The sequence below is a fragment of the Saccoglossus kowalevskii genome, chromosome 8, assembly GCF_978046115.1.
Source record: "Saccoglossus kowalevskii chromosome 8, keSacKowa6.1, whole genome shotgun sequence".
NCBI lineage: Eukaryota > Metazoa > Hemichordata > Enteropneusta > Harrimaniidae > Saccoglossus > Saccoglossus kowalevskii.
This window is the reverse complement of record NC_140648.1, coordinates 11,350,290-11,494,468: the sequence shown is the minus strand read 5'-3', so window position 1 is coordinate 11,494,468 and position 144,179 is coordinate 11,350,290. Positions and strand designations below refer to the sequence as shown.

Below are 144,179 nucleotides of genomic sequence, written 5' to 3'. Positions count from 1 at the left end.
TGGCTCTTCCGTTGAACTTTAATTTTGGTTTTAAATAACTTGGGAAATTGTTTTAGGTTCTATGTGTCACGGGGTGTTCATAACCAGGGTGTTTTCCATGCAAAAACGACAAATGCGGTCGAATTAAAGGCTGGCTTATTATATTCACACAACGAATCATTTGGCTGTGAAAGTTGGATATTTTCTTGATTCGTAGGAATCTGAATAAAAAATGTTTCTCAACTTATGTCTCTATTTAGTTTATTACGACAGAAGGTACGACAGAAGATTGTGTGTGCAGCACGTGTCTTGGTGTACTTCACCACTACAGTACTGTCAATCAAAAATAACCTTGTGGCTTGTACATAAATGCTATTATGCTTTTGACACCATTTCAAATCGTAGGGGTCGTCAACTTGCTCAGTTTGTTGTTTGTGTGCCTTATTCAGATGTTATAAGTTGACGTCATGTGATTAGACAATTTCAATGAAGATTAATGCCTTTCAATGAAGATACAATAATAATTGATCAATATTTTACCATTATTTAAGACAATGCTGGTGCCGTGTCGTGTTGGTCCCCGCTTAGTGCCCTCCCTTTCGTTACTTGCTAGGGTAGATCAATAGGAACTCTGGAGAGGCGATGGTAAAAAAATGTTTGTAAAATATTTTTTTCAATGATGTATTCGCTGTATTTTACTCTGTGTGTAATATTTCTCATTTAACAGACGAACGCAATTATTACATACACATTATTGTATATGTTATTATCTGTATTTATTATTATCATTATTACTATTAATATTGCAATAAATATTATTATTATTATTATTATCTGTCACCGTAACGCCACAGGTTACAGCGTGCCGTAATTTTGCGATATTTTACGCGTAAGCGTTCTCTAATAATAAAAACAAACATAGCTGCCACCATGGTTTGACCGGACTTCACGCAAAGAAGTTCACTGATTCAGTTCTAAACCTTTTGGATTTCGGCATTCCCATGATGTATTCTTGGCAAGAAAAAATGTATAATAATAAGGTTATTACGAGATACCTCGAAGTATGCACTCAGACAGTACACCGTCGCATCTACCTCCACTGCACGTTGGTCGATACTGCCGCTGTACTGTCTTCGTGCATACGTTAAGGTACTCTCGTAATAACCTCATATTACTATAACCAGTTAACTTTATTGATATTTTCTAAATAAGATCGGTAGCCTATAGTGTATCGTAAATAAAGAATTATAATTTATAATGAAACGAGTTTAAATAGGTCCCATATCACAATATAAGGGAAATTACAATCTATTTATTCTATATGTTTCTCCACGAGTGGATTCAGGAATCATAACCTTCATTGTGTTGCGTGTGTTATGTATAGCAACTTCCTAAATTGTCTTTTTTTAACCCGGGCAGTTAGATCCTGGCGACCAGTTTAATCGTTTAACAGTCGTCTAACAGTGACGTCACTGTTATTATTGTACTGTTGGCAGCCGCGTTGAAGGCCAACAATAGAACAATTACACTTACATTGTTTTGGTTTTTTCCAAAGAAATATATTGACCAGATAATTATTATTTTGTATGCATAACTATTTATTCTATAATAAAAGAAAATAACAAAAACGTCTAAAATGCACATGCAGCCTTCGCTAAAAAATGTTCAATTATTTCAAGTGATTCATCTCGGACTGATGAATTTATGCAAGTCATTATATACATTGTGTTCGTAGTTCAAGTACAAGACTGTATTTATTTAATTTAATTAATGTATAACTTGAATAAATAATCAACCATTTCAAATCTATGATTTGTTATACAGTAACAGGTGATGACAAAACTTGACAGCGAGTAAATTATAACAAAACAAGCACATTGACATTTCTTTCAAAACAGTTCAAAATTCTAATATCGATAAGAAATTCTACAAGGCAAGCAATATTTAATAATGTTTATGCTAATGATAATTACACTAAAATATAAGTTGGGTAACGAATTCGAGGCGTTGTCAGTCAGTTTTTCTGCACATCTTCCTATGGACAACTGTAATTAAAAACAGTTTCAGACAATATATCAATATCGATTTGAGTAATCAACAACGAACTACATATTTGAACACAAATGTACACAGCAATACATAGTACATAACAATACAAGGTATACAACAATACATGGTATACAACAATACATGGTATACAACAATACATGGTATACAACAATACACAGTACATACTAGTAGTAAATAACAATAGAAGGTATACAACAATGCATGATATACAACAATACATGGTACACAATAATACATGGTACACAGTAATACAAGTTACACAGCAATACAAGGTACACAGCAATACAGGGTTCACAACAATACAGGGTACACAACAATACAAGGTACACAGAAATACAAGGTACACAACAATATATAGTATACAACAATACATGGCACACAACAATACAATGAACACAGCAATATAAGGTACACAACAATACATGGTACCCAACAATACATGGTACACACAAATACAAAATACACAACAATACAAGGTATACAACAATACAAGATACACAACAATACAAGGTGTACAACAATACATTATACACAACAATATACGATGCAGTCGATTATTGGGATACAACTCACATTCAACCTTATGTATTATTTTCAAATACATTATTAGTGCTCTCTATTGACAACGCTCTGGGTCAAAACGAGGAAATGTTAACTGAGCTACAGAAATGCGTTCAAAAAATGTATTGAATGTATATTAAGAGATAATTTTAATAGCGAACTAGTTTGCTAAATGACAGAATGAACAATTCTTGTAAAAAAAGTAACGTACCTTCCAAGCACCACCCAGCTGTTGCCATGCTCGGTTGCGTCATTTGTGATAGCTCCATTTGGCATTATGAATCCTAAAAACGGGTGTTGTGTTTTGTCGAGATACTTAGGACCAAGCATTCCGCATTGTTTCTCAACAAGAACTGAGTTGTCTTTGATTTCAAAACGTATTTCATTGCGTTTAGTCTGTGAATTCTTTATCCATAAAATCCACCATTTTGCAGTTACAGAGAAAATCGCCTTTACGTATTGACTAAGAACCTGAACTTGAACATTTCCATCATTAGTTATAAACGTAGTATCAGAAACCAAAACACCGTCAACCTGTGTGAACATAGTACATGAATCTGTTTAAACATTTGTATTAACGAATACATATACTCATATGCTCGTAATCAGAACATCGTATATTAGTGTGTAGTTTTTTGGCAGCAGTTATGACAATAATTTCACTCTATTGTATTCCTAGGATTTTTACCAACACATTGTTCATCACCATATTGTGGGCTAATTTCAATAATTCAAAGACATTTTGAACTACTTTACAGCCACTCTGCGTCTACATACTTTATATACAAGTTTCTATCTATATTTTTTCGATACTAGGCTATTAGAGTATATTTCATGATGCTAACTATTCTCTTGATATACAAATTTACAATAGCAATAAACTTAATCGTCATTCGGCATTTAAACATACTTGTAATCAGTTCCGTCCTATATTATTCAGCATCAGCTATTTACAGGCACGCCTTGAATACCATATTCAATGTTAGAAATAACTTTGGGTTTTAGCATTTAAAATCCCGGCGGTGTCTGGATTTGCGTTAGACACCCGGAGAGTAAAAAAGGCATGCAGATTGAAATCTATGTATTGATACCACTCTTCCAGCCATCATCGTTGATTTCAAACGGTTGACCCTATTGTTCCACGACTCTTTTGAAGTAGTCAACTAGACGACATTTTGTTTTATTTTTTGTGTATCTTCTTCCAATTTCCCGGACACTGTTTGACCGATTTTGTCGAAAGATGAGTATACAAGTCAGCCTCATAGAATGTTACCTTTATCGTTTATAAGACATACTCAGACCAAATCCAGTTGGATTTCGTATAGAGATCACAACATACATACCGGACGGGGACCGTATGATATTTGGTTTTCACATACCTGTATGGACCCATCATCTAACAGATCGAGAGTATGGCCATCAGCAATCACAGTCGCACTCTCTATACTCTCAACATTGGCTTTAACAAACACGTGTTTGACAATCATTTTCAATGAATGACTTGCTTGTAGACATGTGTCAGTCAGAATGTAACTACAAGGACCATTGAAATCAAACCGGATATTCTCGAAGGTGGTGTAGTGTGGCTCGCCTATACAGCTTGTACAATCACATGGACAATCTGTGAATAATTAAACAACGTGTGTCATTTATTGAAATGGGAAATAATTATTAAAATTATTGTTTTTATTCGGTCATGCAAATAATATACGTCATATTGTAAATCTATATAACTAATATATTTCTATACCTCGTATTGCCTTGTCAGTTGTATTTTAAGATGTTGGACGAGATGGATAAGAAGGGTCCGTCATATATAATACTGAAATAATTATTCTAAGCCTTTGATACGATAAATCACTTTATTTTAATCTCAGAACGTGAACACTATGGGTTTATATTATATCGTTATTGTTTAAGGTTTAAGAACTATTAATATTATTATATGGGGCCAATACTCTCTGTACAACAATGGTGTACCAAAATGTTTGCTAACCCTAGGGTTTATGCAGGCAATTCAAACCACATCCTCTCAATAAATTGCTAAAACATTTGTGGGAAAAAGTTTCAAGCTAATTTGCTAAATGGCACTTTGCTCAAAATAGAATCTTCATATTTAGAGCACAATTTGTAATACATATATCACACTTTGTACTAAGAATACATTCAGAGTGTACACCACACACGTGGGAATACAAAGGATGCCAACTCGAAAATTACACATTATTTGGATAAAAAAAAATAGTAAAATATATAATATAAACTATATTCTATAAGCTAAAAAGCATACTACCACACATTTTAATTATAATTTTACAGCAATTGAACATGCATAAAATGCAAAAACAGTCCTCACCAAAAAAATTGCAATTAGTTCGATGGTCCTAACATTTGTTTGCAGTGTTAATCAAAATGTTTGTATTGCTCGCAGTACAAATAATAATAAAACTATATATGTATGGTCATCAGCTCGCTTTAGAAAACATACATCTGGTTTAAATATGATAAATATGATACATACCAGTCGATGTACTAAAATTACCCAAATAAGCTGTGTCGCCATTCTTTTCTAATTGAACACTGATGTGCACTGTGGTGCATGGTTTAAAGGGTCCAATATTAGTGATCCATGATGGACTTCCAAAGTAATCGACTGGGAATTGATTAATATCTGTCCAGGTAGGCGGCATATTGGCAAGGTCAGTTGAATATTTAATCTGCATTACGCCTCCATAAAAATCTTTGGTAAAGTCAAATATCCAAAGTAGTATATTGGTACAGGTCGGCATTAGTGCGTATAACACCACAGCATCTAATGAATGCATAATATACATATTGTATGTTAATTATTTATACGATCACAGTATCCAATGAATTCATAATATACATAATGTATGTTAATTATTTATACCATCACAGCATCTAATGAATACATAATATACATAATACATAATATACATAATGTATGTTAATTATTTATACCATTACAGTATCTAATGAATACATAATATACATAATGTTTGTTAATTATTTATACGATCACAGTATCCAATGAATTCATAATATACATAATGTATGTTAATTATTTATACCATCACAGCATCTAATGAATACATAATATACATAATACATAATATACATAATGTATGTTAATTATTTATACCATTACAGTATCTAATGAATACATAATATACATAATGTATGTTAATTATTTATACCATCACAGTATCTAATGAATACATAATATACATAATATACATAATGTATGTTAATTATTTCTACCATTACAGTATCTAATGAATACATAATATACATAATGTATGTTAATTATTTATACCATCACAGTATCTAATGAATACATAATATACATAATACATAATATACATAATGTATGTTAATTATTTATACCATCACAATATCTAATGAATGCATAATATACATATTGTATGTTAATTATTTATACCATCACAGTATCCAATGAATGCATAATATACATATTGTATGTTAATTATTTATACCATCACAGTTTCTAATGAATTCATAATATACATATTGTATGTTAATTATTTATACCATCACAGTATCCAATGAATGCATAATATACATATTGTATGTTAATTATTTATACCATCACAGTTTCTGATGAATGCATAATATACATATTGTATGTTAATTATTTATACCATCACAGTATCTAATGAATACATAATATTCATAATATGTGTTAATTATTTATACCATCACAGTATCTAATGAATACATAATTTACATAATGTATGTTAATTATTTATACCATCACAGTATCCAATGAATGCATAATATACATATTGTATGTTAATTATTTATACCATCACATTATCTAATGAATGCATAATATACATAATGTGTGTTAATTATTTATACCATCACAGAACATTATGAATATATAATATACATATTGTATGTTAATTATTTATACCATCACAGTATCTAATGAATACATAATATAGATAATGTATGCTAATTATTTATACGATCACATTATCTAATGAATGCATAGTATACATAATGTGTGTTAATTATTTATACCATCACATTATCTAATGAATGCATAATATACATATTGTATGTTAATTATTTATACCATCACAGTATCCAAAGAAAGCATAATATACATAATGTATGTTAATTATTTATACCATTACAGTATCCAATCAATGCATAACATACACATAGTATGTTAATTATTTATACCATCACAGTACATTATGAATATATAATATACATATTGTATGTTAATTATTTATACCATCACAGTATCCAATGAAAGCATAATATACATATTGTATGTTAATTATTTATACAATCACAATATCTAATGAATACATAATATACATAATGTGTGTTAATTATTTATACGATCACAGTATATAATAAATGCATAATATACATATTGTATGTTTATTATTTATACCATTACAGTATCTAATGAATACATAATGGACATAGTGTATGTTAATTATTTATACCATCACAGTATCTAATGAATACATAATATACATATTGTATGTTAATTATTTATACCATCACAGTATCCCATGAATGCATAATGTACATATTGTATGTTAATTATTTATACCATCACAGTATCCAATGAATGCATAATATACATATTGTATGTTAATTATTTATACCATCACAATATCTAATGAATACATAATATACATATTGTATGTTAATTATTTATACCATCACAATATCTAATGAATGCATAATATACATATTGTATGTTAATTATTTATACCATCACAGTATCCAATGAATGCATAATATACATATTGTATGTTAATTATTTTTACCATCACAATATCTAATGAATGCATAATATACATATTGTATGTTAATTATTTATACCATAACACTATCCAATGAATACATAATATACATATTGTATGTTAATTATTTATACCATCACAGTATCCAATGAATGCATAATATACATATTGTATGTTAATTATTTATACCATCACAATATCTAATGAATGCATAATATACATATTGTATGTTAATTATTTATACCATAACAGTATCCAATGAATGCATAATATACATATTGTATGTTAATTATTCATACCATCACAGTTTCTGATGAATGCATAATATACATATTGTATGTTAATTATTTATACCATCACAGTATCTAATGAATACATAATATGTGTTAATTGTTTATACGATCACAGTATCTAATGAATACATAATTTACATAATGTATGTTAATTATTTATACCATCACAGTATCCAATGAATGCATAATATACATATTGTATGTTAATTATTTATACCATCACAGTATCTAATGAATGCATAATAAACATATTGTATGCTAATTATTTATACCATCACAGTACATTATGAATATATAATATACATATTATATGTTAATTATTTATACCATCACAGTGTCTAATGAATGCATAATATACATATTGTATGTTAATTATTTATACCATCACAATATCTAATGAATACATAATATACATAATGTGTGTTAATTATTTATACGATCACAGTATATAATAAATGCATAATATACATATTGTATGTTTATTATTTATACCATTACAGTATCTAATGAATACATAATGGACATAGTGTATGTTAATTATTTATACCATCACAGTATCTAATGAATACATAATATACATATTGTATGTTAATTATTTATACCATCACAGTATCCCATGAATGCATAATGTACATATTGTATGTTAATTATTTATACCATCACAGTATCCAATGAATGCATAATATGCATATTGTATGTTAATTATTTATACCATCACAATATCTAATGAATACATAATATACATATTGTATGTTAATTATTTATACCATCACAGTATCCAATGAATGCATAATATACATATTGTATGTTAATTATTTATACCATCACAATATCTAATGAATGCATAATATACATATTGTATGTTAATTATTTATACCATCACAGTATCCAATGAATGCATAATATACATATTGTATGTTAATTATTTATACCATCACAATATCTAATGAATGCATAATATACATATTGTATGTTAATTATTTATACCATAACAGTATCCAATGAATACATAATATACATATTGTATGTTAATTATTTATACCATCACAGTATCCAATGAATGCATAATATACATATTGTATGTTAATTATTTATACCATCACAATATCTAATGAATGCATAATATACATATTGTATGTTAATTATTTATACCATAACAGTATCCAATGAATGCATAATATACATATTGTATGTTAATTATTTATACCATCACAGTTTCTGATGAATGCATAATATACATATTGTATGTTAATTATTTATACCATCACAGTATCCAATGAATACATAATATGTGTTAATTATTTATACGATCACAGTATCTAATGAATACATAATTTACATAATGTATGTTAATTATTTATACCATCACAGTATCCAATGAATGCATAATATACATATTGTATGTTAATTATTTATACCATCACAGTATCTAATGAATGCATAATAAACATATTGTATGCTAATTATTTATACCATCACAGTACATTATGAATATATAATATACATATTATATGTTAATTATTTATACCATCACAGTGTCTAATGAATGCATAATATACATATTGTATGTTAATTATTTATACCATCACAATATCTAATGAATACATAATATACATAATGTGTGTTAATTATTTATACGATCACAGTATATAATAAATGCATAATATACATATTGTATGTTTATTATTTATACCATTACAGTATCTAATGAATACATAATGGACATAGTGTATGTTAATTATTTATACCATCACAGTATCTAATGAATACATAATATACATATTGTATGTTAATTATTTATACCATCACAGTATCCCATGAATGCATAATGTACATATTGTATGTTAATTATTTATACCATCACAGTATTCAATGAATGCATAATATGCATATTGTATGTTAATTATTTATACCATCACAATATCTAATGAATACATAATATACATATTGTATGTTAATTATTTATACCATCACAGTATCCAATGAATGCATAATATACATATTGTATGTTAATTATTTATACCATCACAATATCTAATGAATGCATAATATACATATTGTATGTTAATTATTTATACCATCACAGTATCCAATGAATGCATAATATACATATTGTATGTTAATTATTTATACCATCACAATATCTAATGAATGCATAATATACATATTGTATGTTAATTATTTATACCATAACAGTATCCAATGAATACATAATATACATATTGTATGTTAATTATTTATACCATCACAGTATCCAATGAATGCATAATATACATATTGTATGTTAATTATTTATACCATCACAATATCTAATGAATGCATAATATACATATTGTATGTTAATTATTTATACCATAACAGTATCCAATGAATGCATAATATACATATTGTATGTTAATTATTTATACCATCACAGTTTCTGATGAATGCATAATATACATATTGTATGTTAATTATTTATACCATCACAGTATCTAATGAATACATAATATGTGTTAATTATTTATACGATCACAGTATCTAATGAATACATAATTTACATAATGTATGTTAATTATTTATACCATCACAGTATCCAATGAATGCATAATATACATATTGTATGTTAATTATTTATACCATCACAGTATCTAATGAATGCATAATAAACATATTGTATGTTAATTATTTATACCATCACAGTATCTAATGAGTGCATAATATACATTGTGTATGTTAATTTTTTATACCATCATAGTATCTAATGAATGCACAATATACATATTGTATGTTAATTATTTATACCATCACAGTATCTAATGAATTCATAATATACATAATGCATGTTAAATATTTATACCATCACAGTATCTAATGAATGCCTAATATACATAATGTATGTTAATTATTTATACCATCACAGTACCTAATGAATGCCTAATATACATAATGTATGTTAATTATTTATACTATCACAGTATCTAATGAACACATAATGTATGTTAATTATTTATACCATCACAGTATCTAATGAAAGCATAATGTACATAATGTATGTTAATTATTTATACCATCACAGTATCTAATGAATTCATAATATACATAATGCATGTTAAATATTTATACCATCACAGTATCTAATGAATGCCTAATATACATAATGTATGTTAATTATTTATACTATCACAGTATCTAATGAACACATAATGTATGTTAATTATTTATACCATCACAGTATCTAATGAAAGCATAATGTACATAATGTATGTTAATTATTTATACCATCAGAGTATCTAATGAATACATAATATACATATTGTATGATCATTATTTATTTGGTGTTGTCAATTGTTTATTTTACTGAGCTACATTCAACACGGATATCATTCAAACACAGTGTATCCTACTATTCTTACAGATACACAATATTCAAAACGTGTATGATCACAGTTATGTTCAAGCTAATACCGACAATAATAACGATAATCTGTGCCACTCATTATGAATGATTCATGCTTTAGTACATACCGACATGCCATCTAAATGGAATATCATCTCAAATACAATATAAAAAGGAGTCAGATAAGATTAATTTTGCCAAATAATTGTTTGGGGATGCAATATCGCTGAGAACATGTAAATTTCTATAGTTTTGTTTGATGATTTATCATGACAATATTGTAAAATACTGTTCTTTTAACACACAATTGTGCGTTCGTTCAAAGAAACAATGAAATCAGCATAAATACTAATAAGCATGTACACTATTTAATTGGTACGTACAAGTTTTGATTTTGAATCAAACGAATACTTTTGTGAGACATGCAAACACATCAATTTTTAGTTCCTGATAAACTATTGTTCGGTTTGGACTTCAATACGGAGTATCAAATAGCAAATATATGTCTTTAAAGTGAATAAACCTTACCCGGGTGTATACCAGGCAGCTGTCTTTTAGACAATTCAGTCCCACCAAGATTGTAGTTTTCTACAGCTTCCTCTAAAGACATTAGTGTTATCTGTATATAAATAACATGCAATCACTGATATTAGCGTTGCTTGAGATCGAAAAAACACCTCCAGGCTCAGTAACAATCTTGTGTCATTTTTTCCACGACCTTTAACTATACGCACTTAACTATACGAAAAGTGTAATGAGAATGCAATGCCATAGTACTAGCTCGCCAAATATTAGCCTGAATACCCAGTTTCCAAATCAAAGATATTTATTTGGAGAAGTCGGGATCTCTCCAATATTTCGAAGTTTGATGTAACTTTTAGTCATTAATACTCCAATGTGCACTTTCAGATCACTCCTCCATTAAACTTTCTATTCGGGTAAGAGAGTCAAAACGTGGATGGTAGTACTTTATGGATAGTATCGCTTCATAACTACTACACGTTTTTGATTAATACACAAATTCGTTCCGTGGCTAGATGAGCGCAAAGATGTTACAATTACAATTTACAAGTTGAATATAAATATATTATTGATGGGTCGATAGGTGCTTGAGAGTTTGAAAAAAAAGTATTTCTTTAGTTTAGAAAAAATAATTATTATAGGTCGCAATTTGCCAGATTCAAAACCGCTGGATATATTGGCCTGGGTTAAGCATTTTAAGTTTTTTTTTGGCGCTAAAACACTAAAAGCCCTACGTAATGTCTTGAAAATAAACGTGTGAGAGAAACGTAGTGTTTGCGGCTTTGTGTTCGTTTATGCATGGCAGGCAAAGATGATCCCAGCCCCAAGTTTTTCATTGCGTTTTAGTCACTAGGGGCGATGTATTCGCCCAGCAGAAAAATAGAAAACACCCCAGCAGTCGACACCAAGGTTCGATCAACGATTATTTTTTCAACATAAGAACACATATAAAGACACTATCAATGAAAAACGAAAGCGATTACTTTAAAATATCGTTAACATCGCCATCATCATAGGCGAAAATATAGTAGAAATAAGGTAATAATCGGAGTATTACATTTGTAGTTTGTTTTGATCTATTAGTTTAGCGAACTAAGCGGTTTTATCAGGCAAGGTGTACGTCACTGTCTGAAAAATTCAATCGCTAGAAAAATGGCATAAATTCAATGCTTTTAATGTAAAACGAGCACCGTCTCTGAAGTAAAAAATAGTTTAGAATTACAGTTTTCGTTATCAAATTATGCGTTGAACAGAATGCGAAATGATTGGCCACGGCTGAGATATATCCACCACATTTATTTACCAGTGTTCCATTTGGTCAACCGCTCTGTCAATTAAAATAATCATAGAAAATGCCCTCCCCCGGAAAATTACAGACGATTTATTAGATTGAAGAAAGAGAAAATAAGGAGCATGTATTGGTAGCAAGACACCCGTTATCTCGTTTAAATGTCATCTTCAATTCAACAAATAATTTCCACTAGATACCGGAATGAACACACAGGGCTGGACATGTAATATTAGTATACTAGTACGAAAGGTTCTAGCTGCAAATGCCTGCATTTGAAAGAACACGCAATGGAAAGCAAGATGATCCATGTCCGATTTCTTCTATATGAGTTAAAGAGAGCATGTTCGACATTGTCCGAAAATGAGATGCTCATTTGTGCATTACGTTTTCACTAACTTTGGCGTCTCACTTCTGTAGTATTTTCTTTGTCTGAAGGGAGTCAAATGATAGCGTCAGTTAGGCATAGCTTCTATGTTCTACTGTAGAACAAATACAATATATGCCGTACCTCAGTCGACTGTGCAAGCCCTGGCGAAAACTGATATTCGACCACAACAGATTTGTAATTTAACTGATCATAAAATATCCTTAAAATTTGAACAGTTGTACTACCAGTATCAAGGAATGACATCTACGTTCTTCAGATCTCATTAGTCGAGCTATGCCTAAGCCTGGGACTTAAAAGCAATTTTGTTTTCTACCAAATATTTTTTTTTTCAATCATCGATCATCTGAACCCTCGACTCCCGACAAAAACATGTACTGTGTTTGTACATACAGTATATAGTAAACTCATCAGCCATGGTCATTACAGAAATGAGCAATTTATTAGGTTGTTATGTATTGCTGTTAAAATAAATAATTGTAGCTATTGTTCCATTAAAAGGTAATTTTCGTATATTTTATTTGTATATTCATGGGACGCCTACAGATTTTCCCAATTACGACACTCGAAAAAAGGCAATATGTACAAAACATATTTGACTATCTCATAGATTTGCTTCAATTCAAGTTTAAAAAGTTTAAACAGAGTTGCATCTCCACTTTGATCACGAAAGAACAAACTCCTTCTGAAACTATGAACTTATAGAGTAATATTTTCAATAATTCTAAATAAAGCCAGAGCATGTGTGAAAATGGGGAATTTTAACTAGAATTTTTGCAACACATAGTTATTATAACATCTAGATAAAAATAAAACCATTAACTTACACCCGAATCAGTTCCGGTAACTTCTGCTTCCGCTTCCGCTCTTTTTTTCACGCTTTTTCCGTGTACATCATTACATAGCGATGCAATTATGACACATATCGAAAGAAATATAGCGATTTTCGCCATGCCGAACTTTGTCTGATATCTTCAACTAAATCAGAGTCTGTGCCTTCTATGTACGATACCAATGTTGATGATGATCTGGATGAATGCATTGTATTTATGATATTAAAGTTGTGACGTATTTAATACGCATGCTCACATATGTGAAAAGGAGAGGAACAATAAGAAACGAAAGCTAAAATATTGACTCACAACTAAAATGTCCACGTAAACGTCACATGACGAAAGTACGCGCCACATGTCACGCTAAAAGATAGTTCATGCTGTCAATTTAGTCAATTTATGTTGGAATTTTGAGAAATGGTGTCAGTATTAAAATATTGTGCAACATTGTTTTATTTTATTCCACTGCTTTCACTGTTCCCTTCAGTGTGGTGCACAATTCATAGCTTATTAATAAATATATATACTATTATATGCACGATGTGATTGCATGAGGAAAAACAGTGGAGGTACGATTATACTCACAAATCGGATTCCTAACCATAATATGACACATTCTGCTTAGTTCGCGTTAACATCCAAGACGTACTAATGTTTGGGGTTACGCAGACAGTCTGTATTTGCGTTCTGAAAATGTAATCAGAATCACATTGCCGCATCATACTAACTACACGCGGCACAGATATTTCGAACGCATTCGTCCCCAAGAAATCGATTTGTATCGTTTTTCCAAATTGGTACGCCAAATACAAATTATAATGGGTTTTTGCATTGGAATATTTGAGAACAGAGTTATCGTTTTACATATTAGGATACTTACGGAAGTTCTCTCTCTCTTGTGCGTTAATGAGACGTGATGAGTGATTGACGCCCATATAAATTATTGTTGAAGTGTCGCGAGTATATGTTTATATGTCATTTTTTTCTCGGTCAATATATGTGACATCATGCCAAATTGATCTTCGGGGTACCAAAGGGAAATGTATTTACTGGTATCTTTTTAAAATAGTTTTTTTTATGCCAAGTGACATTTTCGAACATCGAAAGCACAATCATTTGAATTAACACTGTACTATATCGCCTAGGTCAACCGGGTCATGGGGGATTTAGTATGTACAGACAAGACACATAAACAAGTACTAATACAGCGGGGATGTTACTTATGGTTTAAACAATGACAATTCAGTTTTGACTATATGCATATTATTTGCATAACCATAAACCATAGGACATGAAAATATCACGTTTAAAATGTTTCCTGTTATATATTTTCTAACATGAGACTGTTGAAAATTCGTCTGTAAAATCAAATCAAAAAACGACAATTGTTGAACTCTAAAGGTCATGCTATCTCTGTCAATGGACAAGCACAAAAACACAGGCACCATGCTGTGAGCAAATAACACTAATCCCAAAGATGGAAACACTATCATTATTTTCGAACACAAGCTGAAATATTTGACAAAAGGTATTACATGGTGTCATGTTTTTGATGATCGCATCGTGTTGGTTTTCTGCACGCTATTTTAACAAAAAAGTACTTGACAACCGGATACCACAAATATGTCAAAACGATATGAAAATGGCTTGACGATCAACTGTTTTGAACAATAATGTTGAACGAATTTCAGTTTGAGAAATATTGCAGAAGAAGTGAGCATCTGACAACGCGTGATTCTACTATCGACCCATTTGTGTGACCAGCCACGAGAAACACTTCTAATACCTAATATGGGTATTTTATATGGGGATTGTCACATTGCTGGATACTAATTCAAATTTACAGTATTAATGCGATCATGGTCATGATCGTCAACATTTTGGTATGGTTATATTCAATTAGGCTGTTTTTTTGAGAAAGCAATAACATTTTTTAGCATTGAAATATAATACTGTATCCGACCGTGTAAGCGTTTAGTGACCTTATCTCAGAAATCGTGATTTTTTAGGGAGTAGGCGCATAATTGAGCACACTCTCAAACATTGTTGAAATATTCCTGCCAGATTACCACTCACAACATGGACACCAACTTGGTTGAATACGGCACTTATAGGAAACCTCTATGATGTACTCACTGTGCATGAAAAATAATTTCACACAATTTTTAACACTGAAGTAAACAATTTTTGTTTCCCATTGTGATGATATAACCACCAACACCACTGCTGTTGCTATCATCGATAACTACTGGTAACTTTTTAGTGTCAGATTATACAAACATAAAATCCTCGGTTTATTGAAAATAAAAAAAAAATACCCAGGAAATCACAGCGAAATCGACACCGATATGCTGTTTTTAAACAACACGGAAAAATCAATCAAACTCTGCAATGCCATTTTGGTTACTTTGATCGAAAACCCTCTTGTCAGCTAGCATGCACCGGTAGTGATGTCACTTGTATTGACGTGCTCGGTGACCTCTTGCACTAAGACACTCTATGAATGAGGTATGCGATAGCCATTTTTGTGGATGATAAACGTCACTTTCATAAAACGGTCATATTGATTGAATCTTAATTGGCTCTCACAGTTTTTGTCTGTTTGACTTGAAATTTTCACACTATTTTGAGACGTCTTTACGAAAATGGTTTTATTTCTGAAATTCAATAACAAATGGTCATGCATACATGACATGCATATGTCAGACAAAAAATGTTTTACAACGTATAACAATCAGAATGTTATCATTTCATTGTTTTTATTTGCTTCAAAGCGAATATTGAAATTGAAACATGCTTTCATTAAATCTCTAGTACATACTGCTATTTATATTCTTGATGAATTGGTGTCATTATGGGAAAACGATATGAAAATGTCGTCTGATATGCAGCATTTGCTTTATCTCATTACTTTCGTAATGTTTTTAATATTTAGCTATCACTATAAATATTGATAAGATTGTCCTGTAGATATATATGAATACAATATGATATACCGAGGTAATGATATTTTAAAATATGGTTTGCGTTATTGAATGCATTGTTAAGACCAACGATCGCTTTCATGCGAGGATGAACTCATTGATGTGAACTGAAAATCGTCCGCTACAGCTGTAAATCTTGTGAGCTGATTCTGTACTGTGAACTGCGATTTGTCCGCTGCTGAAAAGCTGGTGAACTGACTCTGAATTAAAAAGTGAATAGTGATTCGTACGCCACTGAATGACTTGTATTTGTAGTGCCTAAGAATATGCGATGTAGATTAATATAATCAATGATACATACCATCGATATCCTGAATAAAATACAAGTTGATTTTAATAGGTTTCAGACTGAGTGTTTTATGACCAATTTATAGTACTTACATCCAATAATCATAATGTAATTTGTACAAAACAATTAATATACCATTCCTACACACCATTCCATTTTGACAGTCCCATTTCCATGGTAAATATTTACGAACGTTGCCATATCAGCAAGTTATCATATGCTACTACTTTCCGACATACACATGCATTTCTCTAGTGCCTGTAGAAATTGAAGTAACTGTACTTAATATGATTTAATGTTATCTAGATTGTTGATTCCACCTTTCCAAATTCCCAACTATTGCAGTAATTGCATTATTCTGTCAGTATCTCCTTCAGGTTGTGTATGGAGATCTATGGCCCTTTTGTTATTGTTGTAGGAATGTTTTGCGTTGTCTTCTTTGTCTGCTTTGCCATATTCCCAACTATTGTTAGTTTTAAAATGTTATTACTTAGTTAACTGTTTTAATAACATTGCAACTGGGTTTCAGTGTATTTCTATAGTCCCGGGGTGTTCAATCGTGTCACTACATCTGTCACCGTAGTTAGTTAAGTTACAGCGTGCCGTCATTTTGCATTTTCATCCTACCCTATTAGGAAATGCGAATTCCATATGGAATAATTACGCATGTATTAAAAACAAACATGGCTGCCATCAGGGTGACTGGACTGCACACAAAAAAGCTAGCTGATTCTGTTCTAAACATTTTGGATTTCGGCATTCCCATGATGCATTCTTGGAAGGAAAGATGTATAATAACAAGGCTATTACGAGAATACCTCAAAGCATGCACTCAGACAGTACACCATCACATCGACCTCAGCTGCGCGTCGGTCTATACTCCTGCTGTACTGTCTTCGTGCATATTTTGATGTATCCTCGTAATAACCTCATATTATTGCCGAAGACAGTGTTGTGATGTATGTTACATTGAAACTACTAGTATGTACTTTGCATGTAATACCATTTATGTAATTCTGCCACCTACGCTCAGACTGAGAAATTAAGTTACCCAGTAGTGGTGGTGGACAAGACAACATGGCGGCTATATCATTATTAGAGGTCCAAGCCCTTTCAGAGCTGGAGCCCTAATGTTATCGCTGGGATTTTTCTTCATCTTCTTCTTTCCTCTGCTTTTTTTTTGTTCAGCTCCTTTGAGAAAATGGCTGAACAGAATATTTTTCAAACTTGCTGTGCTGATTGGTGGTGATGTGAACATGTGCACTGAACTTTCTAAATTTGTATTGTCAACTGTCGTGGCCGCTATCGAGGGCCTAGGGCTTTCAATTTTTGTACTGTGTATAGTACTAATTGCAATAAATATCGCCAATAAAAACGGGAAATGGGCAATGTGTTGTATTGGTTCGATTGGGGTGAAAATTTGTATGTTCATTTTAGTCTTGAGGTACATTATTCCAACTGAATGGCACATGGATAGGTCCTGTGGCTGAGGGCTTCTAACTTCATTAATATGCAAAACTTTTATATCCCAAGCACTGTTGCAGTTAGGAAGATGAATCCTGTATTATTATGACAATGTTGAACAAGAGATTTGATTAAAATAACAGATGACGGTATATGGTCATGTGAGCTCATCAATATGCATAACTCTTATATCTAAAACACTGTTACAGTTAGGAAGATGAATCCTGTGTTATTATGACAATGTTGAACAAGATATTTGATTAAAACAATAGATGACCGTGTATGGTCATGTGAGCTCATTAATATGCATAACTGTCATATATGTAACATTGTTGAAGAACGGAACATGCAACCAGTGCCATAATGAAGGCATCAAACAAAAGATGTAACTGGCATAAGAAATGGCCATATATGATCATGTAACCTCATCAATATGCATAAGCAATATACCCAAATGTTACCCCCAAATTGTTATCAGTAACATGCTTATGCTGATGTTGAATATGAAGAAATATTTAACATGTTTACACTTCATCTTGCAGGGATATTGGTATCACCACCTCCATTTCAATGAGTATCTTTTCTGACAATTCTGCTTGGACCCCGCCAATGCTGCTTGCAGCTTTAATTTTACAGTTGAAAACCCCAGTGTCTTAGCCTAGATTGCCATGTCACATAGAACTTGAAACAATCGCCACATTCCTTCATGTTGCCGGGATCGCAGCGCAACAGGTATTTGAAACATTCCAGTTTACAGACTCCGATGATAAGAAGAAAATAGAGCATGTCATAAACAAATTCCCTGGTTATTGCGAACCAAAGAAGAATATCACGGTATCTTGTTACCTATTTAACACAAGACATCAGAAAATGAAAACTTTCACAGACTATTTGACTGTTGTTATGAATGAATCTTAAATGAGAAGGTGAGAGAGAGATCACACATGTAGCACGGACTTCCTGTGAATCATTATTTCTATTCTGATCAAATGCCAACATAGTAGTTGACTTAACTTGAGACTTGGAACTTTTATAATGCTTAGTACAATTTATGATTGATTTACAATGAGTGATTATACCACAAATATAACAGCCAGACTTTGGCTTAGGCTGGCCAAACCTCGAAACCGGCTAGATTGTTACCACCTGTCTGTCTACGAGCATCTCTAAACTTATCAGCCATTTCTTTAACTGACTTGGGTGACCTTTCACATATGAAAATGGACAACTCATTACCAAAAGTACTTATCAACTGAATTCTCACCACTAAGTCCTTAGCTCCTTCCAAACTCTTATCAACCTCAGACAGACCTCAGACCTCTAGCGATCGGTCAAAATAATTACCTAATCTAGCTGCAAATTGCAAAATGCTCTCTCCACCTTCTGTCCTACTAGTTCGAAAATTCCCTAACCTTCTTCATTCATGTCATAACGCTTCAACAAGCTGCCTTTACAACATTGTAATCTATGGACTCTGCTGCAGACAATGCAGAATACACATATAATGCTTTGCCTGTCAATAATGCACTAAGATTCATCACCCAACTGTCACGTGGCCGTTTCTGATTTGCTCCAATTGCTCAAACCTTAGTCTCGTCAAACAATGGTAGCTTTGAACCCTTATAAATAACAATGGATTGAGCAAACTGTTCTATGCTTCTATTATGACAATTAGCTTCCACACACATCCTCAACACTTCAATTTCATGCTGTCTTATTTTCTCTTCTCATTCTCTCTCTCCTATCGTTCTCTGTTTCTCCCTCCCCCTCCTTGCCTCACGTTCTCTGTCCTCGCGTTAATTTTTCAATTTTTCAGCCTCGTATTCATATTTCAACCTTTCAGCCTCCATTATTGACTGCTCTTTCATCTCTCTCATGCTCTTTTCTCTCTTTTACTATCTCTTCTGACACTCTGCTCTCGCAAATTGAGTCAGCTCTTCCCCCTCACACCCTGATTCTCTACCTATTAGTTCATCAACAATATCCATGTTAAAAAAGTGTAATTCAAGAATCAGTAGTATTAATTAAAGCAATGTAATGTCTACCAAGTTGGTCTGACAACACCATGTTCTCTAGACAAGTCTTGCTTGCAGAGGAACTCTATTATTCTGAAGGAGATCACAGAGCAGTTCATACAAGTCTCACAGAATGATGAATGAAGCCTGTATCATTTGTCTCACAATATCGCAGCAGCAACACACAGGGTACTCAGTTGAAATGACGTCTGTCCAATTTATAGGCATAAATGGCCCAGATTCAGGTACACCACCTGGGTTTCCACATAAGCAAATCAGAATGTGGTCTTGCTAGCAGCTGTCTCGTGTAGGCAGTAGATCATAAACATCATTTGTTATGTAAATCACAAGCACACCTGGTAGATTTCAATTGTCCTTCCACAGTTGTAAACATCCTTTGTTATGTAAATCACAATCACACCTGGTAGATTCCAATTGTCCTTCCACTGTTGTAAACATCCTTTGTTATGTAAATCACAGGCTCAGCTGGTAGATTCCAATTCTCTTTCCAGAGTTGTAAACAAGTATGACCTTTCAATCACCTTTATGACAGTTGTCACGCGGCAATGCACACTGTTTCTTCCCATGATTCCATGCACACTTCCATTTGCAGGGTTTGAGGTAATATGACAAATACATATCCTGTTGTTTTAGTGATTCCATGTTTTTAGTGAGTTCATGTTGTTCTTAGTAGGATCATACCATTAAAATATATTGGGGTGACTACATGAACAAGCAACACTTTAGTCATAATCCTAGTTTATAATTCTAACTGGTTCTTCATTAAAGCTGTAAACAATACTGAAATAATTAATAAGTATGGCATAATAATGTCATCATTTTGTGTGCGTATACCTGACTTTAAGAATGTGCGTAGTGTCGTGATTTATTTCTATGTGTCTAGAGATCGGTCACTGATATCGACTTGGTAGCTGGTTTCCAGTGAAAAACTGGTTACTATCATTCAACACATTCCCATAACCTGTCATCATTTAGGTTTATACGAGGTCCTGGTCGGAACTCGGGTCAGTGATTGGAACTAATTACGATATAAACGTCGCCAACACGACTGCTATTCCTGACAGTTTGGTATGTGTAGTTTCTTAATATAGCGGACAATTAATCAATATATATGACGTGTTAAGTACTTCGTGTGATTGGCTACATGTGAGTGAAATGTGTGGAGGCCACGCCTCGAGCTCTTAAACTTCAATGTAATAGGTTAAAGTTTTGAGAAGTAAATAAAGCTAGTAATAAAGCAGAGTTTCGGAGACCTCCACGGGCATGCAGAGTCTTAAGGAGTTCTCGGAGGCATCACAACAAATGCTAAATGTAGAGTTATAGATTGAGCTATATCCTAGCTGTAATAGTAGTTTATAAATAAATAAACGCTGCTCGGACTGATAAGTATGATATATTGAAGATAATATTTGGTAATCGTAGTCCTAAATAACTATTAAAAATAGCTAGACGTTTCGAGCAATGGCTCTTTATCGATAGCATAGAAGTTAACAACACACACTTCATACACTTCACTTCACACTTGCTTCTATGCTATCGATAAAGAGCCATTGCTCGAAACGTCTAGCTATTTTTAATAGTTATTTAGGACTACGATTACCAAATATTATCTTCAATATATCCTAGCTGGACCGATTACATTCAAACTTCACACATATATCATACATAATACATAGTATACATTTACGCATTAATTTGTTTCACGATCTGATTCAAGATGACCAAATGCAAGCCGACTGATAGTAAAGAATACGGATCAATATCTCTGACATGCTTTGTCTGATTAAGATCAAATTTTATATATTCATTATACATCATGTCATAGACATACAGATCTATTGGTTTGACGATCCCATTCAATATGACCGAATGGTGGCCCTACGATGTTTATATTTAAACTAATTACTATAAACAAAACTATCTTAAATAAACTAAAGGGGGTCTATCCACATATAAAATTTGTTCTATTACACAGATTGTGTATATATAATTACTTCATGCGACAGATCACACCATGTAGATGTAGACTGTTAAAAATAGAGTTATTTTTGTGTATTGTATTCGATGCATTTGAACAGTTATAGAAGCGCTATGAAAACAAATGGTGCCCAATGTCAGTCGTTAGTGGCGCAGTTTTCATTTAACCGCCTTTTTCGGTGAAAGTGGATCACTGTTGTATGCAACCGCCAACGGATTTTTATCAGTCAACTATAAGTTAATTGGTATCTTGGTATTATCTATTTAAAATTATACTCTAATATTTGGTTTAGCTGTAGAAAGTCGTTTTAATGCTTGCTTCTATTTAGTATGTACAATTTATGGTTGGACTATTTGTGCCAACTTACTGTAGCGCCTTGATCAGTACACAAGTTTCTCGTGGAAAACTGAGATGCGTCTGAAGTGAAAGTTTGATGTCTACCTGTACTTTAGTTGAAATATTTATACAAAAAGTGCTTGTGGTGGTTCAAACTGACTGAATTACATCAGATGAACATTTAGTGCAAGGTTTGGTTCACGTAGTGATTTAACTTTGGGTAGACGCTATTCGTTGATTCTGTGAATTCCACATCTATTATGCTCATCGGCAGTGTTGTAGAACTATATATTACAAGGAGAAGCTTGATACACATCTGTGAATTTATTATCACGCCGACTACTGTTAAAAAGACTATTGCTGAGCAATACTGTGGGTGTATTATTGTCACTGCATTACTGCCTTATGGTTAGAGCTTAGTGTAAATGATGTAAGCGTATCATTGTCACACTACTGTTAAATATTACTGTTAGTAGTTACGGTGTATTGTCACACTACTGTTAAATATTACTGTTACCAGTTACGATGTATTGTCACGCTACTGTTAAATATTACTGTTAGCAGTTACGGTGTATTGTCACACTACTGTTAAATATTACAGTTACGATGTATTGTCACACTACTGTTAAATATTACTGTTACAGTTACGGTGTATTGTCACACTACTGTTAAATATTACTGTTACAGTTACGATGTATTGTCACACTACTGTTAAATATTACTGTTAGCAGTTACGGTGTATTGTCACACTACTGTTAAATATTACTGTTACAGTTACGATGTATTGTCACACTACTGTTAAATATTACTGTTACAGTTACGGTGTATTGTCACACTACTGTTAAATATTACTGTTAGCAGTTACGGTGTATTGTCACACTACTGTTAAATATTACTGTTACAGTTACGGTGTATTGTCACACTACTGTTAAATATTACTGTTAGCAGTTACGGTGTATTGTCACACTACTGTTAAATATTACTGTTACAGTTACGATGTATTGTCACACTACTGTTAAATATTACTGTTACAGTTACGGTGTATTGTCACACTATTGTTAAATATTACTGTTAGCAGTTACGGTGTATTGTCACACTACTGTTAAATATTACTGTTACAGTTACGATGTATTGTCACACTACTGTTAAATATTACTGTTACAGTTACGGTGTATTGTCACACTACTGTTAAATATTACTGTTAGCAGTTACGGTGTATTGTCACACTACTGTTAAATATTACTGTTACAGTTACGATGTATTGTCACACTACTGTTAAATATTACTGTTACAGTTATGGTGTATTGTCACACTACTGTTAAATATTACTGTTACAGTTACGGTGTATTGTCACACTACTGTTAAATATTACTGTTAGCAGTTACGGTGTATTGTCACACTACTGTTGAATATTACTGTTAGCAGTTACATGTATTGTCACACTACTGTTAAGTATTACTGTTAGCAGTTACGGTGTATTGTCACACTACTGTTAAATATTACTGTTAGCAGTTACGGTGTATTGTCACACTACTGTTAAATATTACTGTTACAGTTACGGTGTATTGTCACACTACTGTTGAATATTACTGTTACAGTTACGGTGTATTGTCACACTACTGTTAAATATTACTGTTAGCAGTTACAGTGTATTGTCACACTACTGTTAAATATTACTGTTAGCAGTTACGGTGTATTGTCACACTACTGTTGAATATTACTGTTAGCAGTTATGGTGTATTATTGTTACACTACTGTTAAATGTTACAGTTACGGTGTATTGTCACACTACTGTTGAATATTACTGTTAGCAGTTACGGTGTATTGTCACACTACTGTTAAATATTACTGTTAGCAGTTACGGTGTATTGTCACACTACGTTAAATATTACTGTTAGCAGTTATGGTGTATTATTGTTACACTACTGTTAAATATTACTGTTAGCAGTTACGGTGTATTGTCACACTACGTTAAATATTACTGTTAGCAGTTATGGTGTATTATTGTTACACTACTGTTAAATGTTACAGTTACGGTGTATTGTCACACTACTGTTGAATATTACTGTTAGCAGTTACGGTGTATTGTCACACTACTGTTAAATATTACTGTTAGCAGTTACGGTGTATTGTCACACTACGTTAAATATTACTGTTAGCAGTTATGGTGTATTATTGTTACACTACTGTTAAGCATTACTGTTAAGTAACTACGGTGCATTGTTTAGCCTTGCTTGCAAGGATTACTGTGCATGATAATTGGTACATTACTGTTAGTACATTAATGTTAGAACTTTGTTAATCAGATTGCTTAACATTGTAAACTTTTATCGTTTGACTTACTGATTCACTTTCACTGTAATGATCAGTAATATCATAGTGTAGTTGTTCGATAGGGATTATTAGTACGTATCATTCAATAATTTAGTCGTGAACATGTATTAGTTAGGGAATTTAATATTTCTCTTTTATTTTGGATGGCACGTAATGAGAGGATTGTAACTTCATTTATTGAGTATTGAATAGAAGTTCATGTTGTCCTTAAACAGATACCTGTGTTAGTGTGTTTGTTGTTCCCCCCTAAGACTATTACTTGTATTGCGTAAGTGGACCAACCACAAATTCCTCGAACCCAGTGGAAATTTCGTGGTCAACTAGTTCGGAAACTGTATGTATTTTGTGTATGGACTCGTGCCGGGTGAGTCCAGGCTACATAGATAAACAACAATTGTGAATCACACACTTCATATTAAGATTGTAAACTTTGAATTGTATCCCGAAGCTGCAAGTAGTTTTCTTGTGAATTAACTCTGGAATAGTCTTAGCTCGTCATACTATTGTAAATTCCATGTGTCAATCAGGCTAAATGAGTATAATAATAAAATACCGTATTTATCCAGATTAAGAGCCCAAAAAATATATGTTTGCCCGTATCTAACTTCTTTATTGTGTCAAAAGTGGAGGTGATATACCAGAGATGTACGTCAAACTGTCTGCAATTTGTCTTATTCAGGTATGTTGTATGAATTCACTAGAAAGTGCTCCTTTCATGTAGATCGACACCTTGCTGGCATAATTATGCCACGCGCATTTTTGTTTTTAATCTTTTTAATCATTTGTGTTAGGTTCAAGAAGTGGGTAACTGCAACGTAAACTATGATAACAAAAAGTAATAACTGATGGAACCTGCAAATAAAACATACAAAAATCTTCCTGATGCGGTACATACACTATTAACATGCGCGTCTTCACTCTTTCCCAACGTTCTCTAATGTACTATTCCCTTGGAGCAAGAAACATGGAGGAACAACATGAATAATATGTAATAGTGTGTGGTTACGTAAGAGCTATGCTTTCTAATGGAACAGGTTTATTCATTTATTGTATTTACACGTAAATATTTATTAAAAATATATAGTGAGACATGTTAAACCTAAAAGCAGGCACAAGTGTTCTGTGATGAGATACAAGTTGCTTACCTAATAGCTTACAGAAATGTAATGCCAAAGGCAATATTCTATATTCCACTATATTTTGAGTCATTGTGAAAAGCGGTACTGAAATCATAATTCTCTTTATTTATACAATTTCAAAACGTGCTAAAACAATGCAGATTGGGCTTACACAATTCAAAAATTAAATTTATTGATTTCATAGACAATAAGATCATTAAACAAGGTCCAAATATTACTGTTATGGGCGCATGTAATATGGATAGTATGTACCAGTTAAACTATGGTGACGAGATGGTTACGTCATATAAACCACAATTGACTTTATGATACAACTAATTTGCTTCACGGATATGGAGTTTCAACCAATCAAATTATCCAGTTATCTTGTGTTAGTATCTGGTGATCTCGTGATAGTATCTGGTGATCTTGTGATATTATCTGGTGATCTTGTGATATTATGTGGTGATAGTTTCTCATGATTTTGTGATAGTATGTGGTGATAGTATCTGGCGATCTTGATAGTATCTATATTATCAAACATCGGAATCTTACAATAATGGTGTTATTATTAAAGATGTCAGCACGTGCCAGGACTGTAATCTCGGCACTTCCCGAGATTTGCAGTCTGAATCAAAATCACACCCTCATGTATCTTGCGATCTCGTGATAGTATCTGGTGCTCTTGTGATAGTATCTTGCGATCTCGTGATAGTATCTGGTGATCTCGTGATAGTATCTGGTGATCTTGTGATAGTATCTAGTGATCTTGTGATAGTATCTAGTGATCTTGTGATAGTATCTTGCGATCTCGTGATAGTATCTGGTGATCTCGTGATAGTATCTGGTGATAGTATCTTGTGATAGTATCTGGTGATTTCGTGATAGTATCTGGCGATCTCATAATAGTATCTATATTATCAAACATCGGAATATTACAATAGTGGTGTTAATATTAAAGATTTCAGCACGTGCCAAGACTGAAACTCGGCACTTCCCAAGATTTGCAGTCTGAATCAAAATCACACTCTCATCTATCTCATGATCTCATGATAGTATCTATAGTTATCAAACAATAGTGGCGTTAATTTTAAAGATTTCAGCATGTGCCGAATAAAAAAATTCAATTTCGGCCCCAACAGTCAGGACTGAAACTTGGCACTTCCCAAGATTTGCAGTCTGAATCAAAATAACACCCTCGTTGGTGAATTTAAGAGAATACATACTGATTCGTATTCGTATGACATGGTGATAGGTGTAGCTAAACATGGTCATAACCTTTACTAGCAAATGAAATATTGCCGGCAGTGCATATTTATATTCTGCTGCAACCAATAAATCATTCTTTGCCATTCATGTGCATTGTAGTTGATGTTGTAGCACTGACTTAAATTTAACGATTGTGTACTTTTTACTGTGTAAAAAATTGTGAATTTTACACCAATGTATACAGGTGTTGGATAAGAGTCTGCACTCAACAAAACAAAAGTTTGTCTGCACAAGAGACTTTACAATGTAAACAAACCAGATTTATTATTAAGTGTTATACAACCCGTATTTTAAACAAATAAAAATTACAATTAATTTGTTCGTTGATTTCTCTATGAAATGTAATTAAAACAATGCTGAATACATAACATCAACCTCAAGGAATGCATTTATTTTTTCAGAAAAGAAATTAAAGCAATGTTTGTCCATAAAAATCTAAATAATTTTTCAGGGTAAAACTTGCTGATTCTTGCTTTTAAAATAGAAGCAACAAAACACATAACAATTATTCCACCAATATATTAGTTTCACACCATGTCATGGTAAGCTTTGAGAATATGAATAAAAGCAGAAAGTAATAAATCTAATAAGAGAAAACGACGTCATTGAAGAAGAGTGAAATTGTGCTGCCATCATGGTAAATTTAAAACAAAACAAACCACCGCATAAAACCAAAATGTTCCCTGAATCTTTGGACAAAGTTATATATAGTATTAATAATAGTACTGATGCATCTACAATAACTTAATACATGTATATACACAACCATTGGCCTATCTTCCGCTTCTCTGAACATTACCACTATAGCTATGAAACAACAAGCCAGGAATGTTGATACTTCAACAGCCACAGCATCAAGGGGTAATTCCACTGGCTACTATTGTGCCAAACATTAACAGGCAAGTTCACCAAAATACACCAGTTTGTGATTATGATTATTATTGTCCACATGTCAAACAAGTACAGTATATATAACATCAAATTCAAATATTTACACCATGCACTAATCAACCATGACACTTGTCATACAGATTGCAGACTTGAAATTCAATAAATATGATTTTACAAACTATTGATATTAACATTGATATGACAGGTAAAACTAGAAGGCTATTTTGTAATTAAGTATATTTTATATTGGTTAGCTTATGTCACTGCCAATGTGAACAGATTAGTGAGATTAGATTTTGCAAATTGCGTAACTATCTGTGTTGATAGCAATGTCCAGAATATCAGTTGTACAAGCTGTGTGAAGTAGTTGTTGCAAATAAATATTTCAGAATAAAAAAAAATCTTATGTAGCAGTATATTGTTCCAGACATGATACAATATGTTCTCGCACAGAAAGGAATGTATGATTTTTGTTCTTCATGCATAGATTGTACTACAATCAAACCCATGTTAGCACCGCTTTTATTTAAATTTAACCATGACAAATACTTGTATTTTTATTTATCCCCCCTATTCAAAAATCTGTTGGCAAATTGTCCCATAAATTTTACCTACACATGAAGACCACCTGTCTATAAGGAAAAAAGTGCATTATAATGGTAAACTAGTGAAAATATGAAAACTGACCAGCACATTTGCTAGAAAGTATAAAAAAAAAATAGCTTCACATAGGTAACTAAAAACATAGTTGAACTCTGGTGACCTTGCCCTTTGTTATATTATATAATTCCCTTTATCATAGTTTGATTCAATATAAATATGCATTGTCATAATTAATTTTGAATACAAACAAGTTTTGGGGTTGAACCAACAGTGGGGAATCAGTCTACCGAATGTCCTTAAAAGATGTAAATATCTTACAAAAACATTGGTGCCTTATTTTAAGGGACATGATTTCCAGCTTTATTCAAAGTAATTCAGATATTTTAGTATAAAAACAAATGTCTCATTGCAAAAAAGTGCTGCATTTAGATGTGAATAGATTCATAAAACATGCAAGATAACAGTAAATTTTAGCTGGCTTTAGTCAAAGTATTTTGTACAGGTGTCTGTCAAAAATTAATGATTTACTGAGACAAATATGAACTGCCTCATTGTGTGACTACTGTATTATATGAAAAGTAAAAAAAAATACCCTTTATGAATAGCTATCATGTTGCAAGCTCTGCTTTGTATGCATATCAACTTAAATAGTTGGTGTCCAGTGGAGGGAGAAGTCAACAGTACTGTTGCCTCCTGAGAATCTACATTTTCAAACACTGCAATCTTTGAAGTGCGTTTTTTAAACTAGTATTATAAAAACTCTTTCATTCTGTTCTAATAGCTGAAACATATTCCTGTGAGTTTTCATTTGTCGAATAAACTGTTTGTCAAATACAGAATAATTTTCGTTTTAAAATGTGGATGAAATGTTTTGCTTTTAATGTATTTTTTATGTATTGTTTTTGATTTGATAACTTTGAACTAAACAGATTTTCTATTAGCTTCAGATCTTGATCAAAGTTAGGCACCCAGTTCATAGGAGTGCTTATATTGATTTTCTGACATCTTGTTTTCTGTAAAGATTTTATTGGTAGGTTTGCAAATGTGTATCAGACTGTGCAATCTCTCCATGAGTTGGTTTTGAAACCCAGTATGGTATTCTGAGATACATTACCAAGGATATTATTAAAGTTAAATCATTTGCTTCATTGAACACATACAACAATGCATATTTCCACTGAGATCAGTGACCTTTGATGCGTATCACCAGTGATCAGTCAAGTAGAAACAGTCAAAATATTTTATCAGATTTTCTCAATTTTTGCATGATATTTTCATACAGAACATCTGTTGTTCAAACTCAGGGAAGACTTTATACTGATGAATAAGGTGACCAAGTTTGGTAAAGTTTGGAATAGAATTAGTAAAGTTATTATGCACACAATAACAATTATTAACGACGACAACGACAACGCCAACGCCGGACAACATTTTTCTCTTAATATACCTTTCCCTTCCATCTTTGATGGTACGGGCAAGGTAAAAACTGTTACATACTGGGTGACGAGATCCAGGTCCTCTTTCTCTAGCAGCCAAGCTACCATACTTACAATAGTGTCAATCTCATATGGTGTTTGTATGTGAGGAAAATAATCGCCAGATTTTACTATATCAGCTTCAGTTTTGTACCACTTAAGGTCTATATTTTATTCAACACATTAAAGAAGCAAGACAAAATTGTGTCATTTTGGTATCCATACATCTAGAGGCAAATTGTATCATGAATGACTGGTCATAAAGTCAACAACCATTTCCATGACAAAAGTAATGAGGAAGCAAGCAAAGACAAAAATAATCTACCTACTGTCAGCAATGATGCTATTTTAAGTCCTATACTCAAAACACATGTAAAAAAAAATAGCTGAGATGGTCTCCAACATAACAGTATTACAACTATATGATGATGTGCTATGCAGATTTTAGTCTCTTTCTTTTCTTTGATATTCTTTTAGCACAACCTTTGCCAAACCAGCCTGGAACTGTCTTGTACACTTCTGGTTCTATTTTCACCATTTTGCCATTTTCATTTAATACTGGTTTCATATCAATGTTGGAATGTGGGAAGATTCTCACAAGGTGTTTTGTCATCATTGTTTGTAGCTCGTCTACAGGTACTGGTGTCGCCAACTCAAATATAGGATCTCCATCTCTGTGAATTGAATATACATCAATAATTATGGTCTTTCAATTATTGTGACACTTTCGTTACTTCATGATATAAGACAGTTTCACTGAATTGTTAACGCCTGAGCTGATATTGAACATTTTGTTATAATTACATAAATATGATCAAATCTTATCGAAATAATGTTTTAGACAAAACTGCCATTGGAAAAGTGACCCTACACAAGGCTAAAGTCACATAAAATGCAATGTAAAAATCAAAGGTCAAGTAGCTGCCATTACGTAGAAATCACCTCTCAAAATTATCAGATATATTATGTTTTTCAGCCTATGATGGATGAAGTAGCGAGTGCCATATATATCAAATATAACAATTATGGTATTTGTGAGATATCTCAGTCTAATTGCAGCTTACTTAATAATAGAAATTCCATGAAAAACATGTTTCCTTTACAGTAGATATGATGAGCACCACATCTGTCTTAAGTTTATGAATGTGTAATACAGATGCAAGACAAGACAATTCAAGCTATCTCTCTGAAGTCCATAGATTATGTACTACTGTCAAAAATAGTGAAACTCAAAATAGATCACTTACCTTTTATATTGAGGTATCTCTAACCCTAACTTTTCCATAACCAGCTTCATGACATCATCACATTTGCCATTAATCTTCAAAGTTGAAAGGTCATCTTTTGGCGTCCACTTGTGGGACAATAATAGAAGTAATATATTTCAATTAAAAAAAATACTGGAATATACATTATGATGTAGAGAAGGTGTTGATTATTAAAAATAGTTGGATACACATTTGTAATGTGTGAAAAACCTTAGAATGAGATACACCTTTCATGAAAAGAATTTTGTTTCAGTTCTTCAAGATTATTATCCATTTTACTTAAAGTGGCTTTGAAATGCCTGCCAACATATTTCTCGCTTTGGATTTGTCTTCTACTGAAATAGACAATTATTGATTTTTTTGTTGAAAAAAATTACTCGTATCCAAGTAAATTTGATGTATCTCTTGTGTTGTAGCCACGCACACTTAGCCTGAAACAATCAACTTTGTCGAGCGGAGTTTATCATATGAATAGCTCTGCTCGAAAAAGTAAACAGCAAAGTTTGATATGGTTTAAAACATTTCTACTATGAAAATATCAATATGTTCAGGTTCAGAGTCATGGCAACGCAACATAGTAAGCCTCTATCTGATAGTGTACAGCTATGACAGCTAATGCTTAAATATCCACAATTTGATAATGAAAATAAATAATATTTCTATAGAGCTAGCCACATAATGAAAAGGTAGTAATATTACTGTCTTACCTGTAAATTTATAATGTATAATTTTGGACGCTTATGTGGCATTCTATGCATACCCCATAAACAAGGATATTTTCTCAGTATCTACGGAATAACAAAAACATTCATTCAATAATGTAATATTTTAGTACAAATTAGTACATGTTTGTGCCTCACTACCAGTGTTGACAATTTACATTGCTTCACACACAAAGCTATTTACATCTAAATGGAAATATTACAAAATATATATTTTCAGAAAATTTGAACAATTCTTCCAAAGCCAATCCAAGCATGACAGTCTTTTTTGAATCTCTGAAACACTTTTGAAGAAAGACTAATATATAATATCAAAGTGAATGTGATAGAAGCATGATTACACCATGCACACTTCCCATGTCGCAGTCTCCCTGCGACGCCATGGAATTACACACCGCTGAGACAACCAGTACAGTGCCAACCGTGAACGTTCTAGCTTTTCCAGAGCCTTGTATATGTATATTCAAAGTTCAAGTATCCCGCACACAGTTCCAAGTGTTGATAATAATGCAACACAGCCTGCCTTGTACCAATATCCATGGCAATACTGGTATCCATATACAAGTGTATGCAGTCTCCATACTATGGGTCAACGTTCCCACTGTATACACCACCAACCCATCCAGCAACCCAGCCACCGTTGCCAAAATCGCCACTGCCGACACACCCACCAAAGCTGGGTGACAGCAAATAAATACTGATTTTTCTAAACAAATTTGAGAATTTTTTCAAGCTTTTCTTTCAGCCTTAGCATGACCTCATAGATAGAGATTAAATGTTTAATAGTATGTTTTTATGTATTTGAAAGTAGTGTTTACAACCGGGAATAATGAAAAAAATGAAAGAAATACTGATTTTAAAACAAATGGAAAGAGTTTGCTTTCACCACATTTTTGTTTGCCAGTTGTATCCTATCCCTGCTACATGTATGTACTTGGATCAATCAATCTGTTGTGTTCATGATTTTCAGGGTGATCGCAGACTATTGAATTTCATTTCAAAATTTCATTGCTACAACATTTCGTGATTGGCCGTCCATAGATAAATGCCTTTACATAGAATTATTGTTAACTGTTGAATGTATATTTGTTAATTGTTTACTCTAGTTTCTGACAGTGGCATCAGCAATGCTTGTTTGTATTTGTTTAAATGTAACAATATTGTCTCTCGTGTCGTGCTTCAAAGAAAAAAACATTCTCTAGCAACATAGTTTGGCAACTTAATTTAGTTGGTAATATTCAGTAGCAAGCTGATATTTCAATGGAGCATAAATTTTAATTATCTCTATTATTGTTTTTTGTATAATTGCAGAAACATAGAGAATAAAAACAGAAATAACTTGCATATGTTTTGTCGCATTTGTGAAGATTATGAAAAATTAAAATGAAATGTGATCCAACTATCCGGTAATACTAAATAATATAAACAATTATCTCAGAAAGTACATTAATGTAGGTAAGGAGGTGTGTTTTTAAATACTGCAGAAAAATCATGCACACTGTGCTGCTATTTTGGTTACCTCAATTGTAATACCCCTCCTTGTCACCCAGCATGCATCGTTGCAATGTCACAACAAGCATTGTGTTGCCATGGGTGGTGGCCCATGGTACAAAGCACTCTAGAAATAAGGTACATGTACTAGATTCTGCCGTAAATTTGCCCATCCGAAAAATCGCCCTGGGCAGTTTCACGGCTGGTGGGCCTATATTTGAGGTTCAAATTTTCAAAAAATTATCATCAAATATTTTTAGGGGTTTATATTTTCATTGAAAAATCCACCTATGCCAATTTTCAACACCGGCAGTTGGACCACCCAAAACGAAAAGAAACTATTGCAGAAGCTAATCTAAAATTGTATACATTTTTTTCTAGCTGGATTAAAAAGTAGACCGCGCATCTTTCTCCAAAAAAATCACATTAACGAACCTCGTGCCCCAAATACAATTATTTTGTTTCATTTTATTAGTAACAAAAGTATATTTAAAAGAAGTTTCAAATAACAACGAACACAACTGCATTCCTTAGTAACAAATAAAAGTGGTAGCGCAATCCGGTAATGCCACGTTTCACAATTGTTGATTATTACCTAGTGAAGATTATAATAACGTACAAAAAATAAATTTGTTGAATTGTTATGAAATTCAAATAAATTTCAACTTATTTCATCAATTCCGATCGCATTTACAGCTCGATGCGGTAGAAATGAATATCCGCCATGTTTCAACCTAAAATGGTGTTCTTTGACCTGACAGGTCAAATCGATAATTAACCAATGAAAACGATGGATGATACCATAGCTCATTTAAATATGTTAATGTTATTGAACTCAGCACGGAAGAGATTTGCCGATGTTGTTGTACGATGTTTTGGCTTGGATTTTGATGGGAAAGCAGCATGATTTGTTTTTAATTAAAAATAACAGTTGTTTTCAAAAGATAAACTGAGCATTTGAAGAATAATTTAACATTGTTTACAGCGATAACAGCTCATTGTCGAAATAAAGCTAACCCATTCACGCTAGTTGCAATAAACACCAATACTCTTGAATAGGCGTCAATGACTACAACAACAAGTTTAGGCATCAGAAAAGACTAAAATAACACCTTAAAAAACTGCCGAAAAATCGCCCTGGGCAGTTTCTTGGTCTCATTTTATTTTTTTTAAAACCTGAACTGATGTTTAATGGGCCTGGGCCGATTTACAGCAGAATCTGGTACTTCCAGAGATCAGGGTTCATTTATTTATTGTCTGCAGTTTAATAAATTTTGCCTTGAATAAATGTTTACAGTAGTTCTATGCGAGTTCATCACGGGCAATTGAATAATAAAACTGCAAATAACCCATGTTCAGCAAATCGGAATAGATCTTCATGGCATATGCTGAATTTGTGATTTGCATGACTTTTTGTCATTATTCTAGTATTTGTTTCAGATTTAGAGACGCCGCATCCATGAAAGGATTTTCTTATTCACAACACACAACAGTATAGTAATAGCTGGGACACAATTGTGTACGTCCCTTAATGCATGTATTCTAATATGTTCATTATTTAATAAATGTTCGATGTTGAACACATATTACATTTAAATTACAATATTAAAATTAATTTAAGCACACTTTCATACCTTAAGACTAGATCCAAGACAAAGTATCAAATCAGCTTGCTTTGCAGCTTCAGCGGCTTCCTCCCAGTTGAGAGGTTGTTCCAGATTACCCTTCTCACCAAAGTGTACTATTGAATCCCTGAGTGGCGAATTACATTCTGTGCAGTATCTATCAGTAGTGTGGCGACGAAATGAACTCTTCTCTGTCACATCAAATAACCGAATATACTCTCTATCACACTCTGTGCACACCTTGATACAAATTGGATTCAAAACAAGGTTAGTCAGTCTAATAGATATTTTAAATACTGTGCAATCAGTTCAGGATTATCACCATTATTGTGACAATGATGCAAGACATAAAATAGTATAAAATTACACTAAATGAAAACTAATATTATTACCCGGTAAAACACACACATTACATATCAACTGCAGATTGAACAGTCATTTGCCATGAATAGCACCAGTTGTCCACATTTAATATGCAAATGAGATAAAATATACTCTTCTAAAGTTGAGTTTTATTGGCATTAGTTATGAAACTTGAATTTCCAAAGTTTTTGGTACCCAATAATTATTGTTTAATGTTTGTAATTTGAATTATTTATATTCTTGCACAAACAAGAATATCAAGAGGCATGAAACTATGCAAATTTGTCATGTGTCCATGTAGTAATTCTCAGTCTCATTCATAGTCTTTGACTACAACTCACAGTAAAAACAATGTCAATGCCAGGATGATATACATCTGCTAAGATCTGTCAGATTGAATTATTTTCTCAGGCGGATCTTAATCGCCCCAGGCGCGATCATTTTGTGAGGTTATGTGTACAAGTATCTGATTGTCGATTTCATATCATTAGTACTTGTATCTGGTAATTTTGAAAAAAAATAAATAAAACAAAAAAACTTGGATCCGAAACCACAGCGACAACCCATCATTGATTTCCAAATAAATGTTAACATGCATGTGAATCAGTCGGTGTCCTTGTGTGCAAGTGATTATTAGGATCATCAAAATATAACTTATTTTGACCATAGACACATATTTAATCATGTTCACTACTACCGTACTTCACCGAGTATAAGCCCAGAGGCCTGAACATGTAAAATTGGGAAAATTAGGGGGTGGGCTTATACTCGAGGACCACCTCAGAAAAGATAATTTTCTGGCGGTTTTAAAATTGTAACCCTCTTCCCAACCTCGAAAAATCATCAAAATTACATTTTTCGTTTACAGCGCCGGTCTCGGAGAAATATTACGTCTTTTTGATTTCCACGACACTTTTTACAATGAAGAAACAATTATGTTTAAAAAAATACACACATTTTATTACAATACGGTTTACATACCGTCTGAATTTACGGTGCAAAAATGGGTCGGGTCTGTGGGAAAACTGTCGAAGGCAAGATCTTCATTATCTTCGTTGTGGAATGTTTTCGATCGCTCGCAAACTCTCGATACAAAGCAATTTCCGCCATGGTGTTTGTCATCATGATTTGACCTGAACAACTTCCTTTGACCTCACAGGTCATGTCTTTCGTTAACCAATCAAAATGCTGTGTCGTACAGACGAAGTTTTCTGATTATTGACGAAGTAATTTTTTCAACGCAATGTGGAAGTGAATTACCGCGATGTTAAAATGTGATCTGATTTCGACAAAAAACGGTGATTTTTTTTCCTAAAGCTGTTGATGCTCAATTTTCGAAAAGTAAACTGAGGTTGGAGGAAGTATTTAAACGTTTCACGGTCGCCAACAAGTCATGTCGAAGAATAGTTTGCTCGTTCACATCCCATTCACAAAGGTCTCAATGGACATGATTATTCGGATAAGTAAAACGATGTTCAATGACCATTTTTGGCGTTTCTAAAACCACTACTCAAAAGGAATATGGATTAATTATTTCAGTATTGCAACATTGGAATTCATCGTGAGTAAATAACAGAATAGAAAAGGTGCGAACCATGTTCCGTACGTTCACCAGCCATGCACTTTAATGGAGCTTTCTCGTAAAAGCAGAAACCAAACTACCGTACCAATCACGATTATTATGCAATGAAATACACTTTTTACTTGCATATTTTAATAAATGTCATCGACACCCGATAAAAAACCCCTGGGCCTATACTCGGGGATGCCCTCAACTTGTTAAATGTCTAAAAACAGAGGGTGGGCTTATACTCCGGGAGGGGCTTATACTCGGGGAAGTACAGTAATAGAACAAATACATGTACAGTAATGCCCAGCAAATTTAAAAGAATGGATACTATACCTCAATATACATGTTGCCATGAACTTCAGACAGTGCACTCCTTGGTAAACCACTCCGTAAATGTAAACCATCACAGTTTTGAGACACTACATGTTTCACCTGAAATTTGATGTCATAACACAAATAATAATTCTGATTATTATTATTATTCTTTGTAATATAACAGATATATTTTCTTCCAATTCAGGATAAAGTTTTCTAGCATGGTGAAAGTACAACCAATATTTATATATTTATACTAATCACTGCAGTGAAAGGTTTTATTTAAACTTACATGATTGACTTTATGAAGTGTCGAAATAGCCATGTGTGTGAGGGTTGGTTCAGCATCTACCAAAGAATTAGTCCTGAGAATAAAAAAAATGCATGAGCAATTTGTATACTATTGGTGCAGATTTACATACTGACCTTATCTTTTCCTACTTATGTAGCATGTCTATTTTAAACCATAGTTTTAAAAAAGGCTGATCTATTTTTGTGCAAGTACAGTAGTGAGCAATGTTTTTAAAAACTGAAAACAACAGTATTTTATTGAGTTGTACTCAGATGTTTTTGATGGTTATTGGTGTTCAGACTAGTGTGTGGCATAATGGATTGTATGAATATGCCCACCTTGCAGGGAATATGTAAATGTAAAATTTTCAATGAAATGTGTTCAAACCTGTTGAATGCTCAAGATTTTTTTTATTCATATAGGTACAACCACAGTCATACAGAAAAAGGAAAGATATTCTACACAAATGACACATACCATAAAAAATGTCATACTATGTATATATGTAAATAGTCCAAAACAACTGTCTCAGATTACAGCTTACACCACCAAAATCACGATAGTCCAAGACAACTGTCTCAGATTACAGCTTACACCACCAAAATCACGATAGTCCAAGACAACTGTCTCAGATTACAGCTTACACCACCAAAATCACGATAGTTCAAAACAATTTACAATACAGATCTGACTAAAACTTTATTACACTAATGTATGCATATCAATTTATATAAATTATGTATCTCAATATTCATTCTTGATTATGTAAACCTACTCATTAATTCCCATTTTTTACACACCACTATTTCCCACTTTCGTTTAAATTACAGATTGGGTGTATGTTTTACAGATGGTGTAGTTTGGCGGGTAGCAAATGCAACAGAAATCAAAGAAACCTTAGAAAGAACTTCTGTGTGCTGAGAGTATTTGAGACATATTAAAATTTTAGATTAGCCTTTCAAACAAGAAGCTTGAGCAATTAATATTTGGAGTACACAAAGTAAAAACAATGATCCACATTATTGAAGTTATCATACTTTAATACTGAGAATAAATTTGAATTTTACATCTGTGGTTTTCAGTCTAATTTATTCCAGAGCACCTTTGCCACATGTTCAATTTAAATCTAATTTTTTGAGAAATTGGCTAATAATAATAAACTAATAATCACATTTTAATGCAACTTGTATTACAGGTAGGTGAATTCAATGACACAAGCAATTACTAAAGATGAATTGTACATACTTTTCCAGAGGTTTTCCTTTCTGTAACAATGTCCATACACCATTAGGCCCTCTATAGTCAGGAATGGATGCAGCCTGTAGTAAACATAGTGACACTATTAGTATGTATGTATACTGTGGAATACTTTATTTTCGCTGGAATCAATTTTCGCTGAAAAGGCTTTTGGGGCGTTTTGCTTGGAATTTATTTTCACTGATTTTTGATGAGATTAAAAACAGCGTCCGGATAACTTTCGGAAATTCCGTCGCGTTTCGGAAAGATTTAATTTTCACAACTTTTGAATATTTATTCATACTTTTAGGCTAGTGAGGAGGTTATAATAATTTTTCATTTCACTTTAACTCTGTTTTTTCACCCCTCAGACCCTTTTGAAAAGTCACTTCTGGCCATTGTAATGGCCACTATTTTTTTAATGGCCAGAATACCAACCAGAAATTTTTTAATGGTCAAAATATTGGCCAGTATTTTCAAACTGGTAGCTATAATGACCACTATTTTTACACTGGTCAGAATAATAGTAATTTTTTATTTAATGATGGAGTGGGTGACAATCTATTTTTTTAATGGGTATTATAATGATCATTTTATTTTTCATTACATGAATAAATTGGTCATTTTTTTTTTTCATGTCACAGATATACCCGATAATGGCACATGGGGATTGACAGCTCTCATGTTTTTCCTCACTCGCTTCAGTTTGCTTCAATTTTAAGCCAGTACAATTGTAGGTAAACGTAAAATACAAGATTTTGAAAAATTTGAAATATGGAATTATATATCTTGAAAAAATATGACGTTTTGGGTTAATTTGTTTTTAAAATCACAACAAATCATGCACTTGATACTGTTGACTTAATAATATATAGTATAATGCAATAGGTTATTGAACATAGAAGATGACCCGTTTTCAAAATTCGGTCTAGACCCTTATCACGGGTGCTAATGAAGTGTGTGCAAACATTGAGCCCAGGCTAATCACCCAAAATACCATTGTACATGTACTTGATGTCCATTTGAAAATTTAACTATTATATTCATAACTATTCTTATTCATAACTATACTAAACTTGACAATCAATACAAGCACATTCTGTGACATTATTCTTGAGATAAAAATGGACTGACAATGAGACTCTGTACTACTTCCTGTTCTTATAAAGGCAATATCCAGGATTTTAATACCTTGAACAAACAAACAAGACATTCACTACTGAATCTTTGAAAAGTGTGCAACCCCAAAAATATTCAGCAACTGACTTTCCACCAAAAAAAGTCACATAAACAGCTGGTTACTCCAAAAAGTCACAGGTAGTTACTCCAAAAAGTCACATAAACAGCGAGTTATTAATCCGAAAAAAGAGCCTGTCTTTATGAGTGGGGTTAAGCTCAAACATAAACAAAATTCCCATTTTAATAATGACAAAAAACTAAAGTTTAGTCTTCAAATACACCCAAACTATAACATTTTAAATTGAAATACTTAACCAGTAACTTTTCATAACATGTGTTATAAACTGTAGAAGTTTATGTTGAAGGGTTGATGGAAGGTGATTTTAAAGTGGCTAAGACACAGTCAACTAAAAAATACCCATGATGCTCTGCTTTATTTTTATATTTTGCTATTTTCTCTATTATGAATGGTTTAATGTGATATGAAAATTATCTGTGAAAATATTCCACGACTACTGCATGTGTACAAAACGGTGTTGGGTGGTTCAGTAAGTTATATGGGGGGGGGGTCTAGCATAGAGCTCCATGTGTGTAGCTAGCTGACTTAGCAGTGAATGGCATGTTTGTTTGTTTGTTCACGGTATTATAATGCTGGACAATAGTAGTGTTCATGCTACATGAAGTACTGGCTAAGATTTTAGCTGATGTTTGCATTTTGACTAGACCCAATTGCATCCATGCATTGGGAGGGCCAGTCCTTAGCACGGGCTAAGGGGCGCTGTTTACGAACACAAAATTTCTGCTGCTGACATGTTTCATTCTAATTTATGAAGCGAAGTGCACTGGAACACGAGCGTAGACAGACCGACTTATTTGGGATGCACAGGAACAGTATATAACGGCGTTACAGAATGCAGAGTTTTATTAGTGCATGTCGTAGACAGCGAACCAAATTGGCGTTGTTGTATGCTCTACTACAGCGACCCAATCAGTGTGGAAGCGTGTACGGAGTAATTAATGACTGGTGGGATACTAGTAGACGACTTCCCCAGAAGTCGAAGATATGGTGTTTCGCATGCGCACGCATGCCGTTTTGGAGTGTAACGTAAATTGCACATGTGATATTGCTTTTGAGTGTACCAATCAACATCACAAAAATTCCCTTCTAACAACTATCAGCAAACAAGTATCGGAAGCACCACAATGGTTTAAAAAAAAAACAATTGAAAAAATTGGTGATGATATTAATAAAAAAAAATAAGCATTATAAATCAATAAAACATGGAAAAGGAATGAAAAAAAAAATATTAAGGGAGAAAAATATATGGTGGTTGTTTCGATAATTTGTGGTTGGTTTATATCGGTTAACAGTGTAGTTATGGAACTGTACCATTGCTGTTTAATTGTTTGTTCATAATTGCTGCCTCCATTGGGAAACAAGTTTGGGTGTTCTTAGCCAGTGCACAGACCCTCAACACTGTGGCCTGTGCTATAACTGTTGGGCCCTCCTGTGAGTGAACACAATTGCATATAGCTGATATGCAAACATTTGGGATTAGCTTAAATCTTAGCCTGCACTTGGTCAAAGTCCCTCTAAGGACTGTGACTTGGTGTAGCCTGAAACCAGACTACTGTGGATCAGCGATGTTTTGTAATGGATTACCTCCCTGATGAGTACATTTAAATAACAATGGAAACTAGCATGTCACTGGCAACACATATAAGGATTTTGGCAAATTTTCACCGTTTTGTATGAAACTATTTTCACAACAACATTAATGTTTTACAATAAATTATATCAAACATATGTATAATTTAGTAGTATTAAAACTTTTTAAGTTTTTTTGAATTAAGAATGCACCAATCTTACTAGGAATCTATTCAAATCTAACCTATAGTGTGCAGATTTAATAATGGCTCATCAAAGGTATTGAATTACTGAACACACATCTTTGCATAGTTTCCAAAACTAAAATATTATTTCATGCTCTGCCCCCTCTCATGTAACAGTTTATTAAGAATACGTACATTATTTAAAATCATTTTAAAAATGCGACTGGAATGTCCAGGCCCAAACTTCTGCTGCTGCAACATCCGACCATTCCTGCATGTACATGCAATTGTTTCTCTGAGATTCTGCATGCAACCAGTTTATTTTTTGAACTGAATAACAGATTCCTAGAAGTTTATTTTGACATTTCCAAATAACACTTGCTATTCCATTAGAAACTCTTACTTCCAAGTGTGATTTTCAACAAGCGTTCATATGTTTAGCTAACCAAAGGGAAACAAAAGCATAGTGACAGGAAGTCAACACAGCAGAAAGTATGACAAAGGTTTACACTTCAAAAATGACTGGAAAGTAAATAATTTATAACCAAAGACCATCTATGCATAAACAACTAAAGATCTGGGAGGTACAGCTTTGCAAAGTAAAAATGTCATATGGGGGAGGGGGTTAAAACATTGCTTCAAACACAGTCCCTCTATCACTGTGCTTCAAAACATCTTAATTATTCAGCTCAGTGTACAAACACATAAAGTACAGAAATTGGATAATTAATGAAAACATTAAACAAAACAAGAATATGTAAGCAATATTTTGTTTTGTTTTTGAAAAATCATGATGTAGTGCACAGCCATACAGACTGTTTTAGTGGATAATAATATTTTAGGTTTGCAATGTCATACTCCTCCAGATATTCATCAAGTTTTCTTGAGAGGCGATTAGCTAAGGAGGGGGCTGTGCAAAATGTTTTTTCTCCTCTTTGTTTTTGTGCTATTCTTTTTCTAGTGTAAAATATTTTTTCTCAAAGATGTAGGCGTGTCAAATTTGTTCATGTTTTTGATCTCTACAGGATTTTTTCAATAATATTTTCCTGTTAATTATTATTAAGAAGATGAAAGATTGTGGAGTGAGTGTGGGTGTGTACAAAAGGGTCAGCAAGAAGAACTATATAAGATAGCTGAAAATTATGAAATACCAGTTGAAAGATGTCACTTTTATTTGAGGGAAAACATAAAAAAAGGAATGTGCAGTAACTCTACACACTTGGAACTTTCAAAATCTGTGTGCAAATGTAAAACTGATAAACATGCAAATGCTAAACCATTGCATCCATCAATACTGGTTAAACTTTTTTTTCCCCTTAACGTCCATAAATTCTGGTTCTTCAACTTCTTACGTTCCATTTATATAGTATTTCCTTTTTTTAAATTGTCATTATCTGCAAAAAATAATTCAGATTGCTATTAGCTTACAATGACCAGTTTTTAATTAAGACACTTTGTAATCAATTTTGGAAAAAAAAATCTGTGGTGTCTGTGTATTCTGGCATATTTCTGTCCTCACTAATAACAATGTGGATAAAATGACATCTTGTGATATGTCAATGTTTCCCCTATGCAACTCAGATATACTTCCAAAAAGATGATACCAGGTACATTCTGATTGAAAAAATATAAATATCAAATAAAACAGAATAACATCAAATTGTTTCCTAACCGAATATATTAAGGGGTTGTGCCATATATACACAGTTCGTCTCTTGAGAGACTAGAACAGTACACAGTCCCTCTGTGGACAGTACATTGCTGTACTTGGGAACCTAATTTCTGAGAACAATAGGGGGATTTAACTTCCTACAAGAGACAAAAGAATGTTATGTAACAATGCAGCTGCATGATTTTGTCTTTCAAAGTAGGAAGTTGTGTACATACAAAATTATAGAGTTCCTCCACAATGGGAATGCCACCATGCATCGATCATGCCACCATGCATCATCGATCCCCAGGTACTTTCACAAAATAAATAATTGTATTATAATTATGATCCAATACAATACCATATTTGCTCTAAAATTACATTTGTGGATATTAAATCATGAAAATATTACTTATTTCGACCATTGAAGATCCCTGTAATTTACCTAAGCGCATGTGCTGCTAATAGAGTAATTATGTTAAGTGTAATATTGTTTCTATATTTTTTTTTCAAAATAAAAAAAATGATATTAAAAATATAAAAACAGTTTAGTTTGAAAAGTGAAATAATGGTATTCAGATGGTTATGATTTAAGCATGACCTTAGAAAACAGGGTCATGCAACTTCTGTCTGAGACAATGTGGGTTATAACCTCGTGTATAATCTCATTAATACATATACATGTACCTAGAAGATTTATACATCTGAAACAGTTTTTACTAGTATTCCTATTAGTCAGTGTATAACAAGTGCACTATGCTATATCTGTTCTAAATATGATGAAAAATCCACTTGTTATAATGACACAAATTTCCACAGGTCATTGTTTACTTTTAGGCAGTTTTGTTTCCTTGCAGAGAAAACTTACCATTTTTGTTTCCCTTTCCTGATTTCATAGAATGGACTTGGCTATTCAAGTTTTGATCAAATTTAATTTTTCTGATTATATTCCAACCACAAAATTGTCTCATTTTGTGTAGCTACACCCTGGCAGCCATGTTTGGCTTATGAAACAGGAGAAGATGTAACAGTGGTGTTGACATAAATTTATTATCAGTTTCTCTAAGGTGTTAATTTGGGTAGGGGGATTATAACTAAGGTTACATGAAAGGGGTAGCCACAGTAGCATGTCCCTGTTCTCTAAGGTCTATGATTTAAGTACCGTTATATAGACTAAATATTTTTTTGTCCAAGTTGAGCAAGAGTACCCATGATCAATTTGGCTGACCCAGAAATGCCTAGGACATTTACTGACTGCATATTACACCTTCATTATATTTTGTTTTAAGTCTCGCCCATTTGCCCCCTGTATCTTCAATAGTAGTGTTCATGCTACACAAAGTACGGGCTAAGATTTAAGCTAATCTCATATGTTTGAGTTCATGCACAGAAGGAAACAATGGTTAGCACGGGGTAAGAAACGCCCAAACTTATTAAGAATAGGCAAAATCTTCAGAAATTTTAACTATGAGTGCTCAGTAAGAGTAAGTAGGAAGGTTAGTTCTACAGCTATAAAACAATACCAAAGCAAATTCAGAAAGTGCAAATTGCAGAATAACAGGAAGTAGCACAGTATCTCATCATCGGTACATTTTTTCTTGAGTCAATCTCTTTATATGTGTTAGCGTTGATTGTCATGCAGGAAATGGCACACCAAAATAAAAAGTTATGAATATAGTAGTAAATCTACTAAATGAACATTAAATACAATGGTTTTTTTAGCCGAGCTAAGCGTTCATGCATGTTTTGTTTTGCCTGTGCTAAGGCTTTGGACTGACCAGATTTACTCTGTACCTAGTATTTCTTAGCCTGTATTTATGCACATTTTTTTAGCACAGGCTAACGTATTGGACCTCTTAGCCTTTGCTAAAGAGCTCTACGTGAATGCTATGAATAAGTGTCTTCTGTTTATTCCTTCCTTAGGTGCATACATTAAGGTTCACTTCCCCTTTATATTGATCTCTACAACTCATTAAAATCAAATTGGGCTCAAAGATGAGCAAAGAATATTAGATTTAATTGAAATTTAAATCCATGCTAAATTAAAAGTTATCTTGAGTATGAGTTTTACTTTTTTCTTTTGTGCGCAAAGAAAAATGAACTGTTGCACACTGTAGGCATATATCATCTATACTAGTTTACAGGAAAAAGGGATTCTGTATGGTATTTGATGTTATGGGCATAATATATACATGTATAGTTAATACATGATTACTAAATTAGATTTCCCAGTGTACAGTACACTATTTCTGGTATTGTCTGAAGAGAAAAAAAAAACAATATACATAGTCTTCAAAAATTTAAAAAAACAAACATAAAATAATTTGAAAAAATTGCCATGAATGGAAACAAATTTACGTTGATGTTTTTTTGCAGATTTCAGGAGTTGGAAATAATTTTTGTTTATACTTTTCTTGTATTAACAAACATAGGAGCTAATCCTCATTAACACCTACTTGAGCTTGTTGTTTGACAATTATGAATAATAATGAAGCATTACTTACACAGTGTGCCATGACTGAACAAAAACGAAAGCCCCAAAAGACTATCCTGCTACATAAACAACAACAAAAGTATCTAATATTGTATTGAAGTCATTGTAAAAAGGTAAAATAATTACAAATTCATACCTTGATGTGCCAGTTGCAGTACTGCAATCGTCCTATGATTCAACACCATCTAAATATTCCGCAGGTTATGCAGTCCACCAGCAGTCACTGGCATCAGCGTTACTATGAAATTTCACTGGGGATCGAGGCAATGTTCGCGAAATTTCATTTAAGTGTACTTGGAAGCGCCAGTGAAACTTGGGAAAAATAAATTCCCACACGTATATTGAGGCTGTTTTCTGGGCCATTATATTTAGAGACATGAACAAAAATACTGGTCATTTTATGTATGTAATGAAAAATAAAATGACCATTATACTGCCCATAAAAAAAAATGTTCATCAACTCCATCATTCAAAAAGCAATTGTAATTATTCTGACCAGTATAAAAAACATGGGTCATTAAAACCACCATTTTAAAAACACTGGTAAATATTTTGGCCACTTAAAAAATTCTGGTCAATACTCTGGCCATTAAGAAAATAGTGGCCATTATAATGGCCAGAAGTGACTTTTTAAAGGGGTCTGAGGGGTGTAAAAACAGTGTTAAAGTGAAATGAAGAATTATTATAACCTTCTTACTAACCTAAAAGCACAAATAAATATTCAAAAGTTTTGAAAATTAAAACTTTCCGAAACGCAACGGAATTTCCGAAAGTAATCCGGACGCTGTTTAAAGTAAAATATAGGAAAAAAATGTATATTCGCTGGATTTTATTTTCACGGAATCATCCCTTCAGCGAAAATAGCGAAAATAAATTCCAAACGAAAATAAAGTATTCTACAGTAGTTTATTGGATTGTATCTAGGGTTCTACTAATTAACACGCGAACACAAGTGGGACTGTCCGGACATACACGGGAACGAGGGGATGGGGATAAGTAGCGACAACAATCCTTGTATTGTATAATTTTCGTTAAATGCTTTATATCTGTTATACCATACAAGTCAAATTCTGTATCATTTTCATATTCGCTACTGCTGGAATTTTCAATCGAAACTAGTGCTTTGTGGAGAGCAGTCTCACTTATCCTGGGATACTGTCAGCGTATACGTGTGATTGCGCAATTGTTCACAAATGATGTCACAGTTTAGCCCTCTACAGCCTGATTTCACCATTGAGAGCAGCGGTTTACCACCACCTTAACAACCCATTTTTCAACCCATGTTATGAAGCAATAAAAGATAAATATGACCTATTTTTTTTATTATAATTCATTCAGAGGCATCAGAGAGCATGAACATAACATAAAATCGTGGAGTTTTTGGTCACCCTTTAAAGGTGCAGATATATTTATTAACAAATTTTCCCTGGTAATATGGCAATGCAGTTTGTTACTCTAAAATCTTGTTCCGTTGATTCCAAAAATTGCAACTCAGTTTGCAGCAATTAAAGGGGCCATATTAAACTTTTATGTACAAAAAAATAAATTGCATGTGGGGAAATGTAATTGGTACTTACTGTACTTATGCCAGCACCAGTGTAAAGAACTACATGTTTGGCATGTTTAATGGCTTCAGCTAACAATGCGACTTTGGCAAGAAGCTCTGCTGGAGGATCTTCAACCTGCAACATTAAGTCAACATTATTTGCACGCTGATGATTACATTGCGGTATAAGATATATTGTTCATATTTGCTATATTTGAAGCGCATCATCAACACAGCCACAGGTAACAACTTTATAAGTACAATAAACCAACCAACTAAAATATTAAAAAGTCAAAATTAAATTTTCATGTAAAAATTAAAACAAAAGCATAGTTTTAAGGGTGCATTCCCAGTGTGAGTTACAGAAAACTTCTCACTGACCCTTATATGCATCAGCAATATTATGACCATTTAAAAATAAAAAAGCATGTGGGAAAACAAAATTGACCAGAATTTTTTTCCTGAGATCTTTGAGATGATTATTGGTATAGGATCTGATGCAATGTGTTTTCGTATTACTGAATACAATATACTACAGTATACACCAGCAAATAAAAATAAGCAAAGATGCCTACATACAGGTATAAAAATCTTACCTCTTCCAATTTTTTCAGTCGTTCATCTCTGTATCTGGCCCTCCTTTCAATTTCTTCAACAATGTCGGGGGATTCTTTCATAATTGACTGTTCAATGTCGGTTCTGTCATCTATTGACTTCTTCATTATTAACCCAATCTAAAAGTATCATAACGGCTAGATTGTCAGTATAATATGAAAGACAATGTTCTATTCTCTCATCCATCCTAACATGACTCTTAGGGAACAGAATTCAACATCCAGTGATATATTTATACTATATCAAATGTTATTGTACCATCAATGTTAGCTAAATTGATGGGATGATTCAGCTCTGAGAACACAGATTTTATGAATAACCAGGGATCTTTTTAAACAAGGGAACAGGAGCGCAGCGCCCTCATGCCATAGCCATGCGCCCCCCCTTACCCTTGGGAGCAGATCCTCTGGCAACCATAAAATTCTGATTGGCTAGGAATCACATGTGGCCAGTCTTCAACTGTGACCTGTCTGATAGTAATTTTGGCCCCAAGGAAGCCATAGAATGCTTCATTTTAACTTAGTATTATCAAAAACTCCACACACTGGTAGGGAGATTCAGAACCCTATCTCCCCCACTTGGTGGCACCGCTGAATTGCAATTTTTTTTTTTTTAAAAAAACCTGAATAACAATAGATGGTAAAGTTTAGACTGTTTAGACCTACATGTAGTTTGTTATTTTTTATTGAAAAAAATAAAATGAAACACTAAAAGCCTCAGAAAATATCACAGGCATATTTAGGAGAGCCGAAGTCCTGTGGAACTTCGCTCATTGTAGAGAAATTCACCGGTAATGCAACATTTACAATTGACAGGCCAGTGATGTAATAAATGTATTAAATGTTGTATTCATCATTTTTTCTAAATAACAGAATTCTGAATAAAGGAACTGTGCATATATCGAACTTGAATTTGAATTCCAACAAACTGCCTCATCATCAAAGTGAATCGTTTAATTTCACTTTTCACATTGAGTGTCACCGTTGTCCCTCCTGACTTTTTTTTGTACGTGCAAATTGCTAGTGCTGACACATTTTTTCCACATCCTCTAATAATAAAGAACAAAAATGGCTGCCCCCCCCCCCAGGGTTTGACCGGACCCCACACAAATAAAGTTTTCTTCATCTGTTCTAAACGTTTTGGAATTTCAGGATTCCCATGATGTATTCCTGGGAGGAAAAGATGTATAATAATAAGGTAATTACGAGGATACTGCAATTAAATTCCACTGCAGTAAAGAATATTTGGTTTTACAATTGAATCAAACATTTTTTTGAATGTTTTGATTGTAATCAGTTTTTCTGAGAATAGCATGTTTCATTTTGAAAAATACCTTCATTACTCTAGCTCTGAGGTCTTCTCGACCTCCGGTGAATTTTCCTGATTTGTGTAGTTTAATACCGAGTTTTGTGTATCTTTTTTTAAGTTTCTTCATATGTGGTTTTATAAAACTGATAAATTTGATAAAAATATAAACATCAAATACAACGCGACCTACTAAACCAATGTATAACATTCCAATGCACAAAGCATACACACTCCGGCATAACGTTTCATCAAAAACCGCCTACTGGAAGGTCGACATAGCGTGACCCCGACACTAAACCGCTGAATTTAGCTAAATGAAGGACAATATTAAAGCTTGACAAAAATTCTGACATAAATACAACTACAACCACATCTAGTTTCACTGAAAACGGATCATGAAACTAAAATAGTGAACAGGAATCACCCCCAATGAATCGTTGCTATAAATTCGAGGTCGCCGAACGGCAACGGAGCTGGAATCGAAGCACAGGAAACGAAAATGCATTCGCCATATTGAATGCTTATTTCATGATGGCGGTTACTGTTTTTATGCTCAGTATTTTACAAATTACTCTCTTACCTGTCTTATACGAGCTTTCAGTTCATTTTCAGTGTTTAAACTGAATTTTCGAGCCGTTTTTCTTGCCGGTCTCTTCCGGGCATTCAGTTCAGTCGCCATTTTGAATGTTTACGTTGGCGATGGCTCAGTACGCAGACTCAGAAATAAACCACAACAAAATATTTATGCATCCGACAATGCTTTGCGCGACACAAACTGGAAGAAGTGACACGTTTTGTTTTTGCCAAGTTGTTGTATCAATGTATACACAATTATGTTACACGTAATTACTATATCATTAAAGTCTTTTTACGCCTTATGCCTTGTGATAGAAGCATTCAAGACATTTTAGTCCATATCTCTTTTTAATTTTACGTTAATATTTTATTGTATCCTATTAATTCATTTTATTGTATACGCAAACAGTTTATCAAGACAATGTGTAAAAATTGCAAACTTCACAAATTCAATGACTTCGATGAAATTCTAAGAAATTATCGTGGTGTCCTGTTCGATGACTCATACGACGTACACAACGCGTGTAAAATACATTGTTTGTTTACTTGAAATTCGAACACGCGCTGCGCGACGACCACCGCCCTTTAAATGTTGCTGGTATGTCAAGCAGAATTAGTTTTGAATGGTAATTGTTTTTCTTTTAATGGTAAACATTTACAAAAACGAGGGGTTGCGGTGGGTAGTTGTTTTGGAATTTTACGTGAGGTACTTTGATGATGGCTATGGTGCCACGTCAAGCAGTTGAGATCATAAATTATTACAGTTCATCGAGTTTGTTAACAACTGTAACCCCATAATACAATATACACATGAAATATCAGAAATAACACTTAACATTTCTTGATATTTCCACAAGGGTTTATGGTGATCGGATTTCTACATCAATTTACACAAAACCTACTGATTCACATTGTTATTTACAGTATGAATCATCACATCCTACTAAAATGAAGGATTTGATATCCTAGTCATTGGTTTTGATTCAGAATTGTATTCAATGTTGAGCTCTTAGTTTATATTTAGAGGTAGATGGAAAGGGCGTAGCCTCTTCAGAGGCGGCAACATGAAATTTTGCATGGAGAGGCGAGGTCTGCTCACCATCCTGGCCTCGTGCCGAAGGCGCAACCTTCCTGGGGGGTCCGGGGCATGCTCTCCTTAAACAATTTAAAACTAGACCTTCTGAAACGCTATTTCCTGCATTTTGAGGGGAACATTTAGCTGAAACAAAGGGTTTCAGCTTGATTTTAGGGGGATACGTCCACAACATTTTTTTCGAGGGGGTGATCGCCGCTCCTCAACCATCGGTAAATAAGTTTAAAATTAAACTTGTTGGCAAACCATATCAGACAGACAAATACAAATTTGAAAGTCTCTCTGTCTTCAATTTTACTCAGGGTCACTAGCCACTTCTCAATAAGAATTACTGAGTATGGAAGTATAAAATAAATAACATATTTGGGTCTTATTTGGAGATGCATTTGTTTCTACTTTTAACTAATTAGTAACCATATTTTTATCTATATTTCGAAGAGCACACAGTCTGACCAAAATCACAATAAAATGAGAATGATTTCTGGTATTATAATGGAGTTCTTAATAATTAACAACACTAGTTGTGAACTCTTTTTTTTCTTTACCTGTACATTGGTATACTTTTCTTTTTCTGTACACTGTCATGTATTTATATAGTTATCTTCTAAGAAATAAAAAAAAAAAATAAATAAAAAATAAATAATTAACACATTCAAGTTTTAAAACCAGTCAGATAAATACTTATTGTAACCACAAGAAAAAGTCTATGTCAGTGATAAGAAACATTTTCCCCATGTATACAATACCTCTCCCAGTAATTCATGGCAGCGATAAGATCAACAGAGGTCTTTCTAGTGAATACTCTTGTTACATAAACACTAAACACAGTGAACTTTATACAATTTTGGCAAAAAAAACAAACAAACACTTTAAATGCTTTTCGTAACACAAGGTCGCCATATAGTTAAGGAACTTCAGCAGAGGGTTAACAAACCAATTTCCTTCATGAAATGAGTATTTAAATGAATAATAGAGAGGTTTAGTTACGCGTTTTCATTCAAATTTACGTGTAAAGTGAATACGCAAAGATAGCTTTATGAAACGTGCGTTTCTTAACATTTTCAAGTTATAAAAATTCAGAGTGACGGACAAATATTCAGGAGTACATAAAACACAAGGTTTGTATGCAGAAAAAAACAAAAGTTGAGTTTTATATTAAAAAAATTCACTAGTTTTATTGTAATTTGTCATTTATGCAATATTTTACGGGTTCGTGCACGCCGATTGTCGTCAACTCACAATGTAGTGGCGCCCTCAGCGACATACTGATATACGCTATCTTTTTTAAGGTTCGCGGGTTACAACGAGCCACTAAACTCGGACGCCGAAAAGTGTCAGTACGTGTACGGGTAGACCCCCCCCCCCGGGGGAGGTACTAGCAAAAAATACTGACAGGGGTGTGTAGCTGGTTGTTTGAAACCTCTACCCCTTATCAGACAGATATAAACTCAAAATTGACTTCCACTTTTCAGACAAACTGTGGATATTTGACACCCCTTTCCAGACAGCAAGTATAAATGGTACCAAGGGAAAGGCAGGTGGGCTTGAAACTGAAGAAATAATGCAAAATGCAGTCATCAAGTTTCACACACAATCCAAATGAAGTTACAAAAAATATGGACCCTTTTTCAGACAGAAATAATGAAAAAAGGATACCCCTTTGCAGATAGACGGGGGAAAAAGAACATACCCCTTTTGGCAGCACATGTACATATAGCACTTCAATGCCAGTACCCTCCGGGAGGGTAGACCAGACGCATGGAATCACTTACGCGTAACTATACATCTAATATGTTAAGTAATGATACATCAAAGCCTATTAGCGACTCTTGCTTAGCACAGCAGGAAACAACAGATTCATCTTTATTTTCTTGTAAATGAAACTTTTATTTCAATTTATAAAACCAACTATGATACCAGATAGACAAGTTACATCTGTTAGTGATTATCAAATCCTTCAAAATAAAAACATTTAGCGCATTCAAAAACAAGCACTAACACTAACTTTAAGTTGGAGTAGACAGAAAATCAGAAATTGCTGAAATGTCACTTGGTTTTGTTTATTTTCAGTCAACGTCTAAGCATGATTATCCAAAGATGGCAGGGAGTAAAAATTGCACACCCCATACAAATTCAAATCTGCAATTTTTGGATAATGTGTTGACCTCCAAACTTCAAAAATACTTGATATCATTCAAACTTTTTGATCATCCTCATGATAAATTGCATTATAATCCTGTTGATTTGAAACTTTGCCGAATAAATAGGTAAAAGTAACACAAAGTTCAACTCTGTTTACATATATGGAAGTGAAATTTCACATGGTCCCTAATGGAACAATTTTCACAAGAAATGGACTTCTCAGTTTTTGCTTAGATCCTGCATAATTTTTATTTTTAAACAGGTCCCAAATCCCAATCTAAAAACCAAATAGCCTAAATTACAATATATTTTTGAATATTAAAATTAATTGACTCACCTGGTCAAAATGGATCTATGTAAATAGAATATGCTGGGGAGGAAGGTGGCAAATGCATGTATACATTAAATAAATTTAAAATTGAAGCATAATTTAAACTTAAAAGGCAGCAAAAATAATTGCTCTGTATACATTATTAAAAAATATCCCATTGCTTGTTAGCATGCAAACAAATGGAAGGCACAAGCCATATAAGTAAGCAGTGATATGGATAAATGATTTCAAGAACAATCAATTCTTAAAACATACAAATAAAATTCATTTTATCAATAATTACAGAAATGTTAATTAAAATAAGACATAATGCTGATTCAGTAAATTTCAAAACAATTATACTCTTGAGTAAAAATATTTATCTTCAGTTTGGTGGGTGAATAAAAACTTTTAAAAAATAAAGATCAATTCAATTGAAAATTGATCAAATGTAAAGTTTGCCCAGCAATTCACATGTGATAATGAAATAATGTAAAATACAAAGTACAATAGAAATTCAATGAATGCTGATATGATACCAACTAAAGCTAAGTATATGGAATTATCACATGAACTGATTTTTTATTTCATGCAACAGCTACATAACCAGGTATTTAAAAGTAAAATAATTATTGTTAGTAACCTGAGTACAGAGGAGTCAGAAATAACACACTTGTCAAACAGCCAATGAGTCTATATACATATCATGCCAGACATAGCCTATTAAAAAATTCAGCTAAACACAACAAACATCTTGCTCATGTCAGTGACTTAAAGCTTAATTAAAAGGTGGGAAAAAAATGTGACATTGCATAGTATAAGTATTTTCAATGACTCATGGTATAACATACACATGTGCAAATACATAGGTACTTTAAAAACTTTATAAGACATTCTCAAATATCAGATTCTAGTTTTAAAAAAGGCACAGTAAGGCCAAAAAAATTTGTTTTGTTGCCCTCAGCGACCGGCCGAAAAATATGAAATATCGGGTCGTGTTTTTTCTCCCCATATACCTCGGCTATTTATGATACCCTTAGTTTTCACAAGTTAAAAAAAAAAAATCCGATCGACCAACCAAATTTTTCAATTTTTTGATTTGAGGGCAACATAAGTTGTTGATTTTTTTGGCCTAATTTTGGTACTGTTTTGTAGAAAAGGTAAAAAAGAAGCAATTTTTGTATTAGTAATTTGTCTCCTTCTTTGATCTTCTAACACAAGCTAAAATAATAATGAATATTACTATAAGAGCAACAAGAGCAACTATAACAGCAATCCACCATGGTTCAAGTAATAGATCACCACTATATGTTGAAGTGTCTCCATTTGTAATGCTAGCATCTGGTACTGAAATAAAAAAAACAGGGAATGTATTAAAAAGGATTTACATAATCAAAAACTAACACACAGTTACTGTGGTTCACTCAATCTTAAATATCTTTTTTTCATTGAAAAAAAAAAAATTGGTTTGTAGTAGGACACATTAAATATTAAGGTCTTTAGAATCCAACCATTGACATATACACAGAATTGGTACCTATAAACTGAGGGCAGGAGAGGATATATTGTGGAATACTTTATTTTCGCTGGAATTAATTTTCACTGAAAAGGTATTTTGGGCGTTTTGCTTGGAATTTATTTTCACTGATTTTTGTTGAGATTAATGTAAAATATAGGAAAAAATGTATATTCGCTGGATTTTATTTTCATGGAATCATCCCTTCAGCGAAAATAAATTCCAAGCGAAAATAAAGTATTCTACAGTAATAGACTTACATATTTCACAGTTGACACCTGAATAGCCTTCCTTACACACACAGGTATACCTATTCTCCCCATTAACACATGTGGCATCATTTTGACATGGGGTACTGTCACATTCATTAAGATCTGAAATAACAGATGAAATGACATAACATGGTTATATAGTCTGAATCTAGCAATCTGATTGACTGAAGCAAGGTCTTACTTATATCTGGTATTAGAAGACCTGTAATAACCACCCATCCTGAAACCTAATAAACAGGCTTAACTATCTAAACGAATCGAGATCGTATGACTGTGCACACTATTCATAATGATTGTGGGTTTATGATTATGATCAACTTGTACACGTACTAATATGAGGTTATTACGAGGATACCTTAAAGTATGCAAGAAGACAGTACAGCGGAAGTATCGTCCGACGCGCGACAAACATTCAATGTATTGACAAATCAAACAAAGCTTAGAAAGAACCCCTGTGTGCTGAAGATATTGGAAGCCAGAGATACAAATAAAGAATACTTTATTGACTAGTTTCATTACAATTTGATGTGTGGTGTTTGGTACTCAAGTTATCTGTGGAGCACATATAAGTAATTAGTTAGCACAAACTTTTAATCTATGTACCAAGTTTCATAAAAATCTGAGTGGTTGAGATATTGGTGGAAAAGTTAAATATTGGCTAATTAGATCTGTGCATTATCCCAAGGCATCCATGTACAAAGTTTTATTGAAATCTGTGAAATAGTACACAAGAAAAAGTGAAAAGGCTTAAAATTGGTTAATTAATATGCATATTAGGTAAATAATAAGCACAGATTTCAACCCAAAACTAATCAGATCTGTGAATTCATTGAAAATGTTTAAAAGCATGCGAGAAATAAGTGAAAATGATTAAAATTGGCTAATTAATTTGAAAATTCTGTAATTCATATGCACGGACTTAAACCAAAAACTAATCAGGTCTGAGCATTTTATTAAAATCTGATATTTGGTTTTGAGATATCAGTGGAACACACTCACAGATACACACTAACCTCAAAGACTCCCATAATTTGCGTGCTTTGCACACAGGATTAAATGTTGTGGAATCTCATTTGTAAATAAAAATATGAATTTCTAGTAATGGTTTATATGCAAGTATATATTAATTTATTGGCATGACTTGAACTTCTCACTGACAAATGGTGAGAATTTTCAGAGGTCAACATAAATTCGTGAGAAATTCTACATGGCAGAAATTAACAAATTATCACCAACAAAGATGAGAATTAAACATGAAGTCATGCCAAACTGTGAGAAGTGGTTGCTTTGCACACTGGTTGACCAATGACAATCTAGATGGTTCATGTCTTGTGGTGTTTTATGCAATTTACAAAACATAATGATCATGAACATGTCAGCTATATTCAAATTTAATTTGTGCGAAACAGCAGCTGTAGTCCATACACTTAAAACTAACATATGCAAATTGACAACAGAAATAGAATTTTTACCCTTAAAAGCCAATTAATTAATTAATTAATTAACAGGAATATCTAACCACTTTTTCCTGGTATTTTTCACTAGCCAACTTTTGATTGAGATGATTGTCTTCAAAATGAAACTTGCATGACACAAAACATTCAAGGGTGGGAAGACAGCGTTTGGTTTGATTGAGATGATTGTCTTCAAAATGAAACTTGCATGACACAAAACATTCAAGGGTGGGAAGACAGCGTTTGGTTTGATTGAGATGATTGTCTTCAAAATGAAACTTGCATGACACAAAACATTCAAGGGTGGGAAGACAGCGTTCATGTACAATTGACATAGAACTCATACTTTTATTAGTATACATATACCGGTAATTCACAAAAATGTTGATATATCTAAGTTTCAAAATGTAAAAATATAGGAGGTTAATTTTGGCATGGATTTCTGTTCTATAGTACTAACTATCAAAATATTATGGTATCATGCACTCAGAAATTGTACCTGTGGGGAAATAAAAAATATATTACACTGCATGAAGTGACATTTAAACTCACCATTTTGACAAACAGATCCCATCCATCCTGGAGCACAGGTGCATGTATATGAATTGGCACCAGTATCTGTACACACACCATTATTAAAACAAGGGCGAGAAGCACAGTCATCATCGTCTGAAATAGTAATTTAGTACAGACAGACAGACATGTTAACCTATAAAACAAATCTCCCCTTCCATTGAGAATCCCATGCACATTCCAGTATCCTTCGCATTGTGGTGAACGAGAGAAGTACTGGTAATGATCAGTGCACAAACGTTCAACCACACTTTCAAGTGTTCAATTAGAACAAGATCACTCACTGTAAACTGTAAATCACTTTCATTTTGCAAAACAAATCTTCAGTGGAAATTGATAGCAGAGAGAATTATACTCGGGTTCTAGATGGAGTTGCAGCAGAGTTGAGTGAAATCTATTGCAATTCTTGAGAATGTGTTGAGGACAATACGTTAGAGAACCAACACACTATAGGTGATTCAATTTCTATTTCAAATTATTAAAAAATGCTTACAACTCCTGAGAAGATATCGAAATGATTATATAAAAATGCAAAACCTACACTCACTAATACAAATTAAAAAAAAATACACAAATTATACGGAATACTCTAATAATAATAATAATAATAATAAAACAACAGGTTAAGTTGGCAGGTGTAGCTGTTTTGGAAAGAAATTAGCCAGTGATATATGGATCATAGCATTTTTGCTTTTCATTAAAATTAGAAACTACTGATTGTTTAAGTTCATAAAATATGTTTATTATTCTCTTTTAGATTTTGCGCTGTAAGCTATATGGTGATCATGACATTATCAAGTGCTCTTTATTCTCCTTTTCATTCATCAAACATACTTTACATAGGGTTGTTTCGAACTTTTCAACAACACAGCACTGGTCCATTCTTTAGGTGGATGTGTAAAAGTGAACAATGCTACTGACCAAACATAACCCAATGGATTATTGATAAATGAGTTTGGAATTTAATGATATTCTAACAAATGTCAATTGTATGAGGTTGTTTGGAGAATCTACTAGAATATATCAAATAGGCCAGTATGTGTTCATACAGCTATGTACTTCCTGGTTGCATATGATTTGATAATTGTGTAAATAACCTTTAATATTATAAAATCTACAGTTAAATCTCATGGGATAAAGCTCTGCACGTTTGTTAAGTACTTCTCATAGAGACTTGTAAGATAGTTGACATATAAACACAGTAAATTTGTATACCTATTTCACAATTAGTACCAGAGTATCCATATAGACATTCACATCTATAACCAGTAGCTCCCATAGTCATACACTCACCACCATTCAGACATTGCTCAATAAGGCATCCTATACCACCTGTAACCATTGCATAGTGTGAAAAAAAATATTTACAGCATAAACAAATGATACAGTAGTTTATTATAAATGATATTGATCATGTTCAACATTTTAATAATTCAAATTGAAAAACCAAATGACTTTCAGACATTTTTTGCCGAATGGTACAGTTTAAAGACTTTTTTTAATGAAGCCTTTGGAATCATCAGTAGATAATCATTTTTAGATAATACCAATAACAACACATTTCTCCCACAGATAACCAAAACATGAAATTACTGAACTAGTGAGCCAAGTGTACTAGGCAACATACATTGGACACAAGAATTTGTCTTACTTACCACTATCACAGTTTGTACCATAGAATCCTGGTGGACACTCACAATCATATCCACCACTTGGAGCATTGGTACATACTCCATTATTTACACATGGGCTACTAGAACAGCCAGCTAAAAGAAGAGAAGAATGCTATTTTAGGAACAAGGACAATGGAAGGGCAATGCTTCACTAGAGGCAAATGAGAATTCAAAGTAAAGCAACAAAGAATGCAGATTAATCAAAATAATTTCACATATCGTCTCCATTGTGATAACATGCTAACTGATCTCAACTATGTACTGTAAAATCTGTATTACAAGCTGTGACTCCTGTTAAAATGGTAACATGTGGTTTCTAGTAGAACATTTACACAAATGAGAAATCAGAAAATGTGAATTTTTGGTTCAATCTGAATTTTTGTTTAAAAATTTAAAGAATAGATGCTGCTTCTATTAGAGATATCGCTTCTAATAATGAATTTGACATTACCAAATGCAAACTATAACTATGAACTATTGAAATAATGGGTCATTAGAATGTTAGGAGTAAGGCATATTTTATGAAAGTATAGATCATAAGTTTATACTCACATTCTTCACAGGTACTTCCTAAGTAATCAACTGGACAAATACAAACAAACTTATCAACTGAATCAACACAGGTACCACCATTCATGCATGGTGAACTGGCACATTCGTCTATATCTAAAAGAAGAATATAACATTATACATTATCACATCAAGACTGTACTCTTGGACACACTGTGTAAATGTGGAATTGTACATGTGGAATTGTACATGTACAATTGATCCAAGAGAGCAAGAGGTAGAATAAGTGTACATATGAGCATACATGTACAACAGTAAATGCCAGTGAAAGAGTATGTTTTTTGGAGTTGGGCAAGTCAGGAGAAATCTCAAATTATTGTAGTAGTGTAGATTTCCCTGCGGTCAACAATACTGGGAAGTTGCGGAGACTTGTAAGATAGTTGACAAGACTGGTAAGTTGCAGTGACTAGAGAGATAGTTGACAAGACTGGGAAGTTGTAGAGACTTGTGAGATAGTTGACAAGACTGGGAAGTTGTAGAGACTTGTGAGATAGTTGACAAGACTGGGAAGTTGTAGAGACTTGTGAGATAGTTGACAAGACTGGGAAGTTGTAGAGACTTGTGAGATAGTTGACAAGACTGGGAAGTTGTAGAGACTTGTGAGATAGTTGACAAGACTGGGAAGTTGCAGAGACTAGTGAGATAGTTGACAAGACTGGGAAGTTGCAGAGACTAGTAAGATAGTTGACAAGACTGGAAAGTTGCAGAGAGTAGTGAGATAGTTGACAAGACTGGGAAGGTGCAGTGACTAGTGAGATAGTTGACAAGACTGGAAAGTTGCAGAGACTTGTGAGATAGTAGGCAAGACTGGGAAGTTGCAGTGACTAGTGAGATAGTTGACAAGACAGGGAAGTTGTAGAGACTTGTGAGATAGTTGACAAGACTGGGAAGTTGCAGAGACTAGTGAGATAGTTGACAAGACTGGAAAGTTGCAGAGAGTAGTGAGATAGTTGACAAGACTGGACAGTTGCAGAGACTAGTGAGATAGTTGGCAAGACTAGAAAGTTGCAGAGAGTAGTGAGATAGTTGACAAGACTGGACAGTTGCAGAGACTAGTGAGATAGTTGACAAGACAGGGAAGTTGCAGTGACTTGTGAGATAGTTGACAAGACTGGGAAGTTGTAGAGACTTGTGAGATAGTTGACAAGACTGGGAAGTTGTAGAGACTTGTGAGATAGTTGACAAGACTGGGAAGTTGTAGAGACTTGTGAGATAGTTGACAAGACTGGGAAGTTGTAGAGACTTGTGAGATAGTTGACAAGATTGGGACGTTGTAGAGACTTGTGAGATAGTTGACAAGACTGGGAAGTTGTAGAGACTTGTGAGATAGTTGACAAGACTGGAAAGTTGCAGAGACTTGTGAGATAGTTGACAAGACTGGGAAGTTGCAGAGACTAGTGAGATAGTTGACAAGACTGGGAAGTTGCAACGACTAGTGAGATAGTTGACAAGACTGGTAAGTTGCAGTGACTAGAGAGATAGTTGACAAGACAGGGAAGTTGCAGTGACTTGTGAGATAGTTGACAAGACTGGGAAGTTGTAGAGACTTGTGAGATAGTTGACAAGACTGGGAAGTTGTAGAGACTTGTGAGATAGTTGACAAGACTGGGAAGTTGTAGAGACTTGTGAGATAGTTGACAAGACTGGGAAGTTGTAGAGACTTGTGAGATAGTTGACAAGACTGGAAAGTTGCAGAGACTTGTGAGATAGTTGACAAGACTGGGAAGTTGCAGAGACTAGTGAGATAGTTGACAAGACTGGGAAGTTGCAGAGACTAGTGAGATAGTTGACAAGACTGGAAAGTTGCAGAGAGTAGTGAGATAGTTGACAAGACTGGGAAGTTGCAGTGACTAGTGAGATAGTTGACAAGACTGGAAAGTTGCAGAGACTTGTGAGATAGTTGGCAAGACTGGGAAGTTGCAGTGACTAGTGAGATAGTTGACAAGACAGGGAAGTTGTAGAGACTTGTGAGATAGTTGACAAGACTGGGAAGTTGCAGAGACTAGTGAGATAGTTGACAAGACTGGGAAGTTGTAGAGACTTGTGAGATAGTTGACAAGACTGGAAAGTTGCAGAAACCTGTGAGATAGTTGACAAGACTGGGAAGTTGCAGAGACTAGTGAGATAGTTGACAAGACTGGGAAGTTGTAGAGACTTGTGAGATAGTTGACAAGACTTGGAAGTTGTAGAGACTTGTGAGATAGTTGACAAGACTGGAAAGTTGCAGAGACTAGTGAGATAGTTGACAAGACTGGGAAGTTGCAGTGACTAGTGAGATAGTTGACAAGACTGGAAAGTTGTAGAGACTTGTGAGATAGTTGACAAGACTGGGAAGTTGCAGAGACTAGTGAGATAGTTGACAAGACTGGACAGTTGCAGAGATTAGTGAGATAGTTGACAAGACTGGACAGTTGCAGAGACTAGTGAGATAGTTGACAAGACTGGGAAGTTGCAGTGACTAGTGAGATAGTTGACAAGACAGGGAAGTTGTAGAGACTTGTGAGATAGTTGACAAGACTGGGAAGTTGCAGAGACTAGTGAGATAGTTGACAAGACTGGAAAGTTGCAGAGAGTAGTGAGATAGTTGACAAGACTGGACAGTTGCAGAGACTAGTGAGATAGTTGACAAGACTGGGAAGTTGTAGAGACTTGTGAGATAGTTGACAAGACTGGAAAGTTGCAGAGACCTGTGAGATAGTTGACAAGACTGGGAAGTTGCAGAGACTAGTGAGATAGTTGACAAGACTGGGAAGTTGTAGAGACTTGTGAGATAGTTGACAAGACTGGGAAGTTGTAGAGACTTGTGAGATAGTTGACAAGACTGGAAAGTTGCAGAGACTAGTGAGATAGTTGACAAGACTGGGAAGTTGCAGTGACTAGTGAGATAGTTGACAAGACTGGGAAGTTGTAGAGACTTGTGAGATAGTTGACAAGACTGGGAAGTTGTAGAGACTTGTGAGATAGTTGACAAGACTGGGAAGTTGTAGAGACTTGTGAGATAGTTGACAAGACTGGAAAGTTGCAGAGACTTGTGAGATAGTTGACAAGACTGGGAAGTTGCAGAGACTAGTGAGATAGTTGACAAGACTGGGAAGTTGCAGAGACTAGTGAGATAGTTGACAAGACTGGAAAGTTGCAGAGAGTAGTGAGATAGTTGACAAGACTGGGAAGTTGCAGTGACTAGTGAGATAGTTGACAAGACTGGAAAGTTGCAGAGACTTGTGAGATAGTTGGCAAGACTGGGAAGTTGCAGTGACTAGTGAGATAGTTGACAAGACAGGGAAGTTGTAGAGACTTGTGAGATAGTTGACAAGACTGGGAAGTTGCAGAGACTAGTGAGATAGTTGACAAGACTGGACAGTTGCAGAGATTAGTGAGATAGTTGACAAGACTGGACAGTTGCAGAGACTAGTGAGATAGTTGACAAGACTGGGAAGTTGCAGTGACTAGTGAGATAGTTGACAAGACAGGGAAGTTGTAGAGACTTGTGAGATAGTTGACAAGACTGGGAAGTTGCAGAGACTAGTGAGATAGTTGACAAGACTGGAAAGTTGCAGAGAGTAGTGAGATAGTTGACAAGACTGGACAGTTGCAGAGACTAGTGAGATAGTTGGCAAGACTGGGAAGTTGTAGAGACTTGTGAGATAGTTGACAAGACTGGGAAGTTGTAGAGACTTGTGAGATAGTTGACAAGACTGGGAAGTTGTAGAGACTTGTGAGATAGTTGACAAGACTGGGAAGTTGTAGAGACTTGTGAGATAGTTGACAAGACTGGGAAGTTGTAGAGACTTGTGAGATAGTTGACAAGACTGGGAAGTTGTAGAGACTTGTGAGATAGTTGACAAGACTGGGAAGTTGTAGAGACTTGTGAGATAGTTGACAAGACTGGAAAGTTGCAGAAACCTGTGAGATAGTTGACAAGACTGGGAAGTTGCAGAGACTAGTGAGATAGTTGACAAGACTGGAAAGTTGCAGAGACTAGTGAGATAGTTGACAAGACTGGGAAGTTGCAGTGACTAGTGAGATAGTTGACAAGACTGGAAAGTTGTAGAGACTTGTGAGATAGTTGACAAGACTGGGAAGTTGCAGAGACTAGTGAGATAGTTGACAAGACTGGACAGTTGCAGAGAGTAGTGAGATAGTTGACAAGACTGGACAGTTGCAGAGACTAGTGAGATAGTTGACAAGACTGGGAAGTTGCAGAGACTAGTGAGATAGTTGACAAGACTGGAAAGTTGTAGAGACTTGTGAGATAGTTGACAAGACTGGGAAGTTGTAGAGACTTGTGAGATAGTTGACAAGACTGGGAAGTTGTAGAGACTTGTGAGATAGTTGACAAGACTGGGAAGTTGTAGAGACTTGTGAGATAGTTGACAAGACTGGGAAGTTGTAGAGACTTGTGAGATAGTTGACAAGACTGGAAAGTTGCAGAAACCTGTGAGATAGTTGACAAGACTGGGAAGTTGCAGAGACTAGTGAGATAGTTGACAAGACTGGACAGTTGCAGAGATTAGTGAGATAGTTGACAAGACTGGACAGTTGCAGAGACTAGTGAGATAGTTGACAAGACTGGGAAGTTGCAGTGACTAGTGAGATAGTTGACAAGACAGGGAAGTTGTAGAGACTTGTGAGATAGTTGACAAGACTGGGAAGTTGCAGAGACTAGTGAGATAGTTGACAAGACTGGAAAGTTGCAGAGAGTAGTGAGATAGTTGACAAGACTGGACAGTTGCAGAGACTAGTGAGATAGTTGGCAAGACTGGGAAGTTGTAGAGACTTGTGAGATAGTTGACAAGACTGGGAAGTTGTAGAGACTTGTGAGATAGTTGACAAGACTGGGAAGTTGTAGAGACTTGTGAGATAGTTGACAAGACTGGGAAGTTGTAGAGACTTGTGAGATAGTTGACAAGACTGGGAAGTTGTAGAGACTTGTGAGATAGTTGACAAGACTGGGAAGTTGTAGAGACTTGTGAGATAGTTGACAAGACTGGGAAGTTGTAGAGACTTGTGAGATAGTTGACAAGACTGGAAAGTTGCAGAAACCTGTGAGATAGTTGACAAGACTGGGAAGTTGCAGAGACTAGTGAGATAGTTGACAAGACTGGAAAGTTGCAGAGACTAGTGAGATAGTTGACAAGACTGGGAAGTTGCAGTGACTAGTGAGATAGTTGACAAGACTGGAAAGTTGTAGAGACTTGTGAGATAGTTGACAAGACTGGGAAGTTGCAGAGACTAGTGAGATAGTTGACAAGACTGGACAGTTGCAGAGAGTAGTGAGATAGTTGACAAGACTGGACAGTTGCAGAGACTAGTGAGATAGTTGACAAGACTGGGAAGTTGCAGAGACTAGTGAGATAGTTGACAAGACTGGAAAGTTGTAGAGACTTGTGAGATAGTTGACAAGACTGGGAAGTTGTAGAGACTTGTGAGATAGTTGACAAGACTGGGAAGTTGTAGAGACTTGTGAGATAGTTGACAAGACTGGGAAGTTGTAGAGACTTGTGAGATAGTTGACAAGACTGGGAAGTTGTAGAGACTTGTGAGATAGTTGACAAGACTGGAAAGTTGCAGAAACCTGTGAGATAGTTGACAAGACTGGGAAGTTGCAGAGACTAGTGAGATAGTTGACAAGACTGGGAAGTTGTAGAGACTTGTGAGATAGTTGACAAGACTTGGAAGTTGTAGAGACTTGTGAGATAGTTGACAAGACTGGAAAGTTGCAGAGACTAGTGAGATAGTTGACAAGACTGGGAAGTTGCAGTGACTAGTGAGATAGTTGACAAGACTGGAAAGTTGTAGAGACTTGTGAGATAGTTGACAAGACTGGGAAGTTGCAGAGACTAGTGAGATAGTTGACAAGACAGGGAAGTTGCAGAGACTAGTGAGATAGTTGACAAGACTGGACAGTTGCAGAGATTAGTGAGATAGTTGACAAGACTGGACAGTTGCAGAGACTAGTGAGATAGTTGACAAGACTGGGAAGTTGCAGTGACTAGTGAGATAGTTGACAAGACAGGGAAGTTGTAGAGACTTGTGAGATAGTTGACAAGACTGGGAAGTTGCAGAGACTAGTGAGATAGTTGACAAGACTGGAAAGTTGCAGAGAGTAGTGAGATAGTTGACAAGACTGGACAGTTGCAGAGACTAGTGAGATAGTTGGCAAGACTGGGAAGTTGCAGAGACTAGTGAGATAGTTGACAAGACTGGACAGTTGCAGAGATTAGTGAGATAGTTGACAAGACTGGACAGTTGCAGAGACTAGTGAGATAGTTGACAAGACTGGGAAGTTGCAGTGACTAGTGAGATAGTTGACAAGACAGGGAAGTTGTAGAGACTTGTGAGATAGTTGACAAGACTGGGAAGTTGCAGAGACTAGTGAGATAGTTGACAAGACTGGACAGTTGCAGAGATTAGTGAGATAGTTGACAAGACTGGACAGTTGCAGAGACTAGTGAGATAGTTGACAAGACTGGGAAGTTGCAGTGACTAGTGAGATAGTTGACAAGACAGGGAAGTTGTAGAGACTTGTGAGATAGTTGACAAGACTGGGAAGTTGCAGAGACTAGTGAGATAGTTGACAAGACTGGAAAGTTGCAGAGAGTAGTGAGATAGTTGACAAGACTGGACAGTTGCAGAGACTAGTGAGATAGTTGGCAAGACTGGGAAGTTGTAGAGACTTGTGAGATAGTTGACAAGACTGGGAAGTTGTAGAGACTTGTGAGATAGTTGACAAGACTGGGAAGTTGTAGAGACTTGTGAGATAGTTGACAAGACTGGGAAGTTGTAGAGACTTGTGAGATAGTTGACAAGACTGGGAAGTTGTAGAGACTTGTGAGATAGTTGACAAGACTGGGAAGTTGTAGAGACTTGTGAGATAGTTGACAAGACTGGGAAGTTGTAGAGACTTGTGAGATAGTTGACAAGACTGGGAAGTTGTAGAGACTTGTGAGATAGTTGACAAGACTGGGAAGTTGTAGAGACTTGTGAGATAGTTGACAAGACTGGAAAGTTGCAGAAACCTGTGAGATAGTTGACAAGACTGGGAAGTTGCAGAGACTAGTGAGATAGTTGACAAGACTGGAAAGTTGCAGAGACTAGTGAGATAGTTGACAAGACTGGGAAGTTGCAGTGACTAGTGAGATAGTTGACAAGACTGGAAAGTTGTAGAGACTTGTGAGATAGTTGACAAGACTGGGAAGTTGCAGAGACTAGTGAGATAGTTGACAAGACTGGACAGTTGCAGAGATTAGTGAGATAGTTGACAAGACTGGACAGTTGCAGAGACTAGTGAGATAGTTGACAAGACTGGGAAGTTGCAGTGACTAGTGAGATAGTTGACAAGACAGGGAAGTTGTAGAGACTTGTGAGATAGTTGACAAGACTGGGAAGTTGCAGAGACTAGTGAGATAGTTGACAAGACTGGAAAGTTGCAGAGAGTAGTGAGATAGTTGACAAGACTGGACAGTTGCAGAGACTAGTGAGATAGTTGGCAAGACTGGGAAGTTGTAGAGACTTGTGAGATAGTTGACAAGACTGGGAAGTTGTAGAGACTTGTGAGATAGTTGACAAGACTGGGAAGTTGTAGAGACTTGTGAGATAGTTGACAAGACTGGAAAGTTGCAGAGACCTGTGAGATAGTTGACAAGACTGGGAAGTTGCAGAGACTAGTGAGATAGTTGACAAGACTGGGAAGGTGCAGTGACTAGTGAGATAGTTGACAAGACTGGACAGTTGCAGAGATTAGTGAGATAGTTGACAAGACTGGACAGTTGCAGAGAGTAGTGAGATAGTTGACAAGACTGGAAAGTTGTAGAGACTTGTGAGATAGTTGACAAGACAGGGAAGTTGTAGAGACTTGTGAGATAGTTGACAAGACTGGGAAGTTGCAGAGACTAGTGAGATAGTTGACAAGACTGGGAAGTTGCAGAGACTAGTGAGATAGTTGACAAGACTGGAAAGTTGCAGAGAGTAGTGAGATAGTTGACAAGACTGGGAAGTTGCAGTGACTAGTGAGATAGTTGACAAGACTGGAAAGTTGCAGAGACTTGTGAGATAGTTGGCAAGACTGGGAAGTTGCAGTGACTAGTGAGATAGTTGACAAGACAGGGAAGTTGTAGAGACTTGTGAGATAGTTGACAAGACTGGGAAGTTGCAGAGACTAGTGAGATAGTTGACAAGACTGGAAAGTTGCAGAGAGTAGTGAGATAGTTGACAAGACTGGACAGTTGCAGAGACTAGTGAGATAGTTGACAAGACTGGGAAGTTGCAGAGACTAGTGAGATAGTTGACAAGACTGGGAAGTTGTAGAGACTTGTGAGATAGTTGACAAGACTGGGAAGTTGCAGAGACTAGTGAGATAGTTGACAAGACTGGGAAGTTGTAGAGACTTGTGAGATAGTTGACAAGACTGGAAAGTTGTAGAGACTTGTGAGATAGTTGACAAGACTAGAAAGTTGCAGAGACTAGTGAGATAGTTGACAAGACTGGGAAGTTGCAGTGACTAGTGAGATAGTTGACAAGACTGGGAAGTTGCAGAGACTAGTGAGATAGTTGACAAGACTGGACAGTTGTAGAGACTTGTGAGATAGTTGACAAGACTGGGAAGTTGCAGAGACTAGTGAGATAGTTGACAAGACTGGACAGTTGCAGAGATTAGTGAGATAGTTGACAAGACTGGGAAGTTGCAGTGACTAGTGAGATAGTTGACAAGACTGGGAAGTTGCAGAGACTAGTGAGATAGTTGACAAGACTGGGAAGGTGCAGTGACTAGTGAGATAGTTGACAAGACTGGACAGTTGCAGAGATTAGTGAGATAGTTGACAAGACTGGACAGTTGCAGTGACTTGTGAGATAGTTGACAAGACTGGACAGTTGCAGAGAGTAGTGAGATAGTTGACAAGACTGGTAAGTTGCAGTGACTTGTGGGATAGTTGACAAGACTGGGAAGTTGCAGAGATTAGTGATAGTTTGAAATGACCTTATAATTGCTGCTTGAGAAGTAAATACTATTGATATTGATATTGTATTCTGTGATACAAGAATTAATGAAAATCAATTTAATTCATCTTCAAATGTCATAAAAATATGAACCCTTACTTGTTTCACAAATAATACCAGTGTAACCAGGTGCACAGGTACAGGTATATTCAGATCCAACTTCATTGCATGTACCACCATTGACACAAGGATTAGGACCTTGGCAAGCAGTTAGAATCACTGCAATCAAATAAAAATATAATATTTGTTTACAATGAATTAATTAGCAATTGCGAATTGGTTGTACACTCATGATAATGTCAAACATAACAAATATCACAATTCCAATGTGCAATTATTGTGTTGCTTTCATTTAAATATTCAAATGATTAACAAAAGATTAATTAATGACAGGTTCAAATAAAGTTTGTTTTTGCACAAAAGTTATTAAAACAAATTTAATAAAGAAATAACATTTGCAGGAAAACACAAAATGAATGTGAATAATTCAATATCATGATACATTCATCTCAGAACAAAATTGGCTGAGGATTGAATGTCCCCAAGAAATACACAGACAGGTTCCTATTTTGAGGACTGATAATTATAATAACTACACATTTATACTCACATGTTTCACAGTATTGCCCAGCATATCCATCACTACATATACATGAATATTCGTTTTCTTGTGGTACACATGTAGCCCCATTTGCACACAAATTATTCTCACATGTGTCCAAATCTTAAAAACAAAATGAAAACTTTTAACAATGTGCAATAAGGTTACAAGTATTATAAATTATTAAGCAAGTAATGACACAAATAGTCCCGATATGTTTTCATTATAAGATTGTGAGACAATATTAATAGCATATTCATGTTTTAAATTATTAAAGACAGCAAGATTGAGATTTCATGACTATAAGCACATCAAGGGACTGAATAATTAACATTGGGGTATCCACAAGTCACTTTTTTGAATCAGCTGGTCGTGTTAAAATTCATTGGCCTTTTTGGGTGATAAGACCACCTTTAATTAAAGAGTACAATTACCTATTGGATTTTCACATATGGGACCAGTCCAGTCAGTTGCACAGACACAGGTGAATTCAGCTGCAGTGTCTCCAGTTTCACAAGTACCACCGTTCATACATGGAACCCCCGTACAACCAACTGTGTAGAGATGTGTAGAGATACTTAAAGTTCAAAATATATAAGGACATGAAAGTGCCAGTCCTTGCTGACACCATGCAATGCTTGCTATGTGTCCATGCACGCATATTTCAAATATACAATATACGATGCCTATACATGACACAATCAATTTCACAATGCAGTTAGCTGTTGCTGAAATTAGCAAAGTACAATTGTATAATGTTTGATACATTTGCTATATTGATCATATCTCACCTGCTATGTCGTTATCCATCACTTCGATCATAAAACCTTTCTCGGTTTTCTCATGATCACTTTCAAAGACAATCCACAGCTGATGGTTCAGAGACACAAAGTTGTCAGGAATTACTCTACCGGAATGGTGTAAGATGCGAGTGTATGCATCCTCTGGATTTCTACCATGCCCAATAGAGAGCCAGTCATAGTGGAGCTCTGATTCAAAGTCATGAAAGATAACACGTATCTTCTTGCCTGGTGTGATGGAGATTAACCAGCGACAGTACTCATTGTTTTCATAAGGAGACGGGTAGTTTGGAGTGAGCACTTCCAAGCTTCCACCTTCAGGGATGTAATATTCAGCAATACAACCAAGTACTAGAAGCAAAATAGTGAAACAATTAAATCACAACTTTAATTGAAATCTACCGTAGTTGTCCCAGTATAAACCCCTGCTTGAGTTAAGCCCCCCCCCTCCTCCAAATTTACAGCATTTTACAACAAGTCATTTATCCGATTAATTTTTCGTCAATTTGGCGTTTTCCCAGAGGGGTTTATATTCTGACAATAGGTGATTTTCCGTACAATTGCGAGATCTCGCAAGATGCATGAAAGACGCGCGTCGAACGTCTGCTGCAAAAATCGAACGATTTGATTTTGAACTAGAATTTCTTTATTTCGCAGCTTACATTGACCGGCCGATCTTCGACAGAGGAATATTGCTTCCGAATACCCTTACTTAATCGAAAATGCCTATCATCAAATGTGGACAGCACATTATTAAGCATGGAAATGTCCCCGGAATACTTTCGTGTTTGTCGAATCCCACGCGATGTTTGACGCGACTACGACGCTATGACCTTTGTTTGTCCTGTTTTTACGTTCGATTTCACGCATAACGCGTGATTCTCGCAGTGAACGGAAAATGGTCTATTACTCTTTCATATTCTGCAAGATATATTATAAAGAATGTAATTACTACTCACAATTCTCACAATTTGTGCCACCAAATCCAACTGGACATTGACAATTGTAGAAATTAAGAAGGTCAACACAAGTACCACCATTCATACAAGGATTGGGCGCACACTCATCTACATCTGAAATATGATTAAGATTTCCAGTTACATTGTATTTCAACATAAAAACAAAAGATTTAAATTCAAGAAATACATGCTACTGTAAAGGGGTCAATTATTCACTGGGTTTTAATTTTGTTTATTTCGCTGACTGGAAAATGCACTAAATTAAAACCCGTAGAACACATTGTCTAAATGATAAAACAGTGAATTTAAAATGCACTGAATATGCCTGAAATGGTAAGTCAGCGAAATTTAAACCCAGTGAAAGTTATTCATTTTACAGTATATCAATCTCTTAACTGCTCTATAGGTGGAGCACTAAAACATTTACAAATAAAGTAATAAAAATAATAATGTAAACTGAGTACTGTAAAACATCAACAATCTCATTTTGAGAATATACTTTATTTCAAATTAGTGACATCTTGAATTGGTAGCGAAATTAAAGATTAGCTAAATTAGCTTAATTAGCTAAAATAACATGCTAGCAAAAAAAGACATGTTTTACAATATATGTAAGAAACAGAAGACAAGCGAGAGAGGATATTTGTAAACCAATTTTAATTTTGAAAGAGGCAATGATTTGTGAATTTGGGATGATTTGTTTCCAGAATATTTGTTATTTGATTAATAATTTGAGGAAATTCACAGGGAATGACATAACAGACTGCTACAAAATTTTCACAGACTCATGAAATCAGAGCAATACACCGTTTTGCCAAAACAGACAAGACTTAATTGTAATAAACAGTTTGAAAACATGTTTGTTTTGTGTAATGTCATTTTACATGAACTGATTGCAACTTACTAGTTTCACAGAGAGTACCAGTAAAACCAGGCATACAATTGCAGGTATACATGTTAATATAATCATTACACACTCCACCATTTTGACATGGGGAACTGGAACACTCGTTGATATCTGTATGGACAAACACAAGTTTTAGTTAGTTTCACCATATCGCAAGAATAGTATTTGAGCAAATCAACAATATGGGATTCCTAGTGATGAAATAAACCAAATCTCAAATTCTGTGAAATACTTTATTTTCGCTTGGAATTAATTTTCGCTATTTTTGCTGAAGGGCTGATTCAGTGAAAATAAAATCCAGTAAATATACTTTTTTTCACATTCAACTCGGCAGAAATCTATGAAAATAAATTCCATACAAAACACTTTTCAGCGAAAATTCATTCCCCAAGCTAAAATAAAGTATTTTACAGTACACCATTATTGACTCATCATTTATTGCTATGCTGTAACATTGATATAGTTTAAACAAAAATTGACTTTACCAAATTCACAATCCACGCCTTCATACCCTGGTGGACAGTTACAACTATACATATTTATTCCATCAGTACAGGTGCCACCATTCTGACATGGGTTACTGTTGCATTCATAGAGTTCTGGATGAAGATAAAAAGCACAATTGTTAACACTTAACAAGAGTCCCTGCATATAGTACAAGTAAGTCCCAATACAGGTAATGATGAATGCACAGTATCCATATAATTAACATTAAGGGAATCAAAAATGTCACTTGCCAATTTCACAATTGGTTCCTCTCCAACCAGCTACGCATTCACACAGATAATATGTTTGATAGTTAGTGCAGGTACCACCATTCTCACAAGGATTGATAATACACAGGTTAATGGCTGCAACAATACAATAAAATACTCTAAATTTTCAAAAATATTGATTTAATGAACGATCATATTTGTCCATCAGTAGTGTATGTGGTTACACAAAAGTCAGAGGAACATATAGATGATCAATATAGTTGTGCTTCTAGTGCAACAAATGATTTTTATAATAATGTATACATGATATATTAAACAATGGAAAGAGATCAAACTATTACTTAAGTTCTCTATTGAATCAGAGTCCAAAAATAAAGTTAGAAAACAGAAATGTACAAAATATAATACACTGATAGGCGTTTTTCTAGAAAAAAAAACTGCAAGAGGGAGCACTGCAATTCAGCGACGTCATCAAGTGGGGGAGATAGGGTTCTCCCTACCAGGGTGTGGTGTTTTTGATAATACTAAGTTAAAATGGAGCATTCTATGGCTTTTTTGGGGCCAAAATTACTATCAGACAGGTCACAGTTGAAGACTGTGGTCACATGTGATCCCTGATCAATCAGAATTTTATGGATCTGCTCCCCGGGGTAAGGGAGCACATGGCCATGGTATGAGGGTCAAAAACTCATTTTATCACATTATGTTAACTACAGGTATATACTGAAACGAAGAAGGGATTTTTTTTCAAAATAAAACAACCTTTAAAACTATACATACATGAAGTCAGCACATCTTGACTTTAAACCACAAAAATGATTTTTATTCATTGCTAAACCTTTAGTTTGACAAACTTAGTTGTAATAACTTTATTATTTTATATATACTAAATTCAAAATATCTAAAAATATACTGGTGGAGGACGGGCATTTTATTGTTATAAATCATGTTAAGATTAGAGTCAAATAATTCAATTTATGCTACAAAACATTGTGTTAATTTGTCTAAATAATTGATTCACAGTCATCAAATTTAGAGGGGAGGCAAGGGGGGTAGCTGGTACGGTTTTACGGGAAATAAAAAGGGCTTTTCACAATTTACGAAGAAAAAAAGGACGTTTTTACAGTTTACAGTGTTAACAAATGGAACATTGAATGGTCCGAAGAGCTCTCCAACTCAAATTCTCTACCATTGCTGCGCCGTGCGAAGAGACGCATGCGCATATTACCCTCGTAATGCTCTTCATTCGGTTAGAGGGCCTTTTACGTCTTGACATTCAATTTTGTAGTGAATTCTGTCATCTAGTCGTTTTACAGTTTCTAAAATGTAATTTCCCTGGATTATTCTTTACGATTTTTTTATTTGGATGTGAATTTTTGTACGTACGAGAAAAATGACACATTTTTACAGTGTACGAAAAAAATATTTGATTGATTACGTTGTACGTCTCGCCTGTGATTACAGAATTACGGAATTTATTTTTTCTATTTACGTTGTACGAACAAAAAAATATTGCAATTACGTTGAACGAAAATAACCCTTGCCCCCCCTCAATTTAAGAGGAGATGGGCCAGACCCCTCCAAACCCCAACCCCACCAACTATCAAACAGAGTGAACAAAAATAGTTAAGGCAAATGTATATCCCAATGGAAAGATGTTTGCAATACTCTTCTACTCACCCATCTCACAGCGAGTGCCTGTCCACCCAGCTAAACAAGTACACAGGTAACCATTAATTTGATCATTACAGATGCCACCATGCTGACAGGGCCCACTAGAGCACTCATTAATGTCTATAAAAAACAAAACAAAAATTGTAAAAAATTTCTGCACACAATTCAATAAACATATTTTAAAATCAAAGTTGTTTTCTTTAGTGTTCCAGCTTGACTTATGCACATTAAATTATACTTTACACAAAGTTGTACTGTACATTAAAATATTGACACCTGTATAATGTAAAACATGCAATATGTATGTTCGTACTGATGTTGCCTTGTTATGGGGCATACAGGAGGGATGGGCAAATTACACTTAATAATTACAAAGACGTATGTATCGCAAGCGCAAAAGCTGCAAGACAAAATAAAATTAATGAACACAAACTAAAAGAGGTTAAATAATTATAAGATTTCAAATACAAATGAAAAACAAATAAACTGAGAATAATTACAGAAGAAACAAAGTAACTGGGTGCAATATGGTATACCTTATGGTTTTACGAGCTGAAATAATAAATGCACCACATCCATCATGCAGGTGTAAAAGCAATTATCAAACCTATTTCACAGTTTGTCCCACTCCAAGCAGCTGTACACTGGCATCTATAACTATTTATCTGATCAATACAGACACCTCCATTAATACATGGAGAACTGTCGCACTCATCCACCGCTGTATGAAGAATTTCAGATGTTAGTGAGTATATTATCATCAACCAACAATATTGCAGATAAATTCAATGAACTGCTGCCTCTACTACTATTAATAATACTTGTATATTACTTAAATATATACAGAACAACAAATCTTTAAAAAAAAATTTTGAAAATGAAAAATTTTAATTATGACAAGCTTTGCAGGAATATGAACTGTAAAATTCATACATGCAAGTATGAACTTAAGAGATGGAACATAGCAACTCCATCCAAGTCTACAGGTGGTTTTAATGCAATGGCATATTTAGTAGCTCAGTAGTTTTATTCTTATACTAATTTTCATGTTTTTTCTTTTATTCTTAGTTACATGTATTTAATGTTTTATTCCTGATTTTGGTAGAGTGAAGTATATATTAGTTTTGCTTTGTTTTAAACAATAACATTATGTTATCTTATTTTCCTCGTTTTATACTTACATGTATTTAATGTGCTATTTGTGTTTTTGTTTTACAACCATAAAATTACTCTCTGTAGTAGATTTTCGTGTTGAATAATATTATTATTATATTATGCAAATAAAATTTATCACATTGGCACAGATATATGGGTTTATAATTACCTTTTTGACAATTATTTCCTGTCCAACCAGATGCACAGTTGCAGATATAACCATTGATAATATCCATACATGTACCGCCATTTCGACAAGGAAAACTGGCACACTCATCAATGGCTGTGTGATCATATGATAAGTTTAGCAGATGCCAACATAATACCGATACATAACAAAATAAGAAGTTTCATGCAACAGACATAGTATTCGCAAGATAGCCAATAACCGAACATCATCCAGCAGTTTCAGACGTTGGTTGTGATTGAATACCTTGTAGCATCTTAGGGTGTCACCAAATCACATGCGATAATCAGTCCCTAAATTGACTATATCGCAAAATTAATATTCGTTTCCAATAGGACCCTCTCTTTCGTATTTCTAAGACCGTTTTTTTTTTTTTTTTTTTTTTACTCAGGTTACCACTGCATCCAAGTGAACTTTGAACATTACATACCGGTACTACCAAAGTTAGTTGTGTTTAGCGTAGAATTCAAAGAGCAATTCACGGCAGAATTTAATATAGTGAGGATAATAGATATATAAGCAAGTAGATAAACAGCGCAATGCGGCAGGTTTCAATCAGTATAACTCACAACCACCGTTACTCACGGATTTTTGGCAATGTTACTCACAACAAGTTTTGCTGACAATACAACATATACATATAAAAACATCAACATTTATAGATCTTTGTTCGAAAGTTACAGAAGAAAGGATGTGATAAAATACAGATAGTGTAATGGTTTCCCTGTCACCATTCGGCAATTAAAAAATTGTTCGTAACATTTTATGACCTCGTATTTGAGGGTAAATGAATCTAATTGAAGTTAATGACAAATTTACAAAAGCATGTCTCGATGAACTTCAATGTGATTTCTTGTGTGTAACAAAGTATTTAGTATTTCTTACATTTTGAATGGCAAATTATTATCAGAAAAAATATTTTAATAAGCATTTCGCAATGTACAGTTCCCATTGTATACTTAAGGTTAAAGACCATAAACATATAGAATTCTGTATGTTATAAGGCGAGTGATAAGAGTAGTTTTTATGTGTGACATAGAATATAAAATCAGAGGGGAAAACCTTTATCTTATGGTATTTTTACTATGGAGATGCACATGTTATGCATGTGACAATGAATGATATCATGTTTATAGCAAGAAAACAACTGTCAACAGCATAGCTCAAATTATTAGTATAAAAATTCCTATTCATAATCATTGACTAACCAAAGCACATACTGTAGAATACTTAATTTTTACTTGGAAATAATTTTCGCTAAAGGAATGATTCAGTGAAAATAAAATTCAGCTAATATACTTTTTTTCTTATATTTCACATTAAACTCATCAAAATCAGTGAAAATAAATTCCATACAAAACACCAGAGAAGTCTTTTCAGTGCAAATTAATTCCAGCTAAAATGAAGTATTTTACAGTTACTGTACTTTATTTGTGTGCAATCTCTAGACATACACATTTAAGGATGATTTAGCTCTTAGTTCTGCGCATAGTGATCATTTTTACATAGTTATTTTACAGCTTCAAGAATTATGCATATGCAAAAAGCCTATGAAGTTGCAGTACTTGAGTGACCTGATAGATGGATTGAGTCAGCCATCTTGAGTTGAATTTACAAATAAAAGTGACCTGCATCAACTTGAAATGAATCAGTCAAGGGATTCCCCCAAGATAAAGCTCTGGATGCACGCACACATGGATGCATGCATGTTCATACACACAGAAACTAAATCATATTTCCCCGTTTCAATCTTAATTCAAACAGGGAAACAGGGTAGGTGTCAGAAAAATTCCAAGTGACTAACAAATCTTTTTACATATTTGGTCTGGGTGATATTGTCACCATTTAACGTACATGTAAGTTGCAGATAGACAGTTAAAAAAAAAATATATTTTTAATACCTGTTTGACAGTAGATACCAGTATAACCAGGGCTACATATGCAGTGATAGCCATTCAATACATCATTACATGTTGCACCATTACGACACGGATTGCTAGCACACTCGTCAATATTCACAACTTTGTTGCAATTCAATAATTATTAGAATATATGAATAATAAATAAAATTTGTATAACGAGGCACGTTTTTAATTACTGGGATATACAAGATACTAGATGTTTATTTCAATACAGACAGACCAAGTTTGGTCCTAATTAAAAAAAAACATGCTACCAGTAATTAAGAATTAGTTTAGATGTATACAACAAAAACAAGCATGCTTTAATTGTTGTTTGATACTGCATGCGAGAACCAAATGGGATTACTCTGGCTCTTGTTGCACATTGTGTATTAGTCATTCGAAAAATTGAATAATAAGCTTTAAGTGAATCACTCATTGATCCAAGTATTCAAATTTAATCTGCAGAAGCAGTCATTTTATACCCACAACACAACAAGGTCTGTATTGTAGTTTACCAATAGATTTTCCCATTTTGTTTTAAATTTTCTTCAAGCAGTATGTATTGTACTGATCTAGTCTTTTTTCCTTTGTTTCGGAAAACACAACAGTGTGGTGTGTGTAATAAACCCTAAAGTCCACAGTTCAGTGCCCCTTTAATTTTGGTCAGAAAACGGCAGGTGCTGCTATAGGGCTATATATCTATTTTTTGCTTCTGTTAAATATGACGATATCTGTAACTTCAAAATTGTTGGGAGGTTAATTGAGTTTCACTACATTGCTATAGCAACAGTTTTAGATTTTCTATTTGGTTATAATTATTACATTTATTGTTGCCAACAATCCTGTTATCTTTCAAAAATTTATTTGTGGTGAGAACGTGATGCAAGATTTTATATTGAAAGTTTTTCATTTTCTGCATATTTTGTTCCAATCAATGTAATTTTCTCTCTGAATGAATACTTGATATGTATTTGTGGGGTGAAAGATCAAAGTGTATTTATTGATAGGTCATGATAATCATAATTCATCAACATGCATTATCAAGCATATTACGTGTTAATTATATTTAATTTATTATACAATGTATATTATGTTGAAACATAATGGCATATGGATATATTTTATTACAGTGTATTATAACATGTTAAAGCATGAACACTGTAGACATTTTAAGGTAGAAGCCTACTCATAAACTTAATATAAGAATAATTACCTAAAAAATGTTGGGGGTCACCAGCCTTTATTTCGAGAAATTGATGGTTGTAATTTTAGCAAAAAGTCACCATTTTGACACACTTTTACCACAGACAGAGATATTATGCAATATCTCAAAATCTAGCCTGGTGACATCGACTGAAAAATCATGTATTGTTAATGATGGAGTACTTTTTGATGTTCTGAATTATTTAAAAAATCTGGGTTTTAAAAAGTATCAAAAAATGCAATTTTTCTTTAAAATTGTGTTTTATGGAATTGTTCTAAAAATAGCAATTTTCAAGAAATATTAGAACACATTTTTCAAAAAGCTTAACTGTAACACACAAAATAATGCTATTTCATTGTACCATGGGACATTAGCTTCATAATTGTACATAATAAACTACGGTAATTAACATTGTCATGCGACCAGTTTTGTCAAAAATTATGACTAGGCTTCTACGTTAAGCAAAATTGTATCATATACATGTGCAAAATATACAAAATATTGAAACGGAATAGAGAAGAAATATAATTTAACATGTAAATCTTTTTAAAAAATACAATTTATAGTACGCAAAAAATGTTTACAAATATTTGATCAGTGTTTCATGTACCTGTTTGACAATTGTTTCCAGTCCACAGTGATGTACATGTACAAAAATACGAGTTGAACATATCGTGGCATGTCCCTCCATTTTGACAGGGTAAACTAGCACATTCATCAGTTGCTGTGAGTTGACAGTGGTATATTTAGTAAATATATGTATATCGATTCAGTGAATTCATGAAGGTGACAATCAATTAATGTATTGTTGTGCTATATTTTCAGTGTGATTTAGTTGCTGTTTATTTAAAATTATTGTATTGTATTGTATTGTATGTGTAGTTTAATTGTAGTTTATTTTAAAAAGCTTTAATACAGCAATTACCAAAACTGAAATGTCATATTTCATTAAGGATGTAATAAAGCATATTATATTCTATTCTATAATAACCTCAAAAACTTCAATAGTGATATTCTGTCAATTTCAATTGTTATTGATGACAACTTTGAAATTTAAGGGTATTCAGGCAGACAAATTTTGTAAAAGTCACCCACTCCCTGTCTTAAGGACACCAGTGAAAGTCATTGCGATAAAATGTTCACATGCCGCTACACAATTGTGTTTTTCCTCCAACTCAATTTACAGTACAGTGATTTGTTAGTATAGATACAAGCAGCCTGTTGGCTGAGATAGCTCCGCTGTTAGCAATGCACATTTCAATTGAAGAACTGAAGATACATGATTACAAAATGAACAAAAACAAATCTGAGAGGTCCACATGTAGTACCTATATATGTAATATCAAAGCAATTGGACTTGAGGTTTTTAACAAGAAGTCGAAAATATCACTTTTTACCAAAAATTACAAAAAAATATTCATCAAAATTAGAGAATTAAAGATATCATTACAAAATTAACAAATCTGAGAGAGGTCCACATGTAGTACCTATATATGTAATATCAAAGCAATTGGACTTGCGGTTTTCAACAAGAAGTCAAAAATATACTTTTTACCAAAAATGACAAAAATATTCACCAAAATTAGAGAATTAAAGATATCATTACCAAACGAACAAATCTAAGAGAGGTCCACATGTAGTACCTATATATGTAATATCAAAGCAATTGGACTTGCGGTTTTTAACAAGAAGTTGAAAATATCACTTTTTACCAAAAATTACAAAAATAATCACCAAAATTAGAGAATTGAAGATATTATTACGAAATGAACAAATCTGAGAGAGGTCCACATGTAGTACCTATAAATGTAATATCAAAGCAATTGGACTTGCGGTTTTTAACAAGAAGTTGAAAATATCACTTTTTACCAAAAATTACAAAAATAATCACCAAAATTAGAGAATTGAAGATATTATTACGAAATGAACAAATCTGAGAGAGGTCCACATGTAGTACCTATAAATGTAATATCAAAGCAATTGGACTTGCGGTTTTTAACAAGAAGTTGAAAATATCACTTTTTACCAAAAATTACAAAAATATTCACCAAAATTAGAGAATTAAAGATATTACAAAATGAACAAATCTGAGAGAGGTCTACACCAAGTATCAAAGCATTCAGGCTTGTAGTTTTCAAGAAGAAGTCGAAAAAGTAAAACATTGACACGGACGATGACGACGGATAATCACTCATATGATAAGCTCCGCTCGACTAAGTCGACAGCGGAGCTAATAAAAGATGTTTTTTTTATTACAACATAAATACGTACTGTTTGATCAAAAACTGGTACATTCAATGAAATAAGCTATCAAAAAATAGCCCGGTACATTTAATAAAATAAGCTATCAAAAAATAGCCTGGTACATTCAATGAAATAAGCTATCAAAAAATAGCTCGGTACATTCAATGAAATAAGCTATCAACAAATAGCCCAGCTAATAAGGCCTAGATACTGTAGTGGGCTGTATATAAAATTAATATATTTAAAGTTAAAACAAAATTTTAACTACCAAAGAATAATGAATTATTCATTTGATATCATTACAGAGGCCTCAGGATGTCAAAGAACAATATTTGTACAGCTGAATGTACATTGTGTTGCTAATCAATGGAGAGAATATGGTATCACTACCATAGTTTGTCAAAAATAATTCAGAAATACCTGTGTTGCAGTTAATTCCTGTATAGCCAGTCGCACATGTACAATAATAACTACCTGGGAGATCTGTACAAGTGGCGCCATTCCTACACGGGTGACTAGCACACTCATCAATTGCTGCATTACAAAATAACCAAATCAGTTCAGTTTAGATTTCAATTATAAGACTTTCAATTAACAATATTGTGAAATTATGAAAAGCAGTTATGCTACAAATAACTAAAATATAAATAGATTATATTATATTTATAGTTTTTAACATAAAGATGAGAAAGAGAGCAGTTTTTACTATTTTATTAATATTTAAGCATATCTTAAATAGTGGTTTTATGTTTGTAAATGAGTGAAGTAGAGGTTACAGTTTAGATAATGCCAGTAGTAAAAATATTAGGACCACTGAGTAGTTTTTGATTACCTATTAAGCAATTATCTCCAGTCCAGTCTGGTGTACAGGAACAGTAATATGCCCCAAAGAGATCATGACATGTACCGCCATTGTAACATGGGGAGCTATCACATTCGTTAATTTCTGTAAAATTTGTAAAAAAATGTTTAGTATTGGTACGACTTGCATAATCATTCAACTGGAGAAAAAATTGGCAGCAGACACACTTTGCTAATGAATGAGAAAGATCGTGTTTCACTGTACTGTGTGTTTTTGAGGTACCGGTAAGATAAAATAAACTTAAAGTAACTAAACAAACAAGTCATTGTCAATGACACGTCCCCGTTCCGTTCATATTTGAGTGACATATACATTCAAAGCAGATCATGACCGAAATGCACCTGCATATGTACAACACATTGTGCTAAATCTGAACAAAATCCATCCATGCATGACTGAGATCCGGTTCTGGAATTGTGAAAATACGTGATTTTGTTAAGCTATTGTTAAGCAGATCATGAAACAAAGGCACATATCTATTTGTGACATGATGTACCATGTGTGTGTGAAGTTTGAACTTGATCAATCCAGACATGTCTTGGATACGGATCCAGAACTGAATTCTTTAACAAAATGGCCGCCAGTCGGCCATTTCGAACTTGATCCGGAAAAAAAAAAGACGTGCATCAAGGTCCTATTATGTTTAATGTATGTACCAAATTTGAACAAAATCCATCCATGCATAACTGAGATACGGGTCCGGAATGGTGAAAATGTGCGATTTCAATGCATTTTCGGCCTTAAAGCGGCCGCCATTTGGCTATCGTTAATGAGATCATGATACAAATGCACATACATATTTGTGACATGATGTACCTTGTGTGTGTGAAGTTTGAACTCGATCAATCCAAGCATGTCTCGGATACGGATCCAGAACTGAATTCTTTAAAACAAAATGGCCGCCAGTCGGCTATTTCGAACTTGATCCGAAAAAAAAAATGACGTGCATCAAGGTCCTATTATGTTTAATGTATGTACCAAGTTTGAATGAAATCCGTCCATGCATAACTGAGATCCGGGTCCGGAATGGTGAAAATGTGCGATTTCAATGCAGTTTCGGCCTTAAAGCGGCCGCCATTTGGCTATCGTTAATGAGATCATGAAACAAATACACATACATATTTGTGACATGATGTACCTTGTGTGTGTGAAGTTTGAACTTGATCAATCCAGACATGTCTCGGATACGGATCCAGAACTGAATTCTTTAAAACAAAATGGCCGCCAGTCGGCTATTTCGAACTTGATCCGAAAAAAAAAATGACGTGCATCAAGGTCCTATTATGTTTAATGTATGTACCAAATTTGAATGAAATCCGTCCATGCATAACTGAGATCCGGGTCCGGAATGGTGAAAATGTGCGATTTCAATGCATTTTCGGCCTTAAAGCGGCCGCCATTTGGCTATCGTTAATGAGATCATGAAACAAATGCACATACATATTTGTGACATGATGTACCTTGTGTGTGTGAAGTTTGAACTCGATCAATCCAAGCATGTCTCAGATACGGATCCAGAACTGAATTCTTTAAAACAAAATGGCCGCCAGTCGGCCATTTCGAACCCGATCCAAAAAAAAAAATGACGTGCATCAAGGTCCTATTATGTTTAATGTATGTACCAAATTTGAACAAAATCCGTCCATGCATAACTGAGATCCGGGTCCGGAATGGTGAAAATGTGCGATTTTGATGCATTTTCGGCCTTAAAATGGCCGCTATTCGGCTATCGTTAATCGGATCATGAAAAAAATGCATGTGCATATGTCCCATATAATGTGTGATGTATGAGTGAAGTTTGAACTCAATCGGTCCATGCATGTTCGAGATACAGGTGATCACGGACGCACGGACGCACGGACGCACGGACGGACGGACGCACACAGGGCAAAACATAAGTCCCCGTTTTCGGACTGCGTCCGAACGGGGACTAATAATAGACATATTTTCAAATAGATATTTTGTATGTAACTACCTATGTTGCAGTTAATTCCTGTATAGCCAGCTGCACATGTACACATATAACTACCCGGGAGATCTGTACAAGTGGCGCCATTCCTACACGGGTGACTAGCACATTCATCAACAGCTGCGTTACAAAATAACCAAGTTTAATCCAGATCCAACTTTTTTACATTTGAAAATTAACTGTTTTTACTAAATATATATTATTTCTAAATTAATAATTTAAAGTTAGTTAAATAGTTCATGCAAAAACAAGACATGAGAAAAAATCAAATCACCAGAGCGTTGCATCAACATTATTATTAGGGGTCTGATTTAAGTTCAAACCTTAATTGCTGAAGATGCTACGTGCATGAGAAGCATGAAGTTCATGGCATAGACAAATTAAAAGTAAATACTTATTGTCGAAAATATTACAATTTATTAATAAAGCAAACTTATGAGTAAATGAAGAACATTAAAACATTGTGTATAGACTTTTTGTAAATAAAAATTATCAGGGTAACAATTCGTAATGGTGAATGTGACTTATTTTAATTATTCTGACTGTGGTTTGACCAATATATCTATGTACATTTTTATGACGAGAAAAGTCTAACGAAAGTTTAAAATTTTCAGAAACATGCTAAATACACGTCAGATGCATTCTGACAATAGTTTAATGGGATTCTGTTTATATATTGTGTACCTGTCTGACAACGATCTCCTGTCCAGTCTGGTGTACAGGAACAGTAATATGCCCCAAAAAGATCATGACATGTACCGCCATTGTAACATGGGGAGCTTTCACACTCATTAATTGCTGTTCAGAAGATGGACAATATTTAGAGTTAGTATTTCAACTATATTTATAGCAGTGACAGATGCAATTTATAGAACTTTAACAAGTGGTGAAAAGTAATAGTATTCGAGAATAAAACAATCCGAGTGCCTGGTCTGTAACTCGATTTTAGTATAACTGGTACCTGTTTGACAGTTGTTTCCAGTCCATCCAGAATTACACGTACAGTGGTACTGATTGACATCATCACGACATATGCCCCCATTTTGGCACGGTAAACTAGCACACTCATTTATTACTGTAGAATTAAAGGCAGTGCAATTTATGCGGCAAACATCAATTCATTTCTTTAATTATTGTTACCATTAATTATAAAGAAAATCTCACCATTAGCCAGCATTAACTCTTGAATAATTAGAAGAAAAAGCCAATAATAACTTTTGAATAATTAGAATAAAAATAAGGCAATTTCTTTTCTACTCGATAAAATATTTTCATGCAAATTATAGGTACATTTGCATTTACATTACGCCATTATGCATTGAAGTTATTTAGAAATAAAAGCCAACATCATAACATTTGTTTATATAAATCTGAATAATAAAATTAGCTGACACTGAATTATGTTCAATGAATCCTATTGCAGTGTCTGATTACACAAGTGAATCAAGGGACGAAAGAATAAGGTTTCTTAGAATTAATATGAAAATATGAGAGAAGAACATAAATTATACTTCTACATTTAAAACAAAGATCACAAAAGCCAATACCAAAGAAAATCACCACTACACTTGAAGGAACAGTACATAAACACTGTATTATAAATCTACCTGTCTGACAATTATTTCCAGTCCAACCCGCTATGCATATACATTGATAACTACCAATTTGGTCAATACATGTGCCACCATTGTTACATGGAAAACTGTTGCACTCATTAAGTGCTGCGAAAATCAAACACAGTTAAAGAAAGTAAGTTGAGAGTAGTAGTCATATTATTTGAGAAGATTTTGTACTAGTATCATATTAATTAAGGATGAGAATTGAAAATGGATTAGAAATCATACACTTCATCTATAAGCTTGAAGGATGAATTAATTATTAAATTTAGACAAATTCAATTATCTTCATATTACATTCAGTTCTGTTTTTTATAAACGATGTCTAACGATGTATGTACATTGTGTATTTAGTAAATCACTAAAGTGCCCCATTATGACATAGTATACTGATGTACATCATTGTACAGGGTCCATATCACCAAGAGCAGAATGATTTCCAAGACTTTTCTAGACCTTTTCCCAAACTTTCTTGCATTCCCCCCGCCCCAAGACATTTTGACCCTTAATTCAGGCCAACATCATCACCAAAGCTCATCAAAGTTCTGAGGACATGGCAGTTCCCTGGAGAAAAGGGGCCTTTCTAAAATGAATTAAGAAATTTAAAGACTTTTTCAAAGATTTTTTTATTTTTCCTGTAATTTAAAGACAACTCAAAGATTTCCCAACACTATGGACCCTGTTGTAAAAAATTCATTAAAGTTGTGGAGAGATTTTACATTTAGTTTATATTTACATTAGTGTACATCCCCGTACATGCCCTGCTATCATGCAATAATGGACACTGCAGAGTATCGAGTGTGGTAGCTTGAGAAGGAAGAGATTGATAGTGGGTAATTGTGTTGTGGATTTTAGAATTTCAGTGACATATGAGATTGTGTACCAGTGAATGACATGCAAAAACACACTCATACATGTATATACATTTTTTAAATGAAAATAACCAGGATTTCTTATAGCGCGTTAGTCGTCGCCCAGGGCGTGTTCGAATTTCATGTAAATAAACAATGTATTTTACACGCGTTGTATACGTCGCTATGAGTCTCATATCAAACAGGACGCGGCACGACGACTGCCGCCCTTTAATATGACTGGTTTGTTGTTTAAATAAACATTGGATATAGCAGAGTCCACCATAATCTTGTTTGTATGTTCATGCATTGACTTTAAAGCGGGGGAGTAGTCACCTGCATATGCATCAGATGGCCATAGCGTGTCATTGTTTACAAACAAGCATCTACCCAAACAAGCATTTTTAGCATGCGTTGTTATCGTCGTTTGGGACTCAATTCCTGTGTGCGCGCAGTTGACGACCCTTCCGCTTTAAACAGCGCTGACCATCTAGTTATTGTCTGATAAAATGCGTGCATGTGGTAGCGATGACCAATGAGAACATTATGTTTCCAGAATGGGCAGTTTACAGTAATTTAATTGATAATAGTGTTTCATATTGTCCATCATTTATACATTTATTAGTTATTCAAATAAGAGCCTTGGAAGAAACCATTACACTATGGGTAGAGAAGATGGATAAAAGGAAGGGACAGCTTGTTTTGAGTTAATTGGGGGCAATTCAACAACTGGTAAAATACAAACTCTGCATGTCCAAAACCAGCAAAAACACGACAGATACAACATAATCACCAGAAAAAAAAATCATAAAACAAAATAAATTTAAATCAACAACACATGCACAAGTGATGAATAAATGTCTACCTATGTCACAGTTTTTTCCCATCCAACCAGTAAGACATGTACATCGGTAGTCATATACCAGGTCAGTACACACAGCACCATTCTGGCATGGTAAACTGGCACACTCATTATAAATCACCTCTATGTGAATCACCAAAAAGAAGCAATAGGAAATTAATTATGAAGTTAAAGTGCGGTAGTCGTCGCACCACGCATGCGCGATATATATGGGACTCGTATAAACAAAAATGGCGATTTTGACTGTTGTGCAGATCAACGAGTACAAACTGAGACATTACGAAGCTTTAATTAGGTATTTTTAGGTGGTTGGAAGGCATCGAAGGAGTCGCCGGCGGTAATTAGTACAAGTCACACCCAGGTAAAACCATCACTGACATAAAATCTAAGTAAAAATGTTAACAGTAGAATGGGCACGAGTACCTGTGAGACAATTTTTATCTGTCCATCCCGGTAGACACTGGCAGGTATAGTCATACTCTAGATCAATGCATGTACCACCATTTCTACAGGGCTGACTTGCACATTCATTGATGACTATACCTAAACAAGTAAACGGGTAGTTTAAAAGAAAAGATATTATATAGAGGTGAAATAAGTTGCATTAAAATGTTAATATATATTTGCTGCAATCATGATGAATTCCGAAAAATATACTCCATGTAGACGACAAATTTTCCTATTAGTTGGCAGGTCAGTAGGGCGCCACCACAGTTCATTTCATTTCTGGGTGGAGGTAACACAGGGCGAACAAACACTGCATAATTAACTGTCATCATCTAAAAACTTTATAATTGCATAAACAGTAGGATTATAGATGTACCTATCTCACAGCGAGTACCGGTCCACAAAGACGTACAGACACAGATATAGCCATTTACTTGATCTTGGCATGTACCATAATTGAAACATGGTGAACTTGCACACTCGTTAATGGCTGGTTGTAAAACAACAAAATCTTGTTACAGTTTATAACTAGATAGCAAGATTGTGTGTGAAGAAATTAGCATTTGATAAAGCAGATTTAAAAAAAAATAGAGGTATAGATTTCATTGGCTTTCATGAAAAGTTAAAAGTCGCATATTATAAAGTAGTACAGTAAAGTACAGAAATACCTCATATTTCATATATGAAATACCTCATCAGCTTTAATTAGGAAATATGTAACTGATTTATGGCAATATAGAAAAGAAATGATGAAGGTAATTTAAAGATATGTATTACTGTTTTCATGCTGCCGATACAAAGGTTGAATAAACATTATTATTATTATTATTATTATTATTATTATTATTATTATTATTATTATAATACAGAGTCAAAATTTACTGTCAAAGTTCAAATCAGTGAAAATGTATGTAATTCTGTTCAAGACCTGTTATGCCTCAATTTTGTTTGAAATTAAACTGCAATAGAACCAGCTTGAGATTAAACTTTATACCATGTTGTTTTGTTGAAATCTTATAATAATCTACTAAAATTAATTTCATAAAGTCCTGGGGCTTAGAATACAGGTTTGCCGAAAGTTCATTGATAACAACTTGTGGTTTAAATCTTTTAATTTCAATTATGGATAGTATAATTACCTATTTGACAATTATTTCCAGACCATCCTGCAGTACAAACACAAAAGTAGCTATTCGTGCCATCAATACACAAACCACCATTTTGGCAAGGTCCACTGATACACTCATTAGTTGCTATGGTTACATAAAGACAGAATTCAGAGATACATATATATAGCATTACCATGATATACAAATTTACATAAAAGGACAATTATGAAAAATCAATTACAGGGAAAAAATTATTTCAAAAAAAAATTCACTTATACTAAAATTAATTCTTTTTTTTCATTAGATTTGTGTGATTCTCAAAGAATTGTGAGTGAGATCATTGATCGGAGAGGAGAAATGAAATAAAATGTTATTCCATGTATAACCTTGTTTCTCATCTGCGCAAGACTTCGGTACTTTGATCATGCTACCCCAACGAAAATGAAACTTGGATTTGCTATGCGACAGGCGGTAAAAAAATGAAGAGAAAAATAATATTTTTTAGAATTTTTTGTGCTTACAGGTCGGCGGGCGCGAGAAATTACGCTGAAATAAAATTTTATTTTTATTTCATTTTCGGCTCCTGTTCATTCGGCGGGTTCGCAAAACAAGGGATAATAAAAGACTGGCCTTATAAAAAAAAATTAACAATTCTTTTTAAAAAAAGTGGAAAAAAAACTTGGTCATACCTAGCTCACAGTTTGTGCCTGTCCATCCTGGTTGGCAGCTACATGTATATCTGTATTGTCCATCAATACAAAAACCATCATTCTGACACGGTTGACTAACACATTCATTGACATTCACAGCTATATATCAGTATGGTAACATAATGGTTAGTTAAACATCCATAAATAGTTTAGATCATCTTACCCATGCTTCCTGATGTCAGGTTGTTTGGATGTCATTCAAATTCATAGACTGAGAGTTAATTGTATATTTGTAGGCAACACTAGGATATCATTGCAAGATGTTTTACACTTTGTTTTGAAATGGAAAAATTTTGTTTAGACTTCAAAGAGGCTGCCAATATCTAAGCAAAGGATCTTAAATACCTCAACATGCAGACAATTAGGATTAATTGTACTTTCCGCATGCTAAACAGTACTGTTCAATATTATTTTAGAAAAAAAAAGAGCGATACTACCGGGTATATACACATCTTTTAAATCGCAATGTATGTGTTAACCGTCATTAATACACCCCAAACCTGTATATGAATAGGTAAACATGAAAGGGAAAAACCATGCACAATAGAAAACTCAACTAAAAACATGAATTTTATTATTAAAATGCCTTCTAATTAATTTTCAATTATGAATCAATAGTACATTTCATTGACATGCAAACCAAACTCAAAGGAAGGCCATGGGAATATGTATGTACCTATATCACAGTTACTACCAGTCCAGAACTGTGTACACCGACAGGTATACTTGTAGGTACCATCAATACAGGTACCACCATTATGACAGGGACTGCTGACACACTCATTGACATTCACAGCTTGTATGTGAATGTCCAAGATAGAAACGGAAAAGCAAGGGGGAGAAAGAGAGAAAAATCAGTTGTGTTAGTTGTGAAGTACCCGGGTAGTTAGAAATGTTAAAAATCAACGCAAATACATAGTCTACACATACAATTACATAATCCTAATATTACCCACTCATGAAATTTACTTCACCCTTAGTAAAACAGTTGATATCAATGATGGAACTATTTTTAAAGTTTACAAATGTACTTATACGTTGAAGTGAAAAAAACAAATTATGCTATATACCGGTAGATACGAATAGTAAAATTAAAAACAGAATATCAACAAAGGAATATATATATATGAGGGAATTCAAAAGTTAATTTACTTAAAAAAATAAAAAATATTAATTTGTAAAATAACTTCCCTGATTTTACTAATCTAAACGATCACACTAGAGGATATGTAACATGTGGATTATTCGCCGTTGGTAATTTGGAAATTGTGATTACTGTATGGCCGTTTAATGTACCGGTACTTATGAACTTACATTGCCAAACTTCTACTTTCTGTAGGTTTATGTAAATATTGAGTAATTTGTATGTATTTAGACAGTTTGCATTTACTTACAAGGTCGCCATAGAGGGAGACTGGTATTAAAGGAAACAGCTTTTGTTTTGTAATGCCACTAATGGATTTGTTCTTCATTTGGTAAACCTAGTGTTTAATATTTCATTGTAATTTCCAACTTTATAAGATTTGTAATTCCATATTCTATTTTGAAGCAAGGTCACTGACTGGGTCACCTGAGTTGCCTAGGCTCGTGGTCAAGGGTTGCCTTGATCTTCAGTCTGAACCTTTGTAGCACACTGTGTGCATGTGGCTTTGAGTAGTGTCCGTTTCCTCTTGGTCTGTGCATCAAAACCATGCCATCCAGTCTCAATCACATGTGTTCATTACTGGGGTATTCCATTTTACAGTTTCAGAATATATTATTGTTGTATTGATTATATATTTGTATAGCCGACAAGCTGGGTCGTCCTTGTGTCTCTGAGTTCTAAGTTTAACCTGTCCCCATTCGTATATTTAATGGCAAGTATTTTCTAATAATTGAATTGAAGCTAGCATTAGAATGTAACTTATTCAAGGTTCAGACCTACCTTAAAATTTGTAGAATTTTATTATTACATCTTGGCATTTACGAGTATCATTATTATTAAACCCTTGCTTGACTACATTACATAACATTGTTTGCACTTACATTTTAAAACAGGTATTTTGTTAGTCGGGTGTCTTGTATCAAATGCTTTTATGGTGATCTTGGATTAAAAAGAACATTTATGGTCTATATTTTATCTGTTACAGATATATGTGACATATTATATACAACTGTAAATCATAAACATGCTTTAATGAGGGATTAAGAGAATACATGTATAAAACAATTATACTAAGCATTTCTATGCAATGTACCTTGTTGGCAATTCCATCCAGTGTATGTAGAGGTACATTCACATCTATAACTGCCAGTGTTCAATAGCTCTAAGCAAGTACCACCATTTAAACATGGTTGACTTGTACAAGCCAATCCTATTGATTTTCCAAGAATGGGTTGTTGAAAAAAGAAAATGTCACAAGAAATCTTGATTATATATATAGAGCATAGAAAACTGATAGCAAAACTATTACATAGTTGTAATGCTAGATTTCCAGTGAATTTTAAGTAATCAATGATATTGACTGCCAAAAGTGAAATCAGCATATTACAAATTTACAATTTAATACTCATATCTTTGATTATATCACAGGATCATTACATTGAATGGGACAGAAGCCAGATAAAACAGTAAGTACTGGGGTAATACACAAACAGCAAATTTCACTTTAACTCAATAAACGCTGTAAAATAAAAAAGAAAACATCCTTTCCACTGACATTAGGTAAACTTGCAGTATTGCAGAAAGGACCAGAAAGTATAAGTAATGTGTGGCTATAAAGTAAAAATATTGTACGTTTACAAGAAGTTGGGGATATGCAATCAACAGTACTACATTGGGGCATGATGATGGTAGTGTGGGATCAAGGGACTTCGATGATTAACAAGGCAACATCAGTACCAGGTGGGATATAAAGAAACATTACAATTTGACCAATTATTGCATTCTGTACTTGGGCATACTTACTCTGTTGACAGTTGTCGCCAGTCCAACCAGCAGCACAGGTACATTCGTAGTCAGTGTACAAGTTTAGACATGTAGCACCATTAAGACAAGGGTTTCCACTGCACGCATCACGAACTATAAGAAAACAATTATGATATAATGATGGTCTTCACAATAGTTTTGCTAGATTTTGTTAACTGGCACTTGTGAGAAAATACCATGTTGGGCTATATACATGTATTACCGGTATATACTTACATATTTCACAATTATTGCCAGTGTACTCAGTAGTGCACTCACAAATATAAGATGTCTGTAGATTAACACAACTACCACCATTCTGACATGGATCACTAATACATACATCAACAGCTGTTGAGAAAATAAGAATATTAATACACATTATTATACAACGCCATAAGTTACAGCGTGCCATAATTTTGCGGTATTTTACCGGTTATTTTCATCCTACCATATTAGGAAATGCGAATTCCAAATATTGAATGATTACGTGCGTAAGCGTCCTCTAATAATAACAACAAACATGTCTGCACCAGAGTTTGAATGGACTCTGCACAAAGAAGTTTGCTGATTCTATTCTAAACATTTTGGATTTTGGCATCCCAATGGTGCATCCTTGGAAGGAAAGATTTTACAATAATAAGTTTATTACAAGTATACGTCAAAGTATCCACTCAGACAGTATGCCATTGCATCGACCTCTGTTGCACGTCGGTCGATACTCCAGCTGTACTGTCTTTGTGCATATTTTGAGATATCCTCGTAATAACCTCATATTATACTTAAAGGAAACATATTAGGAATGGGGGGGGGGTTACTAGAACAATGTGGAGTGTATAAAACATAAGATTTCTGGGAAACAAGATATCCTAGTTATTGAAAAACACAACTATTAAATTTTATTGGTTATACTGGATTACTTGTAACATAATTTGGGTAATATAATATTATCATAATATTTGAAATGAATTGGAAAATGGGAATAGATTGTTAAACGGTCAGATGGGACATACAAGATCTAGCGAGTTTGAAAGAGGTATATTCTACAAGTAACTTTAGTTTACCTATTAGCTATTGAATGTATTATTAAATAAAATAAAATAAAAAGCACTAAATCATATAAATTATCAGTACTGATGGAGTCTCTAGAAACATGCCAGTAAGTTTTTTTTTATTTTTGGAGTTGTACCTATTTCACAGTTAATGCCAGACCATCCGGACAAACACAAGCATATATACTCAACAGATCTAGCAAGAATACATGTAGCTCCATTTTGACAAGGCTCATGAAAGCATCTATCGACTAAGTAGAGTAAATTGGCAAATGTTAATGTTCCTTAAAATCAGCACCCTCATGCAGGTATCATGGGAAAAGAAAGTTTGTTCATAGAATTGATTAGTTTTGATTCATCAATTAAGTCAGGTGATTGTGAATTACATAAATTTGCAGGTCCCATCAATAAATAATAATGGATTGTCGTGGAGAACAAGTCAAGACACAGTCTCCATTGTTTTTTTTTAAGAAAACTTGCAAAAAAAGACATTACTTGCCTCCAAAAATAAGAATATACAATTCACATATCAAGCAAAAATCACAGCATAATTAAAGAACTTGCCAAATATATTTACACAACACAACGATTTATTTAACATTTAAATACTAATTATGCAATTTTTATAATATTTTTACATATATCTTGTTATTATTTTAAAACTCATTTTGGCTGTACTTATCCTATGTAAATCTTTTTACACAGAGACAATAAAGTTATTAGTATTACATTTCAACAGCTCAGACAAGTCTTTGTTATGCAACAGATTTGAACCAAACCCATCAATGAAAACCTGAAATAGGGTTCTACAAACGCTTGATATTGTTACATCATGTTGAACTTCACAACAGAAGTTGGATTAACCTACCTATATCACAATTGCTTCCCTGCCAGCCTGGCATACATGAACAGGTATAGTATGTGTACATATTGTTACAAGATGCTCCATTCAGACATGGGTTACCCAGACATGCATCCAACCCTGGAAATTAAAATGAAATTTATAGTTACAAAAATACTTCAACTAACATCGAAAGGGTAAAATACTGTTACAGTTCAATACAAACATCACTGTCATATTTGTGAAGGACATTCAGCAAAGTGTTGCTATTCTCTTTATCATATAGGATGGGCTAGATAAATATAGAAAACAAATGGTAAGCAGAAACAGCTCATTTAAAAACTGTCATGTTTAGTATTTCTAATTTACACAATTTAGTTTAGATTTGAGTCACGGTGGTACTGCAGAAAAGAACATATAGTGGCAATACTTACGTGTGTCACAGATTTGCCCAGTCCAACTGACTGCACATGTACATGTATAGTAAGTATAAAGGTTATTGCACACACCACCATTCAGACATGGATCACCAAAACAGGCATCTAGAGCTAGGAAATAAGATGACAATATAAATACAAGGTAAAGTTAGGCATGTATAACAGCAGGAAATACAAATTCCATTTGGGGTCGCCTAGAACCCCCCCCCCCCCAACAAATACAATTTTGATATATTTGCTGATATAGTGAAATACATGCTGATAAATTATAATTATATTAAATATGTGTTACTAAGAATATTAACTTAGTGTATTAATTCTCATCTAATTCTCAAATAAATCCCATACAAATAAAACTTAATATTATTTTTCCCTTCAGTTCAACTTGCATATATTTATTCATTTATTCCATGATGACACATAGATAGTCCTATCGAAACATTCAGACTGATCAGCTGCTTTCTCTATGTGATCCGTCATAGTACTAGTTTTTTCATATAATAATAATAATATGAGGTTATTACGAGGATACCTCAAAGTATGCATGAAGACAGTACAGCAGGAGTATCGACCGACACGCAGTACGCGGTCGATGTGACGGCGTACTGTCTGAGTGCATACTTTGAGGTATCCTCGTAATAACCTTTATTATACATCTTTGCTTTCCAAAATGTTTAGAACAGATTAAGCGAACTTCTTTGTGTGGAATCCGGTCAAACCCTGGTGGCATCCATGTTTGTTTTTATTATTAGAGAACGCTTACGTGCATAATCATTCCATATTTGGAATTCGCATTTCCTTATATGGAAGAATCAAAATTATGGCACGCTTTAACTTATGGCATTACGGTGACAGATGTATAATAATAATCTTTATTGTTATCGTATCCTCTATGGAAATATACATTAAGTCATTGAAAATGATACAGTCCCTGTTAAATTTTTGAAAGTTCTCTTTGTGCTTGTCATATTAAAGTGAAGGGGTTGTCACGAGCGGTTCCTTGAAACTTGAGTCCAAAGTGGCATATACAAACAGATTGTTTATTTACATCAAATTCAAACACGTGTTTAAGACGTAGCAAAGAAAAACATGGATCTCAAGTGAAAGCATGTCCAAGTTATCACATTTTAAACAAACAAGATGGCCACCAGTCGGTGGTACATGGGTACATGATACATGGGTGACAGAGATATAGTAATATATCCAAAAATAAAAACAGCCGTTATTCGGCCATCTTTGATCTGATTATGAAAGAAAGTGACATGTATGATGTATGTGCTAAATACGAATGAAAATGGTACATAAATCTTGGAAATATAGTAGTAAGGCCAAAAAGTTGGATGGCTGTCAATCGGCATCATTGATCCGATTTTGAAAATTTTTTTTATAGACATGTATCCTAACATGTATAATCTATGTACCAAGTTTGAATGAAAATTGACAAAGCATGTCCAAAATACAACATTTTCAAAAAACAAGATGGCTGCCAGTCAGCCATTTTGAATCGAATCGCTAAACCACTGCATGTGCATATGTCCCACATAAGGTACAAGGCACATGCAAAGAATGAACAGAATCGATACAAAGGATTCTGAAATAAGACTCCGGACAGACAGACAGACGCACGTTCGGATGGAAGCACAGACGGACGGATGGATGCACAGACAGTCAGAGGACATGTATCCTAACATGTATAATCTATGTACCAAATTTGAATGAAAACTGACAAACCATGTCCAAAATACGGCATTTTCAAAAAACAACATGGCTGCCAGTCGGCCATTTTGAATCAAATCGATAAACCACTGCATGTGCATATGACCCACAGAAAGTACTAGGCACATGCAAAGAATGAATGGAATTGGTCCAAAGGATTCTGAAATATGACTTCATCCGAACGGGGACTAAAAATACAATAAAGGTATAATAGCAATGAAAAAAAAAATTTAATTAAAAGAGTATAAAAGTTATTAATAAAATGTAGCAAATTAAAGTAAATGTTTTTATTTATGTATCTGTATATTATGTATCTGTACATTATACCTGTTTGACAGTTTGATCCAGTGTATGCTGGTGGACATCGACATATGTAATATAAATAATAATTATCACAAGTGGCACTGTTCAGACATGGATCAGATAAACACGGATTCAGCTCTGTTAAATCAAATAGCATGATGTTAGGAATTTATTTTCACTGAAAAGACATTTTGTGCGTAAATATATATATTCGTTGGATTTTATTTTCACTGAATCATCCCTTCAGCGAAAATTAATTCCAAGCGAAAATAAAGTATTCTACAGTAAGTTACTGTTAGCTCTGGCGCGAATCTAAATACATTTCAATAAGATATAGATTGGTGCGATAGCTAAGTAATATGTGAATTTCATTCTTCACTTACCACTCTCACAGTTTACACCGGTAAATCCAGTTTGACAGTTACATGTGTAGTAGGTCTGAAAATTGAGACAAGTGCCACTATTCTGACATGGACTGCTTGTACACAAGTTAATAGCTGAATAAAAGAATAAAAACACATGGTCATATAACAGATTGCAAATATAAAACGTAAGAATTTTGTTTGTGGCGAAAACAAAACTAGCAGCAAGTATTTGTTAGAAAAGCCACTGATCTTAAACTAGTTTTACTTACGTAGTTCACAGTGAACACCTGTGTAGCCAGCTGCACACTGGCATAGGTATGATGTCCGCATATTGGTACACACAGCACTATTCTGACAAGGGTTGGGTTGGCACAAATTGATTTCTACATTATGAAAAAAAAAATAGTAATGTGTTGTTCAATATTACCTGTAAGTCTTACAGTCACAACTAAGTACCGAGTGCTTTTTTTATAGAATTAATGACATAATGAAATATTAAGACTTGCCTGTTTCACAGTTTGTTCCTGTCCAACCAGGAGCACAAATACAAGTATAAGAAATCTGGTGATTTTGACAAGCAGCTCCATTCAGACATGGGTTGTCAGGAGAACACATATTGATTGCTGAAACAGAAATACACAAATACAACATCTATGTACAATAAGTTATGCAGATATTTTTCTACCATTTCAATTCAGAAAATTTCAGAATTTATGAATATTTTCAAAATATAAATGAATAAATTTCTAATATTAAGTTTTTAATAAAACATGATGATCTTGCATGAACATGTATTGCAATATCCGAGAAATCATCAAGGTATGAGGAATCAACGTTTTTAAGAACATCAAGACTTTTAACTGAGCATTGTAGAAGTTTGTGAAATCGCAAACTATTTGACAGTTACCTTGATCACAATTGAATCCAGTCCAGCCACTTAGACATGTACACGTATAAGACGTGAAAAAGTTATTACATGGTGCACTGTTCTGACAGGGATTAGAAATGCAAGGATTAAGTCCTGAAAGCAAATGAGAAGTTCTGTTACTCTATGCATTTTACATAACACTTATACAGCAATAACTAAATTTTACTTAGGTGACAGGAAATAAAATAATATTTACTTTGTTCACAGTTGTTTCCACTCCAACCCAGTTGGCAGGTACATGTATAGTGAGTCAAAAAGTCATTACAGGTAGCACCGTTGAGACACTGGTTGGGTTGACATGCATTGCGAACTGAAAAAAAACACATAATGACTATTAATTATCTAACGCATTAAAACTGGGCCTCAAGTGCTTAATTGTGTGAATACATTTGTTAGTTGTTCACTTAAAATGTATTTTTAATTTTTAGGCATGCGGGCAAAAGATATTGCACAACTACTGACAGAGGTAATATACATAATATTAACTGACTTGTATGAGATATGGCTATGTGGAACAGCAATCATATAAACATGATGGCTGCCAGTAAGCCATTTATGATTTGATGGTGAAAAAAAATACACAAGCATTTGTCCAATATGATGTTGGATGCATGTGTGAAGTGGGAACTTGATCAGTCCAGGTAGTTATTTAAATTTTACACTCATCAAAAATATATCAAAAAATTAGTTAAAAAAGTTATTCAACATCACTTGAAAAATCTCAACACAGCAGACTCTACAGTGAGATCAAATAGTAGTGTTCTTTTTTTCCTTTTTTACTGAAATGATTCCAGCTCAGGTTGTTGCGTGTTTAGTTGCTTAACTGATTTTGAACTATTGAATTAGGCTATGACAACAGTGAGTGATAAATAAGAAAACCTGCAATCAAAGGTGACAAAACAAGTTTTTGAATAATATTTCTGGAAAGCAATTTGAATATTTTTCATTTACTTACTTGTAATACTACATAAGCTATGTAAACTAAAAAAAACATATATTGCGTCTTATTTTCCAGTATATTGGGTATTTTTCTACTTCTACGGTATATTAATAGCCAAAAAAAGTGTTCTATGGAGATTTAAGTTGTTCACAAGTAGGCTTACATGTATGCGATGCCAAATGGATAACATGTTGTCAACATTAGAATGTTACAATTACGTATATTTGGATTTGATCACATTTAAATCAAAAAGTCACATTTTTGTGGTGATTTAATCATCAAGATTGGGAATTGAGGTCTTAAATACAAGCACAGTAAATCTATCTAATAGTTGAAATCATCTTCAGAAAAAGAGAAACCAATTATAAAGTATTACCTATTTGACACCTATCCCCATCATACTGTGGTAAACATTCACAAGTATAGGAAGTCTGGAAGTTAGAACATGTGCCACCATTCAGGCAGGGATCAGTCTGGCATAGGTCAATGGCAAGGTGACACCGATCTCCTGTCCAACCAGGAATACAGGTGCACGTATAAAAATTCTGGTAATTGTTGCATGTGCCACCATTCTCACATGGATTGGTTGGTATGCAGAGATCAATAGGAGTCTGGCAGATAGTGCCAGTCCAACCAGGTTGACAAGTACAAGTGTAAAAAGTTTGGTAGTTCTGGCATGTTCCACTATTCATGCAAGGGTTGTCAGGCTGACATAAATTAATGGCTGAAATGACAAAAGTATTGAATAATTAATACCAGAATGAATGAAAGTTAGACTACTACATTTGTTCAGATGCACATCAAATTATTCCTATATTTTAACAATAATGGAAAGTGAATTACCAAAGTGAATTATTTTAAGCTGAGAACTAGGGTGGTCATTTTATTTGACAGCAGACAGTCAATGTTCAGAAAAGCCACTAGTAGATTCTAAGATCTAAAAGTCTACTCACCAGTCTGACACAGAACTCCAATCCAACCAGCAACACATTGACATGTGAAACCATCAACGGCATCGTAACAAGTGGCTCCATTTTGACAAGGGTTACTGGCACACTCGTTAATATCTGATAATTAAAAATAATTAGAAAATACCGTTATGATAGCAGCCAATATAAATTAAGGACTTAACAATTTATAAGTGAAGTGCAGTCATTATTTATTCTGACTCTCACAGTAATTAACAGCCACGTACAACATTCATATGGATCCAATGAATATGCTGACTTGTTTTTTAGGTTATTACATGCTTTCACATTCATTATCTTAACTTCAGTATGTAGGGGACAACTAAATTTAAAGTGTGATGGTCGTCATGCTGTGCATGAACGACATTTGTGTTGATAAACATTGATTTTCCCACAACTCAATGCACTCTTCAAATGGAAATCACGAGTATGAGGTTTGACCTGGGTGCGACTTGCATTGATTACAGCCGTGACTCCTTGATTTCTTCAATACCTTCCAATCACCTGAAAATTACCTAATTAAAGCATGGAAACGTCTCAATTTGTACTCGCTGATCTGCGCAACAGTCAAAGTCCCCATCTTTGTTCATATGAGACCCATATATCTCATGCATAAATGGTGCGATGACTACTACCCTTTAGACAACAATTGGCTCAATAAAATACACAATACAATTTTTTGTGAATAAAGAAATGTGAACAAGTGAAGATTAGGTATTGATGACTTACTTGTGTTACAATTAGTACCAGAGTAACCCGGTGCACAGTTACATGTGTAGGATATCTGAAAGTTTGTACACGTGGCTCCATTCTGGCAGGGATCAGGCTGGCACAGATCAATGGCTGCAAACAGAATTGAACAAGAGAAAATGGTTTTCATTGATAAAATGGTGCAAAAAACTAGATTATTATTATTTTTATTACATGTATTTAGATGTGTAGGCAAATCAAGTACAAGTTTGTGTATTCTCAGCAATTTAGAAACTGAAGACACCAATAGAAATGCTTTATTAATAATTATTATAAACATAAATACGTACAACAAAGAAATACAGAATAAGCACCGAATTAAAATACTCTATTTTAGCTGGAATTAATTTTCGCTGAAAAGAGTTTTTGGGTGTTTTGTATGGAATTTATTTTCACTGATTTTTGATGAGTTGAATGTAATATATAGGAAAAATGGTATATTCGCTGTATTTTATTTTCACTGAATCATCTGTTCAGCGGAAATTTATTCCAAGCGAAAATTAAAGTATTTTACAGTATATGACTTCCAATCTAAAAATTACAGGAACAATAGGAATAATTAACACATTGAATTATATACTTACGCATGTCACACAGAGTACCTATCCAGCCAGGTCCACAGTCACATGTGTAGAAATTCACATAGTCATTGCAGGTTGCACCATTCTTACAAGGGTGACTTAAACACTCAAGTACCTCTGTGAAATATAAAACCAGTTGATTTATAAACTGTGCTCTATGGATGGTACAGGGGTTTTTCTAGAAAAAAAACTGCAAGAGGGAGCACTGCAATTCAGCTAGCTGCGCCATCAAGTGGGGGAGATAGGGTTCTCCCTACCAGGGTGTGTAGTTTTTGATAATTCTAAGTTAAAATGGAGCATTCTATGGCTTCCTTGGGGCCAAAATTACTATCAGACAGGTCACTGTGATCCCTGGTCAATCAGAATTTTATGGTTGCCAGAGGATCTGCTCCCCAGGGTAAGGGGCGCATGGCCATGGCATGAGGGCGCTGCACCCCTGTTCCCTTGTTTAAAAAAATCCCTGTGGTAGATAATAATTGTCAAGAAATGATCACAACAATGACTTACCAAATTGGCAGAACAGGCCAGCATATCCAGGAACACAAGTACAAACATAATAACTTTGGAAGTCACCACACGTCGCACCATTTAGACATGGGTCTGACAGACAAGCATTAATAGCTGAAGAGAAATATCAGGTATTCAAATTATCTCTAGCAAGTAAATGGTAATACTCCTAACACTGGAACAAGTTGTTTATTATAAATACTTTAACTCATATACATGTATGTACAGATGAGATAAATTGTAATTATGCTGATGTCCACATATTCTCACCTATATCACAATTAGTTCCAGTCCAGCCGGCGGGGCAGTAACAGGTATATAGTCCAACTGAATCAAAACAAGTAGCCCCATTCTGACATGGATTGCTCTCGCATTCATTAATCTCTGCAAGTAAATACTGATTACATTAGGCAGCTGCTACAAAGGCATCACCAAATGTGAGGGATTCCTACTGTTAAAATAATTTATTTTAGTCGGAATTAATTTTTGCTGAACTGAGATTTTGAGTGTATTGTATGGGGTTTATTTTCACTGATATTTGATGAGTTGAATGTGAAATACCGTATAGAGAAAAAAAAGTACCGAACATTTGCTGGATTATATTTTCACTGAATCAAGTGAAAATAATTAGTATAAAAAGTATTTTACAGTAAGTTAATAATTCTCTATTATGGTCATGTTAATAAAATCAATCTGCAGTGTTGATACAGGTATAACGATACTGTAACAATAAATTTTATACCATGTTTGACACTAAGCAATCAATGTATGTGGAGACAGGTAGAATGAAAAGATGAACCAAAGATGAAAATCATCATGTAGTACAAAGTATCACATTCAATGGCAGCACTGCCAGCACTTATACTTGCTACTAGCAATCCCAACATTGACTTTGAATTGGTCCGGCCATAGCTTGCTGAGAAACATTTGTGGGAAAATCATTTCAGTCACTTCAATATGGCAAACAATATTATGCTGACATTTTTATGAAAGAATGAAAGAACTATATAAATAGGTAAAAGAAAATACAAACGATTTCATTAGCACAAGTTTTATACAAAATTCATTGAATTTTATTGGTTTATGATACTTTCAAATTACTAACAACAAACAACTATAATACTTAGGATAGTTTAATGAAAGTTGAATAATCAATCATTCAGTTTGTTTATTTATTTGTTTGATAAATTTCAAGGTACATAAATACAACAAATGTAGTACTACACATACCTGACTGACAGATTTCTCCTGTAAATCCAACAGCACACAGACACTGGTAGTCTTGATTCTCAAAGTCATTCATGCAAGTGGCACCATTCAAACATGGATTATTCTGGCATAAATCTATTTCTAAGTGGGGAAATAACCAGAAAAACATATGTAACTATTCAGTGAAAAACATGAAATTTAATTATTGGTGAATTATGTCAGAGCATAGCAAAGCAAAATAAATGAAATTGTTCAATTGCAAATAAACCATGCAAGTGTAATCAAGTTATTTTTTTATTTCACAGTAAAGTAGACCATTGGCCTCATATGCAATAAAAACTTCACAAAAAACAAGAGAATGATCATGCCATTTAGGTCAACATTGGAAATAATATTTTCTCTTAATTTGAAACCATAGAATATATGAATATAGATAAAGACAGAAGAACAAAGTATTATGAGAATTTAAAACAGAAATAAATATAAATGATGAATATTAGTAATAGTAAAAAATGATATTCAGATTCCACTTTATGTAAAACACACGAGAATATTGTTCACCCGCGCCTTCTTGATGCACAATCTGTGACTAAAACACAAAATCTGCACAGAAAACTGAAGAAAATCTTTACCAGTAAAGAACAGATATTTTTCTAAAACCAGATAATTATGCATGTATAATACAAAGTAATAATTCCAGTTCATGGCTCATTTTACAACACAAACTTCAAATAAATTTATAACAGATAATACAACTTTAACCTCATTTTGCAACAATTACATGGACGATCGACGGATGATGTCACCCTAGTTATCACACAGTGGTGAGGCAGTGTTTTGCCCTTAAATCTCTGGATGAATACTGCAGAAATTAAATATTCTTGTTAGTTTAGATTGCAGTGGAGAGGAACACACAAGAAATTAGAGAACAAGAATGAAATAATATTTCCTCAAAAATCCGTTTGCCGCGAACAATATAATTTAAATAAAGAACATGCAATGCAAGGTTCTGTCCAGCCTGGCTTGATATTCATGAGCTAATTAATATTCATGAGCTAATTAATATTCATGAGCTAATTAATATTCATGATTGTCATCCTAGTAGTTGAAGCAAGAAGGTCGTCACCTATTCACATGTAGGAATTGAGTCCCAAGCAACGATAACACGTGCTAAAAACGCAAAGGCTCATGGGTAGATGCTTGTTTGTAAACAATGACACGCTATGGCCATCTGATGCATGTGCAGGTGACGACTCTCTCGCTTTAACCACTTCAATTTAACTTTTATTTTAAATATTTAATGAAATATTAATTTGAATTTATCTGTGTTTTTTTGTAATGGAACATTAGTGAATCACATTTATAGTGAAGAATAATTATTCCATGAATCAGCAACTCAATATAGGATCTGGAGCTTACTACACTCAAGAGTAGGTCAAATGAACGACAACTTTGCACATCCCTGATGGTGAGGTGACAATTTGTCACTGCGTCACCTGTCATTATCTTGATGTATGGCTTATTTCAGAGACCGGCTTGTTTAGTAAAGCTAATATAACGTCAATCAGAGTGAAATTCAAATTAAAATACATTAGGCTGATGTCACTGAATATTGATTTTCAACAGCGTGACAATTTACATTCAAGACTTGTTCTGCGTTTATATTCATGCCAAGTTAATTTAAGTGTAAAAATGACAAGCTCTATAGACCCCTTTCATAAGTCGAGCGCCCTCAAACACTTCCTGTTTCAGAAGAACTGAAAGATAGGCCAGTAGGTATAGGAACTCCACTGTCTCCATAGACAGACACAGCAGCTATCCAGGAAGTACTCTTCTAAAGGCAAGAAACACTGTGAGTTTATTTTTATTTTGATCCAGTGCTAAGTTGAAGGATAAAGTCTGCAGACATTGATCCTGCTAAATGCATGTCAACATTATACGTCTATATGAACATTAGAATAGGTCTGGTCAGTAACTTTGTATTCTGGTCAGAAATTCTAAGTGCTGAGCGGAACCGACTGGCATGGGCAGATCCTTGGCAAAGTTTTGGAGAAAGAACACAGAATTGAAAAAACAAAACATGCAAAATAAACATAAAATAGTCACTTTATATTGCATGCCATGCATAATCTAACAGTGCATGCAATACCTAATTGACAATGGACTCCTGTCCAATTTGGTGCACAATCACAGACGTAGGAGTTTCGCTGATCACGACATGTAGCACCGTTCAAACAAGGCATACTAACACACTCATTGAAGTTCAGTTCTGATTCCAAGGAGGAAATAAGTAACATGTACGTTAAGCTCATTCAATTAAGTATGTGGAAACTATTTTACCTCATTCAATTAAGTATGTGGAAACTATTTTACCTCATTCAATTAAGTATGTGGAAACTATTTTACCGTAGTGAAACATAAGCTACCCCTCATGATGAACAAAAAAAATGAAGCCACCTATCCACATATTAGAATTTCTATCATGATAGTTAATCAGTGGATAATCCTTAGAATGATTTCAATGTCTTTATAGTTAGGATGGATCTGCATGTAAATATTCATGATAAAGTCAAGATAAAATTCTATATGGACATACATGCAATTTTCACTTTGTTATTTATAAATACCCCCCCCCCCCCACCTTTATAAGCAAAGAAATGTCATACCAGTTTCACAGGTAATTCCACTGAATCCGAATGGACAAGCACATATATAACCATTCACCATATCACTGCAAGTACCACCATTCATACAAGGGTTGCTGAAACACTCATCAATATCTACATAAAACAGACACAATGTTTAGATTCTTTTCATGACATTGAAGGATGCATAAAATGTGGTATACAACAGGCTAATGAATAATATCTGTCAGTGAACTCATTCATTAAAAAATGTGTGCACATTTTTTTTTCATAATTCTTCATATGTGAACCCATCACTGACAGCACCATCAACAGATGAAAATGAAATCTTTTGTTTTTTACTAATTCACCTTAGATGGCAGCATACACTTAAGAGATGAAATAGGAACTTACTGATATCGCAGTTAAATCCAGTCCATCCTGGTGCACAAGTGCATATGTAACCATTAATCCGATCGTCACAAATGCCACCATGCTGGCATGGATTACTGGAACATTCATAAATGTCTAAAAAGCAAGTCATACATTCATTAGTACTATTCATTCATTGCTTCTACTCAACTGCAGCAGAAATGTTATCATACTGTACTTATCCGGGTAAGAGCCCATGTCGAGGCAAACGCCCATCCCCCCACTTTTGACACAAAGAAGTTGAGGTCATATCCAGGCACACGCCCAGGGGTTTTTTCCTACACAAAAAATAACAAAAAACTATTTTCTATTCGTTGACTATGTTTGTATTAATATTTGACTTTCTTGAAGTCTGTCGTGATGCTTATAAAAATTCTTTAAATATAATTGTTAGTGATGTCGTTCTTAGCTAATCAGTAAAGCAGATGCATAAAGGTCAAAGATGTAAACAAAAGCATCGTGTGCCATTGCACAGAACAACCCCATTTTTCTTGTCTCTTTATTGTGATTAGACATGAATGAAAAGTGCCAAATCTGTGGATTAAAAGTGCTAAGTCCAAATTGCGTGGGACGATATGGATGTACTCCAGGAAGAAGTTGTAGGGATTTTGTTCGACGGCTACAGTGACGCCGACTTGGACTTTGAGGGTTTTGAGTTTGACGAAAATGGCAATGAACATACAAATAAAGATCTGAGAAGTTTTTTCAAACAGCTATGAATTTTGATAATTTTTACTGTGTAAATTTGTAAATTATTATTGATCTTGTATGACAGTTGATTCGTAATTTGTCGAGACCGGAAATCATTTTACGCGTATTGGACGTGTTTGTCGGCGAGAAAATCCTGATTCAAATGATTCCTCACTGTCGATTTTTATTATTTCTGGTTAAATTTGTTACATTATAAGCAATACAATAATTTTGTTTTACTTCTAATGTTGCATATTGTTCATTTATTTCTGTTGCATGTTTTCATTTGCCGTTCTATTCCCTGCCGCAGTTCGATCTGTGTGTTGTTAATTTTTTTGCGAATTTTCTTTTTTTTGTCTGGGATTTCCTGGTAAATGCCCACCCCTATTTTTTGTCAATTTTCCATGTTCAAGACCCTGGGCTTATACCCTGATAAATACGGTAGCTTCCTTTCAGCATTTACATTGTCACTTCTAGAGAAGTCAAGGGCTATGAAATAGAGAAGCTCTATGGTCAATACTGAACATTATCAGTTACTACTATATTTTAGTATTTATTTGGTTATAGTTTACATTATTTTGTTGTTGATTATGTGAATATACTGGTGAAAATAAATAGAACAGGATGAAGCAGACACCATCTATGAGTTACTTCACAGCCGTATTGAAACAAAGGTTGACCAAACATGTAAAAAGCAATAATATCATAATTAAAGAGCAAATTGGTTTTCTTCCAAAATTCAGCACAGCGGACCATATCTTTGTTCTCAAACAGCTAATAACAAAATATCTTAATAAAGGAAACTATTTATTTGCATGTTTCATTGACTTTAAGAAGGCGTTTGATTCCATTTGGCACCTCGGTCTTTTATATAAACTTCACAAAAACAAAATCTCAGGAAAATTTCACAACATAATTAAATCTATTTATCAGAATGCCACTGGCTGTGTTAAACTAAAAGGTGGTTTGACTGCTAGCTTTCCAGTTCAAAGGGGTATCAGACAGGGAGATGGTTTAAGCCCACTCCTTTTCAATCTTTTCATTAATGATATCAAATGCCAGATAGAATCATCCAATAATGAACCCCCTTTACTTGTAAACAATCATTTGTAATGTTTGATGTATGCGGATGACCTCCTCCTCCTATCACAATCTAAAAATGGTCTGCAAAATGCAATACGCACAGTGGAAACATACTGCAAACAATGGAAACTAGATATCAATGTGTCAAAATCAAAAATTATCATTTTCAACAAGCAAGGTAAAATATTAAGTAAGTTCAGATTTTAAATTAATAGCCAAAAATTGGAAAACGTCTCATCATACTCCTACCTTGGTGTTAAAATCAATGCTACTGGTAAACTGAACAGAGCTCAAGAAGACCTTAGTCACAGAGCAATGAAGGCACTTTTTAAACTAAAACAATTACTCTATGCAGATCCAAATATTCCAATCAAAACACATCTGAAATTGTTTGATGCTATGGTTAAACCAATTTTACTCTACTGTAGCGAAATCTGGGCAAGCGATATTATTAATATGCACTCAACAGACTTGTTTAAACAATCCTTGCCTATGGAAAAATTACATCACAAAATGTGTAAGTACCTACGACAAGTAAACTGTAAAGCCACAAACTTGGCATGTTTACTTGAACTGGGAAGATATCCACTTATCATCTCAAGCATCAAACGTATGATTAACTACTGGCTGAAAATAAAACATATGGATGAAACCACTCTGATCTCTGAGGCCTACAAACTTGGCACCAATTTGGACAAAGAAAACGTCAGTAATTGGACCACAGGCATAAAAAAATTACTGAACCTTTTAGAAATTAGTGATGTTTGCGAAAAAACCAGTATTATCCCATTAGCTACAAAAAAACTAAAAAATATGTTTGAGAAACACTGCACAGAAACAATGCATAATGACAATAAAGGCACTAATCACAAAAATAAACTTCGTACCTACAGACAGCTGAAAACTGATTTTGCACTTGAAAAATACCTTGAAATTATTAAAAACCCCATCCACAGATCATCTATGACTAAACTGAGGATAAGTGCCCACATACTTCAGATTGAAGTTGGGCGATATCACAACATAGATGTCTTAAATAGAACATGCCCTGTCTGTGACTCCAATGAAATTGAAGATGAAGAACACTTCCTCCTCAATTGTAACCAGTACAAGTTTGAAAGAGATGCTTTGTTTGAAAACGTAAACTTATCCGGTAATCTGAAAGCACTTCTCAATAACAAAAATTCTGAAACCGTCCAAGCAATTGCCAAGTTTATCAGCGACTGTTTCAATAAAAGAGAGAATTTCATGAAAAGCAATTTACCAGCTGCCTCAAAATAACACCAAAAAAATATTTATATAATAATATTTTCACAGTATTACTATTTATTTCTTTTTTATTATTATTATTACTTATGTATTTTATTGTTCCTTATATCCTTATTGTATTCTAATCTAGATCCCAGAAGGGATACGATATCAATAAAGGTTGTTATTATACTTAAATTGTTTTCATGTTATGTTTGCTACCATCTATATAAATTATCATTTCTTTGTATTATCTTCCTTAAGATATGAATTCAGGGAATTATTTACTTACCGACCTCACAGTTATCACCTCCATATCCTGACAGACACACACACTCATAGTAGGTCTGGAAATTATTACACCCGCCATTGTTCAAACACGGATCAGGTTGGCATTGGTTGATAGCTGGAAATATATTAAATGTGTATATTGTATTAAACACATTTTGTAGGAATGTCAAAATATTGATGCGAGAGGGGCGTCAACTGCGCACACATGGGAATTGAGTCCCAAGCAACAATAACACCACACGATAAAAACGCAAAGGCTCTTGGGTAGACGCATGTTTGTAAACAATGACACGCTATGGCCATCTGATGCATGCACAGGTGATGACTCCCCCGCTTTAACTTTATAATTAAACTATTTATAGATAATTCATCGCCTGTACCCAATATTTCAAAGGCCTTATCACAATAGATTTGGGTTACCTTACACTCACATGCACACCCAAGATAAGAGTAAATTTTCAAACCAGTTGTACATGAAACTCAGTTTTGCTAAAAGTATATTCCTGATGATCAAATTAGTATTAATGTTGATCAATCTTACGAGATCAACATTGCTGCATGCATGATATCCATGCAACCACACATCTAAAACTATTCTGCAGCACATATCTCCACAACAGTGGAATCAAGGAAGAAAACTTACCTGTATCACAGTTTACTCCTGTCCATCCAGGTAAACAGGTACATGTATAAGAAGTTCTGTAATTGGTACATGTGCCACTATTCATACAGGGATTGACAGGTGAACACAGATCAATTTCTATGTGCAAAAGAGTACAAAGCAAAAGTAATAATTACAAGAAGTTCCTATTTGGTTACCAATTTTGGAAATAACAATTAATAGAATCTGGTAAGTTACATGATTATGGGACAATTAACACTCACCGTTTTCGCACTGGTTACCTGTAAATCCAGGTACACACTGGCATGTATAGTAAACCTGGAAGTTACTACATGTAGCACCATTCAGGCAAGGGTTGGTTGGGAGGCAGAGTTGTATTGCTGGGAATAATGAAGATAACATATAGTTACACTCCATTCGGGGTTACATGGTATGATACAGGTTCATACAAACATGGAGAACAGACACAAGTAAATAAATACATTTGTAAAACTTATGTCAGTAGCTGCAGGATGCATGGGATTTGGAAGTCTACAAATGTTCATGGGATTTGGATGTCTACAAATGTTCATGGGATTTGGATGTCAACAAATGTTCATGGGATTTGGATGTCAACAAATGTTCATGAGATTTGGATGTCAACAAATGTTCATGGGATTTGGATGTCAACAAATATTCATGGGATTTGGATGTCAACAAATGTTCATGGGATTTGGAAGTCTACAAATGTTCATGGGATTTGGAAGTCTACAAATGTTCATGGGATTTGGATGTCAACAAATGTTCATGGCATTTGGATGTCAACAAATGTTCATGGGATTTGGATGTTGACAAATGTTCATGGGATTTAGATGTCAACAAATGTTCATGGGATTTGGAAGTCAACAAATGTTCATGGGATTTGGAAGTCAACAAATGTTCATGGGATTTGGATGTCAACAAATGTTCATGAGATTTGGATGTCAACAAATGTTCATGGGATTTGGATGTCAACAAATATTCATGGGATTTGGATGTCAACAAATATTCATGGGATTTGGAAGTCTACAAATGTTCATGGGATTTAGATATCAACAAATATTCATGGGATTTGGATGTCAACAAATGTTCATGGGATTTGGAAGTCTACAAATGTTCATGGGATTTAGATATCAACAAATGTTCATGGGATTTGGATGTCAACAAATGTTCATGGATTTGGATGTCAACAAATGTTCATGGGATTTGGATGTCAACAAATGTTCATGGGATTTGGATGTCAACAAATGTTCATGGGATTTGGATGTCAACAAATGTTCATGGATTTGGATGTCAACAAATGTTCATGGGATTTGGATGTCAACAAATGTTCATGGATTTGAATGTCAACAAATGTTCATGGGATTTGGATGTCAACAAATGTTCATGGGATTTGGATGTCAACAAATGTTCATGGGATTTAAATGTCAACAAATGTTCATGGGATTTGGAAGTCTACAAATGTTCATGGGATTTGGATGTCAACAAATGTTCATGGGATTTGGATGTCAACAAATGTTCATGGAATTTGGATGTCAACAAATGTTTTTGGGATTTGGATGTCAACAAATGTTCATGGGAATTGGATATCAACAAATGTTCATGGGATTTAGATGTCAACAAATGTTCATGGGATTTGGAAGTCTACAAATGTTCATGGGATTTGGATGTCAACAAATGTTCATGGGATTTGGATGTCAACAAATGTTCATGGAATTTGGATGTCAACAAATGTTTTTGGGATTTGGATGTCAACAAATGTTCATGGGAATTGGATATCAACAAATGTTCATGGGATTTAGATGTCAACAAATGTTCATGGGATTTGGAAGTCTACAAATGTTCATGGGATTTGGATGTCAACAAATGTTCATGGGATTTGGATGTTGACAAATGTTCATGGGATTTAGATGGCATACTTGTTATCTATTTTATAAATGTGGTAAAGGGAAAGGTTGATGTCAGATTGTATACAATAAAATTAATATGGCTTGTGGAAGGAAAGTTAAATACCGGTAATGCTTGCCAGGTGAGGGTGTCGTAACAGGCTGATCTTGTGTGTTTTGTGAATTTAGAAGTAAAATACTTGAGTTAAAATATTGTATAATTCAATGTAATTTGGTTGAGAGTATATTTTATTGTGCAGATTATGAATTACTGCGTTGTGATAGTCTAGTTTTGAACTGTTGTGTGTGTGGTCACTGGTTTTGCTAACATTTTGCGAGTTTGAAAATGGGATTTGAGCGCTGGTTTTGTGTTTGCCACTGACAACATAGCTATAGTGTTCTTCCTCGCGAAGTACTGCAAGTTAAGTTTTTCGACCATTGAGTTCACACATTTTGAAGATGTCCACCTGCATGTTTATTTAGATTTTGTGTGTATAATTTATATTTATTAATCCCCATCCATGTCTGTACTCACTGTTATTACTATTATTACTGTCATTGCTGTTAACGCAATATTTCTGGACTAGTACAATAAAGACTAGGTTTGTAATACTTATTGAGTATCATTCTTCCATTATCGGGAGTGGGGGCTCGTACCATGTGTCAGTCTCTGGGGTTAAGTCTGTATTGTCACTTGGACCTTACCCTAGGGACATAACAGCTACCTACCAATATCACAGTTGTTGCCAATCCAGCCTGCAGTACACTGACAAGAGTAAGCATTGATCTGATCATCACAGGTAGCACCATTCTTGCATGGTCCACTGGAACATTCATTAACTTCTACAATTATAAATCAACAAGAACTTAGAAATAACTTGTGTGTGCTTAAGAGTATTTAAGACATACAGTACAAATTAAGGAATACCGTATTTACAAATGGTTATGTAAATCGTTTGTTATTTTCACATGGTAGCCATATGCAAAACATACCACATCATGTGTGCTATTAGAATGCATGGACATGAAATGTTTATAACATCTGTTCATTTATGTAAGAGCACACACACACACAAACACATACTTGTATTCCGTGTTCCGAGGACTTCATTGGATTAAATTTTAATATAGTTGAATTAACTTTTAATATAGTTGCGATATGAACTCGATTAAAACACGTTCTTATATAGGGTTGCATTTTAATTGGAGTTTAATTAAACAAAAGTTGAATATCCTGAGACTGAACATAGAAATGTTTGCGAAGCTTAGGTTTAGTAAAGGGAGAAGGTATGGTACAATTATATTAATATTAATATAAACTGTACCATGATACCTTCCCTTTTTATTAAACCGAAGCTACGCAAAACATTAATAATAAAATTAATTATTAAATATAAATTATGTTTTCGGAGGACTATGAAAAAGGTTTTGTATTTGTTTGTATGTATTAAAAACTGTCCACAGTTGACACCTTTCACACACATGTGCTATTATAATGTATGATACAATTTATAATATGTAAATATAATTTATTATCCGAACACATCAGTTAATAGCATAACTTCTCAACATAAAATTTAGTCCTTTTCTTAATATTCCCTAAAATATAAAGTCCATAAGAAATGATAATCTTACCCGTTTCACAATGAGTTCCGACAAAACCAGCTGAGCATACACAATTATAAAATGTCTGAGAATTGTGGCAGGTAGCACCATTCTGGCATGGAGACGACTCGCATACATCAATTGCTGGAAGAAATAAATTACACTGTTCTTACTCCAAAAAAAAAAATAATTAAAATTAATTTTTGTGCTAGCTAACTATCCACCAATGTGCAAGTACTTTGTATACATATATTTAAAAAGTCAGCTTATTAAAGTTGTTATATGTTGGCAAAATTTTGTTTGAGTAAATATATTGAGTGATATGTACTCTAATAAATACAACAGCCAATGACTGAAAGTCACCAGGCAGTTATGAAGCTTTCTTTGTGATTGAGTTTTAAGCATAAAAGACTATATTACAAAATCATTGTTCGATGTGAAGTATTCGGGTTGGGTTGAGCAGACCGGTCATGCTTTCGACTTGGTTGACTTTAGGGTGATTAATACTTACGAATTGCACAATTCAACCCAGTCCATCCTGGAGTACATGAACACAAGTAAGAGGTTCTATAGTTTGTACATACAGCACCGTTCTGGCATGGATCAGGCTCACATAAATCAATTTCTACAAATACATGAAATTCAAATAATTTAAACAGATATAGGACACTGGATATTAGATACATTTTGGGCTCCCTGGTTAGCAAAATATAATTTATATTAGTTAAATATAATTTAAATGATTTTGCTATTTTGGAGGGCAACATACAAGCATGTCTATTCAAAAACCCAGAAGCAAACAGGCTCCTGGGCGACTGACTGTAAAATTCTGGAACACACACACAAGAACTCAAAACTAGTCCACAGATGCATCACAAGAAATATGAAAAATAGTTTGTTTTGTTATTGAGAAAATACAGTGGAAACATTTTTGAATTACCGGAGGTACATATTTGTTTTCAAGCATTGACTGTAATTGTATATTTTGATTTGTTACTGAAGAATATGATTTTTTATCAAATGCATGGTCACTAAAGTGCAGATATTAAGATAGTACTCACCAATATCACAGTTAAGACCTTTCCAACCAGGAACACATGTGCACTGATAGCTGTCAAATAAGTTATTACAGGATCCACCATTCTCACATGGATTGCTCGTACATTCATTGTAATCTGACAAGAGGATTAGGAAATACAGTTTAGAATATATCAACTGGTTTTCCAGTTACTGTAAAATGACTAATTTTCACTGGGTTTAAATTTTGCTGATTTACCATTTTAGGTATATTCAGTGGGTTTTATCATTTAGATAATGTGTTCTATGTTAAAATTTACATATTCACTGGGTTTTAATTTAGCGCATTTTCCAGTCAGCGAAATAAGGCAAAATTAAAACCCAGTTAATAATTAATCCTTTTCCAGTTCTTGAACGTTCTTGAAGCATTACATGTATCAGTACACTATAACTCCCCTGCATCTCAATTTCTGTCTGCCTAGTATCCGAGAAATTACAGATTTGATCCCCTAGGTTGAAATAGAATTTCTAAACAGAAAAAAAACACTACATTCTTCCAGACTTGAGGCATACTTGAGAGAATAGGATTCATATGCTGTTCCTGTTCTGTGTATATGTAAAACATTATTGCCAAAATGAGTAGAAGGTTACCATGGGATAGCAGAAACGTTCTCTTCTGTGGCATCCTGACTTATAAATGTTGTTTGCGTGTATTATTTACTAAAACATTATCCGCCAAGAGATCAGCAGTAATAATATACATGTACTAGTAACAAGAACAAAATATTGGGTAACTAAACAAACAAATATGATAAAATTTGATATTAACAACATGCTAAATAATAAATTTTGATTTTTCAGTAATTATACAATTTTCATTCTTTGTCAAAATAAATTTAGTTTGTCTTAATTCATAAAACCAGAGACGAATGTTGAAGCTTCTTTATATCGCTGTGTCTTAGCTGAATTTATATAAGACAAAATATAATGGAGTTGAAATTATCTTTTATTTCCTCTTTTTTACAAATGTTGTTAATTCATAATTATTCATGTAGTCTAGTATTTTCTAGGTTGGTCAGGCAGTTTTCTAGTTTAATGTCATATTCAAAATGTTTGTAGGTTTTTTGATTTATTTTTGCGAATGAATATTTTGTATTTTTGTTGTCATTATTTATTTCCGTTTTTCAGTATATTAGTGAAGTAGCTGTTTCTCTAAGCAATGTAATAAAAACAATTTCATGAATAAAGCATTACCTAACTCGCAGTTTTGACCAGCAAATGCTGAAAGGCAGTCACATGTGTAATAGTTGTAATAGTTGTGACATGTTCCTCCATTTTGACATGGAAACGAATTGCATGGGTTCATTTCTGAAAAAATAAAAGCAAAAATGTGTTACACAAACTAGTCGGGTGATGGCGCTCTCGCCACCTGAATAGTCGTTCTTAGCGAAGACCTTGCATTTAAAGATGCAAAGTTGTCTGGTAACTAATATATTTTTAACCAGAGTGAGACCATTTTTCAGAATACACAAGCTAATACAGATAATAAATGAATGAACTGTCAGTCATCGCACAGTCCCTGTAGTCTCTCACTTGAGCCAGTGGTATGTAGAACGTGATGGTCGGTGCGTCAGCCCACAGTCACTACTAGGTAGAGTAGAGTGGTCAACCGAATCTACAATATTCGAAACTTATCGATGTTTTTCGCACACTAGAATTATCCCATCCTGCTCGCATGCCAATGCAATGAGGGTGAAAAAACGTTACCGTGAAATTGGAAACAATGCTAAGATTCCGTCCCACACGATCCTATATTCGGTCGCCATTTTGATTGTTTTTACAAAACTAAACAACCCGCGCTAAACATCCCATCATGCATTGCTGCGAGTAATGTGCAAATAAGGGATAGGCCAGGGGGTTTACACGAGAGGGCTCCGTCCGATCTGGAAGGAACTTTTCGAAGTCGTTCGTCCGTAGGCCACCGTTGAAGCAACAACGTCCTTTTTACAAATAGATGGAATCATTTCAGCGATTTCTGAACAAAATAATCCTCAACGAAACTTAGAAACATTATATAGGAGTATACAGGCCCTGAAATTGTTTTTGAGCAATAGTACTAGAGTGAAATATTAACGTGCCTCCTCATTATCGATGAATTTCGTAACTTGCTATTATCACGTTAAAGAATAAACCCGTGGTTACGTTCAACAGTTTGCTGGACTCTGATAAAAAATGTGTTTCAAAAACATTTTTACATCAGTTTTTTATATTTTTCAGCTTGTAACGACAGAATCGGTCAATTTAGAAATACAGTGTATGCTATCGGAAAGCATTTTGGCTCAATCTTACTGAAAAGACGAGTTTTTCATTGCTCATGAATATTAATTTATGCAAATGAGACAACTATTTCAAGCAATTGTGTTATGCACCTCCCCCCACCCCCCTCAGGATAGGCCATCTTTAATCTGGACGATTTCACACATGTTGATACAATTTGAAATGCTAGGTGACTTTATGGTTTGTGTTTTAATTTTGTAACAGACTGAGATTGAACACTTCCACACCCATCTCAAACCATAAAATTATCAACACCTCCCACACGATAGTTCTAATGTTTGAATCCTTACCTGTCTCACAGTTAGTACCAGTCCAGCCAACTACACATACACACTGGTAGTACACTTGGGAGTTGACACAAGTTCCCCCATTCTGACAGGGGTAGGACCGACATAGGTCAATAGCTAAAATCAAACAAATAATCGTTAATATTTGTCTTATTTACAAACTCTCGACTTACACAATCAGTAAACTTGGCAATGTCACACTGGGTGGGATTATGTTGAAATTAAATACTCGTTTTTCACTTTTTCTCCACAGAAATCAACTATTGGCACAAAATGGAATTCCAATCCGAGTGTTGCTTAGCAACAGCATATAACTAATCATGCTCTTCTGCAATCCATACTGGTACATGCATACATTGTAATTTCAACATTTTGTAGTTTGAGACGTACATAATCACTGAATGTGCAAAAAAACATTGTAATTGTTTGTACTGTATATATGAAATTAATTTAGTTGACAAGACTAATGACGATTTTAAAACCTAATACATATTTAGTTCTTTTTCAGATTCCCACGAATCACTACATGTAATTGCAACATGCTTCTTAAATTTACTTAACACACCCATGATAATACACTTACATGTGTAGATGTATATAAACTTAAAACATTGAATGAACACTAGAACATCTTAGTTGAATGACCGTTAATGACCCGCTAATCTAATTACCAAGTCGCGTCTTCACATATATTAAAGGGAGGTAGTCGTCGCGCCACGCATTTGAGAGATATATGGGTTTCATAAAAACAAACATGGCGACTTTGACTGTTGCGCAGATCAACGAGTACAAACTGAGACGTTACCAAGCTTTGGTTAGGTAGTTTTAGGTGATTGGAATGTATCGAAGGAATCATCGGCGGTAATTAGTGCAAGTCGCGCCCAGGTCAAACCTCATACTTGTTATAATAGCGCATTGAGTTATGGGAAAATCAATGTTTATCAACACAAATGTCGCATGCGCAGCGCGACGACTACCGCTCTTTAATTTAAACTTTCAGATTTAAATCAGACAACGAACAAATACTAGCCTAAGGTGTGTTATGCACACACTTGTATATACACATTTATTTAAAACATTGCCCATTACGTCAGCCTAACGATAGCCGGTGATTTTACCTGTTTCACAGTTTGTTCCAACCCATCCATCAAGACAAATACAGTTGTAGGAATCCACAAGATCCTCACAGGTAGCAGAATTCTGGCAGGGGTTGCTATCACACTCATTGATTTCTACATGCCGAGGATGGTAAGAACGACACAAGCAAAACACAGCAACGGTAAAAAATAAAGATTAAGCTACAACACTCCATTGCAGAGCCAAGGACATGATTATGGATTTAAAAAATAAACAGCTGTTATCATTCACTAATATCATCAATATCCTTGGCATTGAATGGATTTAGGCAAAATTCAAAAAACAGATGTCATCCAAGAATTATATTTTACACAATATGGAGTAATAATTTAAGCATTGCTTAGTGTTGATATAAAAAGGGTTGTTTTATATTTACTTATTTATTTACTGGGATGCGTAACTTGTATTCTAACAGTGAATAAGGAACAATTCAATTATTAAAAATTTTAGTATTTAATTCAATTATTATTGATATAATAAAATATTCGTCATGCCAATTTAATTATAAACTGGGATGTTAATATAGTTTTGTGAAAAAACTGAATAAATACAGATTATTTACGAAATGTGTTAAAAACTTTTGAGATCGAGATAAAAATATGGGATGACACCTGCAATAAAATACTTGAAGAGACATGCGAGGAAGAGTTTAGTACTCGATAGTACGCAGGCCATGCATTTACCATAACACAGTGCAAACAATTTAAAAATATATATTCCTACCAACTTGACAATTAATTCCAACCCATCCAGGTACACATGTGCACGTGTAGCTGGTGTAAAAATTAGTGCATCGCGCACCATTTTGACAAGGATTTGGTTGACACGCATTCAGCTCTGAAAAACAACAGTTCGATCAGATAAATAAAATTGCCTGACGCGGCGTCCATTTTGGCATACGTGATCCACCATACGAATTGAAAATAAATTGTACCTGTTTGGCAGTTATCTCCATCCCAGCCAGTTGGACATACACATTGATAGTACGTTTGGTGGTTGATACAAGTTGCACCATTCAAGCATGGATAGTATTGACACATGTCGATCGCTGTGAAATTCGATAATAATTGTACATTTCATAATTATTTAGCGGGTCATATACAATTACATTGATGGGACTGAAGTTTTAGGGTTTAGGCCTTACATTTCCATTGACACCACGATATGTAGATTGTTCGTCCTTTTTTTTTATTCTAGTACTTACGTCATGCATTCGTATAATAAACTATTACGTATTTAAATTAAGTAAATGGCTGACAAGAAATGCTGTCAAGACAAGACGAGAATGCTTGAAATGCTGTCTAACCAGTTTATTAAAAGAACACAACGTTATAATCAGTCAGAGACACTACAATTTAATTTGTATTCTTTCCAAAACTGTATAATATATAATTAATATAACCTCTGACGATAGTCATTTGGGGGTACTGCTAAAAACATTTGAAATGAAAAACTCACCAATATCACAATTTATTCCAGTCCAACCACCTAGACAGTCACACGTGTATGTGTTCTGACGATTGTTGCAAATAGCGCCATTCTGACATGGAGCACTGGCACACTCGTTGATGTCTTGGAAAAAAAGTATTACATGTTGAAAGATTGACACGTCTGACACCGAGGATTACACAAGATAGTTGAACGAATCGAACACTCACCTTGAGAACATGTTGATCCAGTCCAACCTGGTACACATATGCATCTATAATTTACGAAATTGTTCTCACAAGTAGCTCCATTGACGCATGGATTGGTAATACATGCATCCATATCTAAGGATGGTAAAATTTATTGTGGATATATGAATTCCAGTTGCTAATATAATATAGATTGCTCATCACCACGAACAGTGAAAACAGAAAATGCTTAAAATAGTATCACAAGTGAGGTAAAGAATACTTTAAACGAATGATAATTCTAGATGTGGATGGTGTATTTAGTTGTCTATCCATAATTGTCGCGTGTACTTACATGTCTCGCATCGTTGTCCGGTGTATCCATCAATACACTGGCAGATAAAATAAGTTTGGTAATTCATACATGTTGCTCCATTCATACACGGAAAAGAGGTGCAAGTGTCAATCGCTGAATCAGAATAAAGAAACAATAATTAGATTATTTTGTTACAAATTGTTTGTACACCAACCATGTTATCCATATAATGTTTTTATGGTTTATGATTTACTCATACCGGTCTGACAGTTCGTTCCCAGCCAACCGTTTAAGCATGTACATGTATATTTATTTCTTCCATTTATACAGAATGCGCCGTTCTGACAAGGCCTTGAACTGCATTCGTCTACGTCTGCAACAAAAGAAGATCAGACTATGTATTAGCAATGGTAGTTGAAGCGTCCTTATGAATCATCGCGAGAGTTACGAGATTTAAATTATACGTTGTATGCGTGTACAAATCCTACCGACTTCGCAGTTATCTCCTGTCCATCCCATAATACATTGGCACTCATAACGTGACTGAAAGTCCACACAAACACCTCCGTTCATGCATGGCTGGATGTCACACGCATCAACGGCTGTTGAAAACAATAGAATATACTGTAATCGTATTGTAAACTCTGGGTGAGTATTCAGTTCCCAATACAATATATTAAGTTTCACAAAATATGAACGGTTGTATAGCTACTCACCAATCTGACAATCGGTACCAGTCCAGCCTGGTGAACAGGAACATGAATAGTACGTTTGGAAATTGTTGCATACGCCACCATTATTACACGGATTCACGGGAGCACACAGATTGATAGCTGTAGAAGAAGGAAACGTACAATAATAATCTTTATTGATAAACGTATCCTTAATTGAGATATTGTTCGTAATACAATAAAGTTAAATGCTGAAAGTTAAAATGAAATGAGAAAATAAAAAAAAAATAAAAAAATTAGACAACAACAACAAAAATTAAAAAAAAAAACATTCTTCACGAGGCAGCTGATAATTTAGATTTAAAGTTTTCTCACATTAAGAAGCCTTGATATACAGATTTGGCTAAATTAATTAATTAATATGTTGTTGTCTTTTGTTTTAAGTATATTTACTAATTTTTCTTCTTTGTTTTGATTGGTCGGTCTTGCAAGAAATTTGTTTAGGCTGTCTTTTCTTAATGTATAATAGTATGAACACGTTAGAAGGAAATGTTTTTCATCCTCAATCTCTCCATTCTGGCAAATTTGGTATTTTCTTTCATGTATTGTGTTCGTTGTGGGTACTAATCCGCGTGCCAGCAACAACGATTTCTATAATTTTGAGTTTTGGAAACTTACGTATTTCACAATCCTGTGAAGTCCATCCCGGTTGACAAACACAAAAGTAGCTTGTCCGTTGATTTTGGCAGTAACCATTGTTTTGACATGGGTTTGATAGACATAGGTCAATAGCTACAATAAAGCAAGTGTTTTGACATTTAGAACAGATCCACTACACGGCTGCAGTATGCAAGTGGTCGTTACATTTACATACACACATTTTTGCAAAGTTATGCATTTTCATAATTTGGTCAAAAATATATATTCAGACTCTACTGGAATCCAACACAAGGTGTCCATTTGCTGAATAAATTACGTGACACAGTTCGATAATACAATTTCACACACTGTAATAAACGCATTTATTATCCTTAAAGTAGGCGAGTGTTTCAAACACTATACCAGTTGCTATTTCGCTCCGTTTGTTACCTATTACACAAAATGCGCCCTCTCAGCCTTCTGTACAAGAGCACGTGAAGTTCTAGTGAGCACGTTGTTGCAGGTGGCGGCATTTAAAGCGGGAGGGTCGTCACCTGCGCATGCGTGGGAGTCCCAGGCGATGATAACAACACGCGCTAAGAACGCAAGACGCTTGTTTATAAACAATGACACGCTATGGCCACCTGACGCATGCGTAGGTGACGACTCCCCCGCTTTAAGCATGGGTTGCTGGTGCATAGGTTAACAGTTAGAAATGCAGGGTTCAGCAATGCAAATTACGAAAAATAAAATAAAAACTTGAAATAAAATATTATTTAAATCTAGGCATGATATGGGGGAATGTGTGGAATTGAAGACTGTTTGGAAGGAAAAACTTTTACATGTCCGAGTGTTACGTGACAGAGGCATGTGTGGGTGTTAAACGTACTAAGATTAGTAAGGTAAGGTTACACTGAACATTTTAAAATGCAAAGTTATTACCTGAGTATGCGAGGTACTATCGTCAGCAATTGTCATTTGCAAACAGAATTAAATGTCACATTATATACTGTATCAGCAACTCATAACAATGTCTAGGCATCACACTTACCATTCTCACAGTGAGTTCCAGTCCATCCAGGCTCACATGAACAAGTGTAATATGTATAGTGATTGTCACAGTACCCATTGACACACGGATTAGTCATGCAAGGATTTTGTTCTGTAAAATATTGTAAAATACATATTTAGAAATCCTCAGTGTTTTGTTTTGAAAAATATGCATCACAAGACAGGGATAAAATTACCTATATCACAGTTGTTGCCCATCCAACCAATTGCGCAGTCACACATGTAGAAAACTTGATAGTTCCTGCAAGTCCCACCATTTTGACAGGGAGTAGGGATACACAGATTAATCGCTGCAAAACACAAAGAGTAATACGCATTTTTTTTAAATGATTTATGCAATGGTAGTGAATTTATTTCAGGATTCATGATAAAAACAAATGTTTTTACACCACACCACTGTTTGTCATACAAAATAAAATGGAATGTCAAGTTTCATTCATATTAAAGCGCGGTGGTCGTCGCGCAGGGCGTGTTCGATTTTCATGTAAATAAACAATGTATTTTACACGCGTTGTATACGTCGTTATGAGTCCCATATCAAACAGAACGCGGCACGACGACTGCCGCCCTTGAATTATAATGAAAGCGCATACAAATGTTTATACGATGATGTGTTAAAATACACAAATGGGCACAGACAATAAACGAAGTATTGGAATATTAGTGAGTCACAGTCGTCAAGCTGGGCGTCCCAATTGTGTGTAGGCAATACATTTTCAACACGTATTGTTCACGCCGCAAGAGATCCGTGCGCGTTTTAATATCATTGACCGTTCGTGTCCAGTTTTAATATAGAGTTTTATATTTGAAGCATATATTTCACTTTCGAAATATTTGAATATTCTTATAGAACATCACTAATGATACGTCATTCAAGCAAAAACTCGAGCAAATTGCCGAGTTCATTTCCTGATAAGTAATGTGGGTCGATTGTATGCACATATCACTAAAATATTGTAACACTGTCGGTTTTTTTCTGAATGGATAATCTAAGATTGAACCAAGGAATTTTGGTTGAATAATAAACATGAGAGGTATCGACCCTTAACATACTGCTATGTGTTATACTGTGTAGCCTTTGTCAATTAGGTAGTATATTTGCGATAAAAGGAAAAGGGAGAGGTACGTTAAGGATTGTTCCAGTAAAATATTAAACCGAGGTGGAAAAGAAGTTATCCAAAAAACATTCCACAATATACTAGTATTCCCTGAAATCAACAGCGAAACTGCAATGTTATTGTTCTATACAGTCACGTGCCCTTGTATTAGTAATTTCAACAGTCGGAAGTGGGCTAGGGTTCTGTGTATTCAAATAATTTGATGTGACAAGCAGTTAGGATTTACTATTCGCGCATACCATGACACAGTTATTGAAATGAACCAATTACTGTAACATTACTTAGATATTTTTTACTGAACTTCCTCGTCAACGATAACACAAACACGACCCTTCTTCCTATCCGTAGACCATTACTAAGGCTTTCAACTGACATACCTTGTTGGCAGGTTGGTCCTGTCCACCCATCAGCACATGTGCAGGTATATGCAGTCTGAAAGTCGTTGCATTCTGCTCCATTTCTACAGGGGTTGCTATTACATGGATTTACAGCTACGATACAATAGTACGCATGTTAGTATATGACACAAATAACCCCGCCATAATGTTGCATCAATTATCTATCATAAATTGCTAACAAGGAACGCTTCTCCATTCAAAAGTCCAGTGCAACACGTGAAGAGTTCATCCACTTTAAATTCCCGCGAGACAATCATTTGTGCATTTGTATGGTGTTTACATACTTTGCGTTTTGGATCGTAATTGGCGATTAGGTACAATTTTTATAATTCATATTTATGTAACAATTTATGACCTTTACGGCCATGACATGTCTCCATGGTTTTACTTACGAGTTGCACAGTTTGTTCCCGTCCATCCATCGGCACAGTCACACTCATAGTACGTGACGTGATTTATACACGTGGCACCATTGAGGCACGGAGTTGGTGAGCATTTATCATCGCCTGAAAAACATATGATCATAACTTAACGTTATTCCTGTCCACAATTATTCTGATTAATGCAAACTATTCGGTTAACAGATCATTGAAACAGTATAGCAGTGAAACACAATTTCTTGACCCAATAATTCCATTGTATATTGTTTAACTAATGCACCTATAATATTTGTTCAAAATGCTTATATAAATTGTATGTAGCTTACCACACTAAGCAATGCAATTGCTATCACTCAAAAAGACAATGTGGATAACTTTAAATATTTTTGCTCATTTTTAAATAATTTTTTATTACATCTTTTAAAATAGTCTGTATAATTCATTGTAAAATAAACGTTTACTCTTGCTACAAACATAGTATTCGTTACACGAAGTAATATAACACTAGTACACATCGAATTTAGTTAATTCAAGAATTTAGTTATCTGCATTGTCTTTCACTGTGGTTCTGTATATACGATAACAGCCTTAACTCACGTGATTCACATGTAGTTCCAACCCAGCCAATAGGACAATCGCATACGAAAAATGTCATAAAGTTTGTACATGTGCCTCCGTTATTGCAAGGATTGGGACTGCATAAATTGATTTCTGAATACAAAAAAAATAATATGACAATGAAGTGAGTACAAATTGTGTTGTATCTGTAGTGTCTCTAAGCGACAGTGAATTATGGAATCTCACCTTGTCCACAGTCACTACCTGTGTACCCGCTTGGACACGTGCATCTGTAATATGTTTGGTGGTTTATGCAGGTAGCCCCGTTTTTGCATGGGTCCGGATTGCACAGATTTATAGCTGTAACAACAATTGATCGCAATCAATGTAAACGACACATAAGCAACACTCAGATCACTAATACAGATCTATTGAAAGATTAACTAAAATCCAGTGTATGTTTGAACATACCTTGCCCGCAGTTTGTTCCTGTCCAGCCTCCTAAGCAGGTACACGTGTAGAAATCTACAAAATTGTTACATGTGGCTGCATTCAAGCATGGGTTGCTGTTGCAGGGGTTCATAGCTAATGCAAGAAATAAAATAAACCTGTATTTAACACATTTTAATTAAATTAAATTAGTTTAATAACTACATAACGTGAACTTAAATTATTTTTGTTAAAATTAAGTTTAAATAAAAAAAAGTATACGGTTACTTTAGGAATGCACCATGCCTACTTACATGTCTGGCAGATGACTCCAGTCCAGTCAACGGGACAGTCACATGTGTAAGAGTTGACACCGTTTTTACAAGTACCGCCATTTAAGCAAGGATTGCTTGAACATTCATTGATATCTGGATAACCAGGAGAAGAGTTGGGAAGAAAATATGCAGTACTTTATAGGTGGGCTGTTTACCGAAATGTAAGAGGGTAGGATACAAGAACATGCAGTCACCTTCCACATACATCACCCTCAACGATAAAGTTATAGAAATGATTTCCATGATAATAAACTTCTAAGGATCTGCATTATAGAGTTGTGATAGGTTTACATGCAAACACGACAAATTAGTCATACTTACCAACACAGGTGTATGAGGCAAAATCGTCAAGGCACGCGTATCCAACAGCACATGGATTGCTCAGGCATTCGTTACCGTCTATTGGCAAAAAAGTAATAACTATTATCGGTTTTGAAAAACTAAATCTGGACAGAGTTATTTGTTTGTATACTGATCTGTTCTGTTCTGTTCTGTTTAAATTATTGTACATCGTCGATCAAGAATACGTCATCCTGCAAACACTTTACTAACCTGCTTCATATGAAATGGAAAATCCAGTTCTGACTATGTTTTTGTCGCTCGACCAAATAATGAATACTTGATTGCTACTGAGAGTGATCGGATCGGGAGCGACATCGCCATCGAACAGCAACACACCATCCAGTGTATAATCGGCTACGGGTCCAACACCAATCTCCACAGAATCCTTATCCAGTTCAACGTCAAACGGCTCATTGAAGACCAAACGAATAGATGTAGCCGATGGAATTCTGATAAGGTACACGCAAAATTCCCTCGACCCATGGAAGCTTGGGTAGTTTGGTGAGGTTATCGTATCTCTCAGACTGTATGAATTGGAACCGCAACCTTGAACTAAAAATAAATCGCAAAACATATTAGTTGTAATGCAAATTAGTTCATGAAGATTTTGTGTTAGTGAATTCTCCCTACTTGCATAGAAGTTGTGAGCAAGATGTTTTTTTTTTCGCTGAAAACACTTGTGTTTAGAAGTGGGTATATAAATGGAAAAAAAATGGTTTATAAGTGAGTATACTAGTAGTTTACGAGAGGTTAGCTTCACACCCTTACCCACTTAATGTGGAAGTAGCCCCCCCCCCCCGATTCTTCCCCACAATACATCATCATTATCATGTACATTTCAGGTTATCTCTCTTGATCTCTCAATTGCGATCTTTCTGAGCAAAGTTTTGATGAATCTATTCAATGACATGCATCTTGTTTACTGATACTTACAGGTAGGCTGTTCACAATCTTGCCCATGCCATCCAGTGACGCAAAGACACACATACCCTGGACTGAGTACCGATATCTGACATATCGCACCGTTCTGACAGGGGTCGACGTTGCAATCTGAGAAGAATAAAAGTATATCCATCTAGTCTTGGTAAAAATGTAGATGAAACTAACAGTTTTTGATCACATTATGTTAATTCGTAGTCTTAGTGAAATTAACTGCATTATGTCCAATCACGATACATGTTCGGGGGATATAATATACAGTAGCCCACAGTCTGTTGAAAAATCAGTGGAAAGAAATGCAAACAAATGAATGCAATATTCACAATTTAGACACATTTAGTTATAATACGTGTCAAGTGTCAACGGTTTACCCATAATGTTTTGGCAAAACCACTCCAACAAAACAATTTAAGCACAACAACATGCACATATATGTGCATAACCAATCTTGTTTCACGCTTTGTATAGTCTTTCAAGAAATATAGTATTTTTGACACGTAAACGTCTCCGAATATGCATTTACATATCATAGACTAACATTATCAGCAGTGTTCCAGCTGGTTTTGCGGTCCTTTAACAAAACAACTCTCAAACGAATTATTACACTGTTCAATCTCAACATTTCACTAATCTACGTTAGCATGGCAGTTTGAGGCCGGACGTGATAAGGACAGGAAATGGAACACTCTTTGGGGCTAAAACCAAGTCGCGTGTATATCACGCTCCCAAGGAGTCCTAGGCGTTAACATGTAAATAAGGTAAGGTAGCGACTATGGAAATTTGTACACTCAATTATTTGCATTCAATCTCTTCCTGTCAGTCAATTAAAATAACATAAGAATGTACAATATTCTGAACGAATCAACGCATTACTTCACAGAATTATATTTTCGCTGAGACAGATGTCAATCTAGTTCTAGTATTTACAATTTATGCCGTTAATCAATCTGTTAATCAAATATAGTCACTGTACATGTACATGACAATAAACAGCTATTTAATTCAAAATCAATTAACGGGTGTTCTATGAATAATATGTCTAATTTTAAGTCAATTTTAAATTATGATTAACACGCCAAACAATTCTTACGAACAAGCCTATTTCAAATCAATTGCTATAACGTATATTTAATTTGTATACAAGTCGACGTTTATATGAATGTGCGTAGTTCCAGTTATTCCTTGGTGTATACATAATATACTATGGTTTGCAAGACGTGAATTAAAGTGAAATTTAAATAGGGCTTTTTAACTTACAACAATGAGTTAATTGGGTTTAGTGCCTTCCATTTGATATGAGTGAATAACACCCGTACGTGACGACGGTTCTGAACGAGTCTTATTAACTAAAAATGCGAGTCATAGAAAAATAGTTTTACCAATAACAAAACAACTCAATTATTGGACGCTTCGAAATTGGGCATGTGTGTTATACAAAGTTATATCGTTGCGTGGTCGTGGTTCAATTGCGTTTACTAAGACTCGTACATAAATGATTATATTAAAATAATTAACTTCGTTGTCATGGCAAACGAGAATTTACAGGTTAGCGTAGGACAAGGTCGCACTATAATACCGTAATCGGCGTTAAAACACGGTTTCGATTGAATGGTCCGGCGATGCAATGTAGAGAAAGTGGCCGATACGCTTGAAAAATAAACTACTGTAAAACCATTTATTTTCACTGTCATTTAATATCACAATTTTGGTGTTTTTAGCCTAGTCACCATGTTTTAATTTCTCAAATTTGTCAAGGAAACAATGAGTTTTATTTTACTTATTCACTTAGATTTCATTTAGCGGATTTTCTTATCGGGGAAAAAAACCCCAGTGAATAATTAATGCATTTACAGTATCCATTAATTAATCTTACATGCAAAATAAATAGGTTTTACTTTAGAAGACTGGCATATGTGTACATCCTTCAATATAGAACTATGTTACGTTGTGTAGATGCATTGTGAAAAACGCTACCTAATAACATGGCGACCGTAAATTATTTCACCATTCTTCGTTGAAAATATTCTCAACTGACACGCACAGTGTTTTATGACTAACAAACAATGTAATTGATCAGCAATTACTCTCGAATATTTTTTTTTTCAGTGAAAGTATACTGCACGACGAATTTCATTGAAAATATGCGTTGCAATTTTGTGCATAAAACTAACGCCTGGCATTGTCATGAGTTTGACGATGTATGGCCATTACGTGTTTGGTGTTTTGCCGAGTGAAATCAACACTGGTTAAGAATAAACAGGATATTATTAACGGTAATTTTAGTACCGAACGTCATACATTCTATCACAATTGTCGCCATCTATAAAGCCTGCTCGTTATTATGCCCATTAGACACATCTGACACCACAATTCTTATATGCGAGTCGCTGCATAGTTTGGATAACGTACACGCCCTGTTGTATAAGGGGGGTCATGTAAATAGAATCCGCGGCGTTCAAAGCATCAAAATACATCACCTGAAGCCACTACGTCGGTTCCCAGTGTTAATAATAATATTATTAACATTGATATAATTCTGGTATCTACTGATCCCAATGCAGTTACCCAGTTTAAATGTGCTGACCCGTGTCGACCACCCATCATTTCTAAGTTTTCAGTGAATGTTCCCCACAGGAACGAATGTACAAATTGTGAATAAATTTATCGGTGAAATTTCACCAGGTGCACGTTGTCTTGTACTTGGCAGTAGGTAACAAACATATATACAGTTTATATCTCTTTCCAAATATGTGTAAGATTCGTCAGTTTGCTTCTAGAGAGAGTACAATGGTTGTAAGTACACGACCTTTTGACACGAGAATGAAGTATTACTCAATTCACTCGGACACAATATCTTCATGATCTACTTTTAAACAAACACAGTTCCGATTCAATGAACATGCGATACAATGAAGAGAAAATGTTCGCTACTAAAGCTTTGTCCGTTCGATAATCTCCAATAAGTCGACCTGCTTAGATACGGAATACAGGACTAGAAGACGTTATTTCAAATTCTTGCACACTTTCCGAGTTGCCCACCGCTTATATTTTCACTCCCGGAGAAAATATCCGAGTTTCGCTGACTGTCGAGGACGCGAAAACCTCACACCACCTGCTAGTCCCGGTCAAGTCCGCTGCGCTACCCAAGTATCAGGAGTGGTTGCTGAATGATACACCTCCAAGTAAATGGAATGCAGCTCATTGAACAAGGTGAGCGAATAAAAACAATATATCGGTTTTATAGCGGCACTACCCGTTAAGCTATTGACTGTAACGCAATACAGGTATGGACGGTGTGCCCGTGCGAAAATTGCCAGGTAAGCCTGTTGGTATGTAGACCGTGAAGTAGGAAACACCTTCACCCAAAATCAAGAGCGATTTTCCACATGGAAGACCCGAGTATTGTTCACCACGCCTTTTACAACAACTCTTTATTTCTCCGTCGATGTGTACGCTGCATCTAATAGCTGCACGGGCCCACTTCAATGGGACGTCATTAGCATGAACGGTAGATATAATAAACCTGTTACACCTCGTCACGGGTTCAACAATTATTGTTAACTAGATATATAGTCAACCACGCCGTGGCGGCAGTTCGTAGAGCACCAGAAGCGAGCAACGGTCCCGGTAATTTATGTAATTTGGCACCTGAGATATTTGAACAGAACATCACGTTTCCATCGAGCCCATTGTGTTCATCCGTCTGCTGTATTTGCTAACATTTCCATGTAACCAAGTCACGTGATACACCCATGTACACTTTCTCTCATACAGCTTTATGTGATAATACTCCATCATATAATCAAATCAAATATAATAATAGGCCATCTGACTTAATACTTCACAGAGCCGCTATTTTTCCAATTACGACACATTCAACATATGTACCCCGCATAAAAACATTCAACCTATCACAGTACGCACATTTAATAACGCTCAATTGTATCAAGGTGCGTGCGCACTCGCATCTCTTAAACTGTTTTTTGCATTATTTTATATAGACAGGCTTTGCTTTATTGTTAACATTTCCACCACTTACTAGTAGAACACACTAAAAATACTCAAATTGCCGCGAAAAACGGGAAAAAAACATCTGAATAACTTGCAATGAGTCTGTACATATATATAATATAAAGTATAATTTTACTGTGAAAGGTGTGCCAGAATTTCCAGTACAAATAACGTTTCACTAAAAACAATGTACTTGTTTGTAAATTGTCTAATATTTTCACTGACTGAATAATTATGCAAAGTAGCTCTTCTCTCAACTTGGGTTTACGGTTGGTCAGGGAAGTTCAAAATAAATTAAATAGTTTTAGATTTTGGTTTTGTTTCCTGTGAAACACCATGTTTCAGCGATTTTTGGAAGCGTGTTTGTTGTCTCGCAGCAACGTGTCATACAGGGTAATCAAACCATAGACAGTGGCTAATATATATAGTCAATGAATAAACATACTCCGAGTCGGGTATTTCAACATTTCTGGTATCATGATATAAGAACAAAACGCAATATAAAATGACTCGGACACTCTTAAATTAAATAGACAATCCCTTGGAATTATTTAAACTCTCCCAACAACTGAAGAATAAAAAGGAAGATAATGCCTATTTTAAAACATAATCATGTATACCTTAGTGTTATTATATTTTTAAATCATCTTTTTAAAAAGATTCTACTTGTGGTTATAAGCTTCTATATTTGAACTGCGTGTAGGTAATACTGCGTATAAGTATAAAACGAGCAAAAACGTAATTTTATGAATCTACATTTACACTTTAACAAACCAAATGTTCTCCTATAATTCATAAATGAATGTCTATTACTGTATAGTATTAAATTCACACAAAAAAACGAAGGTGTTCGACTTACTCGACGTTGGTGGCTGTTCCGTTGTGACCATGGGTTGGACAGTGGTAACGAAGGGCTGGTAAGTTGTAAGAAGCACTTCACTGTTACAATAGTTATAAGAACAGCACACAAACCGCTGTAAGAGATGATTATTTAGCACGTTTTACCATAAATACAAAATAACAAAATCATTTTTATTAACACTTGATAATTAACACAAATAATTAACACAAAATAATGATTTAGAAATGGACTTACAGTGTCGGTACAGAAAACAGAAGCCTCTACGTCGGTCATGCATCCTTTGACCAATTCATCATCATTAATACCCCCTTGGCTGTTCGTGTAACAACTCCCACTCGCGACACACAATGCAACCGATGGCAGGCAGTCCGGTGGAGTACATTCACATACAATGTCAGTTCCTGTTTTGTTTTAAAACGAATAACAGCTAATTATTTGTATATAATAAACAATATATGGATAAGAAATGAATGCATTTCCTTTGATGTCATCTTGCTTGCGATCCTTTGTGCTTATTCAATTAAAATTAGTGTCAGCGATCCAGCCTGTTGTTGTTTGCCTGTGAATAAACTCAGACTAGTAATATTAGTGTCAGCGATCCAGCCTGTTGTTGTTTACCTGTGAATAAACTCAGACTAGTAATATTAGTCTGAGGAATAAATCAATTTTTGACTGTTAATATTATAATCCCTTATCCAATTAAACAGATAATTATACAGGGTGCAGCGCTCTGTTGCTTGGAGTTCTTCGCAATAATAACGTGAATATTTCTATATTTCACAAATTATGCAGCGTTGTCCATAAATATTCAATTATACGTATACTACGTCATATCCGACACATGACGTATTCTACCAAAACAGCAATGCACTCCAGAAGATTGCGCATGACCCGCCGACGAATCATATGGGAGGACGGAGACTTAAACTTGGAGGTAGCACTTCTTTTAATCGAATACTTGCACCCACCAGATACCTCAGTTCCATACTTTTCTCCGATATAGCCACACACGTGCCATTATTTAAGCAAGGATTGTAGTCGCAAGCTGTAGCGTGCAAAATACACACGGATGTGCATGTTTTAGCAAATAGAGTCAATCGAGATATTTCATCTACGTCAATAGTGAAGACCATTGCGATCCTAGAAACATGATTCAGTTAACTTATATACGGATAGTACTACTATTAGATAGAGTAAATAGATATGTTACGATCATTGTTTTCCAATCTATGAAATAATAGTGCCTATAAAATTGCGCATGGCCTGCCGACGTATCATATGGGAAGACGGAGACTTAAACTTGAAGGTAGCCTTCTTTTAATCGTATACTTAAACTTACACCCACCAGACACCCGACTTTTGCACGTTTCTCCGATATAGCTACTTTCACATATACAAAAATAACTGATGTTTTCACCATCACCGGCCACACACGTGCCATTATTTACGCAAGGATTGTAGTTGCAAGTAGATAGAGTAAATTTGACGTTCACGACCGAACGTAGAATTTGTACTCGTAGTACAGGACATGTACCCACCTGTGACTTCAATTTCACAATTTGTTCCAGTGAAATCCGAAAGACAGTTGCAGGTATAACCATTATCACTCGACAAACACGTACCGTTATTCATGCAGGGGGTGGAATCACATGCTTGAAGAGCTTCATGCAGATAAAAACGGAAGGAAGATTCAACATGGACATGCAGAGATGAATATGAAAATAGAGGATTGAGATTTATAAAAGACTTGAATACACTGCTATAGGTATATTGACACAGACTAGTTTATCATTTGTAGATATGTCAAAGTCTTATGATCATAGACTGCATTTAGTCTAACATACACAATACTTTGGTCAATTATTCATGAGATTCACTATATCTATATAGTTTATCAATTGAACATATGTCGCTAAAGTGATTATGGAAATTGTTTTGCGTTTTGGGACTTGGCAATTTCTACTCAAAGTCAATCAAAACGTTTATTTTAACGCGATAAATCTTATCAGATGCAATACACAAGCTACCCGCCAATTCACAGTTAGGTCCAGTGTAGGAAGCTATACAGCTTGAATTTAACAAGAATGTTAATTTCAGGATTTAAATCGAACTTGAGTTTGATCTTATTAGGATTTATAATATTGATTACATTTTCACAATTGGTTCTCGTGAAATTGATTGACAGTAGCATAGGTAAGTGTTGTCATTCTCACTTGGAATACAAGTGCCATTATTTATGCAAAAATTGGAATCGCACACTGTAACTAAATCATGTAGACCGAGAAACTGATAAACAAATTAAAAGTGGACACTGGAATGGTGTGTAACATACACACAGACAAGATTTTCAAGAGAAATGTATTGACCAGTTTTGTATGCAGCTTCATTGAGCACAATCATAAGATATATACCTCCACTTTCCCATACTAGCATATATTGATCTAGACCGATTCAATTCAATTTAATTCAATTCATATATACCACGTGTACCCACCAACATTTTCACAGTTTTGTCCAGCGTAATTCGACCGACAGGAGCAGTAGTAGGTAGAATTGTCGTCATTCACATAACATGTACCATTGTTTAAACAGGGAGTCGAATCACATGGGCCAACTACAGCAAGTAAAATGTATGGATGAGTGAATGTTAAACATGATTGATTCATAATAGCAAAATGCCATCACATTGATTCTTCCTCACTGGAATTTTTGCGTAATTGTTTTATAATTAGGCTGTAGTATATAGCAGTTGGAGTATTACACGTGTAATGTCTATAGGTAAAGCGGTTAGAACGGCTATCGCCAATATCATGATTACAATTTTGTTAATGCAGTTTGTCTACTATATGTTAAATAACACATAAATTTAGTAACTACCTTCAATATCACACGTTGTCCCACTATATCGAGACGTGCAGGAACATATGAATAAAGTAGAGTCAATAAAACCTATGAAACATGTTCCACCATTGTTACAAGGGTTGGGATCACATGCATCACCTGGTGCGTTGAATTAGCAGAATACAAAAGTAAAACAATTTTTAAAAACGAACAGATTAGACGTAATTGATCATAATCAATCCAGACTGAAGTTAAACATAAACGAAACATGCAGCTTTTTTACACTTCGTCAAACACGGATCGACTACGATACATGTGGTAATATATTACTGAGAACGCAAGCGACGAAAAAATATGAACGAATTCTCCATGGGCTGTAAATATTTTGATGAATATATTAATTGGAATGGACGTTTTTTTACATGGAGTTACACGACGAAAATGAAGAGTGTTATGTCACACACTGCAACCGATGGCAGGCAGTCCGGTGGAGTACATCCACATACAGTGTCAGTTCATGTTTTGTTTTAAAAAGAATATCTGCTAATTATTTGTGTATAATAAACCATATGCTGCATAAAAAAGAATAAGAAATGAAGGCATTTCCTTTGAGGTCATCTTGCTTGTGATTCCTCGTGCTAATTCAATGAAAATTAGTGTCAGCGATCTTAAAATGCACACGAATTGTTTCCTGTTCAATTGAAAATATCACTTAAGTCAACAAGTCTGAAAATAATTCGCTACCATTGTACATAACTAATTATAGTGCAATATCGCAGATGATCACAAGTTAACTCTTTACATGAACATGTGGAGGTGGGCATAGTTTTTGTTTTCTTAAAGGGGATTACTGTTTCACCAACATTGTATAATTGAGTTCATAAAGTATTATGAAATGATCGTACAGGTAATAGATATGTTACGATCATTGTTTTCCAATCTATGAAATAATAGTGCCTATAAAATTGCGCATGGCCTGCCGACGTATCATATGGGAAGACGGAGACTTAAACTTAAAGGTAGCCTTCTTTTAATCGTATACTTAAACTTACACCCACCAGACACACCCGAGTTTCGCACGTTTCTCCGATATAGCTACTTTCACATATACAAAAATAACTGATGTTTTCACCATCACCGGCCACACACGTGCCATTATTTACGCAAGGATTGTAGTTGCAAGTAGATAGAGTAAATTTGACGATCACGACCGAACGTAGAATTTGTACTTGTAGTACAGGACATGTACCCACCTGTGACTTCAATTTCACAATTTGTTCCAGTAAAATCCGAAAGACAGTTGCAGGTATAACCATTATCACTCGACAAACAAGTACCGTTATTCATGCAGGGGGTGGAATCACATGCTTGAAGAGCTTCATGCAGATAAAAACGGAAGGAAGATTCAACATGGACATGCAGAGATGAATATGAAAATAGAGGATTGAGATTTATAAAAGACTTGAATACACTGCTATAGGTATATTGACACAGACTTGTTTATCATTTGTAGATATTTCAAAGTCTTATGATCATAGACGGCATTTAGTCTAACATACACAATGCTTTGGTCAATTATTCATGAGCTTCACTATATCTATATAATTTGTCAATTGTACATATGTCGCTAAACTGATTATGGTGGAAATTGTTTTGCGTTTTGGAACTTGGCAATTTCTACTTCAAGGTCAATCAAAATATTTATTTTAACGCGATAAATCTTATCAGATGCAATACACAAGCTACCCACCAATTCACATTTAGGTCCAGTGTAGTTTGATCTTATTAGCATTTATAATATTGATTACATTTTCACAATTGGTTCTCGTGAAAGTTGATTGATAGTAGTAAACGTAAGTGTTGTGTCATTCTCACTCGGAATACAAGTGGCATTATTCATGCAAAGATTGGAATCGCACACTGTAACTAAATCATGTAGACCGAGAAACTGATAAACAAATTAAAAGTGGACACTGGAATGGTGTGTAACATACACACAGACGAGATTTCCTAGAGAAATTTATTGACCAGTTTTGTATGCAACTTCATTGAGCACAATCATAAGATATATACCTCCACCTTCCCTTACTAGCATATACTGATCTAGACCAATTCAATTCAATTCAATTTAATTCATATATACCACGTGTACCCACCAACATTTTCACAGTTTTGTCCAGCGTAATTTGACTGACAGGAGCAGTAGTAGGTAGAATTATCGTCATTCACATAACATGTACCATTGTTTAAACAGGGAGTCGAATCACATGGGCCAACTACAGTAAGTAAAATGTATGGATGAGTGAAAGTTAAACATGATTGATTTATAATAGCAAAATGCCATCACATTGACTCTACCTCGCAGACATGTATGCGTAATTGAACTATAATTAGGCCGTAGTACATAGCAGTTGGAGTTATAAACGTGTAATATAAAGGCTCCATATTAGGTAAAGTGGTTAGAACGGCTATCGCCATTATCATAGTTAAAATTGTGCAGTTTGTCTACTATATGTTGAATAGCACATAAATTTAGTAACTACCTTCAATATCACACGTTGTCCCACTATATCGAGACGTACAGGAACATATGAATAAAGTAGAGTCAATAAAACCTATGAAACCTGTTCCACCATTGTTACAAGGGTTGGGATCACATGCAGGGCAATTTGAGGATCACGACCGAACGCAGAATTTGTACTCTTAGTACGGGACATGTACCCACCTGTGACTTCAATTTCACAATTTGTTCCAGTGAAATCCGAAAGACAATTGCAGGTATAACCATTATCACTCGACAAACACGTACCGTTATTCATGCAGGGGGTGGAATCACATGCTTGAAGAGCTTCATGCAGATAAAAACGGAAGGAAGATTCAACATGGACATGCAGAGATGAATATGAAAATAGAGGATTGAGATTTATAAAAGACTTGAGTACACTGCTATAGGTATATTGACACAGACTTGTCTATCATTTGTAGATATGTCAAAGTCTTATGATCATAGACGGCATTTAGTCTAACATACACAATGCTTTGGTCAATTATTCATGAGCTTCACTATATCTATATAGTTTATCAATTGTACATATGTCGCTAAAGTGATTATGAAAATTGTTTTGCGTTTTGGGACTTGGCAATTTCTACTCAAAGTCAATCAAAACGTTTATTTTAACGCGATAAATCTTATCAGATGCAATACACAAGCTACCCGCCAATTCACAGTTAGGTCCAGTGTAGGAAGCTATACAGCTTGAATTTAACAAGAATGTTAATTTCAGGATTTAAATCGAACTTGAGTTTGGTCTTATTAGCATTTATAATATTGATTACATTTTCACAATTGGTTCTCGTGAAAGTTGATTGAAAGTAGCATAAGTAAGTGTTGTCATTCTCACTCGGAATACAAGTGCCATTATTTATGCAAAGATTGGAATCGCACACTGTAACTAAATCATGTAGACCGAGAAACTGATAAACAAATTAAAAGTGGACACTGGAATGGTGTGTAACATGGACACAGACAAGATTTTCAAGAGAAATGTATTGACCAGTTTTGTATGCAGCTTCATTGTGAGCACAATTATAAGATATATACCTCCACTTTCCCATACTAGCATATATTGATCTAGACCGATTCAATTCAATTTAATTCAATTCATATATACCACGTGTACCCACCAACATTTTCACAGTTTTGTCCAGCGTAATTCGACTGACAGGAGCAGTAGTAGGTAGAATTGTCGTCATTCACATAACAGGTACCATTGTTTAAACAGGGAGTCGAATCACATGGGCCAACTACAGCAAGTAAAATGTATGGATGAGTGAATGTTAAACATGATTGATTCATAATAGCAAAATGCCATCACATTGATTCTTCCTCACTGGAATTTTTGCGTAATTGTTTTATAATTAGGCCGTAGTATATAGCAGTTGGAGTATTAAACGTGTAATGTGTATAGGTAAAGCAGTTAGAACGGCTATCGCCAATATCATGATTAAAATTTTGTTAATGCAGTTTGTCTACTATACGTTAAATAACACATAAATTTAGTAACTACCTTCAATATCACACGTTGTCCCACTATATCGAGACGTGCAGGAACATATGAATAAAGTAGAGTCAATAAAACCTATGAAACATGTTCCACCATTGTTACAAGGATTGGGATCACATGCATCACCTGGTGCGTTGAATTAGCAGAATACAAAAGTAAAACATTTTTTAAAAACAAACAGATTAGACGTAATTGATCATAATCAATCCAGACTGAAGTTAAACATAAACGAAACATGCAGCTTTTTTACACTTCGTCAAACACGGATCGACTACGATACACGTGGTAATATATTACTGAGAACGCAAGCGACGAAAAATGTGAACGAATTCTCCATGTGCTGTAAATATTTTGATGAATATATTAATTGGAATGGACGTTTTTTTACATGGAGTTACACGACGAAAATGAAGAGTTTTATGTCACACACTGCAACCAATGGCAGGCAGTCCGATGGAGTACATCCACATACAGTGTCAGTTCCTGTTTTGTTTTAAAAAGAATATCAGCTAACTATTTGTATATAATAAACCATAGACTGCATAAAAAGGTATAAGAAATGATGGCATTTCCTTTGATGTCATCTTGCTTGTGATCCCTTGTGCTAATTCAATGAAAATTAGTGTCAGCGATCTTAAAATGCACACGAATTGTTTCCTGTTCAATTGAAAATATCACTTAAGTCAACAAGTCTGAAAATAATTCGCTACCATTGTACATAACTAATTATAGTGCAATATCGCAGATGATCACAAGTTAACTCTTCACATGAACATGTGGAGGTGGGCATAGTTTTTGTTTTCTTAAGGGGATTACTGTTTCACCAACATTGTATAATTGAGTTCATAAAGTATTATGAAATGATCGTACAGGTAATAGATATGTTACGATCATTGTTTTCCAATCTATGAAATAATAGTGCCTATAAAATTGCGCATGACCTGCCGATGAATCGTATGGGAGGACGGAGACTTAAATTTAAAGGTAGCCTTCTTTTAATCGTATACTTAAACTTACACCCACCAGACACACCCGAGTTTCGCACGTTTCTCCGATATAGCTACTTTCACATATACAAACATAACTAATGTTTTCACCATCACCGGCCACACACGTGCCATTATTTACGCAAGGATTGTAGTTGTAAGTAGATAGAGTAAACACATCAGGGCAATTTGAGGATCACGACCGAACGTAGAATTTGTACTCTTAGTGCAGGACATGTACCCACCTGTGACTTCAATTTCACAATTTGTTCCAGTGAAATCCGAAAGACAGTTGCAGGTATAACCATTATCACTCGACAAACAAGTACCGTTATTCATGCAGGGGGTGGAATCACATGCTTGAAGAGCTTCATGCAGATAAAAACGGAAGGAAGTCTCAACATGGACATGCAGAGATGAATATGACAATAGAGGATTGAGATTTATAAAAGTCTTGAGTACACTGCTATAGGTATATTGACACAGACTTGTCTATCATTTGTAGATATGTCAAAGTCTTATGATCATAGACAGCATTTAGTCTAACATACACAATGCTTTGGTCAATTATTCATGAGATTCACTATATCTATATAGTTTATCAATTGAACATATGTCGCTAAACTGATTATGGTGGAAATTGTTTTGCGTTTTGGAACTTGGCAATTTCTACTTCAAGGTCAATCAAAATATTTATTTTAACGCGATAAATCTTATCAGATGCAATACACAAGCTACCCGCCAATTCACATTTAGGTCCAGTGTAGTTTGATCTTATTAGCATTTATAATATTGATTACATTTTCACAATTGGTTCTCGTGAAAGTTGATTGATAGTAGTAAAAGTAAGTGTTGTGTCATTCTCACTCGGAATACAAGTGGCATTATTCATGCAAAGATTGGAATCGCACACTGTAACTAAATCATGTAGACCGAGAAACTGATAAACAAATTAAAAGTGGACACTGGAATGGTGTGTAACATACACACAGACGAGATTTCCTAGAGAAATGTATTGACCAGTTTTGTATGCAGCTTCATTGAGCACAATCATAAGATATATACCTCCACCTTCCCTTACTAGCATATACTGATCTAGACCAATTCAATTCAATTCAATTCAATTTAATTCATATATACCACGTGTACCCACCAACATTTTCACAGTTTTGTCCAGCGTAATTTGACTGACAGGAGCAGTAGTAGGTAGAATTATCGTCATTCACATAACATGTACCATTGTTTAAACAGGGAGTCGAATCACATAGGCCAACTACAGTAAGTAAAATGTATGGATGAGTGAAAGTTAAACATGATTGATTTATAATAGCAAAATGCCATCACATTGACTCTACCTCACAGGAATGTATGCGTAATTGAACTATAATTAGGCCGTAGTACATAGCAGTTGGAGTTATAAACGTGTAATATAAAGGCTCCATATTAGGTAAAGCGGTTAGAACGGCTATCGCCATTATCATAGTTAAATTGTGCAGTTTGTCTACTATATGTTGAATAGCACATAAATTTAGTAACTACCTTCAATATCACACGTTGTCCCACTATATCGAGACGTACAGGAACATATGAACAAAGTAGAGTCAATAAAACCTATGAAACATGTTCCACCATTGTTACAAGGGTTGGGATCACATGCAGGGCAATTTGACGATCACGACCGAACGTAGAATTTGTACTCTTAGTACGGGACATGTACCCACCTGTGACTTCAATTTCACAATTTGTTCCAGTGAAATCCGAAAGACAATTGCAGGTATAACCATTATCACTCGACAAACACGTACCGTTATTCATGCAGGGGGTGGAATCACATGCTTGAAGAGCTTCATGCAGATAAAAACGGAAGGAAGATTCAACATGGACATGCAGAGATGAATTTGAAAATAGAGGATTGAGATTTATAAAAGTCTTGAGTACACTGCTATAGGTATATTGACACAGACTTGTCTATCATTTGTAGATATGTCAAAGTCTTATGATCATAGACGGCATTTAGTCTAACATACACCATACTTTGGTCAATTATTCATGAGATTCACTATATCTATATAGTTTATCAATTGTACATATGTCGCAAAACTGATTATGATGGAAATTGTTTTGCGTTTTGGAACTTGGCAATTTCTACTTCAAGGTCAATCAAAAAGTTTAGTTTAACGCGATAAATCTTATCAGATGCAATACACAAGCTACCGTCAATTCACAGTTAGGTCCAGTGTAGGAAGCTATATAGCTTGAATTTAACAAGAATGTTCTTTTCAGGATTTAAATCGAACTTGAGTTTAATCTTATTAGGATTAATAATATTGATTACATTTTCACAATTGGTTCTCGTGAAATTGATTGACAGTAGCATAGGTAAGTGTTGTCATTCTCACTTGGAATACAAGTGCCATTATTCACGCAAAGATTGGAATCGCACACTGTAACTGAATCATGTAGACCGAGAAACTGAAAAACAAATTAAAAGTGAACACTGGAATGGTGTGTAACATACACACAGACGAGATTTCCTAGAGAAATTTATTGACCAGTTTTGTATGCAGCTTCATTGAGCACAATCATAAGATATATACCGCCACCTTCCCTTACTAGCATATACTGATCTAGACCAATTCAATTCAATTCAATTTAATTCATATATAACACGTGTACCCACCAACATTTTCACAGTTTTGTCCAGCGTAATTCGACTGACAGAAGCAGTAGTAGGCAGAATTATCGTCATTCACAAAACATGTACCATTGTTTAAACAGGGAGTCGAATCACATGGGCCAACTACAGTAAGTAAAATGTATGGATGAGTGAAAGTTAAACATGATTGAGTTATAATAGCAAAATGCCATCACATTGATTCTTCCTCACTGGAATTTTTAGCGTAATTGTTTTATAATTAGGCTGTAGTATATAGCAGTTGGAGTATTAAACGTGTAATGTGTATAGGTAAAGCGGTTAGAACGGCTATCGCCAATACAACGATTAACATTTTGTTAATGCAGTTTGTCTACTATACGTTAAATAACACATATATTTAGTAACTACCTTCAGTATCACACGTTGTCCCACTATATCGAGACGTGCAGGAACATATGAATAAAGTAGAGTCAATAAAACCTATGAAACATGTTCCACCATTGTTACAAGGGTTAGGATCACATGCATCACCTGGTAAGTTGAATTAGCAGAATACAAAAGTAAAACATTTTTTAAGTACGAACAGATTAGACGTAATAATTGATCATAATCAATCCAGACTAACAGGTAAACATAAACAAAGCATTCAGCTTTTTGACACTTCGTTCGCACAACTCGGATTTACTACGATACACGTGTTACTATATTAAAGAGAACGAAAGCGATGAAAAAATATGAACGAATTCTCCATGTGCTGTAAA

General features: G+C 34.4%; 4 protein-coding genes and 1 long non-coding RNA gene across 5 annotated transcripts; all 5 read right to left on the bottom strand.

The window, feature by feature from the left end:
• Positions 1-1,553: 1,553 nt before the first annotated feature.
• On the bottom strand, positions 1,554-14,317 carry LOC100374453 (uncharacterized). Its single transcript, XM_002730903.3, has 6 exons — positions 14,122-14,317; positions 11,625-11,715; positions 5,132-5,422; positions 3,990-4,231; positions 2,822-3,144; positions 1,554-2,024 (listed from the first exon to the last, which is right to left on the bottom strand). Exons 1-6 carry the CDS (start codon positions 14,245-14,247, stop codon positions 2,015-2,017), a joined length of 1,083 nt encoding a protein of 360 aa, XP_002730949.1. The 5' UTR covers positions 14,248-14,317; the 3' UTR covers positions 1,554-2,014.
• A 13,856-nt stretch (positions 14,318-28,173) lies between these two features.
• On the bottom strand, positions 28,174-51,144 carry LOC102807294 (NAD-dependent protein deacetylase sirtuin-7-like). The gene is made up of 10 exons (XM_006811716.3): positions 50,993-51,144; positions 49,086-49,223; positions 48,521-48,625; positions 39,796-39,869; positions 38,551-38,623; positions 38,277-38,375; positions 36,020-36,250; positions 32,880-32,960; positions 32,152-32,258; positions 28,174-31,578 (listed from the first exon to the last, which is right to left on the bottom strand). Exons 1-10 carry the CDS (start codon positions 51,089-51,091, stop codon positions 31,338-31,340), a joined length of 1,248 nt encoding a protein of 415 aa, XP_006811779.1. The 5' UTR covers positions 51,092-51,144; the 3' UTR covers positions 28,174-31,337.
• LOC146739305 (uncharacterized) lies at positions 43,953-47,165 on the bottom strand. Its single transcript, XR_014930148.1, has 2 exons — positions 47,080-47,165; positions 43,953-44,192 (listed from the first exon to the last, which is right to left on the bottom strand). It is a non-coding gene; the product is annotated as an uncharacterized LOC146739305 (long non-coding RNA).
• A 2,799-nt stretch (positions 51,145-53,943) lies between the features above and the next one.
• Positions 53,944-143,562, bottom strand: LOC144352754 (uncharacterized). Its single transcript, XM_085502689.1, has 77 exons — positions 143,443-143,562; positions 142,484-142,606; positions 141,916-142,035; positions 141,008-141,130; positions 139,397-139,516; positions 138,438-138,560; positions 137,869-137,988; positions 136,966-137,088; positions 135,749-135,871; positions 135,366-135,485; positions 134,410-134,532; positions 133,106-133,272; positions 132,869-132,983; positions 127,993-128,109; positions 127,270-127,611; positions 127,039-127,116; positions 126,697-126,810; positions 126,425-126,538; positions 126,200-126,313; positions 125,993-126,106; positions 125,408-125,521; positions 124,995-125,108; positions 123,676-123,789; positions 123,480-123,590; positions 122,468-122,581; positions 121,835-121,951; positions 121,607-121,720; positions 121,378-121,491; positions 121,158-121,271; positions 120,845-120,958; positions 120,645-120,758; positions 120,121-120,234; positions 119,168-119,281; positions 118,053-118,166; positions 116,680-116,793; positions 115,470-115,583; positions 114,920-115,033; positions 114,439-114,552; positions 113,533-113,646; positions 111,163-111,279; positions 110,921-111,037; positions 110,279-110,392; positions 106,948-107,061; positions 106,576-106,689; positions 106,059-106,178; positions 103,931-104,050; positions 102,971-103,084; positions 102,701-102,814; positions 102,197-102,310; positions 101,592-101,705; positions 100,848-100,961; positions 100,271-100,618; positions 99,151-99,264; positions 98,934-99,047; positions 98,533-98,649; positions 98,296-98,409; positions 98,045-98,158; positions 97,686-97,799; positions 95,640-95,753; positions 95,233-95,346; positions 93,550-93,663; positions 93,313-93,426; positions 75,252-75,365; positions 73,593-73,706; positions 73,341-73,454; positions 72,853-72,966; positions 71,949-72,062; positions 70,981-71,340; positions 70,624-70,743; positions 70,199-70,312; positions 69,688-69,807; positions 60,574-60,687; positions 60,004-60,114; positions 59,564-59,680; positions 58,328-58,444; positions 56,310-56,423; positions 53,944-55,880 (listed from the first exon to the last, which is right to left on the bottom strand). Exons 2-77 carry the CDS (start codon positions 142,575-142,577, stop codon positions 55,717-55,719), a joined length of 9,528 nt encoding a protein of 3,175 aa, XP_085358815.1. The 5' UTR covers positions 142,578-142,606; positions 143,443-143,562; the 3' UTR covers positions 53,944-55,716.
• LOC146739304 (uncharacterized) lies at positions 85,637-92,891 on the bottom strand. Its single transcript, XM_085502614.1, has 8 exons — positions 92,603-92,891; positions 90,345-90,464; positions 89,686-89,799; positions 88,923-89,036; positions 88,523-88,642; positions 88,103-88,222; positions 86,378-86,491; positions 85,637-85,845 (listed from the first exon to the last, which is right to left on the bottom strand). The coding sequence occupies exons 1-8, from the start codon at positions 92,889-92,891 to the stop codon at positions 85,637-85,639; spliced, it is 1,200 nt and encodes a 399-aa protein (XP_085358740.1).
• Positions 143,563-144,179: the final 617 nt, after the last annotated feature.

Excerpts from the sequence above, each read along its gene's own strand:
- LOC100374453 (XM_002730903.3), bottom strand. The coding sequence starts at position 14,247 with ATGGCGAAAATCGCTATATTTCTTTCGATATGTGTCATAATTGCATCG. Across the intron at positions 4,232-5,131 it reads TAATTTTAGTACATCGACTG|ATTGTCCATGTGATTGTACA; the intron begins GTATGTATCATA and ends AATTATTCACAG. Across the intron at positions 3,145-3,989 it reads TAGATGATGGGTCCATACAG|GTTGACGGTGTTTTGGTTTC; the intron begins GTATGTGAAAAC and ends ATGTTCACACAG.
- LOC146739304 (XM_085502614.1), bottom strand. The coding sequence starts at position 92,891 with ATGCTGATTTCACTTTTGGCAGTCAATATCATTGATTACTTAAAATTC. Across the intron at positions 90,465-92,602 it reads TGGATGGAATTGCCAACAAG|CTGTGAATGTCAATGAATGT; the intron begins GTACATTGCATA and ends ACTGATATATAG. Across the intron at positions 85,846-86,377 it reads TGGAAATAATTGTCAGACAG|TAATAAATGAGTGTGCTAGT; the intron begins GTAGATTTATAA and ends TTAATTCTACAG.
- LOC102807294 (XM_006811716.3), bottom strand. The coding sequence starts at position 51,091 with ATGGCGACTGAACTGAATGCCCGGAAGAGACCGGCAAGAAAAACGGCT. Across the intron at positions 48,626-49,085 it reads GACTGAAAAAATTGGAAGAG|GTTGAAGATCCTCCAGCAGA; the intron begins GTAAGATTTTTA and ends TTAATGTTGCAG. Across the intron at positions 38,624-39,795 it reads AAAGGAAAACCTCTGGAAAA|GACTAATTCTTTGGTAGATG; the intron begins GTATGTACAATT and ends TTTTATTCTCAG.
- LOC144352754 (XM_085502689.1), bottom strand. The coding sequence starts at position 142,577 with ATGAATAACGGTACGTGTTTGTCGAGTGATAATGGTTATACCTGCAAT. Across the intron at positions 139,517-141,007 it reads TTGTGAAATTGAAGTCACAG|TTGGCCCATGTGATTCGACT; the intron begins GTGGGTACATGT and ends TACTTGCTGTAG. Across the intron at positions 101,706-102,196 it reads AGGTACTCTGTGTGACATGC|CCATTGATCTGTGCCAGCCT; the intron begins GTAAGTATATAA and ends TTCTGTTTGCAG.